The sequence below is a fragment of the Ursus americanus genome, chromosome 22 (genome assembly GCF_024610735.1).
Source record: "Ursus americanus isolate L20-20 chromosome 22, mUrsAme1.1.p, whole genome shotgun sequence".
NCBI classification, from domain to species: domain Eukaryota; kingdom Metazoa; phylum Chordata; class Mammalia; order Carnivora; family Ursidae; genus Ursus; species Ursus americanus.
In genome coordinates, this window is record NC_142148.1 from 15,171,285 (window position 1) to 15,272,350 (window position 101,066).

Here is a 101,066-nt window from a genome sequence, read left to right on the forward strand (position 1 = left end):
TCTTATGTTTTATTGGTGGTGCAATTAAGTCAGACTGGTGGTCAGCTCTATCGTTTCCGGGTCCTCCCGCAGAGATCCTGCCTCATTCGGAACTTCCTGAATATTAGGGCGACCATTTTCACTTAATTTCTGAGGCACCTAAATGCCAACGCCTGGCCTCCCACACCTCTGCTTCCTTCCTTCCCAGGGAGATTGGGGAGCCCTTCACCAAGCACGCCTGATGCAGACTTTCCTCAAAAGCAAAGGTGAAGTTTCTGGGTTCAGTGAGGGCTGTAGAGATATTTATGGGAAGGAGGCACAAAATAAATCCAATCCAGCGTTCCTGTCCAGAAATCCTCGAGTCCCTTCCTCTATATGATGCCAAGGGATTTAGGGCCTTTAAATTTCATTTCACGTGGGCCAGCATTCGGTCCAGGTTTGCCTTGGCCAACCCATCAATGGTCAGAACCCAGGCAGCTGCTGGAGCTGGCACAGAGAACGCAGGACCCCTGATCCACTCATCCACATCGAGGAGATCGGTCTGGTCCAACAGTCCATGCCCCTTCCTTCACCAAGCCCCGCAAAAATCCATCCCCACAGATACCCCCCAGATTTCTGCTGGTACCAATGAACAGTTTCCGTAGTTCTGTATGGGTCCAAGATTCTTTCCCACTCAGTCTGTTTTTCACCCTCCAGGCCAAAACTCATCCCCACCCTCCAGCTAGTGGCCTTGAGGGGTGGCCGGAGCAGGCAGGACCTTGGGAGCCTTCTCCATCGGGAGGACGGCGACTGCTTCCTCCGAGTGTTGGAGACGGCCTCGGGTGTCTCCCACATCCCCTTGCGCGGCCGTTCCATTGGCCAGAAGCCGCACAGGAGCGTAGCAGGCCTGTCGGCTCAGCAACCTGCACGATGAGTTGTCAACTTTGGTTTTTGGAGATCTCAGCCCTGCAGCAAGTCGTGAGGTTCTTTCACGGTGGTCACAGAAACGCTCTACATTTCATTCTGTGTCTCTCCCCAGCGCGCGCGCGCGCACACACACACACACACACACACACACACACACACACACACAGGATTAAAGTTGGGCTTGCTTTGTTGACTTTCCGTTTACATTACTCCACGCAGCTGGAACACAACATTCTGTCCCCCAGCCTGGGCATTCCTCATCGCCTTAAAACCGAACTGTGTCAGAAGCTGCCCTTTCTCTGACAGCCACATTCTCGGGGGTCAGGCGATACCAGGTAATACAGGAACCGGCCCTCTGCTGCTGCACCCCGTGGGCTGCTGTCCAGGGCCAAGCACCACAGCACCCTCCCTGGCCCCAGGAAGGCCCAGTTGTTTTTACTACCCCACACCTCCTGCAGGATGTGGCGCAGAACTCCATTCCACTTCCAATTTCTCTCTCAGTTAGGAGCCTTAGGTTACAAACCAGAGAATCCAACTCTGGAAAACTTCAGCAAAACATGGCTGCATGGGATAGATACTAGATTGGATCAAAGTCAAATTACACAACCAGGTTTTGAGAAAGATAGGAATGAGGGCAACGTGGGGATGGAGGCACTTAGAGCCCCTGCGTCACGTTGCGAGGGGCCTGCCATTCAAATGCCTGAGTGACATCACTCTGCTCTAGCTAGACACCCCAGAGAACTGAGTCAGCTGCACTAGTTTGGGTCATGTGCCCACTCCATGGCTGGGGGCAGGATGGAGGAACTCCCAGACGGTCTCCCCAGGACACAGACGGTGGCGTAATTTCCTGAAGAGAAAGTGGGTGCTTTCATCAAAATGAGGGAAAGGGATCCTGGATGGGCAAAACCAACAAAGATCTATCATAATACCACCGAGGGGGAATGGTAGCTAGGCGGCTTGGCTTTGGCAACAACAGAAACCAGGAATCAGACAGACAGACAGACATTGGCTGAATCTGCATCCCATGGCAGACAACATCTACCTCTCTATCTTGTGGCGCCTCCACCAGAGAACTCCTTCCCAGTTCCAGGCTGACAAATGCATCAGGGGAGCTGACTGGCCCAGTTCCAGATGAGGTTGCTGGATCACTCCACTGTGGCCAAGGGTTGGGTCTGTGAGAACATGGCAGCCACCGTGTGAACTCCTGGCTGGTGTGGTGTAGAAACCAAGCAGTTTCTAGAAGAGGAAGGGAGAGCTGAACAGATCCCGTAGTCATCTCCCTTGCAGTCTTGCTCTCTTGGGCCTCAGTTTCATCTTCTGTAAAATGGAGAGATGATGTCCAGAGGTGTTCAGGGGTAACTGGGGCACTGGGCCTGGAGGGTACACGGGACAGCTCCGGTCATTCGGGGCTCTGGGATGTGATGTCCGTGGTGGTTTCTCCCTGTTGGCAGTGACTTTGGGGTGCAGACTTCCCCGGTAAGTGAGACATCATGTTCCTCAGGGAGGATCCAAATTTAAGATCTTCCCCCTTCCCAGCCCCATAATATACACCAAAAAATGGAGACCCAGGGAGGTCCAAGGTCCTACCTGAGTTTCCCTGTGAAGAGAAGAGCTTTCTCGCTTAAATAAGGCTAAGTAGAGTGTTCATATTGGAGAATGGGGGTGGAAGGGAGTCTGGTTGCCTCCTGAGGTACTTTCTTGAGGCTCCCAAGAGTGAAGATGACCTATCAACTAATAACGACAACCACCCTTTTTTTTTTTAAAGATTTTATTTATTTATTTGAGAGAGAGAGACAGTGAGAGAGGGAACACAAGCAAGGCGAGTGTGAGAGGGAGAAGCAGGCTTCCTGCCGAGCAGGGAGCCTGATGTGGGGCTCGATCCCAGGACCCTGGGATCATTTAACCACCACTGTTTACACGGCTGGAGCACTCCACAGTTTGCAGCGTGATTTCACGCCCATTACCTCACATACTTCTCACAATAGCAACGATGAAATAGAATGATCATTTTTGGACAGCTGAGGAAACTGTGGCCCACAGCGGGATGACCAGAAAGCAGCGCTTCAGGGATTCAAGCTCAAGCCTCCTACTACAGGGCCGTACTCACGGGACACCGCATCCGCTGTTCCCACTCTGTTTGGCAAACTGAACTCCCCAGGCGCCATTGAAGGCAGTGGCTTTGAAGTGGGGGTCCTATTATGAAATTCCCCTCATACTCTGGACATGGCCTCAGGTGCTGGCTCCGTGGGATGGTCCTTGATGGCTACCAGACCTCCTATTCCAGGCCGGCCAGGCCCTGAGCCTGAGTGTGGAAAGAATTCTCCAGGAAATTTAGTTGAGAAGCTAACCTTGTAAGGCAGGAGCTTTTGAGATGAAAGGGACAGTGTCTTTCAGAATCTTTTCTGCTAGAAAAAAGAGAAGGACAAGGGCAGATGCAGACTGGTGATTAACCTGTTCAAAAGGAGTGGGTTCAGAACCTTCAGGAAATTCATGAGTTCAAGAGTGGGAACTGCACACACCTTGCTCCCAGAGTCAGGCCTGGGTTCCAACATCGGCCCTGCCACTTACCAGCTGCCCGACCCTGGACTGGATCTTAGAGCTCCAAGAAGCATGTCTCAGGGTCGACCTCCATCCTCCACTCAGGCTGGTATCCAAAGCCCTCCCCTGCCCCCATCCTGTCCTACCTTCTCGGACGGGTAAGGAAACCTTCAGTTATAAGAGACAGAAACCCAACACTGTGGATCCAGAGGTTCAACTCTGGTCCCCAGGTCTCCTGCCCCTGTTGCCCTCTCGGCTCCACATTCCTGTGTTCCCTTCATGCTCAGGCAGGGAGTAACTACAATTACTTGAATCAGATGGGAGAACATAAGTGATATGACGTGGCGTGTGGGGTCAAGGAAAGACTAGGGGCCCTGAGGCCAGATGGACTTGCGCTCGAATCCCTGCTACTTATAAGCTGTGTGATCTTGGTTCGGTTTCTTTGCGTCTCTGAGCCCATTTCTTCACTTGTCTTGATATAATGACACCTACACCTCAGAGTGCTGATGCCAAGTTCAAGTGAAGTAACGTAGGTGAAAATGCCTGGCATCATAAACGCTGGGAAGAAAACTGGAAATGCACAGGAAGGAAAGAGAAACCAGCAGAGCTGGCTTGGGAACGGTAAAGCAGCTCTGAGCAGAGGAGAGGAAGTAGTCCGCATGTGCAGATCACAAACCAGATTCATGCCTGCACTTGAGGCCACAGTTGGGGGTCTCAGCATGAATAGCAGGGTCGACAAGTCTGCATGGAGTCCGGACTGGACCCGGCCGGCCTTGGGCCTCCGCTGCGCTGTGTGCCAGGCAGCATGCTGGCTCAGAGTGCGCACCCCTTACGAGGCCCGGGGCAGGGGGGGTTTCCCTCTGATGCTCCTGTCTCATCAGGAATGACCGCCGGACCCCTTCCCGTAGACCACAGGGCTCCCAAGCTCATCTTCACTCACCCCTCCCATCTCACGGCCACCTACTCTCTCCTTCGCGCGCTGTGTTCCAGGCACGGAGGCCATCCTTCCGACAGATCAAACTTCTGTCCTCGCCTCAGGGCCTTTGCTCCTGCTGTGCCTTCAGCCTGGAGTGTACACCGTCCGCGTGTCCCGCCTGGCTGGCTCCTTCGTGTCATTCAGGTCTCACCTCCAAAGCCAGCTCTTCAGAGTCCTGCCTGGATCGCTGTATAAAGCTGCGCCTCCCTGCCCATGTGTGCACGCACGTGTGTGCCCCCAAACACACACACACACACACACACACACACACACACACACACACACGGCGCATGCGCACATATTGCTCACGCTCTCACTCCTGGAGGGTGACAGCGACAAATCTAAACCGACCGCTGTGTGTTGTCTCGCACCAGCGACTCAGATGTGGCCGGCGCCGCTGCCGCGGACGGTTGGCAAAGGTTGGGAAAGCTCCACTCGAAACCTCGAGGGTCTCTTCACTCCGCATAGCTCATTCCTGGAAAATGAACAGTAAAACCTTGTACAAAGTACCTCGTGTTTGGATGTAGATGGGCTTTGGCTCAGCATCAGGTGTTAATAAACAAGTTTCTCACCAACATAAACGTCCAGTGGGGTTCGAATGCGGCGCCGGGCGGGCGCGGAGCTGCCCCAGGATGCACTGCGGGCCGTCCGGAACCCCGGCCTCTGCCGGTGAAATGCCGACCGGACCCCGCGATCACGGTCAGCACACAGCCACTCTGACACACTTCCAGAACACTCCCCAGCGGGCCGGACTGCACACTATTAGAACCACGTGTCTCCGGAAAGGGTGTAGCGCCAGCTACTTGAGTCCGTGCAAAAAGACGGGACCACCTAAAGGCTCTGCCGTGTGTCTGGCCTGTCGTAAGGGCTTAGGAACGTGCATTTCCCTCATCTCCCCGGCCGCCCTCTGAGCAGCAGGGAACACCTGCCACCGACGCGGGCACGGGGGAGGAAGACGCGCTATTTCAGGGAGTGGGGTCAGTAAAAGAGGCCACAAGAGACACACGTCACCCCCCCTCCCCGAAAAGGCTGACAGAACAGCATGAGTTATGCAAATAGCCTGTGGGACTATTACATTGAACACTGAAGAGCGGTTTGACTCGAGAGACTCACACTTAATTGTTGGTGTAACTCTATTCCTTCCCTGCCCTGGAGGAAGCTTTGAGAGAACCCAGGGTCGGGCGAGGGAAGTCTTTCTGCATAAGGACGAGGGCAGCTTCCCTCTGAACGCCGGGCTGCACCTGGCCCGGCTTCCTGCAACGACAGAACCGGATGAAGGCTGCCGAGACGACCCTCTGCCCGGGCCGGTCACTCTCTCACTTCTTGCCCTTTCTTGACCCGGCCATGTCTTGCTCATTTTTAAGTTCAGGATGTATTACGTCCTCCAGAAGAGCTTTGTGGGAAGCCCCGGCAGAACTGGCAGTCGCCCCCTCCTCCTGCGTCCACGCTCGCTGTACTTCCGTCTACTGTGGTATGTCCACGTGCGCGGGGCTGCTCGACCGACTCCCCATCAGGTCTGCAAGAACTGCGTCTGGTTCATCCTTATACCCCTGACAACAGCTCAGCACCTGGCACGCAGCAGGCGTCCAGGTCTTCTCCCTACCCTACCCCCTTCTCCCCCAGCTTTGGATTCTAGAATAAACACACCGCAAAGTCAATATCACAGAGGTTCCCAATACCCTTATCCAGGCTACAGATGGAGGATCTCATTTTTAAAAAGAAGAGTCTTGTGTTCCAAAGGACAGTTTATTTAAAACAAAGGTGGCAATGTGTAGGAAGTAGGGAGAACAACAATTCTAACATAAAAGCACACAGGAAGCACCTCAAATTAAAAAAGGGGGGGATGCAGGGAGGAAGCTAGGTCTCATACATATACAAACTGCTGACCTCGACTGATTATTTACACCCAAACTTTATAAAATAGCATTTCAAGTCAGCATGTAAGCCAGTGTTATTAGTTTTTATTACAAAAAGTTAAAGCTACAAACTTCACATTTTTAAGTTGTACGTCAGCAACAGCATTGAAGCTTTTTCCAAGTTGGTTCGAGTGCAAGCTGGTGGAAGAGATTTTGTTTTCCCCAAACACAGAAAAGAACACGGGGTCTCAGTACAATGAATACAATGCCGATGAAAACACAGTGTGTGAGAAAGGGCTGGGGTGGGGGCCGAGGAGCAGCGATCTGTAGAGGCAGCGTGGTATGCTGGGAAGGGCGCTGGAATCAGGATCAGAAGCCCGGCATCTGAATCCGAGCTCTGCCGTATTTTAGCTGCATGACCTGAGCAACAGACTTCGCCTCTCCGAGCCTCAGTTTCCTTATGTGTAAAATGAGGACCATAATACCTGGATCGCCCAGATTTAATAGATATAGGGCTACTCGGATGATCTATGGAGTGGGCTCTGGTGTTTTGTATCTTTCAGGGAATTTGTCCATTTTATTTACGTGGTTGAATATATTAGCATAAAGTTCATGACATTGTTCTTAGCCTTCTAATATCTGTAGGAGCTATAATGATGTCTCTTCTCTCATTTCTGGTATTGGTAAGAGCTACTGAAATTTAAGTGGTATAATAAATCTCTGGCATCTGGCAGGTGCTAAATAATTGTTTCCTGGATCAGAATAGGAGGTTCAAGGAGCCCAGGAGTCAAGGCTATCGCTCTTAAGTTGCTTCAGGGTATTGGTCCTAACTATCTACCTACCTACTGACCTAGCCAGCCAGCCCGTCCAACGTTCATTCATCCATCTATCCATCCAGTTGGTGGCTGGAAGAAGGGACAAAGGAAAAAGAAAAATAGAAATCTGCTTCAAAATTACTCATGAGAAAGCAATCAAGGTATCCTTAGAGAATTTGAGATTTCTTAAAGATACAATTAGGTGTGGGTCATTGTTTCTTAAAAAGAGGGAAGAGGTGAGGGCCACAGAGCTCCCCGGGAGCTCGAGCCACAGATGCTGAAGCTCAGGGCTCAAGGAAAGCACGCTGACCTATCCTGAAGTTAGCGCTCACGGGGAAACAACTAGGACTTGCCCCTCTGCCTGTCCATCACTAGGAAACAAACACACTGTGTCAGGAGATGGACCTGGTCCAGAAACACTGACTTCTGGCCAGAGGCTCTGTCTAGCTAGACTGAGGAGCAGTGTTCCGTGCTGGGCCAGCATGGTGGGTGCACACATGCCTGGAACAGAATAGAATAAACTCAGGATCAAGATTCATGACCCAAGAATATTTATGGAGAAAAAGTGAAACCTTCTTTTACTTGGGTCTAGCTTAGGAAGGAAGAAATGGGCACTTCCCCTCCTGTCTGGCCAAGTGTGAAGTCCTTTCTAAAATGGAAGAGGCTGAGGCAGGCCTGTTTGCGGGCACAGCAGATGGTGAGGGGGATGCACGCTCCACGCTGAGGCTGGTGGGACTCACTGGCTGACAGACTGGACTACGAACTCAGCCGTTTCCCAACCCAGAACTGCCAGTGGGAGTTATTCTGTGCAAGAAAAGGTAGTCACTTCATTTTAAAGACTTGTGATTTTCCTTTTCCCTGTAAATACTGGTCCCACATGGTGATGGTAGGAATCCTGATTCTGCACTTACTGGCCATATGGCCTTGGGAAATACACTGCCTTTTTCTCTCTGAACTTAACTCCTTCATCTATGAAGTGGAGATAAAGTACTTAACTTATGGAGTTACTGTGAAGTTTGGATCTGACATCTATAAAAAGCCCACCCAGCTCAGTGCCTGGCATACACTAAGTGGTCAACGAATGCTAGCTGCCATTGATTCTTCTAGTAGGATCCTCTAAGTGTCCTCTGTTCTCTGTATCTGCCACATAACTGCCCAACTGGCCAAACCCTGCAGACCAACCACTGCCTCTTACATTTTTAAAAACTGGCTTGAATTGCAAAGAACAGAATCTGGCCAGAGAAAAGGAACATTCCCTGCCATTCCATTGATTCCCAGGTTTGAGAAGCAAAAGCAATTATGGAGTCAAATTACCTATCTTTAGGTGCAACTGAGTCAGAGCTCCCCCACCTGAGGGGAAGACACATTTAAAAATAGGCAGACATTTGCCTTTCCTGTCTCCTCTTTGCTGTGTGACTACACGCCATGTGGCCTCGAGCCAGTGCTGCAGAGGGATGGCTCAGTGCTGTGCTTTGTGAAGCCCTCTGAGCTGCCTGAGGCCCGAGATCGCCTGCGTGCTGCTGTCTGCCGTCCGGCAGGGGCTGCAGAGTCACGGACTGGCCGAGCCTGACCCACCTGGCTCCCCCTGCGGGTCCCATCCTAGCCAGTCATCCACTGACGAGACCAAGCATGAACAAGTTTCCCTTGGTAGTGTTCCCTGGGACAACTTAACCCAAACGGACACAGGTTTCTCCCCTCGGGGAAGGGAATGCTCAATCAGTGGCCCAGGAGCGAGGAGCTCTGGTCTCGTCCCAGCTCTTATTTCAATTTGCTTTGTGATTTGGTCACCCTGTCACTTCCCCTCTCTGGGCCTCAGTCAGGCCAGACGATGCTTGTGGTCCCTTCTAGTTCTGGGTTTCTGCAGGCCCGGACAGAGCCTCCTGGGGAACAGACCTCAGTCTGGTATTCATGTATCCTTTCCAGACCCCTCAGCAGTAAAATAAAAAAGAAAACAGTCACATATTGGAATGTGGTCACAAAAGCAATGCCCTCTACCCCCGTCTGTAAGGAACGCGGAGCAAAACGCCCCTGTGCAATGTCCACGTGAACAGTGAGAACTCCGAACACACTCTCCCTTCTGCGGACTGCACACAGCCCCATGTGTGTGAGACGTCCTGGCAGGCCCGTCCCTGCACTGGGTCGCGTCTCCTCTTAAGGCACTGGGCAGTATCTGTGCTGGGACTCTCGGCGGCTGGGAGAGTGCAGATGGACGGAAGGCATTGAAGCCACACGGGGCGGTTTGCAAAGAGGGTGCCAGGCTTCTCCTGGGACTCAAGAAGTAAACAAACTCTCAAGGCTTTCCCTCGGATGTGGTCCAGAGCTCCAGAAGCCAGAGATGACCCACACAAGGCTGAAACCATGGGGAAGACCTGGCCCAAACCTCATTTTTAATTGCAGCCCTGCAGAAGGGTGAGGGTGGGTCACGGGAGCTGAGGGAGCCCAACAGCCCCCTGGCATGCCCTGCCCTCTGCCCCCCAGTACCGTAATCTTACAGAAAAGAGGCCAACTGTTTACACCTGTACCTGTACAGAGATGCCACCACACTCGGTGGGGATCCAGTTATAATTTATATATATGTGCATATTTATATATCTTTAAAAAGTCTTCCAGAAAGAACAATCGAAAGCCATTGGGAGAAGAAAGACAAGACAACATGTAACACTTTCCCAGCTGTCACTCACCCTGGAGTCTCTGTTCCTGGGGTTTAAAACTCTGAGTTTAAAAGCGCCGATATGAATCCTTTGAAATAATAAAATGGACCAATTTCAATACATACACAAGGCAGCACGCTGACGGCAGGCAGCCCTTCCCACTGGCGCACTTCCTGAGTTCACGAAGGTGAAGGTGCTGTGGAGAAACGACGGGGCTGAAGTGCCGGCGAGCAGCCCGAGTTCACCGAAGGCCTGGCGGGCAGGCGGGCGGGCGCTCGGGCCGGGCCGCCTTCAGAAGTTTTGTTGCCGCCGCTTCTTAGCCTCAATGGCATCCAGGATTGGCTGCCTCTTGGACTGGTACTTCTGCCGGATCTCTTCAATCTCTTGCTCCATCATGGGGTCGAGGGCCAGGAGCCTCTTCTGAAGGTCCTCCACTGTCCAACTCTTAAGCTAGAAGAAGTGGAAAGTACGGTCATGACAAAGCCCAGGTCAGCGCAGAACTGCCAAGAAACTCAGCCTGTTCGAGCACCCAGAAGGGAAGGGTCTTCCCAGAGTCTGGGGTGGCGGTGGTTGGAAAGTGACAATTCTGAACGGCACGCCCCAAGCCTTTCGGAGACAATTTATCCCTGGACAAGTTCTAAGCGCTAATCTCTTTGATTGACTCTGCCTTGACCAAGAACTTAACCAATAACACTTTCATCTCTCCTACCTTTTCAGCGAATTACATACTGATGCATTGTTAGGGCATTAAAGTAACAGCCACTTGGTGTATGCAAAATAACGCTTGCCCCTAGTTCTTGTCCTACCCATGAGATGAGCCTCTGGATGGGGACCGTGTCTCTATCTGGATCCCACATCAGGGAGAGTGGATGCGAACTGGGGATCAGACGCTGCTCCCCCGCCCCCCCAGTGTCTTAGGCACCGCCACAGTGATCACCATTAACACGCACCGGGGCTACTCGTACACCAGGCACCCCTCGGAGCGCTTCATACACAAGTGTCTCGAGAACAGAGACACACGCCTTGGGCGGGGAGTGGGAGGGATAGTTGGAAACCTCTGCGATTAAGTTTGCATCATCCAGGGGGAACAAAAGGACTTGATGTATAAACTAATAATAAAAGCCAGCACTTCTATAGTGCTTCCTATGTGCCAGACATTCCGTGCTCTATATACATCCACTCGTTTCATCCTCGCAACCCTATGATTTGCATATGTTATCCCCATGTTACAGATGAACAAGCCAAGGGAGAGGGCAGGCAAGTCCAGTGTCTCATGGCTAGTAAGTGGCACAATCAATATTCAGACCCAGGCGGGGAGGCTCCAGAGTTCATGCTCTTAACTGGTATCACAGAAGAGCAGTCTAGCAAAGCCCAGGTTTGAGAACCCACTCCATCTGTAGTTAAAACACGGCTCTGCCTCTTACAAATGCTTGGAGACTCTGGCAAGTGGCCTGTCCCTCCAGGCCGTCCTCCCCTATGGAAATGGGACAGCCATGCCTCATTGTGCTTATCAAAGAATTAAGGAGATCACGGCTGTCGAGACGCTGCCACAGTGCCTGGTGCACCGTGTGCCTGGAGACGGCGGTGCGTGTCACAGCCTCTCTTCACCAGAGCCCAGGAGCGCGCTCACGCTCCCCTTGTGTCTGCAGCTGTGGGGCCAGCGGTTCCACTGTCGTGCATATGGAGTGTCACTGAACCCAAGCGAGGCCGGTCCTGGCTGGCAGGGATGGGAATGAAAGCCCCCCCCCCGCCCCCCGCCCGTTGTCCACAGCAGGTGGTGATTAATTCGGTGAGCTTACAACCAGTCTAAGAGGTGCAGTGTTCCAAGAACTCAAAGGCTCACTCTAGTCTTCGGAGAGATTTATGGAATCACGGTGTCCCCCAGCCCCTTCCTGAGGCCTCAACAGGGAAGTGGTGTGCGAAGGGAGTGAAGGAGCCTCTTTCTGTCTGCCCTTCCTTTCCAGGGTGGGGTGCGACTGAGTGGGAAGGGCTACAGTGCCTCCCCGGGAATGGTTTAATGCCCTGTCGCCCCAGGAATTTGCCTTGGCCTGCTACAGGGCGGTGGTCTGAGAAGCAAGAAAAGCCTCACAGTTCAGGACGAAAGGCTCTTTGTGACATGGGAATGCAGAGCTGAGAGCGGGGGGGGGGGGGGGGGGATGCTGGAAAGCCATGCTCTTAAAACCGCATCTCATTTCCAGCCTGTGGTTTCAGACCAGCTGGAGGGTGTTCTGGGCCCAGGGACCCTCCGAAGAGCAATGCTCGCCTCATTTTTAGCCTTCTCAGTTCCTTCTCCAAAAAGAAACCGCCCCGAATCTAATACCGAGTGTTACTGGTAGTTAGGGTGTTAATAACTTTAGGATCCCAGATGGTTCGTTCGTCTATACCGGCTGAGCAACCCTGGACAAGTGACTTCACCTCTGAGCCTCAGCGTCCTCCTCTGGAGAAGAGACCCCAGTTCCACCATTCTCGGGCTCTCACGAGGATCAGGTGGGTTAACGCAGGTGACGTTCTCAGCACAGAGCGTCACACTGTATGCGTTTCACAGACAGGAAGCATTCCATAAATTGTAGCGTCACCAGTTACTAATAACTACTACTGTTGCTGTTATTACTATTGTTGTTGTTATTCTGAAAAGTCTCTAACGAGTCTCCCACAAACAAACCGTTCCTGTAATCTCTGATCCGAGCCAGAATTAAACAAGTAAAAAAGAAAACATTCCACTCTCTTTCGGGCTAACAATGCCTACGGGTCGGCATTTTCCCACATCTGTTAACTTATTTATAGTTTAACAAATATTTTTCACCCATCCATCCGTTAAATATGCACTGAACACCTCCCATGGGCCAGGCACTGCCCAAGGCACACAGGATAAAAAAAACCCCAAACCAAAAATCACCGCCCTTGTGAAGCTTACATTTTAGTGAGGCGAGACAGACACCTGAGAATGAACTCGGTAAATCGGAAGATTACTCTTACATGAGAGGGTGACAGGGGAAAGGAAAGAAAAACCACAGTGAAGGAAGGGGGGCTGGGAATCGGGAGACTCGGCTTCATCGTCCATCAGGACAAAGCGTCAACTACAGGACGAAGACATCAAGGTGAGGGGAGCGGCCCTGGCTTTCTGGCTTGTTTGGCAGCTTCGGACAAGCCCCTCCTGCCCCCCAGGCCTCCGTTTCCCCATGTGTAAGACAGCGCTGCCGAGATGACCTCAGGTCTTGTTAGACTCAGTGTTTCTCTCTGTAGGACCCTTGGACGGTGAGCATCAGAATCACCGGTTAAAGGCTTAAAGTCGTGAGCGACTCGATCACACACTCCGGGAGATGAGGATTCTGCTGGCTAAAGAAGCTACTCGAGTGTTTCTTGTAATTCCTCAAGTCTGATGAGCTTGATTCTACATCCTCCTTCTTGTTCTCCTCACAGCAAAACTCTCACGAAGTAATTCCTGCCTGTCTCTGGTCGAGGCTTCTAGGTATCCAGTTTCTATGCCGCCCTTCTGCCCTTGATCTAATCTGGAGGGAACAAGCGCCCCTGCTTGATCTCCGCCACCTTCAGACTAATTTAGCTGCCCTGAGGCTCTGGGCTTAAGTTACACCTGCCCCATTAGAACACAGCCAGCCCATCACCGCTAATGCCTCAGTCACACTCCAGATATGGATTTTTCTGAAAACAAGCTCAGAGAATGGTTCCGTGGCGCCGAAAGCAGCATCTCACCTTCCTGGTCCTTGGTGGCGTAAATAAATTTCAAACGGATGTCTTGCCGTGGAGTAACGGGTCCTCCGGCTTTGCTAGCAGCTCTCTGACGGAGCAAACTCTCCCCGGCCGCGCAGGGAGCTCGCGCTGCTCACGGCAGCTGCAGGGGGGACCTCATGTGCCCCCTGGCATTGACACATCCTCTCTGCACCGTGACTCCCACACGCACGGCTCCAGAGCGGCTCTCTCCTCCGAACGCCAGGCTCGCACATCCCGGGGCAGATCCTTCTTCACGTGTCGGCCCCAGCTCAGCCCATGGAAATCCGGCCCCTTAACCGGACCAAAACAGAACTCTCGAGTCCCGCCGCTCCCTCACCCCCAAACCTGTTCTCCTCACGTCCCGGTCTTCCCCATCTTAGGAGTGGTATCACCATCCTGCCAGGTGCACAGAATATTCCTGATTCTTCCTTCCCCTCCCCATCCCCAGCCCACATCCCGTCCTTCGATCTCATGTTTAAAACGCGGGCGTAACTCAAATCCAACCCCTGGGTCCAGGCCACTAGCATCTCACAGCAACAAGCATAATTAAAAATACAGAAACGAACACATCCCCCTATGTTTCCTGCTGCACTCAGCCTAAATTCCAACAACGCACCAGGCCACAGGGGCCCTCCATCTCTGGACCAATGTCCCCTCGAACTTTATCATCTACCACTCTCCCCTTGCTCAGGACCCTCTAGCCACCCTTTACTTCAAATCCTCAAACAAGCCACGCTTTTTCTGGCCCCGAGGGCTACACGGTGACTAGCCTTCTGTCTGGATGGCTTGTTCCCAGTTTTCCCTTATCCTTTAGGCCTTAGCTCCCAGGCCAAGTCCTCAGAGAATCTGAACAAGCCTTCCCTGAGCATCTTCTCTAGAAAGATTGCCTCCCCTCCATGCCTCGTTCTCTATCTCAGCCCCTAGTTTACTTCCTTCAAAATGATCGTGGCACCTTGTCATCAATCACTCTTATTTCTTTCCTTTTACTTGTTGTGTCTCTTCCTGGAATGAAAGTTCTATGAGGACAGTGACTTTGTCTTGTTCACTACACGACACATTATACTGGTTGAGGGAATGAACACATTGCCCTTCGTTTCCAGTCCAATAATAATGGAAGCCACTGGAACCAAGAAGCAAGCTTCCCGAGCACCACCACGTGCAACAGGGCTCTGGGTGAGGTGCTGAGAGGACCAGGGAGTGAGTCCTGCCCTCAAAGAGCTTCTATTTCTCTCAACATTCTTTTGAAATCGAAGGAAGTCTCTGCTCCCTTGATTCCCATTTCTGTGTTTGATACTGACTGATAAGAAGCAGGTCTCTAACCCTGGCTTAGTCATCTCTCACAAGCATGTCCACTTTAATTTTTTATTCTGACAAAAAAGAACTACTACTTTGGGAAGAAGGAGATGATCAAAAGACGGCGACACGATCCTTCTGGACAAGACAAAATGCCAAGCCCAGAGCCACAGGCCCCTTCATGAAGGTGGGTTATGCTGAAGGGAAGAGACCAAGCACAGGGATTTTCTGCTCTCTTCCTGAGAGAGGTCACAGAAGGGAGCAGAAACTAAAATTCGCCTCTTAACCATGGCTATTTAGAATCCCCTGGCCACCTGGATGCAAATCAACACACCAGGCTTGCGTAAATGGACTTGGGCGGGCTCTGAATCGGACCGTGCTGGTGCCACGTGGCCACGCCCACTCGCTACTGTCTAACGAACACCATCACCTTCCGCCCCGTCTGCCATCTGGCCAGGGATGGCCGAGCGGGCAAAGCCCCAACATCTGTGCAGGTAAGACTGCTCTTCAAGGACGTGCTCTGCGGAGATGTGCTGTGTCCTCAGGCTGGACTTCAGCCTCACCTGTTCCGGCCGGACGCAATGCCGTCTCACTGCTGGGCTCTGCACTTAGACATGGAGGCAACACGGTCATTACCTGAGCGTATGCCATGCGTCCGGCACGGAGCTAAGCCGGTGTCTGCACAAACTAATCCATCTGATATCATTCTTGTCCTCCTTTTACAAATGAGGTCAACGAGGATAAGAGCGGGCAAGCAATTTGCCCAAAATGATACAGCAAGGAACCGGAAAAGACTGTTAACCACCACCCGCAAGGGCTTCTGGAAACTGGCCCGTGTTAGTGAAAAACATGGGAAGACCGGAAGAATTATAAATTCGGCTGACATTAAATACATCAGATGGCCCTCGATTTCAAAAATGCCACTGTGAGCGATGATTGGTGACTTCAGGCAAGTCACCTGACCTCTCTGGGATTGGGTTTCTTTATCTGTAAAATGGGGAGGACGCGGTCTACTTCGCTGCCTTTCCTCAAGTAAAACTACACGAGGGCCTACTATGTGCCAGGCACTGCTGCTGAGGGGCCAATTCAAGTCTGCCAAACATGACTCAAACTGAATCGACCAACTTTGCCGGCAGCTCTACTGGGCCAGGAACACAGCGGGCAACATGAATGTAAAAGGCAGCCTGTGCTGGAGAAGCGGCGAGGTTCCCGGGCAAGGGCGCAGGCTCCGGGGCACATGGACCTGGGTCCTGTGGGAGCTCTGCCCTTGGGAGCGACCGCCTTAAATCCTTTACGGGAAATGGGGAAAATGTGTAAGTAATATAAACAGTAGCCCTGTTGCTGTAAGAACAGACCCTGATGAGCTCACAGTTCAGGACACATACCACACACACAGAGCGGCCTCTAGTGAACTCTGTGTGAGAAACCCCAAATGGATGAATCTGGCTTGTTTCCTCGGGGCCAGACCACAGCGAAATCTTCAGATTCCCAGCATTATGGATTCCCAGCACTATGAATACATGAATATATGAATACAGAAGGCTGATGGAAACTGGTTTCTTCTCAAATAGCCTTAGCAACTCTGAATCACACTGTGTCAAGCAGCCCAGAGATCCGGCTGACGTTTCATTACAAGTGATAACTCCCAGGAACGAGAGTGACAGTCAAGCCGTCTTGCAGGAGCAGAGTCAGGCTGACACGTTAAATGTCTAACAGAGCTTCATGCTACGCCGGCAACAAGCTCCAGAGTGAACAAACGGGTCTGGCCCGTATCCAAGGTACAGGGTTCAAAGTTCTGCTCCTCTGCTAGAAGCTCTCACCTCAGAAGTGTATTATACAAATAGTGTCGTGCAATGTCCCCCAAAAACCATCCGAGAGACTTGCCAAAGTGTTTAAGGACAAGCTTCAATTCTGCACCCACTACGCTCGCACGCTCATAATTCTGCATCCAGTATTACAACCAGGATTTCTCAAACACATCATCCCTTCTGGACAGGTGAGTCAGGCTGATGCCGTGTCACAAGTGATGTTTTTATAGTGGCCCAGAATGAGGAAAGAACACGCCTTTGGAATTTAGCAAAGCTACAAGGAAGCCTGAGAGAGTCGAATGACGCCACCAACATGCCATTCCATACCTTCAACGCCGGCCACAAGGTCAGCAAAAGTGCGATGGAGAAAATGTACCAGCGTCAGTCAGAAGCATCTAGGGCCCTGATTTAGTTCTATCAGATACTTACCTCTCTTGATGTGAATCTGTCTCTATCTAGGTGTGGATTCTAGACCGGGGAGAGGGGACTCCCGTCAGATTCTCAGGGGATGCAGTTACCTCTGGGCAGATGAGTGAGAAGGTAGTCAAGCGAGCAGGCTGACAATCATTAACAGCTTGTGCGGGTGAAGTCAGCACGAGGCCGTTCAATTGCAACACGTCTTGCTGCTTAAATCAATCTTGTGAAAATTTTAATGGGAAATTTCCTCTGATTCAAATTACAGTCACGCCAAATTACGCTTCCATCGGCCCCTTGTAAAATCTTCCTAATGCAAAAGCTAGTACTAATCATGACTTCAATCCCACTTTGAGTTTATGATTACTTCAGATCAATCCATGGAACTGTTCTCAGAATTCCAACCAAAGAAAACGGGGTTGCACGTTTCAGGTATTTACCTAGAAGACCGCAATGAAACACAGACCTTACGCCTGAGTAAAACAAAGAAATTTGGCTCCAGGCAGCCTCCCGATGTAATGACACAAACTCTGAGGTGGGTCGGGAGAGGCTGCATCCAGGAGCCCCCCTCCCCCAGAGGCGCAGTGCACACCACATGTGCGCGTGTGGACGAGGGATGCGATCTGATAAATGGTATATGCAAAAGGACAAAAAGCAAAACTGCTTTTTTTAATAATGGGGTTTCACTATAATGCAAAGTTCATTACTTGCATATTGCTAGTTTTTTGTGATTTATCAAAAACTATCCTTCAATTTACAGGACAGAATTAATTTCTGAGGTAGTGCTTTTGCATGCTTAGAATTTACTCCAACTCTGTTCTGGCATGAACTTCCACAACTCACTCTGAAAACCACAATGCTCCTGGTTTTGTTGTTGTTTTGTTTTTGTTCTGTGAGTTTTATAACAGTCTTTGGCCAAAGGTAAAAAAAGTTTTGACCAGACCCAGATTTCCTCCCTACCATCGTGCCTCTGGCTTTCCACAGCAAGAGCCCATGAGGAACCTTCATACCCCGAACACTGAAGAATAATGGCTCTTAAGAGGCACTGCGTGGCTGCTACCCAGCAGGGTATCTTTAACTATAAAGAGGGGGGAGCACCTGTTCGCTGTCAGACACGTGTGCCAGGCCTGGCTAGGGCAGGAGTAGGGATGGTAGACGTGGGGGTGAGTACAGGTGTGTACGGGGCAGGAAGTATGCAGCAGGATCCCTGTACACTAGGCGTGGAGCTAAACGAGGTAGGTAAGTCATGAAAACAAGCTGAGCCATGGCCTTACTACGTGACTCATGACTGCTGTCATCAGAGCTACTTTTAATGGAGTGCTATGTGCTCAGCACTTCACATGCAATATTTCGTATAATCCTCAGAACAGCCCACGAAACAAGCAGTAGTCTCCCCCTTTACCGAGGTGGGAACTGAGGCTTAGAGAAATACAGGAATTTGCTCACGGCCCCAAAGCCGTAAAGAAAGTGGTGGGGTTAGGCTAGGAGCCCTAGCACGTCTGACTGCAAAGCCCGAACCAACCTCGGGTCGAGGCAGCATGTGCTACAGGAGTTGAGAGAAGGAAGAATCCTCATGGTCAGTGTCTGAGAGAAAGACCTTGCCCTTTTTAAATATACATTCATAATGCAAAGAAGGAGCACTCACTCTAATTCAGAACAAAGTCTGAATTATAGATTATTTTTAAATGACAGCAAATCTTGTTATTTCAAAATCTATTGCACCTGAGATACAGGAGAGACTGATAAAATGAGGTTAAACGAGAGGACTTAGGAGCTCATCTGTCAATATGACCAATAGCTACTCAGAGTTCCTTCAGGCGCCCATATTGTTCACACCTCCACGCACCTGCGGACTATAATCCTGTCTTCAGTTTAGGGAATGCCATTCAACCTTCCAGTCCAGCCCAAGCTCTAACTCTTCCTTCTTTCCCTTCCCTAACGTGGGAGCTATTTAAGAGCACAAACTGCATCTGATATGTGTTCAGAGAGGCCAGCAGAAAAGATGTCTCAATAGGTATTTAATAAAGAAACATATTCCTAATCTTTATTTTATTCTGTTCCCTCAAGAAGCTTTGGAAATATGTAATCAATAAATAAACCTAAAAGTATAATATACATTTGTTAAATACAATTACATCAATCACTCCAAACTGACCCACGCACGTCAAAATCAAAACGAACAGCACATCCAGTGTCATGACTGCAATAAAGCTACAAGGAAAAATGGACATAAAAATTCACTCTGGTCCTGGTTGCTTATGATAGCTCTTTAAGGAAAACTCTGTTTTAAGAGCAGCTCTACACTGGCTTATAAATTTCACACTGAAGGAAGCTAAACTGTGAGAGGAAAATTTTCAGGAGGTTAGTGAACACCGAATCTAGAATAACGACAGACGTCTAGAGAAGGCGGAGTACGAGAACAGAGCAGAGTGTGGTGCTCCTGACAGCCGAGAGCACTACAGGGAGACAGCCAACCTACCATCACTCTCGTGAGGATATTAATCTTTCAGAAGATACGAAAACCTAAAACACAAACTGCGCCAGGCTGCTGACTGAATGTAGCTTAATAATTCAGGAAAAGAGCTAGCTCCTCACCTAAGAGTCCCTGCAAGCCGGGCCTCGGGACACTTTCTTGGGCTGGAAATTCCCAAGATAACAAACAGGCCAGGCCTTTTCCTCTCATCTTGCCAAATAAAGAAGCCCAAAGAATCCCAAGCAAAATGAAAGCTAAAATACAAATTGATCTCACTTCGTTTAATAAAGGCATTCTTGAAAGGTATCTCAGACTAAAGAAGGTTCAATATAAATACACCGAAAGAACAGAATGTTTACAGAAAACTGGTTGAGAAGGCATCAAAGCTCTCTGAGTAAGATACTTTGCAGGCCTCGATTTTTACAATTTGGGCTTTCTGATGTGGGAAACCTTGTCAGTGAATAGCGCTTAATTTCTGGAAAGTATATAAAACCCCTGCAAGCCCTACTGCTGGGTACTCCCATGTAATGAATATCTAAATACCCAAGAAGAAATATTCTCTCAATATTCTTCAAGAAAAAAAAGAATTCTGCAACAAGAGCAGACTAGTTCTACCTACAAAGCATGTACCAATCCTTCTGTAATGACCGTTGAGTCTTGGGGACCTGAGCCCCCTGCAGTGTCAGAAACATAAATAAGGTCAGAGCAGTAGCGTGTGTGTGTGTGTGTGTGTGCGTGCGCACAAGACTTTCAATTCTGCCAAAACCACACAACTGCTAAATAGGAATTTGTATCATTTTTTCTTTTATTTTTCTGATTTAAGACTGTCTACAAAAGATGGCTTTATTCCTTATTCTATAAAAGCATTAATATGTATATGTTCTTGGTATTTTGAGATGGCCCTTTATTCTTTTCAACAAGTATTTAATTGGGTGTGGCTAATCAAATGTGCTTTAACTTATGCCACGATAATACTTTCCGCATGTGTAAAAATTCACAAACCAGAAAAAATTCTTTGTAAAGACCATGTGTCCTAGTTTTTTGGTTCAGAAAGGACGGCCACCATATTCCTAGTATTAGTTCATCTAAGCTTGGAGTTAAAAACACTAAGCGTTTTTAAGAAAACAACACTTAGCTCTCTGGTACAAAACTTCCTTTAAAATTTGTATCCTGAATGTTTTCTATAATGAGTCAGCATCACGAAGAAAGAAACTGCCTCCAGCCTGAGGTCTGACACAAAACTTTCAATCTATCATGACCCAGAGGGGGGAGGACAGTGATAATATCACGATGTGTGTGGTAATACACCATGATGAATATGAGATTTATATGTGTCTCTACACCTATTCTTTGTAAGTTCTAATTTTCATAAACCCTTGTCCTCTCGTGAAGTGTCTGAATAGCACAAGCGTATGGGTAGTACTGCTTTTGATGTGATGGTATTTCTCTTAAAAAGAACAGGAAGAATGTATCAGTTATCAGCGTATTGCCTCTCAGCTCTGAATGTGATAAATGCTCTGAGGTGAACGATGGCACTTTAAGCACTTCTCCTTTGAAGGATGTGTGACATTAAGTTTTCTCAGCAGAGAGGCTGGAGGGCCAGTGCTGGGAGGAAGAGGCTCTCCTCAGTCTCCAGCACAGGGGCTGGTAGTATGGATGTGAGGACAGTTGAAGTGTGGCCCAGTGACAGCCCAGAACCTGGCTTCTCTGAGCCCTTGAAGCCTTGGCTTGGAAATAACCTTCGGCAGCCGTGTGGACATGGACACCAGAGCCCCAACTTGGCTCCCAGGCTCTGAAGGCCTCCTGCCCCCCACCAGCACCCAGAGCTCCTTTGCTCACCTATGTGTCTGGCGGCTGATCAGCTCCTCCTCACCCGTACTGCAGAGGGGGGTCTGTGGCTGGTCCAGAAGCCCTGGGCCAGCTCTGGTCTGGCCAAACCTGCAAACTCCCCTGCTGTGCCATGGGCTAAACTCTGCTTTCTCCACTGAGGCGGGAATGTCTGGTAGTTTGTCCTCCCTTGGGCGCGCTCGCTCAGCCCTAGGGAACCACACAGAGTTTCCCTAGATCTTACAGTTATTCTTTTATCGGAGGCAATGATTCCCTGTATTAAACTGCCCCCGTTTAACTTACTTTGTGGTTTCTGTCTCCCGACTGGCCCCAGACTGCCACAGGGAGGAAGGGCAGAAGTGAGTACACGTGAGCACATGCCTGCCCACTAATGGAAAAACTTCCAAAATGCCAAACCCCAAATAAAAATTTTAATGTAAAAAATGCCCAGACAACCTCAAATCCAGAATAGTCTAGTGTATTTACAGCCCAAGTGCAGAATTAAAAGACTCTGACTTGCTCCCACAGAAAACTGTACTGACCACCCTGTGTCAACGGACAGACACACTGCGGTACAGCCACACAAGGACGGCAATCGAAGGGAACCAGTCCATATACAGCGACAACACGGATGGACCTCGCAGCACCAGCAGCAGCAGCAGCATGCTAACCGGACGGGCCAAACACAAAAGGCGATATTCTGCATGAGTCCATTCACATGGCATCGTAGGAAAGGAGACATCGGGACAAGAACCGGACCATGAGGGAAATTTTCAAGGTGATGGAGACGTTCTAGACATTATGGTGGTGTTTATATAACTCTATCCATCTGTCAAAACTCATCAAACTGTTTATGGTATGTATATGAAACCTCAATAAACCTGACTTTACAAAACAAAAAACTACGTATCAAAAACTGTGGAAGGTATTTAAAGTAATACTTAAAGGGACTTTTATAGCCTTATATGCAGATATTAGAAGAGAGAGATGACTGACAATTGACAAACTTAACTGTCCAACTAAAGAAGGAAAAACACCCAGAATAAACCCACAGAAAGCAGATAAAGGTAAGAACATAAATTCATGAATTCTAAAGCCAATGCCGCACGGCAAGGATCAATAAAACCAAAAGGCGGTTCTTTCAAATGACCAAAAAAAAAAAAAGAAAGAAAGAAAGAAAAACCCTGATGGTCTGATGGTCTGATTTTTAAAAAAGAAGAAGAAACAAATACTGGGAATGAAAAGCAAGTTGGAATTACAGATACTGCAAATTTTAACATCTAAAACTTTACGCCAAAAAATTTTTAAACTTAGATGAAATCAAGATTTCTAGGGGGAAAAAGAAAAAAAAAAGCAACTAGATGAATAAAACCGTAAAGACCATGGACTAAGAAATCTGGGCCACGAGGACAAAGGCGGAGGGGCCGACTGCTCAGCATGTACACGGAAATGAAAGAGCCGCAGAAGATGAAACGACCTTCGCCAACAGGTGCAACCGTGACATCTCTGCGCAAAGGTGCTTCCTTGTAAGCAGGACAAGCATGTTCCTTCCCAGAACTTGCAGTTCTGGCCGCAAGGCAAGCACGGAGATGCTTCCCAGACCCTCTCCTAGGAAAGAAGGGGAGCGCTCCAGGGGCCAGAGATACTATTTGTATGCCTACCTCCCTTCCTCGGAATGCTAGCACCGCTCTTCCCCTTGAGCCGAGAAAGCCTGAAGGAAGGAAGGCCAGGGGGGCCAGCAGCGCTGCCACAGCTGCCCAACGGACAGCGCGGGATTTAGGACCTCGCCATGTAATGACGACAGGAACGATAACCGTTAACAGTAATTTAAGCCAGCGCTTGAAAACATATTTACTAACCATTATTAACTGGCCACTACATTAAGCACTCTTCCCATATTATAATCTCATTTGATCGTAATTAAATCTACAGCTGTAATTATTCACCCGTTCTGAACACGGGGAATTTGAAGTTTGCAGGATTCCATAATCAGACGTGACCCAGTCAGCAAGGGGCAGGGACCAAAACCGAATCCGGTTCTGTCGGACCCTAGTCTGAACTCTTAATGGAGCATCACGCAATAGCTATTACTGGTCAGGTGCTTTTCCCGTCATAGTCTGGATTAGAGACAGAATAAAGCACGAAGCTACCATCAAAGCAGCACTGAATACAGAGAATACCCAAGATGTCCTTTCTTGCCTTGGTAACAAGGAGTTAGCATAAGACTGGCAAGGTTTACTAAAGTCAAGTCACCATAATACTGAGTGGTTAAGGGGCGCCTGGGTAGCGCAGTCGTTAAAGCGTCTGCCTTCGGCTCAGGGCGTGATCCCGGCGTACCGGGATCGAGTCCCACATCGGGCTCCTCTGCTGTGAGCCTGCTTCTTCCTCTCCCACTCCCCCTGCTGTGTTCCTTCTCTCGCTGGCTGTCTCTCTGTCACATAAATAAATAAAATCTTTAAAAAAAAAAAAAAAAAAAATACTGAGTGGTTAAAAGCAAGAGACTTTCTTGCTTTCTCTACCTGTAAGCTGGAAGAGCCAGATAACCCCAACTGATTGTAAAAGTCTCTGTGAGAAACAATCAAGATAAACACATGGGTAGAAGTTCCCTGGGGACCAATCTTGGGCACAGTGTAAAAAACACAGTACCCTCAGGCAGAGCTCTGCAGCAGTCGTCTGGACTACTTCGGAACCGTGGAACCCTGCTCCTCCAAGAAATGACCAGACCTGGTCAAGAAAACGCTGGATGTGCCTCTTGGTGGAGACACAGCAGGACTGGCACACGTGCCCGGGAAGGACCTGCCATTCTCGGACTGAGACAGTGTCAGAAGAGCTTACTGAGATGTGCTGGCTCCGAGACATAGACCACTTGTTACCTGTGCTTCTACTGAAGCCACGGGGAGGCGAGCTCAGGGCCGAAGGTGCCAAGAGATTGTGCACGGATCTCAGGATCCAATTCTGATCTTCCACCCTAAGCCACCGACATCTCAATCTTCTTTTCACTGTTCCTACTACCACTACCAAAACTTGCCAAATCCACGGTCTGCACTCTGGCTCACCACGTGGTTGAGATAAAAATCACCCTATATTTTAACAGCAGAGAATAAATGGCCATGAAGGAGGAGCTTTAAAGAAACGAGCTGCCAAGTGGCCACAGATCAAGCAGCCTCACAGCCAAACAAAGGAAATGAAAACCAGTGTCAAGCTCACACCGGCTAATACCACTGAAGCAGCCTCCTGGGGTCACAAACCACCAGCATTTAGGTCTTGTGCTCAGTGCCGTTTCAATAACTTGAGTTTAAAACTAAGCTCAAATCAGCCAGCGCGATTCACCAGCAGAACCTGGCTGCTGTGACTTGAGACAAAGACGACATTCATTTGCCATGTGCTTTCTCAGAAAGCGTATCTAAACAGCAGGTCTCCTTGGCAATGCTGGATACATACGTCTTTTTCAGACTGCTGTTCTTGGCTGGTTTTCTGAAAGTAAAAAGTACAAGATCTCATTATGTTCCCAAGTACAAATGAATTCAGCCTTAACATACTTTAAACCCAGCTTTACAGGAAAAATGAGAAATTTGAAACAAAAATAGTATAACCTGTCAAGAACGATTTAGGATAGTCCTCTTACCAGCAACTGCTCGGTATGATTACCCAGTAAAGACCCATTAACATGCAACTGGTGTTTACCCTGGCCAGCTCCGGGACATCCACACAGCACTGCAGAGTCGGAGGCCACACTATAGTTACGGTCTCCATTCAACTTTCCTCCAGCACAAGATTATCAAAAGAAACTCACAAAAAAAAAAAAAAAAAAAAGATTAAAAAGGAAACAGGTACGGACATACTCCAGAACAGAAAGACAAGAGTCTGAGGGCACAGGGTCTCATGTTTCAAATGCTGCCTGAATTCACACACTCAACAGACCAACCACAAAACACAAAGCCTCAACTCCTACGCCTGTCACTGACAGCAAGAAACCCAGGCTTCATAAGGGAGAGTAACCTAAAAGCAACCTAATTCTAACCCAAAAGTTGCAAATACCAAATGCCAAATAAAAGGAGGATGATTACGTCAACAAAATAATACAATGTGAGGGACTATATCATGCAATCATCAAAAGTGATGATTTTATAAGTGTTTTTAATGATCGGAGAAAAAGTTTAAGATACGTTAAGAGAAAACAACATCAAGATACCGTATTATGCATCTAGTATGATCTCAGCTATGAAGAACAACATACAAGTATAAAAACCCGGAAGCAGCTAGGTTAGAATGTAAACTGACTCTTGCTGGGGGTTGTGGGAGCACAGGAGAAATTTTCTTCCCTAAGCTTTTCTTCAATTTCTAAACTTTCTGTAATAGGCATGTATTCTTTTTACGCTACGAGGGGGAACAAAAGAGCACCGCAGCATCTCAGGAGGGCAAAGCAACACTAAAACAGATGACGAAAAATAACACCGAGTGCTTCCTGCGGGCCCCGTACTGTCCTAAGTGCTTTGTACGCGTTATCTCACGTGATGCTCACAGCAGTCCTACCAGAGACACAGGTGTGACTTTTCCCCATTTTTGACAGGTACGGAAACTGAGTTAGCCGGTGACATAACAGGTGCAAAGATGGGATATGAAGCCTGAATGAATGACTCTGGCGGTTTCAACCACTCTGTATCCTGCCTGTCAGCCACAATCGCACGATCTGCCTCCCTGCCTGCAACCTGAACCTAACATTAAGCATCGATGATAAAATCTACTTTAAAAGAAATAATAGTTTAGGAGAATATGACTACAAAAGGGGAATCTGCCCAGTTACTAAGATACTCAAGTAAATTTGTAAACTACTGAAAGCCCCTCTAATGAAAGCTCTAAAGAGAATCCATGTGCTAGAGCGACCCATCACTGTAGGGAAAATACACCAGCACAACAAATCCAGCCCACGGCTAAACGCCACAGTACAAGAGAAAGCTGGGACCATCTGTCAAAGAAAGACTTCTGATATCTAGTCATCAGACTGCCAAGGGAAAAAAAGCATTTGAAAGATACAATTAGTAGGACTTGAACAAAGAGGATCTGAATTTGCCCTTTCCTCCAAAAAACTCCTCAGCAACAAGAGGCATTGACCACTAGAGGCTAGAGAATAGAAAGAAATGTAGGAGAAACTTAAGTATTGTACTTGATGCCAAATTATATAAGCTTGCAACCAGGTCAGGAGGACCCCTGACTCTTTTCTCAGTCCAACACTGAAGGCGTTGTGGTTAGAAGTAATCAATTTTGCTTGGCAAAAGAGCATCAAGACACAGAAGTACTCTGGATCAAATTCTGTAGAATCAGCCTATTTCAGACACATTAAAGTGAATGCCAAAACCAATATGGTGTTCTGTTCACAGCTCCTTTCTAGAAGTTTTAACAGCAGAAAAATACTGAAACTCAGAGTTTTAAATGGAAAATTTCTACCTATAAAACCAAACACTTTTAGATACTAGAAGCCATCAAGATTTGGTCATTCCAGATTTACCATGTATATTAAAAATCGTTGGTTGTTAGGAAAACTGGCTAGCTGATTAGAAAAATATGAAGGTGGATTGCTACCTTACTCTTTACATCAACACAGACTGCAAACAATAAACGGGGAAAAAGAAAAAAGTATACATTCTAAAACAAAATAAGGGTTAACATTTTTATAATCGTGGGATGTGAGAAACTTCTAAAATGGCATAAAATTCCAGAAGCCACAAAGGAAAAGCTGCTAAATCAAAATACACAAAATTTTAAATATCTGAACAGTTAGATACCATCCAGTTTTTTAAAAACTGGGAAAATCCGGATTTTGTGCATGCACCCTAGTGTTTACAGCAGCATTATCAACAATAGCCAAGTTATGGAAAGAGCCCAAGTGTCCATCGACTGACGAATGAAGAGGCAGTATGCGCATGTGTATACACACACACACACACACGTATACACACATACACATGTATATATATACACACACATATACATATATATACACATACACAATGGAATATTACTAAGCCATCGAAAAACTGAAATCTTGCCATTTGCAGCCACGTGGATGGAACTAGAGTGTACTACGCTATGCAAAATAAGTCAGTCAGAGAAAGACAAATACCATATGATTTCACTCCTATGTGGAATTTAAGAAACAAAACAAATGAACATAGGGGGAAGAAAAGAGAGGCAAACCAAGAAACTGATTCTTAACTACAGAGAACAAACTGAGGGCTCCTGGAGGGGAAGTGGCGGGTGGGGTTGGGGGAAATAGAGGACAGCGATTAAGGAGCACTTGTGATGAGCACTGGCTGCTGTACGGAAGTGGTGATGAGTCCCTAAATTTTATACCTGAAACTAATATTACACTGTATGGTAGCTAACTGGAATTTAAATAAAAATTTGCAAAAAGAAAGAAAAAATAAAAACTGGGAAAATATCTTTACCATGTATGTTAAAAGGCCTATAACCTTACTTTGAAATTAATAAGGAAAATAAGAATTCTATTAATAATTACACAAATAACATAAACTGGCACTTCAGACACTAAAAACACAGGGAAATCTGATAATATGTATCATAATTTCAAATTTATAAATGGTTTGGTCCAAGCATTCTACTTGCAGAAATTAATTCTAAGGCCATGCATATCATACAAAGATGTTTATTAAAGCAATGTTTAATATGAGAAAGCTGGAGACCCCCTAAATGTCCGTGATTTGGGGATTAGTTAAATCAGAGGTCACAAAAGCAAATGTTTTCAGGGGACGGCACAGGAAATAAAGATAGCTCAACAGGCCAGATATGAAACAGCAAGCAGGAAGTGGTACGCTCTGTGGTGAACCGGAGCGCTCCCACCCACTTCACGGATTCAAATGGTAAACACGTGTGTGCCCGGCCAGACTGGCGCTCCCTTGCCAGGCCCCCAGCCGGCCAGGGCTGGATGTGTAATCACGGTCAGGGGGCAAGTACTGCCGCCTGGGACGACTCTGAGCACAGCCGGGGAGGCTCCCCTTCCTGCACCGGAGCAGCTCCGAGAGGTCACTGAGACGGCCTCACTGCCATCAGAAAGCTGACAAGGCATCTGCTCTCACGCTGAGCTCTCCTCGGGGCTACCTACGAGTCATCCAGCCTTGTCCCACAGGCCCGGGGGCGCAGAGAAGGGAAGGGGAAGGACGGGGCAGGACGGGGAGGGGGGCGGCAGCCAGGGAGTAAAGACAAGGCCTTCTGTGAGGTCTTCATTTTCCACAGGAACGAAACAGGTGGAAGGAGAGGTGGTGAGAGAACAGGGGCGAACACGAGCAGCACACACCTTCTTATATAAGGTACAGAGATCCCCACCTAGCGATCTCTCACCAGGAACTCAAGCACTCCTTCTGAAAATGCTCCCACAAAGTGCCGAATTCAGGGGACCACTGTCAGACACTCCTTCAGCAACAAACCTCTGGGCAGCGGCTGCCTTCACCGGCCACCCTGGCACAGAGAAGAATCGCCACAGATAATGTGATGGGTGACATATGGTCTTTTAGCACAAGCTCTGGACTCAGGCCAGGAACCAGTTTAAATAAATGCTAGAATGGGCAGTTTATCATGCCAGCCGCACTTCACAAGGGGCAAACATCCGCGAGGATCTGGAGTGGTACATCTCTTCACAATGTGTGAGATGTGTGAGGGTGACTTTGTGCTGGGTCCTGCCGTATCTGGGAATAAGAGCCCCCGCGAGAGGACGGCAGATTTCCTGACTCCATGTGAAACACCACTCCCTGAAGATTCTTTCAACTCCAAAAGAGACACATCAAACGGAGAAGAGATTAGCAGTTGCCAAGAGTTAGGAAATGCAGTGCGGACGGTGTGCCTCTCGAAGCCCACGGGAGTGTTCCCCGTGGCGATGGAAGCGTGCTTTATCTTGATGGATCGATGTCCATATCCTGGTTGCGGCTGTGCACTGTAATTTTGTGAGACGTTACCAGGGCAGAAACCGGGTAAAGAGTACAGAGGACCTGTACATATTATTTCTTATAACTGTATGTGAACCTACAATTATCTCAAAATTTAAAAAGTTTAGTTACAAAAAGGAATATAAATAAGATTTTTGAAAAGATACATCCATGCCTGAAGGCTACAAAATCCTAGAATAGTATTTAATGTGTACAGGATTTTCCTAAATAAAGAGGAAATGGAGAGGACTGGTGGATCTGTAAAGGGGATCAGAGTTCGCCCCTCTCCTCCAGCAGCTGGCCCCCTTCTGCTCCTATATCATGTGCAATATGCAAACGAGCGTTTAAAGAGGAGCGCTTGCAGGTGTGAGCTCCCAGGTACGGCTCTCTGTGTCTCTCTGGTCTCTCTGTGGGTCTCTCTTTTTCTCTGATCCTCTCTCTTTCAGACACACACACACACACTCGAGCTATTTTATGTTAACAACAGCACTATCAGAATTAAAACCGTTTTGAGAAAGAACATCAGTGTGGGAACGTTCTAGGTCTTACAGCTTCCCGGCAGGCACAGAAGGGAAGCAATCTGATCAGAGAACACGCAAAACGTCTGTTTGAATCAGTGTGTTTGATATTTAAACCCTGTGACTACTGAAGTCACAACAGAATTAGGCAAATCTTAGGTCTGAAATAAACACTTCAAAGCAAACAAGGAAGTGGGAGCCCCTAGAGCAGGGCCCGCAACAAAACCATGAAGTAAGCTGGGGCCTGGCCCCCACCCCTGTTTTGGGCAGCCCACACCGTTACCTTTAACTCTTGCCCTGGCGGTTCATCTCTCCCACCCAAGCATTACACGTCTGAGTAAGACTTACTGAATGCCCGCTGTGTGCCAGGTACTCTGCTAAGCCCTTTAAAAGCATTTTCTAATTTAATCTTCGCAATAACCCAGACGTAAATAGGATTAGTATCTTCCTTGTAGGTTAAGTGACTTGCCTAGGGTTCCGTATCCCACGAACAGCGAAGCCAGCACTGAACCCGGGTCTACCTGGCTCTAGGTCAGGATGTTACACTGCCTCCTACGCTCATTTGCTCATTTTGGTCTCGGGGCATCCGAAGCGCCTCCCTGCGTTTTAAAAGGAAGCCCCCTGTGGAGGCTGAGCATCTTTTATACGCTTCACAGAGGCTTTCTCTTCCAGGCTTAAATAACCCCCGTGACAGGTGTGCATTACCTCCATTTTAAAGATTACCAGACAAAGACTGAGAGAGTTTGAGGGCCCTTAAAGACTTTCAGTCTCACCTTTATTTAGCAGATGAAGAAACAAGAGCCCCAGAAAGATTAGGTGGCTGGCTTAAGGACACAAAGCCAGTTTCTGTCCGAGCTCAGATCTGACTCTCAATGCATGGCTCCCTTTAACCACATCTAAGCTGTTGCTCTGAAAGGAACCAACATATAAATAATAGAGGAGGACTGCCAGGCACTTTGCTAAATGCCTTTCATGCCTGATCCGACTGTAATCTAGGGGATTCCCAACACTGCACCTCCTATCAGTGTTTTCTACCGACCTTACCGAAGAAGCAGCAAAAAATTTAAATTGCACATCAACCCAATTTATAAGCTAATTAACATGTTCCTATACACACGAATGAATGGCTGTTGCAAAAATATATATATATGAAAAGATTTGGAAAGCTTTTCAAATAACACACCATGGTTTCAAACAAAATAATCAAAGAACACACTGAGAGCACCTGTGTGCCAGGCTAGTTCTGGGCACGTCAGGGAAAGAAAATGTGGAGCCTCTGAATTAGACAAATGCTCACCACCAGTGCAAACACAACACTTCTCACATAAATTGTGTTATGCTGAGAAAGATAATGGTCTTATCATCAGAAAATCTGGATTTAAAAACCCTAGCGCCATCACTTAATGACCTAGAGTCTCTGAGCCTCACTGTCAAGTGCGTGGGAATAAAATCAACTGTGTGAGGATTCTGTGGGAGGCAAAGGGGGGAAATATTTACCGGGACTGACCACACAACATGCCTTCATTAACTGCCACAATCATTTCTCCTTAAATTCTACAACTTTAAGAAAGCAAGCAGCCCTGCCAACAAAATTTAAAGTATGACAAGACAAAACAGGAGGTATTAGTCAACAGGCACAAAGCTTCAGGTAGACAAGATGACTGTCGACCGTCCCAGCGATCTGCTCGACCGCATCGTGCCCGCAGTTAGCAACTCTGTATGGTACACCTACACATTTGCCGAGAAGGCAGACCTTATGTTAAGTATTCTTATCACAAGAGCAATAATAATAAAGAGAGTGGGAGGAAAAGAAAGACAAGGTGATGAGCAACCAACACGAAGATGACTAGGAATATTCCATTTCTACCACTAAGGTAAGAAAAGTAAATTTACAGAAAAGCTCAAATTGAAGAGATGACAGAGTCTGAGAGAGGAGAAAGTGGGGACTAGGTGCCTGACTGAGACCGATAGGCTCAATGCGACAGAGATAGGACCCTCGGAGAGAATATCGAATGTTTGCCAGGAGTAAGACTCCTCCACAATAGACACCTTTGTTTTCACAGAGGTTATATTTGGTCAAACTGAAAGTGTTCTGAAAATAATAATGCCTTTTTGGTTAGCATGACATTTCCCGAACAACAGCATAATTACAGCATAACCCATAGTTACAAAGTAAATAGCAACAGAAGGCAAAAATTAAGTTGTTCCAACAAGAACTATTTACACAAATAACGAAATGCAAAGCTTGTCAATCTGCAGGATGTTCTGAATGAGCATGAAAAAAACCATCTGAGTCGATTATAAATACTCCTCTAATATCACAAAATTCCCAGTAATACACACTAAAGCTGAAACCATTCTTCCTCGTCACTGTAGTCCCCATCACACATTATCTGAAAGATGACTCTTTTACTGCTTTGTAGCTTTAACCAAGTACCTAGTATGTGCCTGGAGCTCATGGTTTGTCTTTTCAGGTAAGAAAGCACCCAAGGATTAACAGAGACAGGAAGCAACCTGGGGATTTGGGTTCTCCGCCTCACTCTGGCATCAAGTAGGAAAGCTGCCTTTTAATGTCTCTGGACTTCAGATCCTCAAACTATGAAAGGCAGAAGAAACCTCACCTTGCCTCCTTCACAGGAGCACTGTAAGCATCACCAAACTAAAGAGGAAAGTATGTATGTACCCTTAACTATATTAAATGCTATATTGACCTAATGTGATGATAACATTACCGTCATCAGCAAACACAGGCATATCACAAGTCTGGGCTTCTCCTGTGTTTGGATTATTGTTACTGCTCAAAGATAGACAGATATAGATACAGACAGATATATAGATATAGATAGATATAGATATAGATATAGATATATATTTTTTTTTACTAAAGTAAAAAGTGAATACTAATAAAATAAGTATACTTAAGTATTAAGTATACTTAATATAATGTGGACCCAAAACATAAAGTCTTATAATTCTCTTCTAGAATTCTACCATACTTAGAAAAATAAACTTGATTCAAATGACTCCAAACTACATTCCATTTAATCCCTCCTCTAACCCAGTGGGAAAAGCAGGACAGGTGGTATGACGCTTTTTACAGACCACGAATCCGAAAATTCAACAGAGGAGTGATCCATCCCCGGTCCCGGCTGAGGCCAGGGTCATTCGCCCATCTTCTGGAACGGGTGAACATTCACTCTCCTCACTTCCCACAATGCCCAACTTTCGGGACGATGAATATTTCATCAGGCATGGGACGCCGCCGCCGCCTCTGGGGACGGCGAGGGAGCTCCACACAGGAGGCCCCCCGCGCGGGAAGTCGGAGGGGGGCGTCTACTGGCAGCAAGCGTGTGCTGCATCGGAAACGGTGTGAGCGACACGATCTGGAAATTGCCCGTGTGCTAACAATTTAGGAGACGAGGGTGGGTACAGAGAAAAACCGCACGGACCAGAGATGGAAGGGAAAGCACGCACGTGCTGGGAAGCTCTGAACGCGAGAGCCCTGCCCGCTGTGGGTGAGCCATTTCCACCGGGGCAGCCTGACGTCAGTCTCTTTGGGGACACGCTCTCTTCGGGAATGCAGGTCTGCTTTTAAAATGAAAGTCCGTGTGGAATCACTAGGGAGAGGGGTTGCCTGCAGTCCAGTCCTCCGACGATGTTTCGGGAAGGGGGGCGGGGCAGGAGGTAGTTTGCACGCACTACCGCACTTAACTCTCAGAGACACATGAAATCCACCCGACAGGCGCTAGCAACAGCTCACGTGGCAGATGAGGAAACGGAGGCACGGACAGGAAGGGACACGAGCCCAAAACGACAGCCAGTGAGTGCCGCCGTCGGGACCGGAACCCTGAAGGTCGCCCGCGGTGACGTTCAGTACCCGGCATGCTGCCTCGGCCGACCCAGCGGTCACCGAGGTACCGGCACACACGGGCCTCGCAGGTGTTCTCACAAACGGACCCCACTGCAACCCCTAAGCCCTTCTACACAGCTGTGAATTAGACCGTCTTCCTGCCTAAGAACTGGGATGGACAGAATGACCAGAAAGCCCAAGGGGCTGTGGCTTTCTCAGTAGCACGTCGATGAACGACTACCGGCCGTGCCTCCCGTCTGAGCCGTCTTCTCCAGACCTCTCCCTCCCGACACTGTCACCTCACGACCTCAGGCACAACAGCGTCGACCCCCAACAGGAAGGGGAAGAAAGGAAAAGAGATCGCCCTCCACTCAGAGTCACTGCTGCCGGGAGTAAACATGTCATCGAAGACAAAAGCTGCTGCATTCTGTCGTGTTTCCCGTGAGTGGTGGAGCACCGGGATTTGTCAGTAAATGTGCTCCTGTCCGGAGAGGGAATGAGGTAAGGAATATATCTCAGGGAACGAGAAAATGCCACATCATGTTTTTTCCTCTAAAGGCACGAGGCTACATGAGCAAATACTACCTTCAGAATCCTAAAAGAGATCCTTTCCTGAGATGGGGGTGAGAAAATCGGCATAAATCTCCTTGTCTTCGCAACACGGCATGTCCCAGGAATACAGATGACTGAAGCGTCAAGAGTCCACGTGAGAACAAGATGGGAGAAGCAGCTGAGAAGGAAGACTGCAAAAGTATCTCTGAAGCTCAAAGGAAGGAGGGTGAACAGAGATACGTCTAGGTGAATGAGAGCACAATTCCGAGTCATGACTGAGGCGTCAGCAATAAGAAAAATAATTTACATTCACCTCAGCTGAAAACTTCGAGCTCTTGCTTTCTAGACTAGCAACTAATTTACAGTAAAAATATTTTTTAGTCTTTGGAACCTTCTAACTGATGAAGAATAAATAATACTAAACCTTTTCTTTTTCTTTTCTGACTTCAAATTTTTAGCAAAATTAAAGGAACTAAACCAAACCTGGCTTCGGTTGTAATGAGATTAATACTTCAGAAATTTCAGGTTCTGACTACAGCAATTAGGAAATCCAGTCCTCCAGGAACCTCTTCACCTGTTAATACCAATCCAGGAACATTGATACCTCTGGCGTCTAACAGTGTTTGCCAGGAGACTGATTACTCACCTTCTGTTATACAGGTGTTATGACTACGTTAGTGTCTAATTAGTTTATATAAACAGCATCAGACTGTGGCAGAGAGATACCTCTGAATCAATCTACTTGTTACTAATAAAACAGAAAGCAAGAAACAATATTAACTACAAAAAGAAAAAAGCTATAAAGGCTTGAAGTATGTAACTTGCTTCTCAAAACTGAACGGCTAAAGCACAGGCCTTACAAAAGTGACAATTAGAGAAAGCTTAATTCTCTGTTTACGAATAGGTTTATGAAGTGATCAACTTTAAAATCACTACAAACAAATGTCTGTCAACAGAGGACTGGCTGAATAAACTACGGTTCACCCGCACAACAGAATATAAGCATCAGAAAGAAAGGAATGAGGACTATGTCTATACAATGCTACGGAGTAATTTCTAGGTCATATGGTTAAGTGAAAACAGAAAGGTAGATGGAAGTGTGTAAACTGCTTATTTAAGAATGGGAGTACAAATATACATATATTTGTAAACAGATATAATCAAAATATAACAACAAAAAAGGGAAAAAACAGTAGAGGGCTTAGGAATGGAAGCTAAGTCAAATTCTGTTTTGCAGATTTACCTTTGGAACTGAATAGTTTATATACTTATAAACTGAAGCAATTAAAAGCAATATCTAAAAATAGAACACAAAACAACAAATCTATCTGCATATTGTGTCTCTGACGTAACAACATAGACAGAAATTATTGTAAGCGACTTTAACAGAGTGATTTTGACTGCATCTCAGCTGGGATATGGCCTAAGGACTAACAGAACTGCAGTACAAATATTAAACTGTTTTCAGTAATTACTGTTGGTGGAAGTGTTGGTATTGAGATTCTGAGGATGGCACGTGTATTGTGGGACATAAACCAGAAGAACAGTTACACTGTTGCTGCTGGGAAGTGCGACTTCAGCATGAAGGAATGAATTACAGATGAGGGATCAGTGTGGTCATAAGTATAAGCCCTGTGGTATTGAACCTGTACTAGAAATAGCATAAGAACTCATGAGTTTGTAATAAACATACTTTCTGGTTTTATCCACTGAGAAGGCCTGGAAAAAAATGACCTAACTGCAATGAACCTACCTTGTACCCCGACTATGGTCTCTAAATACCATTTCCCACTAAAAGGAAGCAGAAAGTTCCCTCAAAAAATGGCTGTTTCCAAGAACTAAACAAACAAACAAAAGAGTAGAATGGTGGTTGCCAGGGGCTGGGGGTTTGGGGAGAAGGAAAGATGTTGGTCAAAGGGTAAAAACTTCTAGTAATAAGATGAGTAAGTTCTGGTGATCTAATGTATGGCACGGTGACTATAATTAACAATATTGTATCACATACTTGAAAGATGTTAAGGGAACAGATCTTAAAACCTATCAATACACACACACACCACAAAGGTAATTACATGTGGGTATAAAAGTATTAACTAACCTGACTGTGGTAATCATTTCACAATATATACATGTATTAAATCATCACGCTGTACACCTTCAACTTACATATGTTCTCTGCTAATAACATTTCAATAAAGCTTTAAAAATGTGGCTATTTCCAGGTTTGGAGCGGGAAATGTACAACGTGAGCCTGGGACATCTCGTCACACTAGAAAGAAAGGAAGCCATGAGAAAAACTACCGGGGAGTATATATATATACATCGCTAAGCCAGATTTTTTTAAAAGAAAAGAACAAACTACTGGGATCACATCAAGATGGAAGAATTCGAACATAAAAAAAAATAATAACTTCAAGGCTTGAAACACACCAAATATTTTAAATCCATATTGTTATTTTTCCCATATAAATTATAGCTGAGATGATATAGTTAATGAAGCACTTCACTACAGAAATATTTCAGTTGGCAAATGGCAAAGGAATGATCACATGTCACCACTTCGCAGCCCCGGATGAAGTACTGCACCCAGGCAATGGCCCTCAGTGGCTGATACAAGAGAAGAAGCGAGACGAGCCTGTACCCAGGTATTCTGAACCTCCTGACGGAAGTACACATGCCACCCATGAAATTTCCTGCCCAAAAGGAACTGATTTTAGTCTGAGCAAGCCAAGAGCAGCCTGCAGACCCCTGGGAAGCCCCATACACCCTCTTAAGGAACCTGTGAGATCCAACTATTTTCATAGCAATAGAGAGACATTATTTGCCTTTTCTACTGTGTTGGCATTTGCACTGACGATGCCAAAGCAACGGTGAGTAAAACTGCCAGCCGCTCGGTGTGCATCACGCGGCCCCAGATGGCACCAGTAGCCACCACGTCCTTCATGACCACAGGCTGCAGGTAAAAATCCAACCAACCACCAGCCAAGCAAAGAACAATTCCCTGAAGAATGTCCTTGAGAAAGGAGTAAAAAGTATTAATTTTCTTTAAGTTCAACCTTTGAGTATATGTCTTAATATTATCTGTGATGAAATGGGAAGTTTGCATTAAGCACTTCTGCTGTGCACGGAGACAGGACGGTGGTCTCGAAGCAAAGTACTTGTGAAATAAGCGATGATCTAAACCAGCTGCTTCTATCGTGGAACACCATGTTTCCTTGAAAGAATGACAAATTGGTTATTCGGATTTGGGCACTTGGAAGCCCCTTTCTCAAAAATGAGCAAAGTGAGGCTTGTCACCTCAGGGGAAACAACAGAGAGTGTTTGTTGCCAAAGATAAAATTCAAACTTTTAGACATTAAGTTCTATCCTCCCAGTGGAGGCCGGGAAATTTGACGATGTGCACTAATCTTTGAAAACTCATTTCAAAACAAATGGGCCATAAATTCAGACAAAATGCTTGGGGAGTCCTTTTGTTTCTATAAAATGGCAGATAAAGTTTCAAGTTCCCAGAAAACATCAAGACACATTAATTTAAACATGAGTAAATAAAGCATCTCTGCTACCATATAGATTATGATTTTAAATTACAAATAAAGTAGTAGTAATTCCCAGCTCCCACCAAATGTCTAATATCTGAAGTGTAAAACAAAAGCAAAAAGCCCAACTTCTTAAACAACAAGCAATCAACTATGTCCTGACAGCTTCATAAAGCTTCTTTGTAAAAACCCACAGAAATCTCTACTTCACAATCACATTTGGAGCTCTGATCTAGGAAAGAAGGGTTAAGATAAAGTTTCATGAAATCATAGGCTGTTGTCATCCTCCCGGGGAAACCTCAGGGCTAAAATGTATCCCTCCCTACCACAAAGAACCATCTGAATGGCTTTAACTACCCAGGGAATCCAGACAATGAATCTTGTTCAGGTTCTGTTACTTTTATCAAATTAATTTTGAATTGACAGTTCGATGGTTTTATATCCTAATGGGTCCATTATCACACAACTTCAGAGAGGTATTAGCTTAGCTCTTTGGGCTGTATTAGGAATCTATTTTTAATTTCTCTGATACACTCAGGAAACAATCTAAAAGAGTACTAAATACTTCCCAAAAAAGAAGGGCACAGTGGGCACGATTTACTTCATCAAAGAGCTGGCCTTCAGTCCCACGCCTCTCTGCTCACACACCCACATCCTTTGGGCCCGAAATACAATCTCTCAGTGCTTCCTGGATCCCACGTTCCTCCAGGCCTCCACACATACACGCTGCCCTGTCTCTGTCTGGAAGGCCCTTTCTCTGCTCTAGCTCAAGAATTCCTACTGTCTTTCAAAAAACACTTCAAATGAGACTTCCGGATGCCTTCTTCCCTGGGGTTCCTGCTGGGGTTCTTGCTCCCTCTCCTGGGCTCCTACAGCAATTTTTATATGCACCGTATAAACAGAACTGACCACAATAGCCTAGAGAAGATGGTTAAGAGGATGGGCTCTGGAACCAAACTGCTTTGGTTCAAATCCCTGCTGCGCCACTTCCTATCTGTACACCTGTAATCCATTACTTACTCCTTCGAACCTCAGTTTGCTTATCTGTAAAATGGCAGCAATGTTACCTGCCTCCTGGGATGGTTATAAGGACTGACCTAATACACATTAAGGACTTAGTCCAATGCCTGGTACATCATAAGTTCTCAATAAATGTAAGCTATTATTAGCACAACGTATCAAAGTTATTTAATTATCTGTCTTTTCTGCTCCACTATCAACTCTCTCAGGGTAGGTATTTGTTGAAATTAATTCAGAGACTGGGTCAGTGTTTCACCAAAAATAATGTGCTAACTTAAAGCCAGGCAACTGCTAGGTGTTAGGAATACAAAGATGAGTTAAATTAAGTCCTGGCTGTCAAGGTTCTTGCAATCTTGCCTACTCACACAAAATAGACACAGAGGACTTCAATGAATAGAGACTGAGTTCATGTGGGGGCCCACTACTATCAATTCTATTGACAGAATGAGTCATAAGAAATCTGGACATAACTTCATTTGAATAAAGAGGAAACTTACTCCGAAAGCTAATATACCAAGAGCTAATAAATCAATAATACTTGCAAAGTTATTAAGACTGAAAAGTACTAGATCAGCTAGCTCTGCAGAAGCTCTGGCTAACTCTATTTAGACCAAAATTAAGAAAATCGATGTAGAATTTTTTAAACACCTCATTGTGTTTTTTAAAAAATTTTAAGCAAGTAATACATTCCCGTTGTAAAAAGTTAAAACTAAAGTTCTCCTCAAAGTAATGACTCATCAAATAATTTCATATCCTGTGTTTTATCTCTGCAGTCGCATGTGCACATATATGCAGAAATATGTAGCGTGTTTTGTGGTTATCAGAAATTTACACAAATGCTATCAGTTTGCATTACTTTGCATTTTATTATTACACAGATTCCTATATATACACGGGTATGTTTCTTGACTCTGTTCTCTACACACTAATCTGTGTTCTAGTCTTGTGCCAATTACCACGATGCTTTCATTGCTGTGGTTTTGTACGTTTTGACATCTGGTGGTGTACGTCCAACCTCATTGTTCTTGTTCAAAACATCTTGGATACTTTACATTTCCATATAGGAAGTAACGATGGCACAATGTCTTGACACCTAGGTATCTAGGTTTTCAAGTGTAGGGATGTCAAATCATAAATAATAATATTCTCTACAGCTCTAACATTCCCGTCTTTAGTAACACTCTTTCCGCTTTGCTCTCGAAGTTTTTTGGGACCTTCTCCCTTTTCAACTTGATCGACTCTGCCAAATGTCAGGTCCTTTCCAAGAACCAACGTTTAGTTTTACTAATCGACTTTGTTGTTTGCTTCCTAATTTACTAAATTCCGCGTTTATCTTTATCCTATTTTGTCTTACTTACAATCTTTCTTGTTTTCTAAAAAGAAAATCATTTATGGCTATAAATCTCCCTCTGAATACCATTTTTGCTGCATCCCATAGGTTTAATTTACAGAGATCTGAATTCTGTAGGGTACTTGTAATTCATTTCTAAATAGTTTACAATTTGTATTTTATCTTGAAAACAAATACTTGAAGATATACTCTTACATTTCCAAGTGGAACAAAGTGGTTTTAGCTACTTAATTGTTAATTTCTACTTTTCTTGTGTTACAGTCAGTGAATGTGGCCTGTGTGATTTCTGTATGAGATTTCTTTCTAAACACTTTATTTTTTTTTTTAATTTTATTTATTTATTTGACAGAGAGACAGCCAGCGAGAGAGAGAACACGAGAGGGGGAGTGGGAGAGGAAGAAGCAGGCTCCTAGCGGAAGAGCCTGATGTGGGGCTCGATCCCAGAACGCTGGGATCACGCCCTGAGCCGAAGGCAGACGCTTAACGACTGTGCCACCCAGGCGCCCCTCTTTCTAAACACTTTAAAACAGATTTTGTGAATATTCCATATAGGTTTTAAAAGTGTCATGGATACTTGAAAAGTGTTCTTATTTTCTGTTTTATCAAACTTGTTAATTGTGATAACTCTTGGTTTTTTTATCTAACTGAAATGTCCATTTTTGAGAGAACACGAAGCCTTCCTCTATGACTGCCGTTTTCTCTTCGCTGCTTGTATTTCTAGCAATTTGGGAGAAGTCCACATGCTTACAGAAGTTCACCACTTAGGTCTTCAGGCCAAGTACACCTTCCAGCAATATAAAATGTATCTTTCACATGTGAGAGTCCTTTGTCTTGGATTCAGTTTTACCTGATATTAATATTGTTTCACCCACTTCCTTTTAGGGAGGATTTTGCCCAGTGGGTCTTCTTCCATTCTTCCATTTTAAACTTTTCAGTGATACTTTATTTTAGTTATATCTCTTACAAACAAGATTTAGCTGGATTTTGACTGTTATTTTGATCTCAAGGTGATTTTTTTTTAAATGTTTTATTTATTTGAGAGAGAGAAAGCGAGCATCGACAGGGGAGAGGGGTAAAGGGAGAGGGAGAAGCAGACTCCCCACTGAGCAGGGAGCCCAATGTGGGGCTCAATCCCAGGACCCTGGGATCACAACCTGAGCCAGAGGCAGAAGCTTAACCAGCTGAGCCACCCAGGGGCCCCTCAAGTGTGCTTACACGTACTGTGATCACCAAAGCGTTTACATTTGGGCTGCTGTCCATTGGGTCACTGTGCTCCAGCCACGATGGGCTTCGTTCTCTTCTGACACAAGCCCACCACATCCTGCTTCGGGACCTTTGCAGGTGTTGACCCTCTTCATTCAGGTCTTAGCTGAACGTCCCCTCGCTCTGCAAGGCATACTATCTCATACTATCTCTTTTCTGTGGCTTTTTTTTCTTTAAACAGCCATTATTACCTGAGCAGATAGACTAGCTGACCTAATGTCTGTTCCCCTCAGCACCGTGAGCTCCAGGGCAGGGCGGCCTCATCTATTGCGTTGACCCCCCTGGCATTAGACTGAAAGATTACAGTGTGTTTCTGGAGGATTCATGAGCCAAACTGGATTTAAGTTTACAGCCTTTCGCGGCTTTATGACCAGCAAAGTGGGAGCGTCTGAATTCTCCTAGCAGCAACATCTGCAATGCAATTTGAGGATTCTGAAGCTTTCTGTCACAATAATGACATCTGATACCCAGAAGTTATTTCATCTTGCCTAGATACTCATGGAACTGAGAAAATCAGTCCTTACGGATATGCCGAAGACAAATATGTGGGCAACAGAGAGCAGCAAAAATGATTCAAATCTCACGCGTCGACTAATAACTGAGTGAGTGACTAGCTGACAGGAACAGGTGATGCTGAGTGAGTAAACGAATGCACATGTGACAAAGCAAACGAAGCTGGGCTCTAGCGTGGCTTCCGTGACTCCTCGGCTAACTAGCCTCAGGTGAGTTCTTCTGGTCCTCAGTACAAACTGTGGCATTCCTGCTACTGTACAACAGTAGACATCATGTTATGGAAGAAGGATGTCATTACCTTGAGGCCAGAGATTAGGAGAATGGAAAGTCAGGCCTAGAAAGGCCTCCCAGAATCCAGTTATGACGCCCAATCTGAGTTCTTTTATAAACAACAACAGAACCATGACAGAATTTAGGAGTGTGAAAGTTAAAAATCCCTAAAGAGAACATTCTTTTCCAAAAATATTCAGAAAAGGAATGCAGACTCCTTAGCTTACTCCCCCCCCCCAATTTTTTTATTGAATCTACTCATTAAATCTCTGTGAACATTAACAAGTGTCTGTGGTTGAGGGAGAATGTTCCACTGCAGAGGAAGGAAAAACACGCCCAGTTTTTCATAAGAAACTTTGGAACAATTTAATATTCAACCTCAGGCAAAATTCAGAGTAATCTTCTCAGAGAGCCTAAAATTAGGATAATGGTTAGCAAAACAGCAAAGACGCTATAAACCAGCGTGAACCGCCCTCCGGTCTAACTCCTAAAGATAAAGTCACGATCCCAAATAAATGACGAAAGACAGTGCGTCCTCATTCGATGAGTATTTCTTTTACCATTAACAACTCTAAGCTCGACAAAAAGAAGAATGGCAAGTGAATCAAGGATTTTTAAAGCAAAGAAGATGCCACTCATCAGGAGCCCCAGAACTGCTCAAACGTCAGTCAAAACGTCGTCTCAAACTCACGAGGCCCTCAGCCCGGGAGCGGCTGCCAGCATGGCCAGGGGCTTGCACTGCACAAGAAAATGCGCTGGCACTTTTGGTGAAGTGACAGAAGTGGGTGTGCGATATGGCAAATAACCCCCCCCAGCAGACACGACGGCTGCTACTTACAAACTCATAGTCTCCATCCTGAGGCACTTTCCAGTCTGAGGAGTTCCTCAGGGGACCAGGTACACTCTGGCCAAAGCTGTTGATCTGATTTTCCTTTTCTTTTTGTTCAAAGTATTCAAGGAAAGATGGTTTGGCAGGCTGCATGGTCTCATCCCTTCCTGAAAACCAAGAATAATAAAAGGTGAAAAACGGTGTCTTCGATTTCAGAGACGTTTAATAAATACATCCATCTCCAGATGGGCTTCAGCCTCTGTGTCAGTGGCTTTTCTCTAGATAAGGACTGCTATGAGAATCTAGTGAAAACTACAGGAAAATGCACAAACGCTCACTCCAAATGCTTCTCATGGAATTTCAGGGGCTTTACGGGCCCCCTAAAATACATGCAAATATTTCCCCATGGCCCCCTTTTTCTGGGTGGAGAGATTTGAGTGAGGTAACGACTCTGAGTAAGCTTCAAATAGTACTTTGTGGGTCTCCTATAGCAAAAAATTCCATGATATTTAGACTGAAAACAGAGAAGCAAGCAAAGATATTTACTTATCATCTACGTATACAACATTTTCTATAGCTAATGGAGTAGGGAAGGGAGATAATACAGGAGGGTGACTTCCCTTTGATATTCTCATGATCTGATTGGACTAACAGGAAAAATATGCATGAAAACGCAAATATAAGTAAATCATATTCCATCCACTCCAGGAAATACTATGTAAAGTTTAAAAGCCTATTTACAAATGGCTTACAATTAGGCTAGAAGTTGAAGATAGAATACAGTATAGTATAGACATTATGATCTCAACTGTGTAAAATCATATACATAGGAGAAAAAAAAGAGTGGAGGAAAATATACCAAAATGTTAACAGGATTTGTCTCTCATAGTAGATCTCAAGTTCTCACTCGAGAGGAGATCTTGCAAGCCGGGGTGGCAGGGAAGACTGGCAGGGGGTGCTTATCCCTGAGCAAAGAATCAGTAGTTATTAGCAGCAGTTGGCAAACGGAGCAGAATACAGCAGTTATTGGTTGGTAACTGGTGGCGAAAACAATAATTTTACCTGGCACACCTTAACACCCCAGCTAGCTGAACATACCTACTTCACAGAAGTTCCGATTAGTATTCTAATACTGGGAAGTATGGAAGTTTTCTCCAGTGCTTTCCATGAACACGTGGGTTTATACTGCCCTTTTCCCCAGTAATCAGGAAAAAAGACCAAAAGGTGCAGAGCCCTAAGAAGTGGGCGGAGAGGGGTCTAGAAGATAAAGACCAGGACGAGTGTCTCTCCAGACATCCTTGTTCCATGCACTCTTATCTCCCGACGTCTGCCTGGTCCAGCTTCAAGCCGGCACCCTGACTGCCTCTCAGACGTTTGTCATCTCACTTTGACCACTGCCAAGTTCAAGTGCAGCCAATCCCAGATCTGCCCACTTCCAGATGCTTCCAAAAGCCTACTTCACTGTTGCCTCCTCACTTATTAGTGATGAAACAGAGTGTTTACTAAGACCAGTCAATGAGTATGTGCTGAATGTGTATTGTTTCGTTCGTTCTAGGCGCAATATTAAGTGCTTTTCACACTTACTTCATTTTTAAGTTAAATTTAAGGTATTATTTTACAATCTAAGTTCTGAAGGAACTACACCAAAATAAAACTTATCCAAGTGGAGGTGTTTTGGATTTGCTGACAAGTCCTTTTGTTCAGTCCCCTCCTCTGGGCCCAGAAACAACCCGGCAGCAAGCCTACATACAGTCCTACACATACAGCAAGAGTATTTAGCGAGCCTTCTGGAAGCATACAACGGCGACAGTAGACGGCGCTCTTTCATAAGGAATCTCCCGCTGGACAGGCCAACCGGCCAAACAGAACAGAAAGTCCTGAAACAAAACAGAGAGCCCAAATGGCTTTCTAAACAGCTAGTTAGTTACTTAGAAAAAGACTGAATTGGATCCACACCTTGCACTTTAAACCAGGAAAACTCCACATGGGTAAGAGCTCTGATTATAAGAACAGGAACCATAAATACCATAAGAGAACTTGTGTGGATGCACTCGAAACCTGGGTGTGGTTTCTGACTATGACAGAAACCCAGATGCAATGAAAAATGGATAAATAAAAGCCTTTTGTGTGAAGAAAACACCATACATTTTTTAAAATTAAGTAAGCACACATATAAGCCAAGACAAAAGACAAATGGCGAACTGGACGAAAACATTTGCAACCGGTACCGTAAATGTTTTTAAAGAAAATACATTTTTTAAAGAATTTTCTTCAAAAAAATTTAAGAGTTCCTGGTATTAGGCAGATAAGTGCCTACACACACACACACACACACACACACGTGTGCGCACACACACAAAATTCCTAAAATCTACCAAAAGACGACCAAAAAAAGGTAGAAAGATGGGCTAAAGACTTGAAAGGATAGTACGGTTGACCCTTGAACAAAGCAGGGGTTAGGGCACCGACCCCCAGGCAGTTGAAAATCATGTATACCTTCTGACACCCCCAAAACTTAACTATTAATAGCCTACTGTTGACTGAAGCCTTACTGATAACATAAACGGTCGATGAACACACATTTTGTATGTTGTATTATATACTGTATTCTTATAATAAAGGAAGCTAGAGAAAAGAAAAAGTTATTAAGAAAATCATAAGGAAAAGAAAATACACTTACAGTACTATATGGTATTTATCGAAAAAATCTGCTTATAAGTGGACCTGCAGAGTTCAAACCCGTGTTGTTCGACTGTATACACGCAAAGGTATCCAATTAGTCCTTAAACATGAAAAAAAAAATGCTTGGGTTCACACACGGTAAGAGAAACTCAAACCAAAACTATTGAGAGATGTGATTTCTTACATTTCGAAAGTGCAGAAATTCAAAAGCTTGATCACACCCTACCTGTTGGTAAGGCTGTGGGGACATGGGCACACTCATCCTTCGCTGAACTGGCGTGCAAAACAGTACAAGCTCTACAAAGGGGATCTGGCAGGAGCTGAATATCAAAGTATGAAAAGGGAAGGTACAAAAGAATCCAGGTGTGTTGTATTTGAACTGGAGGTATGAACATGAGCTCATAATTTAAAAAAGAAAATTCCAAGCGTCTTTGATTAAAAAGCCTTAAAGCAATAACACCCCATTATCAACGAGCACACCTGGTGCTCAGAAGTTGGTTTACAAATACTATCCCCCACTCAAAGGAACTAAGGCTTCTTAAGGGAAATAGCTGACTTCAAGGCTAGGGCAGGAAAAGTACAAAGTGGGCCTGGAACATCTTTTATGCCATCAAAAGCAAGCAAGTACTCAAAAACTAATGGGTATATATCAACAGGAAACAGGAGCCACCTTGAGGGGCTCCCACTGGTAAATTCTGGGACACTTTCTGCACCAAAAAGATCTCACTGAATAAAAAGAATCTATGAGCTCGGAGTAATAATCGAACAGTAAAGGGGTTTGGGAGAAAAGGGTATTGTCAGGAGATTATACCACTTGACAACTGTATTATCGGAACAAAAGAGACTAGCCTCTTTTTAAAGAAATACACACAGATTATCTCCTTTCTTAGAAAATACACGATGTGTGAAAGTAAGCTGTACATACTACACACCAACCCCTCATTACTTCTGTCACTTCGTATTTATTTACCCATTCATCTTTATATATGCAGAGAAATGACTGAATTGAGTTCATCAATAAAAATGGCAACTCTGGATAGAAAGAACAGGTAATTTAAAATATGTTCTCCTGTGGAATTGTTACAAAAACCACAAAGACATTATTTTCTTAAAGCATCACATCCAACAATAAAAACCGTACAACTGGGATTCTGTATTTCTACGATGCTTCATTTGTTCCTTTCAGTTGCAATACAGGCGGATCTTAGAAATTCAAGTCTCTAAACCAGGGATGAGACATTAAAGAGAACCTTTCTGTGGCCTAATTCTAAACCATATCATAAAAAACAAAGGAATGTTTGTTAAGCCAGAGCATAATCATTTGTCTAACTTCTAAAACTGTTTAGATGAGAAAATGAAACACATGCTTCCTTTATATTTGAGTTTTTTCTTTTATTTGATGACAACAGCCTTTCCCAGGTCACTTGAAACTTTCTAATATTTTTGAAGGTAAATCACCAACTATTATTTGTCTCTTTCAATAGCTGAGGGTCGGAAGTAAGAAACTATCTAAAACATCTTTGCTTTCACCTTTTGATATTAATACCAGGGAGTTGATTAGAGCTGATATTTATTAGAGACCAAAGCTCCAAAAACTAGACAGAATTTTGTAAAAAGAGAGTTTTGATCTAATCACACATTCAGATATGAGCTGGAAGTAAAATTCACACATGTACACAAAATGTAATTATAGTCAAATGATTAAATGCTCTCACGTAACAGATTACAAAAAAGCTGAAGTTGATTTTGGAGACAACACTAAAAAATCCCTGTCCTAGGGTTCTAAGATCTAGATTTTGGTCTGACTATAAGATCCGGGAAAACCATTGGTTCCGAGCTACAAAAAGAGGCCACTGGACCATTACTTCCTATGTCCCTTTGCAGCTCTGAAAATGTCATAATTCTGTGAATTGGCAGTAGCTTATGAAAACATATTTATGCTCAGTTACCAATAACCACTGAAAAACGGTTCTTACCTCCAGAGGGATCATGACACTTGATAACCTCTAATCTAAAATATGCCACAGGGGCACCTGGTGGCTCAGTCCATTGAGCATCTGACTCTTAGTTTCGGCTCAGGTCATGATCTCAGGGTCCTGGGCTCAAGCCCCGCGTCGAGCCCCACGTTGGGCTTCTGTACTCAGCACAGAGTCTGCTTGTCCCTCTCCCTCTACTCCTCCCCTCGCTTACATGTGCTCTCTTTCTTTCTAATAAGTAAATAAAACCTTTAATAAATAAATAAATAAAATATGCCACAACTGAGATGTGTATGGGCATAAACCAAAGACCAGACGAAAGCAAAAACAGTTAGGACTTAACAAAATACTTGTGACAAGACTGTCTCTGACTCTTTGAGTTTTGTTGTTGTTGTTAGTGGGGTTATTTTAGAAGGAGGGAAGAAGCAGGGAAGTCTTTCTTAAAACAGATGGAAGAGGTGACCACATTTTTCTTGGCTCAAATTGTAATAAAGATATCACCTAGAGATGCTGGTCATAAAAATGTTTTATATAACTAAAGCTGAAGACATGAATGAATCCACTGGTAGGAGAAGCCAACTTAACTAGCAAGAATCAGCAAGCATTCAAAAAAAAAAAAAAAAAGGTCTATTTGTGATTCCTGTGTTTAGTGATTCCAGAAATTAACTGCCTACATCACAATATTCTTTCTTTATGTGTTAGAGTGCTTCTTGGATTAAGTTTATATGGAGCAGTCAGTGCTCCTGCTGTGACCAACATTTTCTTAGTAACACTGTAATTAAGTTATAGCACCTGTTCTCACTCTAATTTTATAGACTGATAAAAATTCTCAATAACCATAACTGCATTACTGTAATGATTAACATCTCAGATAAAATGTTTGCAAAAAATGGCCATGATCGGGGCGCCTGGGTGGCTCAGTCATTGGGCGACTGCCTTCGGCTCAGGGCATGATCCCAGAGTGCTGGGATCAAGCCCCACATCAGGCTCCTGCGCTATGAGCCTGCTTCTTCCTCTCCCACTCCCCTTGCTTGTGTTCCCTCTCTCGCTGGCTGTCTCTATCTCTGTCAAATAAATAAATAAAATCTTAAAAAAAAAAAAAAGGCCATGATCGTTTCTGCCCAGTATCCTTGGTATCCTTGCCCGTTATTAGCGCCCTCTCACAAGGACTCTGCGCCTGGCCATGGAACTCACTTTGGCCACTGAAACAACAGCAAAAACCTTGTAAGCAGGGACTTGAGAAGTGCTTGCCCATCCTACTACCATGTAAATAAACCTGAGTGAGACTGCTGGATGGCAAAAAACCACATGGCGTGAGGCCCCAGTCAACAGACTATCCTAGTTGAGGTCGTCATGCGTCAGCCAGCCCCGGCCGCCATCACGGCAGCTGGCACTAAGCTTGGGAAGGCAGCTACATTCATCACTATACCACCAGTGCTGCACAGTAAGACCACTAGGTTTGAAGTGGTTTGTTGTGCAGTAGAAACTAACTGAGATGGTTAGTTTCTCTCTCTCCAACCCCCACCACACACACCACTCTGCATCTATAAAAAGAGTTCTGTTCTTTGAGAACTCAAGTTCAAAGTCAACTACGGTTTACTGAATACTTTCTAAGTTTCAGGCTTTTTACTAGGAACTTCCGCATGATGCTCCCATCCAAACTTCATGAACACCATATAAATGAAGGACTGAGGAAGGAGGACCTGCACTTATTAGGCACCCAAGTACTAGATGATGCACCACGTCACTTAACCCTCAAATCTTCAGAGATATGTGTTATTATTTCCACCTTATAGATGAGAAATCTGCCTAAGATTATGTAGCTAGTTACCAACAAGGACAGGACGTGAACACTGATCATCAGATTTTAGGTCTGGCGAGCTGCATCTCATACTGCAAATTCTCTGAAATCAAAATGAAAACTCCTGACATGTCAGAACTGCCACTAAGTTGAGTGTAGAAAGAGTGGGGGAATGGAATTTTCCCAGGAACCTTATCTTCGAACTTTTCTTTTGGCACTCCTGGGCTAGATGATCAAGTGTGCTGGACAACAGCCTGTCCGTACTGAAAAGCATGAGAGAATCAGTCCAAGGTGATTAAAGGCAATGCTATCCCCAGGGCTTTGGCTGGCTGGTGGGCTTTTTGTTTCAATGTGAGCTAGGGTATTTTTTCAGATGTATCCCAGGAAATGAAGACGTTCAGCTGAATGATAAGGCCAGAAACCTGAAGCCATAGGGAGAATGGACTGAGCAGAAAAGTCAAACTTTCCAAACAGCCATCTCTTGCTCTGAGTCTTTTATCTAGTGCAGGAAATGCATGAATTCCTATACTATGACTGACCCATTTTTCTTTGCAAGCAGCATACAGCAAGCTCAATGGACAACCTGTCTAAGCTCACAGGCCAGGGGTGAAGTCATAAGCAACTGTATCCTATATTCACTTTTCTTTGAAAAATGCTATATAAAAACAGAAGGACCCAACAACCCAATGTCCATCAGCTGAAGAATGGAAAAATAAAATATGGTAATAGCCACACAATGGAATATCATTCCACAATGAAAAGGAATGAAGTACTCACACGTGCTACGACACGGATGAACCCCGAAAGTATTATGCTAAGTGAAAAGAGCCAGTCGTGAAAGATTACATATCCTATGACTCTATACGAAATCAGAACAGGCAAATCTGTAGAGACAGAAAGTAGATTAGGAGTCGCCTAGGCCTGCGGGGTGAGTGGGTGGGATGGCAAGTCACTGCTAACGGATACGGAGTTTCTTCTGGTGGCGACCAGAATTCTCTAAAATTAGAGTGTCGGCAGAACAGGGTATTATCCACACAATGGTATTATTGAACCACAAAAAGGAATGAAGTCCTGACAGATGCCGCAACATGGATAAACCCTGAAAACATGAAGTGGAAGAAGCTAAGCACAAAGGCCACATTTTGATTCCAGAATAGGCAAATCCATAGAGACAGAAAGCAGACGAGTGGTTGCTGGGGAGAGGGGGGCGGGTAACAAGAAGTGACTGCTAACAGGACTATGGGTTTTGGGAGGTGTGAAGAAAATGCCTGGAATTCAACAGTGGTTATGACCATACAACCCTGTTAATACACTAAAACCCCACAGAACTATATTACTTTAAAATGGTGAATTTTATGACAGGTGAATTATAGCTCTCTTTTTTGTGAATTACATCTCAATTTAAAAATACACTTTGAAAAATTAGATTGTGGTGATGCGGGACGCCTGCATGGCTCAGTCAGTTAAGCGGCTGCCTTCGGCTCAAGTCATGATCCCAGAGTCCTGGGATCGAGTCCCGCGTTGGACTCCTTGCTCAGTGGGGAGCCTGCTTCTCCCTCTGCCTGTTCTGCCTGCCGCTTCCCCTACTTGTGCTCTCTCTGACAAATAAATAAAATGTAAAAAAAAAAAAAGTTAAAAAAACCAAGACTGTGCTGATGGGTGTACAACTCTGTGAACATACTAAAATCCACTGAATTGTATACTTTAAATGAGTCAATTACATGGTATGTGAGTTATAGATCAATAACTCAATTTTTAAAAAAGAAGAACCTCTTTCCTCTACAATCTACTTTGGTTTCTGGATTCATACGAGTTAAGACACAATGCTAGGGTAGTCATAACTGGGAAAGAGCCTGACCAAAGACTGAAGCCAATCTTTTCCTTCGGAGTGACCACCTGCTAGACGTTCAACTTTATGTCCTTTCATGTTTACGTTCATTTTTATAAGACTGTCACTAAGTAAACCGTAATGGTCACTACTCTGTCCTCAATGTCCATAGTAAGAACTCTTTTCTACCTTAATTTTATTTAAAATTAGAGAAGTAGGCAGGGCCTGCATTTTCTTCTGTTTCATATATGAATATTTGGAAGAAAAAACTTGAATAATCCCTCAAATGTTTTCTTCTGGCTTGGAATAACATGCCTTATCAGAGAGTTGTTTGTTTTGATTTTTAAACTAACCTTTATTAGACTTTGTTTTTTGTGTGGTTTTTGTTTTTGTTACAGGGCACCTAAGTGCTTTCCACATAATAACTCATTTCATTACACAAGTTATTATCCAAGTTTCTATGTCTGGTCATAAATATTCCTTTGAATGTTCTTTGGAAACCACTAAGAACTGCTGGAATCACAAGTTATAGGATTCCCTGGAGGCCAACTAGACTAACTCTCCAGTTAACCAACTTTGGCAACTGCCTCTACGTAAATCGACGTGACTTCTGGGCAGTGGTACTTACTTCTTTAAGTCTGGTGAGCACCGCGTATCTATTCAAACGGATCTAAATCCAAATTTCAAGGGTTACTAACTAGAGCAATGGAGGTAGCACATCTAAAAAGATATAGAAGGTTGACAATTGAAAATGATCCATACCTCGGTTATTGCAAACATTTCCTAATCGGTCTTTCCTTTTCTGGCCTTTTCAAACTCCACATCATCCCACTGACTCTCCTAAAAAACCACCATGTTCTACCACTTTTCTGATCAAAATGTCTTTATATTACCCTATGACCAAAAGAATCAAGTTGAAACTTAGTGCGGCATTCAAGGTCCTTCGATACCCGGTCAAAACCCACTTCAGCCAAACTGAATATTCAATATATATGTTTATGTTTCTGACTTTGCACCTACTAAAATAGCCTCCCCCTGGCTTTCTGCACATCCAATCCTTGCTTGCTTTCTCACAAAACCTTTCATACTTGTCTGTACCACTGACCCAGCGCTTGGTCTAATGTTATATTACCTTCGTATGTAGAGATCCTATATTCTCAACTAAGTTATATCAACGTCAAACAGCACTATGTGCAGCATCCACGGTAATGTCCCAGACATATAAGGAATTACAAAGAACAGCTCCAGTACAGAGGCACTCTGTAAATATTAGGTAACGGCAGTGACAAATGTCATCTTAAACCCATAAGTTCCTGGTCAGCAGCCAATGCCTCATTTGGTTTTTGTACACTACACAGTAATGACACAAGTGACTACCTAATCAATACTTTTTGGTTGGTGTTAGATATTTACTATTAACAAATACTGATTCCAACTGGATATTTTTTACAGCATAGACACTTAAGGGAATCATCTACTTTCTCTATGTAGAGCCATTTAAGTTGATCAAAATGCATCTCCATTCCTTTGCTGAACCAGAGTACGCAGGTCAGAACAGCTCAGAGCACCAGAGAAATACATTCCCCTCACCAGTCACGACTGATTTATCTGCCTCTGAGGCATCAGAGCCAAAGTGTATCTTCTAGGACTCATTCTCCCTGTTCTTCATCACTTTCGTGCTACCGCTCTCCCTTGGAAAATACATTTCCCCCACGGCTATTCTTGGCTCTTCTTCTACCAATTTAACTACAATGGAGCACCTTATCTTCCCAAAAATATAGGCCTTGAGCCCTTCACCCAAGTCACACTGAGATCTGGTACTTTCATATCCTAATATGTGGTCTGGCAGGGTGTTTCGAATGAATTTTCAGGCACCACGTGTCAGTGCTTTTTGGCTCATCCCAAAAGAATCAAGAATGTTAATGGTTTCCAAAGATAAAATTGAGCCCAACATCTGGACACAATTAGAAAAACTGCACAAACAATTAGGATTTAGTCTCCACTCTAGCAGGATGACCTTGAATTATTTGTGCAATTGTGAGAAAAGTCTAAGGACCAAAAGCCTGCTCTTCTACTGTAAATCCCACCCAGCAGAAAGCTTCTGATAAATGCAGTGAACCACAGCGATTATCTTTCGGGGAGAGAAAAAAAATCCATTCAGTAATAAATGCCACAGTATTAAGATAACAGTTTGAAACTTAACAAAGGAAGGCTCAGGTGGATCCAAAGTCCGGCCTTCTTTAAAATCTGCCATCTTGTATTTTGAGCTATTTAACAGATTCTCAAAGCACCTATAGCTTATTGCCAAGGAATGTGAAACACACACACACAGCCACTCTCTCTCTCATTGCAGCACATTTTTAAAACATTACTAAAACTGACAGGTAACCTTTCTTTAGTTCGACCATTTTCTTTTTCTTTTATTTTTTTAAAGATTTTATTTATATATTTGACAGAGAGAGAGAGAACAAGTAGGAGGAGTGGCAGGCAGAGGGAGAAGCAGGCTTCCCACTGAGCAAGGAGCCCAATGCGGGACTCCATCCTAGGACCCTGGGATGATGATCTGAGCCAAAGACAGATGCTTAACCGACTGAGCCACCCAGGCGCCCGAGTTCAACCATTTTTATGCCAGTTGCACAGGCAAAAAGGTGGCACTTACGAAACACCATTAATACTAAGAATGATAACATAAGAAAAACATAACAAGCAGGAGAAAAGGAATTAGGATGAGCAAAGCAGCCTTGGTTGAAAGAATATTTAGGTCCAATTAAAAAGTCACTGTCGTTCATTAAAAGACTCATGAAAGTATATTACTTACCATTTTTAAGCATTTACAGGCTCAGTATTTTACACATATTATCTCATATCATCTTAACAGCACTACAAAGTAGGAACTTTTATGCCCCATTTTTCCAGACTAGGAAACTGAGGCTCAAAGAAAAGGAAGTAACTTGCCAAGGTGGAACGAAGTTTATTGTAAGATTCTGAGCGAGTTTCAAAGCAAAGACACTGACTCCAAAAATTAATGTTCTTTCCACGAGGGCTTTTTCTTTCTCCTACCCTTACTAAGAGATACATTTCTAACAAAACGAAATGTTTTCAGTTTTAGCTTTGATATGTAAAACTATACCAATGCATGTGAAACTCAGACACTGCTGTGAGTGGCAAAGACACACACGGACACTTGATATTCTCCAACAATAGTTTTAAATATCCTGAAGGGATCAGAAATTGGATATGGCTATTGTGGTAACAGAGGTGTTAAAGTACGTGCAGTGCTTTATGTCCTATTTACCATCCTCACCAAATGCTCTCACCAGAGTCAGGGAGAATGAAATAGGGAACACACAAGGGAGGCAACGTTTTAACAATCCCCTCCAAACAAATGCAGGTGTCAAGAAAATAGGCTTTGAGTCAAGAATTTCCATCTTCTGCAGCTCTGTAATTAGCATCTGATGGATGGTGCTGAAATACAATCATTTCAACAAGAGCCTGGGCTTTGGTTTTGACGTAAGGAAACTTATGGCAACAATGGGGCCTTCATGAGACTTAGGAATTTCTGGGGGACTACAAATATGCAGTGTTTTCACCACATAATACTATCACAGGAATTTGCCCAAACCGTGCTCTTGAGTTGTCCTAACCTAAGTAGGCCACATGCTTTAAAATTCTATTTCTAAGAGATGAATGTGGCCATTGCTCTAGAATAAAAATTGGAAATTTCTCAATGTGTGCAAGTTTTAAATAGAAATCACCCACTTACTCCCTTTCACAGAGTCTAATTTGAAAGGCTTAAGTCAGAACTTAGGCAACTGGAAGACGGAAAGAATTTTTTTTTAAGATTTTATTTATTTTGACAGAAAGAGAGAGCACACGCGTGCGCGCACAAGCAGGGGGAAGGGCAAAGGGAGAGGGAGAAGCAGGCTCCCGACGGAGCAAGGAGCCCAATGTGGGACTCGATCCCAGGACCCTGGGATCATGACCTGAGCCTTAGGCAGACGCTTAACCAACTGAGCCACCTAGGTGTCCCCGGAAGACTGAAAGATTGATGCCATGGACTTAAGCCTTTTAAACAAGAATGCCCACTACCACCTCTACTATTCAACACTGTGCTGGAGGTCTTGGTAAGAAAGAAAAATATATAAGGATCAAAAGAAAGAAGTAAGATTGACTTCTGTATAGTCAATGTGGAAACAGATTAGGTGAAAATTAGAGGCTGCCATTATTAAGATTTTCCTCGATATGTAAGTAACATTACCCAAGTCAGCTCTGCACCAGAATTTTAAGTTTTGTTTTAAAAATTTCATTAATTCCTTGGTTAGCCATTTTAGCTGATGATGGTTGCAAAACTACATCCACAGTACCGTGCTGCAGAAAGAAACCATCAGTTCTGGTGAAGGTCTACTGAGAAATCCGGGAAGAGAGAGGAAAAGTTTAAACTATTTTGAGATGTTTTGGCAGACTTCAGTCTTATTTGAACTTCGCCAAGTATGAGGTATCCAATTTCCTACCTAAATAAAATAAAGACACTGTCCTAGTGTTGCTGCGCTTACTTAAAATAGATTTTAAAATAAATAAACGACAGTCTTGATGGAGAATAAGGCCTACCACAGAAAGGGGATTTGTGAACGCAGTTGGGGGTTGGCGGGGGGGGGGGGGGGGGGGGCACACACCTTTCTAACCATGATCTGTTACAGAGCTCCCTCTGCTGGTCCAGAGAAAGCACAACAATCCTAACACTGACCTAGAACAACCTCTCCTGTCACTTCAGATCTTGGGGCAAAGTTCTTCTACAGCCCTTACCAAAAAAAAAAACAAAACAAAACACACAGGGGCGCCTGGGTGGCTCAGTCGGTTAAGCATCTGCCTTTGGCTCAGGTTGTGATCCCAGGGTCCTGGGATTGAGCCCCACATCAGGCTCCCTGCTTGCCAGGGAGCCTGCTTCTCCCTCTCCTCCCTGCTTGCGCTCTCTGTCGCTGTCTCTGTCTCTCTCTCTCTCAAATAAATAAAATCTTAAAACAAAAGAAAACAAAAAAAACCTTATATACACAAATAGAAGAAATCTTCCAAAATCCCCAAAATGGTATTTTATCCAAACACAAGTTTTCAAAGTAGTACAGGCCATGGTTTTCCACGGTTCCTACAGATGTTCCTGAGGTCTCCTGTAAGACAGGCGGATCTCACCCCACTCTGATCCCCTCCCTCCAGCTGCAACTGGATTCTTTACTGTAGGTTCAGATATACACAACCAAAACATACTCCCTCAGACGGAACACACCATTAAGCCTATCGCCAGAGGCAGGCCCCCTTGGAGAACCATCTGTCCTTTGCTTCTGGAACTCCTGGGGAAACTTGTGGAGTGACTGGTTATTCAAACAACCAGCAAGGAGAGGTACATTACTGCAGGCTGAGGCTCACCAACGTGTGATCTGGAACATAAGCCTCGACCACTTAATAAAGAGGCTCTGCCGAAGTGGAATATAACATAATAAGTTTTGAAATCAAACATATCTGGCTGGAAGCCTCAGCTCTTCTATTACTCACTATGTGATCACGAGCAAGTTACCTAATCTCTTTGCAATTTCGTTTCTGCTGCTATAAAATGGGAGGTGGCTGTATTCACCACACAGCATGGAAGTAATGATTAATATGGGAAATGCCTGCAAAGGATTAAACACAATGCCTGATATATATTAAGGGCCTAATCATTAATGATTATTAATAACAGTTATAATGCCTATCCTCCTGAGTAAACAAATAATTTATATATAATACGTAGTTGGTTCTAGAAAAAGGGAAAAGATATCTCTGGAATCTCCTCAGAAGCTAGCACCCATCTGAATCATGAATTTTGAGTTCTATATTAGATCTAATGCCCATTAATGTAAGCGTGGACTTCCAAAACAAACTCGAAGTTCAGTAGAATGAAAGGAGCACTGACTCCAGACTTCAGATTACCAGCACTGGCACTTACTAGCCATGTGACCATGAGCAAATAGCAATCTATCAAGTCTTCCCTGGTACGGAAAGTATAGACACATCCTCACTATAGACAGCTCAAGGACTGAATGAGTGGAAGCACTGGAGGCCCCCCTCCTGCTCTAAACACACAAAAATTCAAGGCTTAACAAAACAGAAACATTGTAGTGCTCAAAACTAGAACAGGAAACTCTGCAAATGGCAAAAGCAACAAAGGAACCCACAGCGCTGAAGTGAATGGCCCACTGGGAAAACCAAACCATAGAGACTAGTTTTAAGCCTGATGTGGGAACAGGAACTGGGATAAAGACAGGAGCCAAGACATGTTTATAAAAAGGAAGCTAGAAGTCACTTCCCAGCACAAAGATAGAAGCCAGGACAAACTCTATCCACAACCTCAAGGACATGGCTTAGGAATGGCTTCTGCCCATGTGAAGGGTGGAAAGAGTCAACTTCTAGAAATGTAATTCCTTTGGCTGTACCACAAGCACACTACAGAAATGAGAACTAATCTAAGATTCCACTGGAATGAAATACCCCTTACGGCCCCACAAGGATACCTATGCAACTCAAGAAACATAAGAGACCTCCAAAGAAGATACTTCCCACTGAAGATAAGCCCACAAACAAAAATCACACAAAAAAATCTAACAGCATGAGAGATAGCAGATACAATAAACAGCACAAATTAGACCCAAAAAACTCAAGAGAAAAGACTGATCTAAAAAATACCTTATGAGCACCTAGGTGGCTTAGTCGGTTAAGTGTCCAACTCTTGGTTTCGGCTCAGGTCATGATCTCGAGGTTGTGGATCGAGCCCCACATGGTGGGGGGGGGGGGGGGCAGGGCTTGCTGAACTGAGCGTGGAGCCTTCTTGGGATTCTCTCTCTCCCACCCCTTGCTCATGCTCGCACTCCCTATCTCTCAAAAAAAATTAATTTAAAAAAATACCTTAAAATAAAGACATTTATAATATTCAAAGAGATAAAGGAATAACATTTGTAAGACAAGACTAGAACATTACAAAAGAAGAAAAATCGGATTTAAAAATAACTAATTAAAACTTCTAGGCAGTGGGGTGGCTCAGTCAGTTAAGCGTCTGCCTTCAACTCAGGTCATGATCCCAGGGTTCTGGAATCGAGCCCCAAGTCAGGCTCCCTGCTCAGTGGGGACTCTGCTTCTCCCTTTGCCCCTCCCCTGCTTGTGCTTGTTCTCTCTCTCAAATAAATAAAATCTTAAAGAAAAAAAATAAAAACTTCTAGGAAGCAAAAAATTTTTCCACAAAATAAACTCAATGTCTGGGGCAAACCGTTGATTCAATATGGCTCAAAAAGCAATGACAGAGTTAGAAGATAAATCCAGAGAAAACACCCAGAGAGTGGCACAGAGACTTTTTAAAACATGGGAAATAAAATGGAGAAGTGGGTATAAAGGGAGATACCAAGGCTCTGATAGCTGCTATTACCCTCGTGGATTGTAAAGTGGTACAAGCTTCAGAGGACAATACGGCAGAATCATAATGTGACAAATACACAGGAAACCATTCAAATACTTCTGAAAACTATGCCTAGGAAATACTAAAAAGAAGCAACATTTATACGTAAGATGTTCCCTGCAGAGTTATTTATGATAGTGAAAAATTAGGAACAACCAAAATGTCCAGCAACAGATAAATGATTAAAAAACACTGTTAAGTGTGATAAATATAAAAAGGGGCTTTGCAGCAACATGGAAAATGCATACACTTATTAAGTGGAAAATAATCAGAAAACAGAATATCTAGGCAAATTATTACTGTATAGGAATCATATAGGCACATGGTCAAAAACAGGCATTATTTGGGCGCCTGGGTGGCTCAGTCAGTTAAGCGTCTGCCTTTGGCTCGGGTCATGATCCCAGGGTCCTGGGATCAAGTCCCGCATCAGGCTCCCTGCTCAGCAGGGAGTCTGCTTCTCCCTCTGCCCTTCCCCCCTGCTCGTGCTCACGCATGTGCTCTCTCTCGCAAAAATAAAATCTTCAAAAAAAATAGGCAAAATTTATTGGAGTGAGAGGGTAAACTACTTTCTTTTTCAACAGTTCATTCATATTACTATAATACTATTGGTATAGTAATTTTTAATATAGTAAATGAGAATAGGAGCAAATGAAATATCTAACTTTTCAAAGACAAGGAATAAACTTCTAGAAAGATCTGTAAAATATAGTCGATTGTTAAAAAGCATTATCAAAAATTTCATATAAGTTTCTAACCTAGATGTCCTCCACAAATTATGTATGTGAGCCTTCCAATTTTCTTGTTACAGTTTCTTTAAAATAAGAAACTAAAATGAGGTTCTCTGAAACTAACGCAAACAACTATAGGGATAGGTCTTTTTTTGTTGAGTTTATTGAGGGTAACAGTTGTAATTTTAATTTTCGAGGATTAAACATTTCACAAGTCAAAGACGACACTAGATGAATGCCTACTTATTTTCACAGATTTCAACTTCTAGAAACTTCAGTTCTCTATTAGTCCTGAGTTATACAATCTTTATAAACATGTGGACTATTTGAGCTGTAAGGGAAAAGGAAAGTACATAAGTTTAATAATTCTTTAATTTTACTGATTAAGGCACAGAGGCCCGTACAAGGAAAGTGACTTCTCCAAAACAACACAGAGAGATAGCATCTGAGCCAAGCTTAGTCAAATAGCCTCCTTTAAATGTTTAAAATGAATTCTGAAGAAATGGTATGATGTCTGAGATGTGCTTTAAATTAACTGAGTTTATTTTCTTTGAGCGAGGCTGAAATCTGATGGACAGTGAGTTAATCAGGTTTGAAACTGGGTGACAGGTCCACTGAGGTCACTCATGATATTATTCTGTGCAATTACGTACGTTTTAATTTCCCATGATGAAAAGTTTAAATAACTACTAAAACAGTAAGTGGTAAAGATCTCAAAATAAGTGGCAGATCTGTCAAACCTGTAGTCCAAAAACTGAATTAAAAGACCTGTAGCAGATGACTGGTGAACTGGGTTTATTTAATGTCACTCCGCTGTGATTGCTGAGGATTTTAAGCAGTTTTTCATCATGTCTATAATAAAAGATGCATGTTTCTCATTAGACACGCTAAACTCTCCAAGCTCAGACACTGAACAAACAACCCACTGAATTCATTAGTACTTTAAATACATTTGGAAAATTACATTTGGAACAAAATTAATTCTTTAAATAAAAAAAGGGCAGATTTTCCATAACATGTGCATGCACAACAGATGTTACGGGCCGGCCTCGTTACACTACACGGTGATTAGAATCATCTGTATGATTAAAGCCCTTAAAACAGGGGCGCCTGGGTGGCACAGCGGTTAAGCGTCTGCCTTCGGCTCAGGGCGTGATCCCGGCGTTATGGGATCGAGCCCCATATCAGGCTCCTCCGCTGGGGGCCTGCTTCTTCCTCTCCCGCTCCCCCTGCTTGTGTTCCCTCTCTCGCTGGCTGTCTCTATCTCTGTCAAATAAATAAATAAAATCTTAAAAAAAAAAAAGCCCTTAAAACAAGTAGAAGATAAAGCCCTCAGAGTCAATGAACAGACTAGAGGTCAGCACCTCTCCTTACTGCAAAACAAACCTTCCTAACAAATCGCACTGGCTACTTAAAAAAAAAAAAAAAAAACAACTAAATTTAGTACACAGCACTCACTTGATAATTTATGTAACACCAAACACATTTCTAGGGTGCTTCGATCTGGAGTGTAGGGGATGAAACTATGAAACATACCTAACAACACTGAATGAGATAAGAATTTAAAGGGACTAGTGGGTGACAGTGTTTTTATAAACTCTTACAAATTTCCATTTTTAAGGTCCCCCCTTCATGCTTGTGCTCTCTCTCTCTCTGTGAAATTAATAAATAAAATCTTTAAAAAATAAAATAAAATAAAATATATATAATCCTACTACTAATAACTACTTTCAATAAATGATTTATTTACCTCTAGCCTTTTTGGGGTTTATTTTTTCAGTCTTTTTTCTCTATGCACATTAATGCATTATAATTTATCTTCTTACTTTTGTAAAACCAGAGTATGCTATAATTTTGCTTCCTTCTTTTTTCACTTAAGTATTTGCCTAACTCACTAAGTATTCCCCCAAAACAGGATTTTTAATGTTTTTGTATGCATAATAGTCCCTCTTATGGTTGTATCATAATTTATTTGACCAACCATCTGCTAGTAAACATTTAAATTAATCCAGATTTTTTTTTTTTACAATTATAAATACGACGTTTGGAAAAATTCTTGAATATAATTTGTCTCAGTTTTCAATTATTTTCTTGGACCTGATTCCTAGAAGTGGAATGTACTGGGTCCAAGGTTTGAACCTTTTAAACTCTTGATGCATACTACCTTCCAAAAAAGTTATACCAATTTATGCATCCATCAACAGTACTTCTACTCTTCCATCACCTGTATCCTTCTGACCAGAATCCAAACACAGATGATGAGCCTTGGCCCCCAACGAGAAGAAAGAAAAGAAAAAAGAAAAGCTTTTCTCTTCATAAACAAAGGGTTGATTATAAACACACAGACCTGAAAGGTGAAAAGCAGAGGGGGCTGCCTGGGGCCCCTGGCCTAGACCTGCTCACTCCAGTCATGAGAAACCAGCTGCAGTCCCCTTGCACTGATCTACCGTTCTCTTAGCCGCTGGGACTCTGGGTACATTGCTCCCTCTGCTGGAACACCTCCACCCGCCCTACTCATTGCCAACCTTCCTGCCTTTTCCTGCAGGAATTCTTCAGTAATCCCCAATGCAGATTGAATGCTCTTGCACTCTGCTTTGACAAGCCCCTAGACTACCTCTATTTTAGAACTTGTTTCACACACTGAAGTGTAGCTAACGGTCTGCCCGCCGCACAAGACAATGAGTTCCTTTGGGGCAAGGACTCTTTCTTCAGCACCTGGCAAAGTCCCTGGGAAACAGCACTGAAAAAAAAATTCATGGAATGGGGCGCCTGGGTGGCGCAGTCGTTAAGCGTCTGCCTTCGGCTCAGGGCGTGATCCCGGCGTTCTGGGATCGAGCCCCACATCAGGCTTCTCCGCTAGGAGCCTGCTTCTTCCTCTCCCACTTCCCCTGCTTGTGTTCCCTCTCTCGCTGGCTGTCTCTCTCTGTGAAATAAATAAATAAAATCTTTAAAAAAAAAAAATTCATGGAATGAATTCATCACAAAGCAGAGGGTCTAGAGCAGGGCTTAGAGAACTTTTTCTGTCTGTAAAGACCCAGAGAACAAACATTTCAGGCTTTGGGGGCCATACGGACTCTGTCACAACCGCTCACTTTGCCTCTGTGGCGCAAAAGCAATCACAGACAATATGTAAATGAATGCACATGGCTATGTTCCGATAAAACTTTATTGCCAAAACCAAGTGGCGGGCCGGATTTGGCCTGTGAACCACAGTCTGTCGCTCTCTGGTTTAAAGGAAGGACCTTTAAACTTTAAAAAGGAAAAAAAAAAAAGATAATGAACAGATCATAAAGACTTAAGCCTACACGAGGCTCTGGCTACAATGTGCATCCAGAACTCAATTATCATTTGTATCCCAAATTCCTTTCCTCTGTGAGTTGGCCTTTCATGCACAGAGTAAGGGAAGGGAAACAACAGAAGATCATAGGAGAGGACAGCAGCCTGAGATGGGAGCTGAGCCCCAGTGTCAGGCTGCAGACACAGGGCAAAAAGGATGAGCAGGATAAGAAGCGAAGCAGAGATTCAACTAGAAGGGATCTGATAGGACTTTCAAAGCTGTACAGTCATCCTGACTACTGACTGTCAGAAAACAGAACACAGACTGAAGATATCTACAGTAAATAGCTCAGAATCTCATCACACATTGAATTATGCATCAAAACAATACCTGTGCTTGCCTCCACAGATCAAAGAAAAGGAGGGGAAATGACGACATTCGATGAAAGGTGGCCACTCTGGTTCAAAAGAAGGTCCTTCCTCATTGCTGACACTTTCTTGCCTCTGCCGTCTCAGGTCAGCTCTCCCCTCCCACACCCCCCACCCCTGCACAACCAGAAAATGACTCCAGCCTGAGCCCATGTGGACTATGAAAGCCGGTTTTCCCTGGATGCGTGGGGGTTGTCAGAGGAGGGAGTATATTTAAGCAGAGCCTTACTTTTCATGGTCCCTTCCTCTTCCTCATCCTCCGCGTTGATCACCATGGTGCCCAGCTGTGACGGCAATGTGTCCCCGTGCTCGATCATAGTGCTGGCTCCATCACTCACGGTGCTGGCTACCCGGACAGTGCCCATCTCATCACCCGCTGCTCGAACCATCGTGCCGGAGTCCATCTCATCCTCCTCCTGTGAGGGGACCAAACTTCAAATCGGGCCTGACTAGATCGAAAGGTCTGAGTCTTTGGAATTACTATTATTCATCTCAGTGCAAGCATTTCTGGATTTGACACTGACTGGGGTTCTAGACCCACACCCCTTAGAACTAACAGCAGTCTTAACCACAGAAGATCACAAAGTCAGCCAGGCAAGAGCAGCATATCTAACCCAGGAGGACCGTCTCCCTTTCCCCTTCCTCTCTCCTTCATAAGTTTTATAACAGAGGGGCACCTGGCTGGCTCAGTCAGAGAAGCCTGTGACTCTTGATCTCGGGGTTGTGAGTTTGAGCCCCACGTTGGGTGTAGAGATTACTTAAATAAGTATTTTTAAAAAAGAGTTTTACAACATAGATCTAAGGAGCTGAGGTGCACACCCTTGGAATCTCAGGCTTGTGAGAGAGTTTGTGAGTGTAAAATTCTACATTTTAGCATGAATCCTTGATTCCTCAAAAGGGCATGAAAAACCAAGTCTCAGACCTGAGCATTCGCTTTTCTGAATAAAAAAATTGAGAAAAAAGGTGAATTTGAGGGGCCACAGAGTAAAATTTGCAATTGTCTTAGAAGCACTGTGAGAAGAACAGAGCCTCAGCAAGCCCTTAGCAGTGTCCAGGACAGGACGTAATCACGCAAGAGGCGTCTCCAGCTCCAGGCCGCTCTGCTATCCCCCACTCATGTCACCCAACCTGACAATCACGCAATAACTCGCATGAATGCGTGAGGCCCACAGCAAGGTCTGACACTTACGGAGTTCTCCTCGTCGTCCTGGTCCACCTCCCGCTGCTGGGCTTCCTGGCGTTTCAGCTTCACATCCATGGCCTCGTTAATTAAGTCCCGCAGTATCGACACTCCCTTGGCACTCTTGACAAATGGGTGCTTCAATGAGAAAGCAGACAACATTGGAGATGGTTTCGATGGCACCGGTGCCCACACAGTGCCTGGCACCCGGGAGGTACCTGATAATATCTGCTCAATCCACGAACCTCATCTTTCTCTTCCTGTTTTGGGTGAGAGTTGTGAAACCACACTCATTTTATAACTCTGACCAGACGCACATTCAGGGTTCGCCCATCTTTTTCAGCCTGGCTGCAGAAGTCTCCTCTGTTCCTCTCTGCCAAATCTTGAGATTCTCAACGGGGTGGTACCGCCCCCTAGAGGAAGTTTTCTAAACATGCTGGGAGCTCGTGGTTGTCACAGTGTTTGGAGAACACAGAGGGCATGTGAGGGGAGGCAGGGACACCCACAAGCCTTCGAAGTGTGGAACGGTCCTGCACAACCATGAACCGTGGCACATTCTGCACATCGTTCAAATGTCACAGAGGATATATACACTTGAGTAAATAATCCTCCAAATTTTTTTTAAGACTTAAGCAAAAAGTCCAGTGATTTAGAAGATTGATTTTGGAGGGTAATGCTTAAATGTCATAAAGACATTGTTTAAATATCACTGAATAATGTACTCATCCTGCTTATTCTTCCTATACAACGTGTTACCTGGCATTTCCAGCTACTAATTTAAGTAAAAAAAGGATTTTGGTAAAAAAGCATAGTTATCACAGAAATACTAAACCTGGTCACAAATATGTAAGAGACATAAACACCAATAACAATCAGCAAAGACACTTGAAACACAGGGATAGTGTGGAATTTCATTTACAAAAAATGCTTGAATTTTTTAATATTAATCCCACCATACATTTTGGTTATTTGTGTTGGCAGTACAGTAAGAAATCCACACTGTGAAAGTTACATATGGAAATTCTTTTTGGGTCTTCCCAACTTATTCTGACATTGTCCTCCCAGTGTTTCTCTTTGCAACCTGTTCTCTATTCCCCAGCACCCACCAGAGGATATGGTCTCTAAGGTCTTTGTAAGTATTCAAGAGATTGGAAGTATGCCTCAGCATGTGGTGGGACTGCAAAAGAGACTTCTTTTCCATAAAACTTCATCAATACCCCCTCCTGGCAGGAAAAGAATCTGTCAATACACTTAGAAATAAGACCCAGCTCATTTGCAAGAATATCGTCTTTTCCTTGTTCTCTCTTCTCTCCACTTGGAAAATCTGTAAGATCATTTCCCTCCTCTTATCACATACAAATGAGCCTGGTCTGTTATTATTTAACATCATTGTTACGCTAGTGTCCACCCATTCACTCTCCTGTATTGCTTCAATGGAATGGTTTCTGTTCTTATTGCTCTTACCTCTAAACTCATTTATGGCTCTAGGTACAGGTATGTAACTACCTCGCTATGTCTGCGTGTTGAGCCAAGCTGAAGCCTATCTCTATACTGACACACATTTTTTTTATAAATCTTTATGCCATCATTATATCATACACATTATACTCTTTTTAAATTATGGGCATAAACAGATTTTATTATCTACGAATTTCAATCCAGAAGAGCAGTGAGAATATTAGAAACATACATATTGTTTAAAAGGAGGGGCACTAGGTCTGACACGGCTGAAAACCATTGCCTAGCCCAGTAACAACTGTGGATTTGTCAAATCCACAACATACTTCTTTTTTTTTTTTTTTTAAAGATTTTATTTATTTATTTGACAGAGACAGAGACAGAGACAGCCAGCGAGAGAGGGAACACAAGCAGGGGGAGTGGGAGAGGAAGAAGCAGGCTCATAGCAGAGGAGCCTGATGTGGGGCTCGATCCCATAACGCCGGGATCATGCCCTGAGCCAAAGGCACACGCTTAACCGCTGTGCCACCCAGGCGCCCCACAACATACTACTTTCAATAAGTGTGAAACATTATTTAAAGTTACACATACGATATCACTTAATCTTCACGACATGTGAGGCAGATACTTGGTCTCCATTTTACAGATAAGAGAACTAAAGCAACAGAGAAGTTATGTTATTTGCCCAAGGTCACAAAGCTAGTAAACAGAGAGCCAGGATTCAAACCTGAGCAGTGTGGCTTCTGAATGCCACCTCCCAACCACTGAGCAGACTGCCTGCAAATCCCTCACATCCTTCCAGGCCCATGCACCGAGGTTACCTGCTCGGGGAGAATGGTCTTGGTACCACCAGCCCAAAGTGGCCTCCTCCCATCGTGAGCGACAAGAGCACCTACCAATAATCTTAGTTCCTCGTCAAAACTGTGGGCACTCCTGCTTTGGAACCAAGAAGACCTAGGTTCTAGTCTCAGCTCTGCTGTTTCTCAGCTGAGTGACTCTAAATGAGTTAACCTTTCTAAGCTTCCATTTTTTCACCGATACAACTGAAATAATACCCATCCCTCCCAGGGCCCCTGTGATGATTGAATGGCACCCAGCACAGAGCAGGGCTCACTAAATGTCAGTTGCCAGTCTCTGATCCCACAGAGACCTCCATTTTCTTGCATTTTGTCTTGTTCAATGATTTAACATTCTTTTCTACTCAGATTCAAAGCTCCCTAGAGGCAGGGAATGTGTTCTACTTCTTTACTGTCTCCATGCAGGTGGGCTGGCAGCATCTTTCGGCCAGTATGTGAATGAAACAGAGGGACAGTCATACCTGTAGGAGTTGAGTGGCTGTGGCTCTCTGCTCAGGGCTTTTTACAAGACACTGCTTCACAAAATCCATGAAGTTATCGGACCACAGTTCTGGCTTTCGAAATGTGGGGGGAGGGTTGGTGGGAATCATGAAGATCGCCTAGTTAAAAAAAATTTTGGGGGGTAAAATAAAAGTGATGCACTAATAAAAATATGACTAGAGATAGATACCTTCGAAGTTTAAAAAAAGTTATTTTCCTCTTATCCACTGAGAAGCCCATCCAAATGCCAACAAAAGTCTAAGTGTCTCAAAGTAGGAAGTATGACAATTAGAGAAGTTGACACGGTTCTCTCTCTCTTTCACATGTATTCTTGTCCCCTCACCCTCACAATATCTAGCAAGTTTATTTTAGTTTTTGCTAACCACAATACACTGCCTTTCAAAGTGAAAAGGCAAGACTGAGAGCATCAATAGCCTGAAGATCATCTCAGCCCCATACTTGCCAGATGTCCCTCCCCCATTAAAGTCACCATTGCCACTAGATGTGACCAGTGACTGCAAGGAGATCACAAACCTGAAAGTCCCTCAAATCACAAGAGATTCGTTAATGTCCAGGCCAAACCAGTTTAACGTATTTGAAAAAACAAAACAAAACAGAACACCACACTGCAGTTAAATTCTACTATTTCAAAAAATTAAAACCATTATTTACTCTCCAATAAAAAAAGAGGCAGAATTAAAATTTAAAAAAACCTCTAATAAGCAGCTTAAATTATATTTTTTAAATCTATTAGTAAATACTCTCACCCTTCCCCACTTCTGCTCCCAAAAAAGAGGGGAGCTTATCTTTGAGCACATGAACACTTTTTAAAAAATTGTTAAGTCTTTTAATAGAACTAATTAATCAGAGAAGAGGAGGAGCTGGGTTGAGAGGTTTGGAGGACTATGGAGCCACTGAGGAAGGCAGGGTCGAGGCTTTTTAACAGTGCTGTGATGAGGGATCTGGGGTGGGTACAGCTTACAGACCCCTTAGGGTGTCACACTGACAGCTTTGGTGGAGACTGGACCTCTGGGCCCTTACTATTCTAGAAATCCCTGAAGGCTGCAAAGTACAGAGCCTCCAGACGAGGAGAGTCTGGGGATCTACAAAGCAGAACTTACCAGTGTAAATGCCTCTGAGGGCAAGGCAGGAAAAAGATAACAAACAAATCGGGCTGGGTGTTAGTGACGGGTTCAAATAAATAGTTTGCTTTCCTCTTAATACTACCATGAGAAAAACAGTAGAGAAAACACTGTGGTAAGTGACAAGGGATACTTGGTGATTAGGGAATCTTGGAAACTGATAAAGTGGAAAGCCTGTGCCCTGTATAAAGGAGGGGACCACCACTCAGCTCCAGTTAATGTTATGTTAAAATGTGAGCATCTAAACTATTAAAAAATATGCCTTGCACAAGCCAAACCAAGCATTTCTGTGACCCATGTCCTGTACACAATCTCTGGAAAGGAGGTGGTGGATCACACTTGAACTGATTAATGACTACCACTAGTGGAGTCTAGACTGACACTTATCAATTATATACAATTGATTCGTTTACTGTTCGGTACCTAAATCAAGTAAGTCACCAACTTTCTAATGATGACCAGGAGCTAACCACCCTTCTGGTTTCCTTACCCTCATTGGATGGATATCGGCATATGGCGGCTTTCCCTCAGCCATTTCTATGGCAGTTATTCCCAACGACCAGATGTCTGCCACACAGTTGTATCCAATTTCCTGAATCACTTCTGGAGCCATCCAAAATGGTGTTCCTATCACTGTGTTCCTTTTGGCCATGGTATCCTAAAACAGAGAAGGGTAGAGATCAACACTAAGTATTAAAACCATTGAGAAAAAGAGACTTTTCCAACAATAAGAAACATCTTATACTTGAGATACATACAAAAACCATACTCAAGACATGATTGAGCAGGTCACAAAAGAAATTCAAATGACCTAGAAACATAAAAGATTCTCGATTCTTAAAACACACACATTAAAAAACCCACAAAAAATAACAAACACCAAAATGAGGTTGACAAAAATTTGAAAGGTTAATAACAACTAGTGCTAATAACAGCACAGAAAGTCAGGCACTGATATAGTTACTAGAGTATAAATTGGTACAAATTTTTGTGGGCGATCTGGCAATATTTATAAACCTAAATGTCCATATCCTTTGATCCAAATCTTTTGCTAGAACTGTGTCCTATACACAGGTACCCTAGGATGTATGCACAAGTATTGGAGAAATATTTGGAGGAGAGGCAGGAAAAAAACAAAGGAAACAACTCAAATGCCCATCTAAAGGGGGTAAATTAAATAAAATAAATATCCACCATATTTTTTTAAAGATTTATTTAGGGGTGCCTGGGTGGCTCAGATGGTTAAGCATCCGGCTCTTGATTTTGGCTCAAGTCATGATCTCAGGCTCTGGGGATCAAGCCCTGCATCTCGCTCCCCGCTTGGCAGGGAGTCTGCTTCTCTCCCTCCCTTACTGCCCCTCCCCACCGCCCCACCCCTGATTGCACATGCACTCTCTCTTACTTTTTAAAAAAGATTCATTTATTTATTTTAGAGAGAGAATGCACATGCAAGCCGGGGGAGAGGAGCAGAGGCAAAGGGAGGGAGAGAGAGAGAACCTCAAGCAGACTCCCTCCTGAGCATGAGATCCAATGTAGGGCTCGATCCCACAACCCTGATCTCAGGACCTAAGCTGAAATCAAGAGTTAGACCCACTGAGCCACCCAGGCATCCCATCTACCATATATTTTTTATTTTTTTTATTTTTATTTTTTTAAAGATTTGATTTATTTATGTGACAGAGAGACAGCCAGCGAGAGAGGGAACACAGCAGGGGAGAGGGAGAGGAAGAAGCAGGCTCCCAGCTGAGGAGCCCGATGTGGGACTCGATCCCGGAACGCCAGGTATCATGCCCTGAGCTGAAGGCAGACACTTAACGACTGTGCTACCCAGGCGCCCCCTCCGTATATTTTTTAAAAAGGAGATAGATACATTTTTCTGGCATGGAAAAATGTACAAGATTTACTGTAATGAGAAAATTAGGTTGCAAAATTATATATATAATTATATTATTGTGTATATTATATATACATGACAAAACAGCAAACAATAATAAATATTGTTATATGGATAGTGAAAGAAAAATCTCAATACACACTGAACTACACAATAGTTACATCTAGAAGGTAGAATCACGAAGGACTCTGACATTCCATTGCATATACTTCTGTAACACTGATGGTTTACATGAGTATATAGTACATGTGCTATCGAAAATTAAAAAAAGAAAAATCATATGTGTGTCTATGTACACACATAATTTTTGTTTTTATCATATACATATATTCTATAAAATACAGCGTATTCATAGAGAAAGTCTTAGTTTGGGTCTTAAAGAAAAATATATGAATCTAGCACACATTATTTGCCTACTTCCCCAGAATAGTGTGGCCTTAATGACAGAGAACCTTTCTAGAGCTCCTGTATTTTAGGAAGAAAAGGATTTTAAACAGAACCAAATATGCCACAGGACTTGCCATCATCATCACTCCTGTTCCTTCTGAATGCCTGTGGCTTCAGCTAGGCTATGCCAGTCAGGAGCAAATGACAGGTAGTATTTTTAAATTGATCTCACTTTGTCAGTCCTACGTAAAAAACTAGGACAGGAACTAACTTATCGCTTAGTCATTTCCTTTGCTCTGAAACTTAAATTTGCAGTTTTCAAATAGGGCTACTCAAAGTTGTTTTCAAGAATTATATCCTTGAAAAACTCATTATTTAGAAAGGAGTATTTGGATATCTAGAAATTTTTTGAAAACTGAGAGTAATGAGTGGATACTAACCCAGCTTGATCTGTATGACAAAGTTATATTAGTGCAGTAGCATAACTAGGGAAAATATTAAATCCAGAAACAGACGATGGCTACGTATGTGTATTTATATGTGTGCATACACACACACACATACATACAGATTGAAGATATGATTAAAATGTCATTCCAAATTACCAAGCAAAGGACAAAAAAAAGTGCTAGGCATCTGGCTAGTGATTTATAAAATTCTGTACTTGGGGCGCCTGGGTGGCACAGCGGTTAAGCGCCTGCCTTTGGCTCAGGGCGTGATCCCGGCGTTGTGGGATCGAGCCCCACATCAGGCTCCTCCGCTATGAGCCTGCTTCTTCTCCCACTCCCCCTGCTTGTGTTCCCTCTCTCGCTGGCTATCTCTATCTCTGTCAGATAAATAAATAAAATCTTTAAAAAAATAAAAAAATAAAATAAAATTCTGTACTTAATTTCCTAACTTACTTTCCACCAAAGGAAGTTCAAATAGGTTGAAAATTTAAATACAAAGAACAAAATCCAGAAAGTACTAAAAGGAAGTATAGGTGAACAGTTATATAATGTTGGAGCAGAAAAAGACTTGTAAAGGTGACATCGAAGGCAGAAACCATAACATAAATGGGAGGTGGATTTCCCTATATAAAATTTGGAACCTTCAGTATTTAAAGAAAAACCATAATCAAAGTAAAAAGATAACTAGCAAACTATGAAAAGATGTTTCAACATATGTAACAAAGGATTAACAATTTTAATATATAATTTTTTAAAGTTTTGGTTTATCTTCTTCAGCAAAGAGATATTTTTTTAAAAGGTCCAACACAATTAGGAAAATTATTTATTTATTTTAAGTAGGCTGCGCACCCATTGTGGGTCTTGAACTCATGACCCTGAGATTAAGGGTCGCAGTCTCTACTAACTGAGCCAGCCAGATGCCCCCAAAATGGATTTATATACATTTATATACTACAGTTGGAAGCATAAATTGTTCCCTAGAAGCACTTTATATGTTAACAACAAAATCTTTTGAAAGGCCCAGTAATCACAATATGGAATAAGTTCCTGATTTTTAAACATCAAAGCAATTTTTGTGCCATTGCAATACCTATTAAGCTTCCTAACATAATCCAGGCAGATTTAAAAACAAAAACCGCCCAAGAAAACTGTTTGATATATAATGCTGTTGGGAATTTTAGTACGTATCTGTCCAGAGCTGTTTCTATTTTTCTACGTATATGTCATATATACTTAGGTATTTTTCAAAATCAGGTAATTCTGTATTTCCTATTTTGAAAACATGGTTTTTGTCACTGCCATACACTGATGAGGTAGGAGGCGAATCAAAAGACTGTATCCTGGAACCAGACGAGGAGACAGTTTTCAGTCAAGTAACTGCCAACTGCTACCTGGTTGAGAAGGTGTTAAGTCTTATTCAAGGAAAGCAGTTTGGATCGAATTTTTCTTCCTTTTGCAAATACGATGAACAGAATTTAAACTTCAACTCTGTCACTTTTTCTTTTAGCTTTTATTTTTATCAAAGTTAAACCATGGGACCTAAACCCCAGGAAAGGATCTCAAACTACTAGATCTTTCGTAACTTACTAGCACCTTTTTACAAGTACAATGAAATCGAGTATTTTACTGAAAAAATAACTTAAACGAAAGGAAATCCTTCTCCGGACAGAGCTGAAAGTTACCAACAGAAGTAACGTTTTTACTTACTGTAAGTTGACCTGCTACCCCAAAATCTGCAAGTTTTGCATGTCCTTCTGTATTTAGCAAAATATTTCCTGCCTTGATATCTCGGTGTATTTTTCTCATAAAATGAAGGTATTCCAGTCCCTTAAGTGTTGATTGTAATATTGTAGCTATCTCATCTTCTGTTAACTAAAAACAGAATGAAAGATTAAAATTCTATCAGTTTACATAATTTTACACTCAAAAAAGGGGAAAAAATCAGATCCAAGCTCCCTTCTTAGAATATAAGATCTTATTCAACCTGTGACAGCATTTGAGAATTTATACCGTCACTCCACTAACCCCTTCTAAAGTTACATCTCCTGTCCCATCTCTTCCCAAACATCAGATTCATGGACCCCCCCTACACAATATCTCCAACTGAATACCTAACAAGCATCATAAGCAGAACACGTCAAAAGCAAATTCTTTATTTCTTCTGCCACCCCACCCCTCCCCGTACCACCCACCCAACCTACTCTATTCTTCCCACAGTCTTCTCTCTTAGGGATAGGCAGTTTCAGATGACCTGGCCAAAAACCTTGAGGTCATCTCTGGCTCTTCCCTATCTTCAAAATATATCCAAATATATCCTCTGTACAATCACTAATCACCCTGGTCCAAGCCACCAGTATGTCCTGCCTGAACTATCCTAATAATTTCCTAACTGGTCTTGCTGCTTCTGCCCTTGACCCTGGACAATGTATTTTCCACATGGCAGTGTGCCATAACGAACCTTCGAAATGCAAGCCAGAGCTGCTCAAAACCCTCCACGGGCTTCCTAAGCCACTCAAAATTAAAGCCAGTCCTTACCAGAGTCTTACAAGATCTGGTTCCCAGCTACCTTCGTCCTCTACTACTTTCTACCTTGCTCATTCTGTTTCAGCCTCGTAGCCTTCCTTGCTGTTCCCCAAACACTCAAAGCACACTTCCATTTCCGGACCTTTTCATTTCATGTTCTCTCTGCCTACAATGCTCTTCATCCAGAAAGTCAGAGAGACCTTCCTCAGTTCCCTCCATTCCTAGATCATTCTCTACCCCTTTATCCTACCTTGTTGGTAAACACAGTTTTATCCCCATCTGACATATTACACGTTATTTGTATACCTATTATGTGTTATCTTCCCTATTAGGAACATAAGCCCCATTTTAAAATGTCTTTGGGTGGCATCTGGGTGGCTAAGTTGGGTAACGGCATCCAACTCTTGGTTTCAGCTTGGGTCATGATCTCAGGGTGGTGAGATCGAGTTCCACGTCAGGCTCCGTACTCAGTGGGGAATCTGCTTGAAGATTCTCTCCCTCTGCCCCTCCCTCCACTCTTGCATGCATGCATGCTGTCTCTCTCTCTCTCAGATAAATACATAAACCTTCTAACTTATTAAAAATAAATAAATAATACGATGTCTTTGGTTTGTTTACTATTGTATCCCTAGCATCAAGAAAGCCATCTGGCACATAGCAGGTCCTGAAAAAATAGTTGTTGAATGATAATGAATAAATGAGAGCAAGAATGCTGATCGACACAGAGTATCTGCTCAGTCCCACGCTGACTTTGTGCAGACCCAACTCCAGTGCTAAACAGATGCAATCCATCAACAAACTCTCAGTCTCCCTTTTGACAACTCACGTTTAGGAGAGAGTATGCTGTGTGCAAAAAACATGGGTTTCAAGATCAGAAAGACCTGGTTTTTACCCTTGGCTCTATGCTCTAGCTGTGTGACCTAAATGAGTTATCGAACTTCTCTTGGTCTCAGTTTCTCAATCTATAAAATAGGACTACCACCTTTCTTCAAGAATGTCATGAAAATCAAATGATGTCAGGCACAGAAGATGACACGTGGCTTAATAACTACTATGCAACCAGCCAACAAATAGTTAATAAGCATCAGTTATGAGCCAGACACTCTAATAAAATTTAAACTAGGTAATTATGAAGCATTTATCCTACAGTAGGCACTATTTTTGTAATCTTATTATATCCTTATAAAAATCACATGAAATAAGTAATTATCATCACCATTTTAAAGAAAATGAAGCGGAGGACAAACAAGTAATTTGTGCTAACAAATGACAGTGCTCTCACTGCAGTCCAAGCAAACACTATTGGCAAGGTTACAAGCTAGAGTCTGGGTACCTTCTGTGGCCTAAGAGAAGACAGTTCATATGACTTGCTTACTGATGCCTTATTCTAACCAGTTAAGCTAATCGGTTAAGGGAGCACTGCCCAATAGAAATACAATGTGAGTCACAAACACAACTTTCAATTTTCCAGTAGCCATATTAAAAAAAAAAAAAAAGCAAAATTAATTTTATTTATTTTTTTAGTAATCTCTATACCTAACGTGGGGCTCGAACTCTTGACCCCAAGATCAAGAGTTGCATGCTCCTCCCAACTGAGCCAGCCAGGCTCCCCAAAATTAATTTCAATAATATATTATTACCATATTTATCCAAAATATTATCATTTCAACATGTGATCGATATATAAAAAATGTAAAGTTTTCTTTAATGCTTTTCTTTTTGTAGTAATTCTTCAAAATTGTTATTTTATACTTATAGTACATCTCCATTTAGACTAGCCATATTTAAAGTCCTCGATGACCACGCATAGCTAGAGGCTATCGTGCTGGACAAGACAGAATTAAAACATTTTACAAAATAATGTCTAATAATTAAAGATCAGTACTTAATTGCTAAAAATTACATAAATACAATAAACTAATACTAAAACATCAAATGTGCCATCAACTTGGATTGTTTCAAAATACCTGAAATAAAATAACTTAATGCTGCATATAAGAAGGCCTGGAACCCAACTTTTTTTCTTTTTTAGGTAGGCTCCATGCCCAGCACAGAGCACAATGCCGGGCTTGAACTCAAAACCCTGAGATCAAGACCTGAGCTGAGATTAAGAGTTGGACACTCAACCAACTGAGCCACCCAGATGCCCCTGGGGCCCAATTTTTAATTCAATAAATTATTTAAGCTTTGGGACTTCTTTAAATATATCTTATGGTAGGATATAATTCCTAGCTAAAGAACTTGCTATTTGATTAGAAAAACATACTAACTCTGAGTAATGTAAATTAAGAAAAGGCTATAGTCATCTAGATAACCCAAAAGTCACATCTGAGTTTTATTTTTATTTTTTTATTTTTAAATTATTTTAATTCCAGTATAGTTAACATACAGTGTTATATTAGTTTCAGGTGTATAATACAGTGATTCAACAATTCCATACATTACTCAGTGCTCACCGTAAGTGTACTCTCAATCCCCATATTTCACCCATCCCCCAACTATCTCCCCTCCGGTAACCATCTGTTTGTTCCCTATAGTTATGAGTCTGTTTTTCTGGTTTGTTTCTTTTTTTTTTCCTTTGTTCATTTGCTTTGTTTTTTAAATTCCACACATGAATGAAATTATATATTTGCCTTTCTCGGACTGGCTTATTTTGCTTAGTATTATACTCTTTAGATCCATCCATATTGTTGCAAATGACAAGATTTCATTCTTTTTTATGGCTGAATAATATATATAAATACACACACACACACACACACACACACACACACATACACCCCACATCTTCTTTATCCAGTCATCTACCAACAGACTCTTGGGCTGCTGCCATGATTTGGCTACTGTAAATAATGCCTCAACGAACACAGGCATAAATGTATCCCTTAGCACCAGCTTTTGTATTCTTTCGGAAAATACCCAGTAGGATGATTACTGGATCCTAGGGTAGTTCTATTTTTAATTTTTTGAGGATACAACTGAGTTTTAAAATATTCTCACCTTACAATTTATAGAGTGTCTCACAAAGTACAAAGTACTTTCACATATTTAATTTTCACAATTCTGCAAATATTTAATATAGGTATTATTCCTGTTTTTCTCATTAAAACAAAACAAACAAAAAAACTAAAGGCTAAGATGTCTCCAGCTTCTACTTTTATCCATTCACAGTCCACACAGAAGCCACAGTTTATCTTCTAAAATGTACATCATCAGATGGCTCCTCACTTGCTTAGAACACGGCAATGGCTTCCTGTTGCAGTTGGAATAAAAGGCAAACTCGTTACCGCAGCCAACAATACCAACAGAATCCAGGCCTGCTCCCCTGTCTCACTTCATCTCCTGCAGGTCCTCTCACTTCTCCCCTCTACTCACAGTGGCCTTCTTTGTGCCAAACCTGTTCTAGCCTCAGGATCTCTGCACTGCTGATTGCCCTACCTAGAATGTTCTTTTAGAAGTCATAGCTCCATCTTGTCATTCAAGATTTACTTTAAATGCCACCTCTCTGAGTGGCCTTTCTCAGCCCTCCACTCTCAAGTAGATCACCGAGTGCTCTCCACCAGTCCATTCCTTCAAAGAAATTACCACTATCTGGTATTTCTTTTCTAGTTACCATCAGTTGGCTTTTTGGTTACCCTACTAGAAAATGTACGAGCACAAGAGCAGGGTCGTTGTCTTCTTTACTACTGTATCCCTAGGGCTTAGAACAGTATTCTAGAAATACTTACTGAATGCGCAACTGAACCTAAATTAGAACCCTTGACTCCTAGCTTTTATCCCAGGGATCACAGTAAGGGCAAATAATCTTTCACAGAGATTATTCTCTGATTAATAGAACATAGAAGAAGATAATCTGTGAACATGCTGGGTAGGAGAAAACCAAATCTAAATTTAAACATTTAAAATTCATTGCTTCACCAAGATTTAACAGTCATTGTTTTCTTTCCCAACTCATGCTAAATATCACTGGATTGGGCTGGTGTCAAAAACATCACTTTTAGGAGGCATCAGAAAGCAGAGGGGGAAAGAATCATGGAAAAGAGGAAATCTGACAGTCATCTCTCTGGATATGGCAGTAGGAAAGTGCCCACGAATAGAAGGCCAAAGACTAGCCCAGCCGCATTGTTCTAGAAGGTACACTTACCGTTTTATTTCGTAATCGAATGATATCAGACACAGAACCAGCCCCACAGTACTCCATAACGATCCACAAGTCTGTGTTCTTAAAATAACTGCCATAATATTTGACTACGTGAGGGCTAAAGAGAAAGCAGTAATACGAATTAGTGGAACAGCCTTCAATACATGAAAATTTCTCTGTTCAAAAGTCCAATTATTCATATTTAAGGTGAAAATAGGCACCCTCTTGATAAAAGTGTAAGTAACGAATCATAATAATAATTTTCTAAATAATAATCAAAGTGAGAAAATGTATGGGTCCTTTAACCTGCATTTCTAGGTCTACAGAACATCCCAGGAAAAGAACTACAGCTATTCAAAAAGAAAGTTACCATCACAGTACTATTTTAACAATGAAAACTTGGACACCATCTACATGTTCAACATTGGGGAGTTTATTTAAGAAATAATGATATAGACATATAATGTGATAACCATGAATCCATGGAAAATATTATAGAAGAATATTTGATAACATGAGAAGATATCTTGCTTGAAAAAAAAAAGAAAGAAAGGGGAAAAAAGTACAGGTTACATAATTGTAAGCATGGTAAAACTCCAAAAAGAGATATGGAAGGCTATGTATACCAAATAGCATTTAACAATGATTATCTCTCCAAAGGATAAAGTGATTTTCTTTTCTTTATCTTTCTTTTTTTTATTTATTTATTTGACAGAGAGGGACAGCCAGCGAGAGAGGGAACACAAGCAGGGGGAGTGGGAGAGGAAGAAGCAGGCTCCCAGCAAAGGAGCCCGATGTGGGACTCGATCCCAGAACGCCGGGATCACGCCCTGAGCCAAAGGCAGACGCTTAATGACTAAGCCACCCAGGCACCCCTATTTTCTTTTTACTTACATTTTTCCAAGAAGTCATATGTACTTTGTAATAAGAAAAAACAAAATCACACTACAACCTATTATAAAGAAAAAATATTCAGGGGGCTCCTGGGTGGCTCAGTCAGTTGAGTGTCCGGCTCTTGACTTTGGCTCAGGTCATGATCTCAGGGTCCTAGGATCAAACCCTGTGTCAGGCTCCCCGCTCAGCAGGGAGTCTGCTTGTCTCCCTGTCCCTCTGTCCCTCCCCACTGCTCGTGTGCACCTGTGCTCTCTCCCTCTCTCTCTAAAATAAATAATCTTTAAAAAAATTTTTAAAAAGAAAAAATATTCAGTATCAGACCTGGAATTTTGGTCTCAAGCTTGAAGAGAGAAACCAAATGAGATTTCAGAGAAAAGTCAAACATCCTATTAAAATGAAATAATCTGCCCACTGAGAGCTACCAGCTTTAATTGGTTAGATTGTTATCAGGGCTAAATAACGTTGCATAAAAACTGAAGACGCTAAACACCTACTCAGCTTCATTAATGCTCAGAATTTCAAATGCCCCTTCACCCTTGAGAAAAATGCCAATGACAAGGACAGCAGGAAACACACACAGACGATTAATGAAGACATGGATGAATAAGTCTCTGAAAGTACAGATTACCATATCTGCTCTCCCTGCCTTAAATTCCTATAGTATTTACTGCCTTTACGAGGCAAGTAATCTCAGCTACTTAGTGCTGGAATATGTTCTATATTGTATCGTCAGCTAGATTTGCCTATATATATATAGGCCTGGCCTGTCCAATTTGTCTGTAAACTCCCAGAGATCAAGAACTCTGCCCTGTATTTCTCTGTACGCCTTACCATGCTTAGCACAGAGTAGGCTCTTGGAAACAACACTTCTTTAATTAAAGATATTTGCATACTCTGTTTGAAACACAGCTCTTATGTAGCATATCTGAAGTGGCAAAGTCCCTTGGGGCACCTGGGTGGCTCAGTCAGTTAAGCATCAGACTCTTGATTTCAGCTAGGGTCATGATCTTGGGGTCGTGAGATCGGGCCCTACATCGGTCTCCATGCTCAACGGGGATTCTACTTGAGATTCTCTTTCCCTCTCCCTCTACCCCTCCCCGCATTCTCACTCGCTCACTCTCTCTCTCTAAAATAAATAGATAGGTAGATAAATCTTTAAAAGAAAAAAAAAAAAGAAGTAGTGACAAAGTCCTAGTGTGCCGACTGGAAGAGCTTCCATACTGTATCTCATAGCGGGGGAAAAGGAAAGCTACCTAACTCTGGTCAATCTGGTCAAGAAATATGAGGGTTTTGTCTAGTAAAGAGTAACCACAAAAGTATAAAGAATAAAAGAAAGGGAGGGAGGGAGAAGAGAAATAACTGCATTCACAAGCCTGTGAGATCTAAGGGCTCCTTAGACAAATTTCCTGGTAGGGAGCCCGTCTGCCCCAATGCTGAAGCTTTACAAATAGGAGGTACAAGCTGATCTGGTGACCAGAAGAGCTTCAGGGGAATGGAAGCAGCCTCTGGTGCAAGACGTTCTCATCCTCCTTTCAACTCTCTAGAGCTGGTGTTGCCCCTAAATGTGTGTCTCTCTCAAATTTAAACAGTAGTAGGGAAGCCTGCTCCATCACGGCGACCAACTCATGTTGTGACGGAATTTCAGGGCAAACCACGTGCTTTTCTGCGGTCGCCTGGTGGCCTGACTTCCTGCTTACAGCATTTGACAAATCTTAGTTCCTCAAAAATAAAATTCTTAACTACTCTGAGCTTGAAGAATTATTTTTTAAATGTAGAAAGGAACAGTAATACATAAAAAAGCATTCTCTTTTTTAGATCTATCTGATATTCTAATGTTTCTAGAGCTAAAAGTATTTGGATTATCTCTTCTTAGCTATCTCTGAAGAAATGTTTTCTCAATAGGAAGTAAAAGAGATCATTATCAGAAGAGAAAAAAAAAAGTCAGCACCACCACCTTCTGCCTCTGTGCCTCCTCTTCCTAGTTGTGAAAGGGGCTCACTGAAAAAAAAATCTATGCAGAAATAGAAACTATAAAAGTCTAGCTACTAAAACACACATTTTCTTCATCAAATTTTTTCCGAAAAGAACATGAGTAGTGATTTCACCTCAACTCTCTCTTCCACCAAATCTCTAAGTAAATTCATCTGTACATGTTAAACTCTAAATAATCACAGCTAATCCAAAACTATGTTCTCTCCAGAGTAACACCGCATGCCCTTACCTGTCACATTGTTGCATTATAGAGATTTCTTTGATTATCTCCTGCAGGTCTGATTCCACAGGAACTTGCTTAATCGCGACAATCTGACCAGTCTCTTTGTGAATTGCTTTGTATACACTGCCATAGGACCTGTAATTGGGGGAAAGAGAACATTTATAAAGGCAAAGCAAGTCCAGAGATAAAAAGCGGTTAAAAAAAAAAAAAAAAAGCAACTCGTGGTTCTAATCTATATCCCTAGATGCCTAGTACATTGAAAACTGAAAATAGCTAAAGTACTTTGGGAAAAAAACTTGTTAACTTCACATTTAACCTTTACTGAATGTATTCCTACAAAGCAATCACTATTATAGTAGCTACCACGCACTGCATGTCTGATGTCTGCTAGAAACTGTGCATCATCCCAATTCATCCTGACAAAAAAAAACAAAAACAAATAAGAGGTCATTATCCCTATTTTACAGGAAAATGTGTAAAGGCTCAGAGGTTAGAGGACTCGTCCAATGTCACAGAGACGAAAACTAAGTAGTCAGGCCAGGACATGAATCCAGGTGTCTGAACACAAAGCTTATGCCCCGCCCCCCCCATCTACCTGTGCTAGAATGCTGAAATGGGGGTCTACGTGTTCTTGTGTTCACTCCAGACCACGAGGTTCTTCTGTCCCTGTTCCTCTTGTTTGCAACAGTACTTAAAGCATCATGGAAACTAATTAAAAATCTAAGCCCCTTCAAATGCTAGTATCAGGTGAACAGAGCACATGGAAAGCCTTTGGCTCCATCTTCCCTTACGAGCTTATTATCAAAATTTAAAAAAAAGCTTGTATGTCCATTCAATTGGGTACCTAAAAGAGCAGGAAATTTAGAATCGAAAGACCGTGGATCTGAGCCCTACCCTCATGACATATTAGCCATCATTTACATACATATTAACCTTCTTGTGCCTCAATTTTCTCACCTGGAAAATGATAATACAAACTACAAGACAGTTGTGATGGTCAAATGAGAGACCATCATCACCCCACACTGAAGACATATTCAGTGGAAACCTTGACGGTTGTCAGTGAAAACATAACGAGTAAGCCGGCTTTCCTGTTCCCCAAACCCACCTACTTCTTCATACTGTCCTGGTGAAAAAACATCAGCAGAACAGCACCACCTGATATTTCAAAGTAGCTGAGAGCTCTAGATGCCAAAATAATGCTCCAGAACCATTTCACTGTGAAAGTAACATAAAACTAAAAAAAAAAAAAAAAAAAAAGCAAAACACATAAAATTTTCCATCCCTTCAGAATCCCTTCTGTTGGCAAAACTAGTATAATGATCCTTGAAAGTTACTAATTTTTTTTTCCCCAGTGAAAGGCAACTGCTGGCCATGTGTGGAAGGCCTGCCTGGTGCCCCTTCTTCCTTATGAAGATAAACCTCTGATTTGTTGAGGTAGCAAAGGCTTGGTTCTAGGGAATAAAAACATGGCGGTCCAGGCAGTCAGCGTTCCTATTCCTTCCGCCAGACTCAACTAGTAGTAAGCATAGGACCTAGCTCTGGCCAATGAAATTTGAGGGGAATTCTGCTGAAGGGATTCTGAGAGAGGCTTTCTTCTCTGATGAGAAACACACAAGGCGGCCCATTTTTACCTGCCACTTCCTTTCCCACTTTGGCTACTGTTACGTAAGGCATGATGCGTGAAATTAATGCAGCCATCCTGAGATAGAAAATAACACAACTGCTAAACCATTATCAAGCCAATTAACCGTTCTGGAATCTTTCACCCCAGCTTTGTTATTACTTAGTTATTAAATGCCCTTATTGGTTAGCCATTGCTAGTTGGGCATTCTGTTACTTTCCAAAGTTATTCCACATACTAGATCCCATATGTGTGAAGATGTCTGTATCTCATGTTCTTTTTGAAATCCATTGTGCTGGATATAGAGTTCTTGGACAATAGCTTTCCCTCAGCACCTCTTCTGCAGTTTTCCAGCTTCTACTGCTGCTGAGAAGTCGGCTATCATCATATTACCATCTTTCATTCTAACCTCTCTTTCGGTAGCATTCAGGATTTCCTCTTTATCCTTAACATTCTATAATTTTACTGTAACGTAACTAGGAGTTGATTTCTTTGGCATTTCATAAGCTTCTTTCATCTGAAGGCACATGTTTTTCTTCAAGTCTGGAAATTCGCAGCACTATCTTTTCCCTCTCTTCTACTATCCTTTCCTTTCTTCCACTATCTCCTTCTAGAATTCCTACTGGACCCATATTGCACCTCCTCAATCCATGCCATCCTCCTGATTTCTTTTTTTTTTTTTTTTAAGATTTTATTTATTTATTCGACAGAGATAGAGACAGCCAGCGAGAGAGGGAACACAAGCAGGGGGAGTGGGAGAGGAAGAAGCAGGCTCATAGCGGAAGAGCCTGATGTGGGGCTCGATCCCATAACGCTGGGATCACGCCCTGAGCCAAAGGCAGACGCCCAACCGCTGTGCCACCCAGGCGCCCCCATCCTCCTGATTTCTAACACCGTATTTCTCTGTCCTCATTTTGTGATCAGTCTCATTTCTATCTTTCAATTCACACATTCTTTCAGCTTGTCTAGTTCATTGTTTTTCCAACTTACTGGGCTTCCAGAACTTCAATCGTTGTCAAGATGCCCAACTATAATTTTTCCTGGAGCCCATCTGTTCATGCTCATAACCTGCTGTTCTTCTTTTAAGGATGTTATTCCCTCCTTTCATCTTTTTGAAAATTGTAGACGAACATGTTAAATCCCTCTTGAGATTGCTCCATTCTTTCTATTTCCTTGGATATGAATTCTCCCATTTGTTCTGCTCATTATCTCATGGCAATAGACTCCTTGTATGGGTTTCCTTTCATCTTGAATGATCTCCCTCTATACAATGCTAACTGCCACGAGCATTTCATGATGTCATGATGGTTTCACGATTCTCTCAGCCCATCATCTAGACTGTACAATTTAAACTTGGTCTTCTGTTAGGAATTGGGGGTTTCTGCCTCTCTAGATCCCATACCTGAATGCAGTCCAGGCCCGGTTCCTGTTGTCAAACCAGTACCTCCACGTTTCCCACCAGGCCACAGGCATATGATACTTTCTAGCTGTGATCAAGCAAATTTATGTCAGCTCCAGTTCATAGATGGGGATCCTCATCCATCCCACAACTTCGTGTAGGAAGCTCACCTGCCACCTCCTGACAAGGACAGGGCAAGCCTTACTCTCCTCTTACTATTACATATCTTTTCCATCCCTGGTCCATAGCTGGCCATGTGTCCTTTTATTTAAAAATTTAATTTCCGGGGTGCGTGGGTGGCTCAGAGAGTTAAGTGTCTGCCTTTGGCTCAAATCATGATCCCAGGGTCCTGGGATCTGGGATTGAGCCTCATGTCAGGTTCTCTGCTCAGCGGACAGCCTGCTTCTCCCTTTCCCTCTCTCTCTGCCTGCCACTCCCCCTGTTTGTGCTCTCTGTCAAATAAATAAAATCTTTAAAAAAAATAAAAATAAAAATAATTTAATTTTCATTCATTAGTTTTATCTATTTGAAATGGAAAGAGAGGTCCCCGCACATACTCAGCAATCTCCACCAGAACACTCTCCATGCCTCTCTATGCTATCTTGTGAGCCAGGAATGCTCCAATAGCTCGTATGAACAATTAAGATTCATGATTCCACAGACTGCACTTACAGTAATCTGAAGAGAATTTAGAAGGCTTCAGCAACTGTGCTCACTTTTAGGCAAATCCCATAAGATGTGATTCCCTACAACAAAAACTGCAGTGACTCAATGAATTCTGACTGGCAGAGAATAAAAATGGTGGGGAAGTAGGGGTTCCATACAAGCCACACAAGGCAAGGATCAATTTGGAAAAACAGAAATAATATAGTATCTGAAGCCAAATTTACTAGATACAAGTCTTAACAACACCACTCACTAGCTACAAAACCAGGGGCAAGATGTATTTTTATGATCCTATGATAAAAACTTTAGTGAGTCAAGGTGTAAAACTTTAGGGGCGCCTGGGTGGCACAGCGGTTAAGCGTCTGCCTTCAGCTCAGGGCGTGATCCCAGCGTTACGGGATCGAGCCCCACATCAGGCTCCTCTGCTATGAGCCTGCTTCTTCCTCTCCCACTCCCCCTGCTTGTGTTCCCTCTCTCGCTGGCTGTCTCTATCTCTGTCGAATAAATAAATGAAATCTTTAAAAAAAAAAAAAAGGTGTAAAACTTTAAGTATAATAGAAGGAAAAAGGTGCTAGGCGCTCATTCAAAACACTTTCCAAGCATGGTCCACTCGTCCTGGTCTGGAGTGTTGGCTCTACTCTGCCACAGATCCACAGGATTTCCTCCATACACAGAACAACTGTGGCCTCCAGAGAATCCAACACAGTCCATCGGCCAGAGTTCATTTCGTAAGACACAAGTCAGTGAGTGTTCATAGTCTATTCATTTTCCGGAACAGTTCAAGGATGGCATGGCAGTTTGTGTTTAGACAGTTAAATGGAGTTAAGGTCTTCCTTCAGGATTCTGTTAGTTAAATGAAGCTTGTTCTGGTTCATTCAGCCATGATAACAGAAATCCAAGCATCTGTGGTATCACGTAAAACAACAGTATGGTGATAACACAAGGAGAAAGATCTGAAGCTTAATTTCGATTTTCTTGCTGGTTTTATCTTTGTAAGGAAATTTCCAAGTTCCTCGATGAAGACATGCATAGGTCTAAAAGACAATTTAAAACAATCTTAATTAGCTCAGTTTCCCCTTCCTATATTATCAGAATATATTCCTGATATATTTTTGTCTGTAGTTTTCTTTTGGAGTTCCCCAAACCCAATCAACCCAAACAGTGCTCCCTTTAGGAATGCCTAAATATACTGAAGATTTAAGATCTAACTTTGACTTGACATGATAAGGTCTGAAAAATGCTTCAGCTGGTAGGCTTAAAAATAAAAGAATCATAGTTGCCACTTACTGAGCACTCACTATGTGACAGGCGCTGTACTCAGTACTTTACCCCTATTATCTCTGGTAATACTTGACATAACCCAAACGAGGGTGATACTAATATCTGCATTTTGTAGCTGAGGTTTATGAAGCTTCAAAATATTAAGTAATTTGCTTGTTTATTGTGACTAATAAACAGTGGAGCAAGGGTTTTTAACGAAGTCTGACTTCAGAGTCTATGCCTGGACTACCGTAACACATTTCTATTAAAAATGAAAGAAACAAGTTAGTTACATATTCAATTATGCCTATCGTGCTTTATCTTATTCAAAGGATGACCTGTGAGCTCTGTTAGATTAAGGGCATTAGACTCACTTCCTTGAGGAAAATAGCAAGGAGACCAAGCTAAAGCTGAAAAGGACAGACAGGAGATGTGGAGGGACTGTCATTTTCCCATACCTTTAAGGATGCCAAGTCAACTTGCAGTCTTCAGAATCATCTTGTACTTGTCTTCTAACAGCACAGCTGGTGTCCTCTTTTACTTCCCTTCTCTGCTTGATGTCTTGCTTGATTCCAAAGAGTATTTTTCCAACTTACAAAAAGATGACTAATGTTTTTTACAAGGAGGCAATCCATGAAAACCTATGCCATGTAATCCAGGATCGGGTTTAACATTATTCCTCACCTATATTAGACATAAATAACACTAAACCCCCAAATAATCTAATGACGTGTAAGACTTGATTTCAAGGAGCACACGGCACTTAAACAATAGAAATTTTTAGAAGTTAATATTTCAGGTCTTCTCTTAAACTAGAAGTACTCTCAAGAGACTAAACACACACACACACACACACACACACACACACACACACACACACACACCTGCTTATTAATGCAGAAACTATCACTGAATGATACACAAAAAACCGCTATTACTAAATACCATTTCAGCAGTATTTTATAGACTCACTCACAAATCTGGGTTTCAAGAAGTACACTGGTTCCTGACCTGGGTTTTTCAATCTCTTAGAAGTTGTAAAGGTAGTGACAGTCCTTGATTTATTTACTATATTTCACAAAGCTGCACAAACTAAAACGCTGAATTCCACTTTATGGAAACAACTGTTATTGCATATTGATCAGAAACTAAGAACAGCAAATAAAAATGTATGACTAATTAAAAATTTTTAATGAAGTACAGACTAGTTAGAGTTGTTACATACATAAAATCATGTACACTATGGATTCTACAAGAGAGAAAATAGATGCCCCCGGTGTTGAAGAGACCAGGCATCACTAAATCTGTCTATAACGGTGACGGGGGGGGCGGGGAGAGGGAAAGGGCATTTCAAGCTGTAAATTTCCCACCCACCCCACTCAGAGGAGTGCCATGTGCAACATTCCTCTTCCTTCCCCTTAGGTTTGTGAATTATTGACATGAGAAAGGTTCAGCTCCTTCTAGCGTTGGGGGAAGAAAAAGATGGGACCTACTGGTCTACCTATATTTTCTGTATACTTACCCTTCTCCAAGTTTCTCTAAGACATCAAACACTTCTTCTGGTTGTTTAGTTAAACTATCCTCATCCAACTTTTTCAGCTGCCTGTGAATGAAGAAATAAAAACATAAAATACATTTTACTTGCTAGCAACTAGGCCACAAAATACATTATTTATATTACAATTAGCATCTTAGGAATTGTTCTACCAAGTCTTTACTAGTAAACAACAACAAAGGCAAGCTAAGAGACTTTCTTTTTTTAAGTTTTTTATTTACTTACGTAATCTCTACACCTATTGTGGGGCTTGAACTCATGACCCCGAGACCAAGAGTCACACACACTTCCGACTGAGCCAGCCAGGAGCCTCAATCTGAGAGACTTAAGGGCTGTCTATGGCAGTATTACACATGTCCTGGGTCCCTCTGGTGAGCATAATCAGGACCAGAGGGTGGAGAACTCCCAAGAGTCAGACTTCAATTCAACAGGAATAAGAAATTTTCCAAGGCACCTGGGTGGCTCAGTCGGTTAACTGTCTGCCTTCAGCTCAGGTCATGATCTCAGAGTTCTGGGATCACCTCACATCAAGGTCTCTGCTCAGCCAGGAGTCTGCTTCTCCCTCTCTCTCTGTCCCTCCCCCTGCTTGTGCTCTCCCGCACATGCACTCTCTCTCTCAAATAAATAAAATTTTTTTTAAAAAAAGAAATTTTCTAATAACAAAAGTTGTTCTGAAATGGTTTGGACTGCCTTAAGAAGTCCCTAGCTCCCCATCACTAGAGAACTTAAACAGAAAATGAATCATCATTTGGCTGAAATGTTACAGAGTGGATTCAAGCTTTGGTAGAACATTTAAAATCCATTTAAATCTTGAGATTCCATGAATTAAAATGGCATTAACTATCTCTTCAGAAGAGATGTTTAATGTAAGGTTAACTATGAATTAACATGGTCTCAGACTGGAGGCCAAGGAAGACATAGAGACTCCTGCTATCCCTTAGCAAGATTTTGGTAATTCGGCCAAAACGGGGATTCTATAGGTATCACAGAAACAGAAAGTGGAAGGTGTACACTTAGTTTAGAAATGATCAAAAGCAACAAATAACTATGCAGCTAGGAATTTCAAACAGACTCAGAGAGACCCTCCCATGAGCGGCTGTGTACCTCCAACAAGTCCCCAGAGTCAAAGATACATGGTGGCTTATACTTCCCTGTTTATTCAGGTTTGTCCGACTATGCTAGACATAGTAAATAACAAACAGGGGAGGTTATATATTAACAATATTTTTTTTAACTGAGATGTCTGAAAATTATTAATGGGCTTAAAGAAGGAGCTTGCCAAGGAATATCTGGGGGGGGGGTGTATCTTCCACACAATGGGTTCCTGAAGCTACAAAGGACAACAACAACAAAAAACAGAGAGCTCGGAAAATGGTGAAATTATGGAAGTAGTAACACTGGAGGCTTATTTGTAGAGGAAAGGTTTAAACTAGTTGGACAATACCAATTTTTACAAGAGAAGACTTGAATTACATACACACACACACACACACACACACACACACGTACCTTCCTGGAGGAAATAGCAAAACCAGAAGAAAAGAAAGAAACCTCTGAACACATCGAGTGTATCCACCCATAAATGCTGATCTCTAAAGGACAATCTCGCGTAATTCTATAAATGTCAGAGACTACACACTAAAGAAATGGAGAAATCCTCCAAGTCAGTAATTGCCACAACTCGAAAATTAACAAAATGACCACAGTGACCTTTGAAAGTCAAAAGGTCCTAAACATTAAATTCCAGTGACATCATAAAAACTAGCTTCAAACCAAAGGGCTGAAGTGAAACTCCTCTTAAACTTCAGAAGTGAAATGTCTATGAACTCAGACGTTAGAAAGAACATCGCACGAACCAGGGGGGTTTTTTGTGAAGTGCTCAATTCATAACTGTATAAACAATGGACAATACCTCATTTCTCAAGTATAATTAAGCAGCTTATACAAAGAAAGATCAAAATGTGCTCCTTTGAAGTGTTGACTTTGTGGTTTACAAAAAGCAAAACTCACTATTTCAACTACTCTGAGACCACAACCTAACAAAGGAAACTGCGCCTGGCATGAGAAACAGCTGCAAGCCCCTGATAATCCTCTGACAGACAAACTGTATACACCTGCTCAGAGACTTCTCTCAAACAATCTACTTGTGTTTTTTGTTTGTGTGGGGTTTTTTTTTTAAGATTTTTTAAATTTATTCTGGCATCTGAGTGGCTCAGTGAGTTGAGCATCTGCCTTCGGCTCAGGTCATGATCCCAGGGTCCTGGGATCAAGTCCCACATCGGGCTCCCCACTCAGTGGGGAGTCTGCCTCTCTCTCTCTCTCTCTCTCTCCCCCCTCTCAAAAAAATAAAATCTTTAAAAAAAGAGAGAGAGAGAAAGAGAGATTATTTATTTATTTATTTGAGGGGGGGAGGCAAGAGAGAGCACAAGAGCAGGGGGAAGGAGCAGCAGACTCCCCAATGAGCAGGGAGCCCTACATGGGGCTGGATCCCAGGCATGACCTGAGCCAAAGGCAGACGCTTAACCGACTGAGCCATCCAGGTGCCCAGTTTTTTGTTTGCTTTTGATCCAGGCTTAATAGATCTTTATCTCTCTGCTGCCTGATAACCCAGAGGTGGTCAATAAATATTTCCTACATGGATCAATGAATGTAACGAATGGGAATCCGAAACTTTCATCAGCAATCCTCGTGAGTTTCCAAAAGAACAGAATTCCACCCTAAAAAGGATTACCAGATTATCAACAAATAAGATTTCTATGGAAAACCTTTTGATAAGTGACTCTCAAGGATACTTTATACCGTAACTCTTCATGGAAGAAGCACAAAACAGCCTGACTGATGATTCAGCTCTCAGCTGGGACTTCCCTGAGTCCTAGGTAGTTTCACTGCTTGCTCATAAAAGAAGAGGTCTGGCCAACACAGTCTCCATGGACCAAACACGGGCGATGCTCCTCTCCTAAGTCAGACGGCCACATGGACAGACAAGCATCCCAGAAATGCCCTCTACATCATCCACCACACTATTATTACCTAACGCCAGCTCACTTTTAAAAAATCATAATCTCCTACGTAAGCCATCAACTTTAATCTCTCCTCACTCAGTCATACACAAATGTCAAGCTCACGAACACAAAGAGCATTTCCTGCATTGAGATCGCCAACCCTCACTGGAAACACATGCCAACTGAATCTCTGAAAAAGGGTATTTATGAACTAGTTACTCACAGATTTGGCTAATTCTCAAGCCTCTTTCTCCCATCTTAGAACTCTTCTAAGATTCATTTTATTTATGTATACCTATCCCGTCTTTCCATTCAGAATTTCATATGGTCACAACACACGTGTAAGATAAATTGGTGACTTTTTTTAACGATAATAAAATGAATACGTTGCCCCCTCCCAAATTCTTATGTTGAAGTCCTAAGTCCCAGGACCTCAGAATGTGACTTTATTTGGAGACAGGGCCTTTAAAGAGGTAATTAAGGTAAAACAAGGTCATATAGGTGGGCCCTAATTCAATATGACTTGTGTCCTTATAGGAAATAAGAACACAGAGAGGTACAGAGGGAAGACCATGTGAAGACATAGGAAGGAGAGAGCCATATACAAGCCAAGGACAGAAGCCTCAAAGAAACAACTCTGCTGACACCCTGATCTTAGACTTCGAGCCTCCAGAAAACTGGGAGAAAACACATTTGTTGTTTAAATTACCCAGTCTGTGAAACTGACATGTCAGTCCTAATAAATGCAAGTAATAAAGTTAATCGGACGCAGATTAGGTACTTCACTAGTTATGATGAGCAGGAAACCACCAGTCATTCAAGAGTTCAGCCCTGCAATGTTCTTCTCTTGCACATTTAATAAATTTCTTAAAATCCAAACGGTGTAGGAATGAGTGTGCCAAAAAGCAAAAATGTTCACGCTTTTGCCCAAGATCATATAACACGAGGCAAAGGTGGAAACAAAACTCAGATTCCTAATCCTCTTTTCAATTAAACCAAGACCTCGGATAAGCAACGAATATATTTCGGGAAGAAATATAACCAGTGTACATTTATAACTGGATCACTATGGTGCTGTAGCAAATACTTGCTAACATACACAGGCCCTGTGAAACAGGGGTACTTCCAGAGAGGCACCGGAGGAAGCAGTTAAGAGCATGGACTTTGGACCAGATCACCTGGTTTAAAATCCCAGCTCTGCCACTTAAGTAACTGTGGAACCTCCCGCAAATCACTTAAAACTCTTTGTGCCTCAGTTTTACCACCTGTGAAATATATAGAGATAACCACCTCATAGGATTGTTGCGAGGCTCGGAAGAGTCATAATAAACTGAACCACGTGAAATTAGCATTTTTATAGGTCAATTACATGTGGTTCACCAGGAGACAGGGAAAGCACTGAGAATGGTCCCTGGCACCCAGTAAGTGCCATATGTGTAAGAATCATTATCATTTTCGTCTCAGCACACTACAGTGGGTGAACTATGAGTCCATCCCACCCAGCTATTTGCCTCCTGCAATGTTTGTGCACTTCAAACAAACCCCAAGTGCGCAGCCCAGGCTGCCAATCCCTTCCCTTCACCTCTCCTTTGCCCCACACTCCCACACACTGAACACTTCCTACTTTTAGTGCTCATTCTGCTGCAGGAAGTCAGAGGTCTCTGTAAAATAGAAGCTAACTACGCTGCACCTCAGAGAAGCATGGCTCCTTTGATCTCTGCTCTCTACTTTTCTCCAGATGTCGCAGAGTGCCACAAGACCCTGATGTCCACGGAGCAAATCAATGATATAACTAAAACCAACGCAGGAGTTCAGCCTTTCTAGGATCAGCCAGCTCCCTGATCTTGACTTAAAACAATTCCAGGTAGCAGCAGGATCTGGAGCTGATGCAAAACAATAGAGGCCTGAAAAGGGCTCAGTCTGGTCAGGTCGTGACCCAGACCTACAGCAAAGAAGGAAATACATAGGACTGTATCTCAACTCTTCTGGGCCTCAATTTGCCCTACTTGAAAATATCCTCTTATTTCCTTCTCCACCTCCCAATGTCAGGGTTGAAAAGCTGAGGAGGATGTAAGGAAAACTAGGAAGGCAGGGGGGCATCAGGAATGAAAGATGTCATCCTCATCCTAGAGTGGGGACACTACCCGGAAAAATCTTCCTAAATGCTATCCTGCACGAAGCCCTCCCTTGCTGGACCTTCAACCTTTCCTGGCACGCCTTCAGCCCGAGGCGCAGAGCTTTCCCCCTCAACAGATCCTCCCCACTGCACCCCTCAAGTGGGACCCCCTCCCTTAGAAAGTCCACCCAGCCTTCCTCTGCGTGTTCCTGACCCATACCCCTCTCGGTTCTCATCCTGCTTCAGCATCCCCCCTACTTCAATGAATCGTTCCTAGCATGGCCTCCCCCTAAGCGCCCCCGCCCTCGGCAGGTGCTCTCCCTAACTTGTCCCCACGTCCCTCAGTGGCTGCTCCCTTCAGCAGTGCCCCCTTCCGCCAGGACGGCCCCCCAACAGCAAGTGCTCTCCCCAACCAGCCCCACGTTTATCCCCCTTGGCGCGTGCTCTTCTCTGCCGGACCCCCTCCCGACAGAAGATTCCCCCACTCAGCAGGTGCTAGGATCGCCTCGCCCCGCAGGTCCATCCCTCCGGGGGCGCACCCGGTGCCTCCCCTCCGCCAGTTCCCGCCTTTCCCTCTTCCCACCCCCTGCCTCTCAGCCAGCTGCCCCTCACCGGCGCGGCGGGTTCCTCAGCTGCACGGTCTCCATGGTGCTGCCGGCAGCCGCCCAGACCCGCTCACTGCTCCATCCTCCCCCGGGACCTCCCCGAGCCCGCCCCGCAGACCCTCCCACACTTCCGCTTTCCGCCCCCACCGGAAGCGGCGCGCCGCGCGCAAGTGGGGCGGGGCGGCGAGGACCCAGCCGGGACCACGTGGTGCGGTGCCTGAGTCACGTGGCGCGCGGGGCGCGCCCCGGAACCCCGACTGTCCGTCCGCCTCGAGTCCGTTGGCGGTGCCGTCTCGGTGCCGCGCGGTTCGCCCGGGACACTGGGACTCAGGCCACGAAGCCATCTCCACCTCGGCCTGGCCCTCATTCCTCGGACCGAGATCCTGGGGCTTCTGGCGAAGCGCCGTCGATTCTTAAGCGGCCAAGTTCTACGCGATTTCTGGGAAGCGCTGCTCCAGGGACCCCTGGAGGTATTTGTGGATTCCTACCTATCCTAGCCGGTTGGATTCTCGTTCCAGGAGGAGGCCGGACCGCCCTTGGATGTCGCAGAGCATCAGGCTGCAAATTGCTCATCCTTTTTTCTTAAGGGCCTCTCACCTTTGAGCCAGTTTGCGGACATAAAGATAGCTAACCGTGATTAAGAGCTTGTCATGTGCTTACTTACCTGTATTATCTCATTTAATCCTCCTATGAATCCTGTAACGTTATCCCCAATTGTATGTATTATTTGATAAACAGTGCTTAACACGTTCTCAGTGTTTTACTAGAATTAATTCATTTAATACTCCTAATAACCCTATAAGGTAAGTGTTAGTATTACTCTCTTTTTATAAGGCCAGAGAGGTGAAGATCACATAGCTAAAAATAGAGATTTGGGGATTTAGATAAAGGTCAATCTCATTCCAAAGCCTGCACCACCAAACTGGTTCAACCATTGATTTATACCCTCTTTTTGGGCGTGAGAGGCAGGGCTCCCTCTCCACTCAGAGCTCTAGTTCCAGCTATTGCAGTCTGTAAACCTTCAGTTTAAACCATCAGTGAGTGTTAAGAAAAGCATATTTCACCCAATTCACCCATGGGGTAAGTTACATGAGAAAACTAAACTGTTTTTAATTGTCCTGCTTTTCCCAAAGGTATGCCACCATGAAATTAACACCTGAGCAACCACCTTTCAGGGCCACCCAGGTATGGCACCCCATGTGCTAAAATAGGGGTAACTGATCCATTCCCCTTACATAGGAGGAACACATTTACAGAGAATCGATGTGCCAGGCACTATCCTAGGCTGTCTCTTAATCCTCAAACAACCCTAAGAAGTAGAAGTTATTGTCCCCATTTTACATGCGAGGAAGCTGTGATACTCAGAGGTACACGGCTAGTGAGAGAAAAGTTTTTAACCCAAGATTGGCTGGATTCCCCAGAATCCATGTTTTATTTGCCACTTTGCCCTTCTAGAAATCTGTACAAATGGCAGTAGGAGCCCTGAGGTAGTAAAGATCACAAGTTCTTACAAAGTTTAGGAAGCCATCACAGGTCCCTATTGCAAAAAGTCAGCCCTCTATCCTCTGAAATCCCCTGGTACTTTTCCTGTACTTTTCCTAAAGCACACTCACTTTTGACCTGATGTTCAGACCCTGCTGCCCACACACGCATCCCTATAAATGAGTAGGTACTCAGAAAACGTTTTTTAAAATAAATGTCAGTTTGCCAGTACACAATGGCAAACATCCCTCCTTTATCCCCTTCCTGGGATTTTTCCAAAAGATAGACTGGACATTAGCATTGCTCTCTCTTTCAGCAGAATGTCCAGAACAGCACTGCCCCATCAAAATTTCTGTGATGGTGAAAATGCTCTATATATGTGTTGTCCAAACCCATTGCCAGAGACACACGTGGCTATTGAGCACTTTAAATGTGGCTAGTATGACTGACAAACTGATTTTAAATTGTATTCAACATAACATTTAAATAACAAACCTCAGGCGCCTGGATGTCTCAGTCAGTTAAACAGCTGCCTTTGGCTCAGGTCATGATCCCAGGGTTCCGGGATCAAGTCCCAGGTCTGGCTCCCTGCTCAGCTTGGAGTCTGCTTCTCCCTCTGCCCCTCCCCCCAACTTGTTCTTGTTCTCTCTCTCTCAAATAAATAAATGTCTTTAAAAATAAATAAATAGATAACAAACCTCAGCAAACCATAATATAATAGCTTAAGAGAAAGAACCAGTGGGGCACCTGGGTGGTTCAGTCAGTTGAGCATTCAACTTGTGATTTTGGCTCAGGTCATGATCTCAGGCCTGTGAGATCCTGTGTCTGGCTCCATGCCCAGTGAGGAGTCTGCTTGAGATTCTTTCTCCCTTCCCCCCTGCCCCTCTCTCCATGTGCATGCACACTTTGTTTCTCTCTCTCTCTCTCTCTCTCACTCTAAAACAAATAAATCTTAAAAAAAAGAGAGAACCAATGAGCAAGGTTACTCATACTTCATTCCATGCTTACTGAGCTCCATGTGCCTGGCACTGTACTAGGCTCTAGCGATGTAACAGTACTCAAGACATAGATTGAGTTCTAGCTTTTATGCAATTTACAGCGTAGAAGTCATAGTTGCTAGACTAGTAATTAGTGATAAATTACATAAAACTATAATAGGAGAACCTAACCAAGGCTAGTAGGATCAGGAAAACTCCAAGAAAATCAGAGCAGTCATTCATTCATTCAACAAATACATATCTAGTATCTGCTGTGCGCCAAGCATAGTGCTAGGTGCAAGGCAGTGAGCAAAATAAAGTTTCTGCCCCCGTGGATCTTACATTTAAGTGGGAAAGGCAATAAACAAAACAACAAAAAACCACATAGACGAAAAAACATGTGACCGAAATGAGAGACTAATATTTTTTAAAAGAGAGACACTAATATTTTTTAAAAGAGTATTTAAGGCAGAGGGAACAGCAAAGGCAAAGGCTTGTGTTCTAAGAGCAGCTAGAAGTTGGCATGTTTGGAGTGGAATGAATAAGGAAAAGTAGGAGATGAGGTAGGAGCTGTGGCCAGGGTCACACTGATATGGGCAATGTAAAGATGCAAAAAACTGCAAGAATTTAGTTCAGTGTACCAGTTAACTGTCGAATGTAAAAAACCACCCCAAAGCCCAATGGTTTCAAAATAATCATTTTCCAGTGTTTGGTTATTACAAATAAAACAAACGTTTGTGTACACATGTTTGTATGGACATTCATATAGGCATGCCTACATTTCATTGCTACTGGGTAAACACTCAGGTGAGAAATAGCTGGGTCACATAGAAGATACATGGTTCATGTATTGAGAAACTGTTTTTCAAGGTGATCATACCATTTTACATTTCCACCAACAGGGTATGGGAATTTCAATAGCTGTATATCATCTATACTTGGTATGATCGGTCTTTGCAAGTTTAGACAATCTAATAGGTGTGTAGCGGTATCTCACTGTGTTTCTTTTTTTCTTTCTTTTTTAAGATTTTATTTATTTGAGAGAGAGAGAGCACAAGCAGGAGCGGGGAGGGGCAGAGGGAGAGGGAGAAGCAGACTCCCTGCTGAGCATGGAGCCTGATGTGGGGCTCCAGTACAACCTGAGCTGAAGGCGATGCTTAGCGTACTGAGCCACCCAGGTCCCCCTCCCATTGTGCTTCTGATTTGTATTTCTCTAATGACTAATGATGTTGAGCATCTTTTCAAGCGCTTGTCATCTGTGTATTTTCTGAAATATCTGTTCAAGTCTTTTGTCCTTCTTAAAATTGCATTATTTTCTTATTATTGAGTTTTTGGAGTTTTTTATATTCTGGGTGCATGTCCTTTATCAGATATGTGATTTACAGACATTTTCTGGGGCTTGTATTTTCATTCTCTTAAGTCTCATTTAAAGAACAGAAATTTTAATTTTTAAGTATAATTTCTCCACTTTTTTATGAGTCATACTTTTTTTTTTTAAGATTTTATTTATTTATTTGACAGAGAGAGAGACAGCCAGCGACAGAGGGAACACAAGCAGGGGGAGTGGGAGAGGAAGAAGCAGGCTCCTAGCGAAGGAGCCTGATGTGGGGCTCGAGCCCAGAACGGTGGGATTACGCCCTGAGCCGAAGCAGACGCTTAACGACTGCACCACCCAGGCATCCCATGAGTCATACTTCTGATGTCATACCTAAAAAGTCTTGGGGGACGAGACCAACCCTGCAGGCTCACTTCCCAGGTTCCCATGTCTGTTGACTTCTGGCCGGTTTCAGCCAGCGCTAGCAGGAGACAGAGGGCAGAACTAAGAGAGAAGCCAGTCTTTCTTCTTTGCTTCTGATCAGCTATCCAACAGTAACTTTGTCTTCAGCTCTCCTAGAGTGTCCTAACTTGGCTTCAGCTTCTACTCTACTGCAGCTTCTGAACTCTATAAATATCATTGATGAAGGAGCAGAGGCACACTGAGGGCAAAGCTCAGGCTAACACTCCGCAACCCCCCAACCCCCTGGTGGGATGTGTGACATTACTGAGGCACTCCTGGCTGCCCTAGAACTAAAGAAAGGAAAAAAATGGTTAACTGATGGAGATAACAGTCATGCAGGATGCAGGACACAAGTCTCCTTCAGTTTGCAACTGTCTTAGTGATTTATAAGAAAAAAGCAATTTCCAGAAACCTATAGACTCAATTTCCTGGAGCCCTAACATCACCCTCCCCTCCATAGGATAGAAAATCTTTTTTTTTTTTTTAGGGGCGCCTGGGTAGCGCAGTCGTTAAAGCGTCTGCCTTCAGCTCAGGGCGTGATCCCGGCGTTCTTGGATCGAGCCCCACATCAGGCTCCTCTGCTATGAGCCTGCTTCTTCCTCTCCCACTCCCCCTGCTTGTGTTCCCTCTCTCGCTGGCTGTCTCTCTCTCTGTATCAAATAAGTAAATAAAATCTTTTAAAAAAAAAAAATCTTTTTTTTTTTTTTAAGATTTTATTTACTTATTTGAGAGAGACACAGCAAGAGAGGGAACATCAGCTGGGGGAGTGCGAGAGGGAGAAGTGGGTTTCCCGCTGAGCAGGGAGCCCAACTGATTCCAGGACCCTGGGATCATGACCTGAGCCGAAGGCAGACATTAACGACTGAGCCACCCAAGCTCCCCAGGATAGAAAATCTTTAATCAGTCACTCCTCATAACCCCAGTGCTGCTCCCTCTACCCCTAGGTCCTGTCTCCGTGCTTTAATAAAACCCACCTTTTTGCACCAAAGTTGTCTCAAGAATTCTTTCTTGGCCATTGGCTCCAAACCCCAACAGTCCAAGCCACATCATCATCATTTCCTTTTTATATTCAAGTCCTAGGCGTAGTAGTCAGTCCCTGCTGCTGCAGGCCTTTGGGCTGCCTCACTGTTCCCTGCTGGCATCTTGGCTCCTCTGTCACCTATGAAACCAGTTCCCTGAATTAACTTATTTCGAATCCCTTCCATAAGCCGTCTTACTTAGAGTGTGTTTTCAGATTAGATCATGATTGGTACACCTGAACTGAAAAGCATCCAGAACTGTAAATTGACAAATTATGATGCTGTCTATACTTCTTTCCCCAAGACTAATTGGTTCATTATTAGGAGTCAGCATATAAAAGTATTGATTGTGCTTGGCTCAGTTAAATGAAATGTAAGATTGTCCTGATTCTAACATATCTATACTCACCAGTGTCTCTCAACAAACAAAGGCAAAGATATTATTTAAAGAAACTACAATTAACCCTAAAAAGAAGTGTTTAAACAAAAAAATTTAATGTCCAATAATGTCTGTGCATATTATTTCATTCAGGAGACTACAGCTGTAATATCTATTCCTTCCCCCATTAAAGCTGAATACATATTAAATATGGCTTTGATGAGATGGTTAACTCAGAGAGAGTAAATCTTAATAAATATCAAAAAGTTACTTCCTGCCTAAAAAATAGAACCCAAATGTCCATCAGCTGATAAATGTATAAATAAAATGGACATCCAAAATACATACAATGGAATATTATTCAGCAATAAAAAGGAATGAAGTTCTGATACCTGCTACACCATGGATGACCCTGGAAAACAAAGAAGCCAATCACAAAGGATCGTGTATCATATGATTCCATTTCCATGAAAAGTCCAAAATAGGCAAATCTATCAGAAGGTAGATTAGCGGTTGCTTTGGGCTTGAGCTTGGGGATGGGGGGGATGGGGCAGGTGAACTGGGCATGATGACTAAAAGATGTAGGATTCCATTTTGGGGTAATGACCATATTCTAAAATTGATTGTGGTGATGATTTGTACAACTCTGAATATGATAAAAACCACTGAACTGTATACAACTTTAAGTGGGTGAATTATATGCTAGTGAATTATTTCTCAATAAAGTTGTTTTTAAAAAGTCATCTCCTAGAAGACTTCCTCTCTGCCCCAACTCCCCAATATCTCCCTCCCCTATATTCTTTCAGTTCTGCTTTTATCAGCCCTGCATTTATGAGAAGTATTGTGGGAAGGGATTACCATTTATCAGTTGCTGTGTAAGAAACCATTCTTAAAACTTAGTGGCATAAAACAACAGTTTTTTTTTCTCTCTCTCTCATAAATCTCCGATTTCAGCATGGTTCAGCAGGGAAGGCTCATCTCTTTTCCATGGTGTCGGTCAGGGTCAGTCACCATTTGGATGGATTCTTATCCAAAATGCCTCACTCACATGGCTGACAAGTTGGTGCTGATGACTGGCTGGGAGCTCACTTGGCGCTGAGGGTAGGGGGGACGTCTCTGTTTTGGATTGGTTTTTTTTGAGTCTCACAGCATAAAGGCTAGGTCCTGAAGGATATTTGTGAGGGAGAGCCAGGAGGAAGCTGGAGTGCCCTTTAATGGCATAGTCTTGGAAGGTAGATAATGTCATTTCCACTTTTGAGGGGGCCCCAAAGTCCTGTGCAGTTTCAAAGAGAGCTAAATAGACTCTTATCTCTTGATGGGGGAGTGGCCAAGCTCTGGAAGAGGGCGGAGGACTGGAATTATTGTTTTGGTCATTTTTGGAAAATACAACTTGACATAGGTGTACTTGTCTGGTGTACCATTTAGAATATATCCACCTCCAAGCAACTGGAACAAAAAAAAAAAAATCTAAATGGTGGCTTAAGGCACCATATGGCATTTGTTGTTTATTAATAAGTAGTCCAGAAGTCAGCCCTTCCAGGGTTCAACAATATCAGTTTCTACTTTCCCCTCCCGCCCTCCTCAGCACATTGGTTTTTCATACCTGCACTTATTGCCTCACAACTGCAAAATGACTACCACATGTCCAGGTGTATATCCTTAACCCTCCCCCCAAAAAGTTATTTTGCAGTCCTGTACCTCTTTATCTGGGAGGAAAAACTTTCCCATAAGGACCCAGCAGACATCCTGTAACTCACTGGGCAAATCAGGAGCATGTCCGCCCCTGACCAATCACGGGCAAAAGGGAGTGAGATAATTGTGATTGGGTTAATGAAATCCTGATTCATTCCCTGGACCAGGAGAATTCAGACTTCTGGAAGCAAAGATGGAAGCTGTTGAATGGGTAACCAGCAGAGTGTGTGCCTTGTCGGGTTTCCCCACCACACTATGTGTTCATTCTTTCTTTGTGTGGGGCCTGTGCTGGACTGAGGGGGCTCAGATGGAACAGCCACTCAACCCTCAGAAAGTTTATGGTCTGGTTGGGTTGGGTTTACACGAATTATTGCAACTAAATTCCTGAGGGCAGAGACCAGGTGTTTGTCAACAGACCTCTATAACTGCATGGTTGGTGCCAGATCCGATTAGGTCTTGTGGAAACAAAAATAAAGACCTACTGCCTGCCTTTAAAAACCTCACAGTGTAGGGGCGCCTGGGTGGCACAGCGGTTAAGCCTCTGCCTTTGGCTCAGGGCGTGATCCCGGTGTTATGGGATCGAGCCCCACATCAGGCTCCTCCCCTGTGAGCCTGCTTCTTCCTCTCCCACTCCCCCTGCTTGTGTTGCTCTCTCGCTGGCTGTCTCTATCTCTGTCAAATAAATAAAATAAAATAAAATAAAAACCTCACAGTGTTTGAGAAAAACTGTCAACCGACAATCCCAGAGTGGTAAGCGCTAAATGAGGGATAAACCCTGGGAGCAACAGGAGCAGA

At 43.4% G+C, this 101,066-nt stretch overlaps 1 protein-coding gene across 3 annotated transcripts; it reads right to left on the reverse strand.

Annotated features, from left to right (window-relative positions):
• Positions 1-6,126: 6,126 nt before the first annotated feature.
• Positions 6,127-93,073, reverse strand: STK4 (serine/threonine kinase 4). 3 transcript variants are annotated; one of them, XM_045804712.2, is made up of 11 exons: positions 92,953-93,073; positions 87,190-87,270; positions 80,725-80,853; positions 77,613-77,727; positions 72,653-72,817; positions 68,706-68,873; positions 67,055-67,192; positions 64,288-64,416; positions 63,328-63,514; positions 42,914-43,071; positions 6,127-10,171 (listed from the first exon to the last, which is right to left on the reverse strand). In XM_045804712.2, exons 1-11 carry the CDS (start codon positions 92,985-92,987, stop codon positions 10,013-10,015), a joined length of 1,464 nt encoding a protein of 487 aa, XP_045660668.1. In that variant the 5' UTR covers positions 92,988-93,073; the 3' UTR covers positions 6,127-10,012. The 3 variants fall into 3 exon arrangements, with proteins under 3 accessions (XP_045660668.1, XP_045660670.1, XP_045660671.1); XM_045804715.2 differs by lacking the exon at positions 6,127-10,171 and adding an exon at positions 23,772-24,739; XM_045804714.2 differs by lacking the exons at positions 87,190-87,270; positions 92,953-93,073 and adding an exon at positions 83,745-83,829.
• Positions 93,074-101,066: the final 7,993 nt, after the last annotated feature.

Coding starts and splice junctions, on each gene's coding strand:
- STK4 (XM_045804712.2), bottom strand. CDS start 92,987: ATGGAGACCGTGCAGCTGAGGAACCCGCCGCGCCG. Junction 87,271..92,952: donor CTGAGGAACCCGCCGCGCCG/GTGAGGGGCAGC, acceptor CTTCATTCACAG/GCAGCTGAAAAAGTTGGATG. Junction 63,515..64,287: donor AGGACGACGAGGAGAACTCC/GTAAGTGTCAGA, acceptor GTCCCCTCACAG/GAGGAGGATGAGATGGACTC.